Source organism: Lepidochelys kempii, chromosome 8 (genome assembly GCF_965140285.1).
Source record: "Lepidochelys kempii isolate rLepKem1 chromosome 8, rLepKem1.hap1, whole genome shotgun sequence".
In the NCBI taxonomy this organism is placed as follows: Eukaryota; Metazoa; Chordata; order Testudines; family Cheloniidae; genus Lepidochelys; species Lepidochelys kempii.
Window position 1 is genome coordinate 94,157,875 of NC_136387.1, and position 144,179 is coordinate 94,302,053.

Sequence of the window (144,179 nt, forward strand, 5' to 3'; positions counted from 1 at the left end):
TAAATATCAGAAACAAAAAAAAACTATAGTCATTACAACACTGTTTGTTTAGAGAAACATTATACAGTAATATAATCATCAGATCTCTGTACTTAACAGGATGTTACCACGGAACAGAGTGAACATCTGTACATATTCCACGGCATAGAAAATTCTACCCTTAATGTTCAAGGCTTTGCTTATCCACAAGTTTGCGGCAACTTAATTAGGCCTTGTCTATATGGTTCTGAAACAGATTTAATTAAATGGCTGCAATCCTGGCATAGACACTCATTTTGGCTTATTTGAGTTTAGTTTAAACTAATTCCTAATTGACTTAGGCTATGTCTACACTATAGATGCAGTGTATGCTGACAGAAAGAGTTCTGCCAGCATAGGAACACCCCACCCTACCCCACCGACCGACAGAAGCTGTGCTGACAGAAGCCGTTTTCTGTGGGCACAGTTGTATCTATTATGCTGAGGGTTTGGTTGGCATAGCTCTGTCTTTGGGGGGGGGGGGAATGAGGGGTTTCACACCTCTGACTGTCATAGCTATGCTGATATATGTTTAAAGTGCCAACCAGGCCTTAAACCAAAATAAATGTCCACACAACCTTTTGCACAAGTTCATCTAAATCTGTTTAACATCACACCTTAAATTAAACTGGTATAACTCTCTCAAGTAGACAGAGCTTAAAACTGATTTAGTTAAACCAAAAGAAGTCACTCTTAAACCAAAATCAGAATGCCTACACAGGGATTTGTACTGGTTATGCTAAAATGGTTTATCTTAAACCAGTTCCTAATCATCATCACCACCATCATTCTTCCCATGTCATCAGATGCATCAGGCAGAAGTCAAATGGTACCTATCAGCCCTCTCCTGGGCTTGTTGTTCCAAGTCCTTTATATTCAGATGTAATTACTCTGCTTCAGCCATTATTGTGCTTTGGTGTATGCACTAGTGTGCTAAGGAGGTTGGCCTCTCCAATATCTTGCCCTGGGGTCACTAAATAAATGCTTATTCAGGAAGCCTATTATTCTTAAAAGATGTCCCAGTTATGCCCCTCACTTCTTCTGTACTTCTTTGTAAATAGATGTACAGCCCTCTTCATTACTTATTTTAGCAGGCCATTTACCTGGAATATTCTACACAGACCCCTGCATTGACAGCTGTTCAATTTGTGGTGGATGGACATATTAATTTTCCAGGACTGTGCTCTACAGAGGAGGATGCTCAGGTTGTTGCTTCTAAAGATCTTAAGATCTTACTGGTTTTGCTTATCACATTGGACATCCATACTATATTGTTTTTAAAATACAGCACTTGCTTTACCTATGCTGGCCTTTACATCCAACAATGATGCTACCCAGAAAAGTAACTTATTAACAGTTTTCAAGGCTTCACTTTCCACGTAGATAAAATCATTGGTAGGTAAATTAATTTTCATAACTTTCTTCTTTGATTTATTGATAATAAGACCTATTTGCTTGCAGAATTTGTAAGATTATCTCTCTTTTGCTGCATATCTTCATAAAACTGATGTCATCTGCTAAATCATAGAATATCAGGGTTGGAAGGGACCTCAGGAGATCATCTAGTCCAACCCCCTGCTCAAAGCAGGGCCAATCCCCAATTTTTGCCCCAGATCCCTAAATGGCCCCCTCAAGGATTGAACTGACAACCCTGGGTTTAGCAGGCCAATGCTCAAACCACTGAGCTATCCCTCCCCCCTGTTTTCTCCAGGCTCACCTTTTTTCCCCTGCAAAGCCAGTTTCCAATCAACTCAAGATAAACTGTTATAAACCAGTTTTAAACTGATGTAAGAATGTCCACCCAGCCTCCTCCACCAGTTTAGGCTTGTCTGTCTCGGAAAATTTACCAGCAGAACTACACCAGTATAATTATACTGCTATAGCTATGCTGGTATAACTCACCATGTAGATGCTCCCTTAGGGGATTTTGAGTGCCTTTTTGGGGGGATTAGCTTAAACCACTTCCAAAGAGACATAAACGAAACCAAAAAAAAAGAAGGCATTCTAAATCCAGAAATGGAATATCAACATGAGGAGTTATATCAGCATAGTTATGGTGGTATAATTATACTGATATAGTTCTGTCAATAAATTTCCCCATGTAGACAAGCCCTTAGACTCCCTCTGCCCTTAGTGAGCCAAATTCAGAGGCGATAGTTATAGTCACATCTAATCACTAATGTGGAACTTACACCTCACCTAAGAATATGGGTGGCTAGGTCTGCACTACAAAGCTCGTCCGGGCCCCAGTATGGAAAAACCCCACATCTCTGACTGACACAGCTATGCGGGTTTCAGAGTAGCAGCCGTGCAAAAGCCCCTGTGTAGATCCAGCTTACATCAGCAAAAGGTTTCAGAGTAGCAGCCGTGTTAGTCTGTATTCACAAAAAGAAAAGGAGTACTCGTGGCACCTTAGTCTCTCAGGTGCCACGAGTACTCCTTTTCTTTCTATCAGCAAAAGGGTCTTTTTGCCAATTTGGGAAGGTGGTTTAACTTTACCGGCAACGGAACTCCTTTTGCCAGTAGAAGGTGCATCTCCACTAGCGGGCTAGATCGGTTCTGTTGTATTGGCAAAGCCTGTGTAATGTAGACTAGCCTGGGGCATCTGAGCTGCTGTTGCTCACACAAGGAGTCAGAAGAGGGGAATGCTGCAAGAAAAGCAATTAGCATGAAAATGTAAAGGAAGTGTCAGTTAAAGTAGCCCTCACCCTGTTCTAACTTACACATTCTTACACCTTGTTATGGCTCCTCAGTGTGCTGCAAAGGCAGGTCTATACTACAAAGCTTTGTTGGCACAGCTTTGTTGCTTAGGGGTGTGACAAAACCCACACATTCTGTGAACATCATTATGCTGGCAAAAACCCCAGTGTAGATGCAGCTAGGCTGACAGAAGATAAGGGCAGATAGACCTTTAGGGAGGAGGGGCTGTGGGACTGGGGTGAAAGAAGTAAACTTAGAAGGAGAGACAGACCCTCAGAAAGGAGGGGCTGGGCCCCATTGAAACAGGAATGAAGACTTTGTAGGTATGAGTTCTATCTGGAAAGTCTTTGTGCAGGACTTAATAAACTGGATCCCAGACGGGGAATGCTTTGAATATACGGACTGTGTGGACTTTTTAAGGGGAACTGATGCAGGCTTCAGCAGAGCTATGCTGGCTAGAAGGGGGTGCTACAGGACAGGTGCACCCTTTGACAACAAGACAGAAACAGGGTGGGGAAAGAGAGAGAGAGCACAGAAGTAGAGCGATGATTTGTCAGGAGGAGGTTAACTAGATGGAAAGATGGAAAGATAAATGAAGGCAGAGGGGCCAACCCGCCCACCTATCTATACAGGGAGAGGGGTGAGTAGCAGGAGTGCAAACCCACTTATCTTGGGGACCTGAATATAGGGCTGTGTTTGAGCACTGGGTTTAATTCCCCCATAAGTCCTTGTGCAGCCACACAGCCTGGGTAAAGAGCCGGCCATCAGTGAACCTTTCACTGGTCCTTCACTTTCTGCTTATCCTTACATCTGAAATGCAGTCTCTTTGATAGGCCCTTAACTAAATGTTTGTGTACACAAGCCTTTAGGTTCCTGCATGCCAACCTAACTTTCAAAAATAGGAATTAGGCTCCTAAATCAGTTAGGCACATGAGAAAAAAATATCCTCAATTAAGAGGACACTCTCTCTCCTATGTCCTTGTCCATCAGGGGAAAACATATGAGTGTTAGAAAAAAATAAAGCAACACAGGGAGAAAAGACTGACCCTGTTCATATTAGTTGCTATTGGATGGCTTCCTAGATATGTTTCCATTTCCACTAGTAATGCTGAGTGCTACTATATATCAACTTGCTGGCTTAATACTTTCTTTTTGAAGGTGTTGCCATTCTATTTAATTAGCTGTTCTTTCTTTATTTCCTGCCTTCCCTTGGTTGTTTTTATTTCTTTTCTGTATCTCAAATTGTTGTCTATTTTTCTTCCATTCTCTCCTCTCCTCTCTTACTCTGTGAGGAACAATCTCCCCACACAGACAATGGCAGCTAAGCCATTAACAATTGGCTTAAATTCACTCAGCACGCTGGCTGTCTTTTAGAAATTGTGTGAATTATATTGTGTTGGCTTCTGGCAAGCTATCTGAATGTTTGTGGAATTGATCTCAAAAGCCTGCTGGTTGCCTGTTTGTGTTATCCTTAATGTTGTAATTTAACAAACAAAGAGAAGAAATCAGAAGAAGCCCTATCTCCCAACACCAGATATGATTTCTGTCAAGGTCCTGAAAAAATTCAACAAGAAAGTCCTGTCAGACAAGGCAAACAAACTCACTGAAAAATCAATTGGTTCAGTGACACAGAAAGGAAATGGCAGCCTATGGCAAAATCAGTGAACAAGGAAGACAACAGCGTCTAACCCAGACAAGTGCTCAGACCATAAGAGTGTTTCAGAGGAGTAGCTAAAACTGGGGTATTTGCACAGGACTTCAGGCCTGAAAATACTGGTTAGTCTCTAAGGTGCCACAAGTACTTCTTTTCTTTGAGCTCCTACTGCCCCTCTAACTAACTAGCGAGCTGGCGCCTTATTTGCTATATTAGTTCATCTGTATTGATAGAGGTGGAGGTTGTCTGATAACCGAGGACAATCTCATGCACAGTGTAACTCCATTTAATGGAGTTGTCTCAAAGATGAATTTGGCTCTCTAGGTCTTGACAAGTCTGCATTTCACAGTGAATGAACACTAGATGGCGCATGTGCCAGAGAATTAGAATTCCTGAATTCTTCAATGCTATTCAAGCCTCAGCTTGGAAAGTGATCGTTACAGCCTTATGAAAAGAAAAAGGAGAAAAGTAAAGAAATGGTGATTTTGCCATTTGCTGTGTACATCCACTATCCATAATGCTCTCCCTATACTTTACTTCACTAAAAAAAAAAACCTCAGCTCTGTTTTACAGTCATTCACTGCCCCCCTCCTAGTAGAAACTAAGGTATGAAGTCAGAAATGTGACTGCATTTGACTGGAAAAGAGGCTGTTCTGTTTGAAAAACATCTCCTCGGGCAGACTCTCTCCCCAGACTTCCTTAAAACGTCTTAACTGTCACCCCACCCAGCTCTTATCCCAAATTACGCAAGTTGAAACCATGCTATCGATATACTCTGGAACAAAGCATAAACAATTACAGTTATGGGCAGCTTGAGGTGAGCTCATTTGCCCAGTGATTTTGTCTCCTGCTGTTATTTTTGCTACAATGGGAAAACAACTTAATAGATTTATCAGAGCTTCCCCCCTCCCCAACGCATAGAATAAACATTGTTCATCACAGACTACAGGGACTGACATGGGGGGGGGGGATAATTTGCAGTACCTGACTCCAAAAATAGATGCTTGCTGTGATGAATGAGCTACTTAAACTGGCCACTCTTGCACAGTTGAGTAATACCTTTGCTAATGAAGGCCCTGAATCAAGAAGACACTTAAGCACATGTGTGACTGTAAACACATGAGAGAGACAAGGTAGGGGGAAGTGATATCTTTTAGTGGACACTTTCAAGCTCCACAGAGCTGAACTCAAATGCAGTTTCTTGTGTCCTCAGGCACAACGCCCCTCTTCTGCTTCCGCCCATACCCAATCGTAAAAAATAGACTGAAATAGCAAAGGTGGGTCCAGAACCTTTATTCTACAACTCGCATGATCGCAATCGGGAACCTGATCACTGTCTCTCTTCCTCCTAGTCCGATCGAATTAAGGGCTTGTCTTCACATACAGCGCTACAGCCAGGGCCGGCTCCAGGCACCAGCTTTCCAAGCATTGAGGCGGCATTGAGAATGGGGCAGCAGTCCGTGTCCCGCGGCGGGAATTCGGCGGCCGCTCCGCTGCTCTTCCTGCGGCGGCGGCTTTTGGGTGGGAGCTCCGACGCTCTTCTGGGCTCGGCGGCAATTCGGGGGCGGCTGCTTGGGGTGGCACCGATGCAGCTGCACTGTTGTAGGGCTTTAGTGAAGATACTACTACACCAACGGGAGAAATTCTTCTGTCAGGTAGTTAATCCACACCCCCAAGGGGCGGCAGCTATGTAAACGGGAGAAACTCTCCCATCAACACCGCGCTGTCTGCACGGGGGCAGGGCGCACGCGGGGGTTAGGTCAGTATAACTATGTCTCTCAGAGGTGTGGATTTTTCGTAAGTATACCGATTATAGGTGTGTAGTGTAGACCTGGCCTCAATTGTAGCCCTGAGATCTGAATAACAGCCATGGAAGTATCTGCTTGGATTCCTTGCCTGTTTGTCTGCCTAAAGACATGTCACATGGGTGGTTAAGGTGTCTTGGTCTCCTGGAAATCATTTCCCATTTGAAACACCTTTGTGTTTAAATAACAGGCACTTTCAGCCACTCTGAATAAGGCTCTGTGCAAAGATTCAGGAGAATTATTCCAGGGTCCTTTGGATGCTAAAACACTTTTCTTTCATAACATACATGTGCCCATAAGAAATCTCTTCAACCCAAAGCACTGGGCAATACTTATTCACCACAGGCTACTATTTGTATACCCTTTTCTGTTCCTTTCAATTATGGGGAAATTGACATCTTGTAACCAGTGCAAATGTATGAATAGCGTTATTATTTATTATTAGTCCTAGAGGTGTGTTTTTCTACAGATCATATCTGCACAAATAGGAATAAAATAATCTTTTTGGCTGATCGTGAATTGGCTTGGTTTTATTACTGAAGACCCCTGGAACTTTTGAAGCAAGGTCCCTGTTTATTGCTTTTTTTTTTTTTTTAAATAAATGATATTAAAATGACCATCATGGTGGAAAAGCCCTCACTTTTTCCAGGCTGAGTTCCATAAGGGCAGACTGTCATTCTGTCATCCTTCTCCACCAGTGAAAGGCTGTCTCTTGTTACAGCTTGGTGCCAAGCTATTTTAAGAGTCCCCTTTTATAGAATTAATTTCTTCTCATCTGAATTTAACAAAGGGTATTGCATTTGTTGACATTTTATTTCACCGGTTTACTCTGTTCCACCAGAGCCATCTCAATCCCAACTAGCATGCATAATTTATGGAATAACAGTGTCTGATATTAAGACATTACAGTGACAGGCATGGTAGAAAACCCTAAAATAGCTAGATTAAGTGGATTAAGAGCAGACATGGAAAATATGCTGATTTCTCCACAAGAACTTTAAGTATGGACACATGCAATCTTTTCAGTGAAGTCCAGCGGCAATAGATAAAATCAGTGTTTGGGTTCATTAGTATTCATTGGTAACATACCAGCATTTCTCCAGGCTAATCATCAGACACAGAAAGCCATCCACAGGATCCACCTTGATAAAGGCTCTGGCAACCACTGAGGGGAAGGTGAAAACTAAAGTGAATGTAAAGAGATTCCATGAGTCAACCATGCCATGACTTGTAGTTTTGGCATCAGGCAAGCCACACTGCCAATGAGTTTCAGGATATTTGATGTTTGACTTAAAGCTCCAGCTCTTAGAGGCCGTTTCATTGGGGTGAGAATCCCAGCTTTCATTTTTAAAAAGAGGATGTTTCTTGCCCTCATGATTGTGCAGAAGCTTGAACATGTGACCCAGGTGCACTCTGAAGGCTCAAAGCCCAAAGGGCAAATAAAAACAACTCAACATGGATTATTTTTTTTAAAACTATGGTGATTTGGGGTGGGGGAGAAGGAAGATGAGGGACTGATTCATGATTTTTAACATTTGGAGTTGGCAATACTGGATAAGCCAGTCCAGAGAATGAGGGATGTGGTGTTATACAAGCAATTTGGGGACTGTTGTGCAGTGGCTGTTGATGAGTCTGTGCTTCCATATGTTTCAAATGTGTTTACTGGCATTGCCCTATCAGCTATTTCAATTGTTCCAGAGTCAGAGAGCATTCAAAGATTTAAGGCCAGAAGGGATCCTCTATTCTGACCCACAGGCGGTATAGAATTTCATCCAGATACCCCTGTATTGAGCCCAATAACATGTGTTTGGCTAAAACATATCTTCCTGCAAAGCATCTAGTCTGGATACAAAGACTTCAGGAGCTGGCGAATCAGTGCTTAATTTGTGCCAGGGTTTGCCAGGGCTGAGCCCCGTAGGGTGACCAGATGAAATGAAGAAAATATTGGGACACATGGGGGAAGCAAAAAAAAAAGAAAGAAAGAAAAGCGGCCAGAGTTGCTGAAGCAAATATAAAATTGGTTGGGACGTGGGACAAAGACCTAAAAATCGGGACAGTCCTGATTTTATCGGGATGTCTGGTCACCCTAGAGCCCCGGCACCTCTAAATTTGGCAGTTCATAGGCCTGACACCGCTGGGCTTGCCATATTACTTATGAAAGTAAAAAAATTGCTTGAGCCCCAGCACCTAGTTGCTCGAGCCCTGGCAGCTTTTTCATTACAAATTAAGCACTGTGGAGAATCTACCCCGTCCTCTGGTATTTTGTTGCAGTGGATAATCAGCTGTTAAAAATGTGTGCCTTATTTCTAATTGGAATTTGTCTGGCTTTTCCAACTACTAGAAGTTCGAGTATGAGAAGGCATACCTATTAAGATAAAGTATGCCTACGGCCCTTGTTGAAGTAGAAGATATCAAAAAGTTTTGATGATTTGCAGAGAAAGCAACATCAGGAGCATCCATCGAGTGGTTCTGTATTTCACACTAGTGGCAACATAAATTTTATCATGAAGTCAGCCCAGTTGTCTAAGGTCAATATGAGTTCTTTAGCATCATTTGTCTCAAAGGTTGTTTTCATGGCATTTCTGTAGCCTTTTAAAATTGGGTGTTCTCCTGTGATGTTGAATTGACTCTCGGAAACGCAGTTTAAAACAAGTTTTGGACACAGGCGCATGGAACAAAACCAGCATTGGTGGAGAATTCATTCTGGCTGCAAAAAGAAGATGGTGAGAGAAGTCTTCCTCATGAGGCATCATATGGAAGGAGGCTTGAACCAAAAAGCCAGGCCCGCACCCTTTTGGGGTATTTGAAATCCATACCCAGATCTGAATGTGAATTTTGTAAGTGTCTTCTAACTTTATAGTGGATTGAGCCAAAAACCTGGATCCAAATACTCCTAAATTTGGTGGCTTGGACTCATCTCTGACCATAGTTATCTAAATACCTTAGACGAAAGTATTCAAGTGGAGAATGAAAATCCTTTTCCCAGATTTACACCAAACCATCTTTTCCTTTTGTAGGAAGCTTGGCAGCTTTTGGTAAGGCCTTGAAAAAAGAATGTGTCAAGATCCCAAACAGGAATGAAACATTAATAACAGTAGGGGTGTTTTAAGTAAATCTGTACTTCAGTGAAGCACTTGATAAGTTAAATAAGAGCTGAAGAACAGGCTTTGAAGATTCTGGGTGAGATTCTGTGCTGAGCCTGTAAAAGACACAGCACAGAACTTATAGCCCAGAGGAATGGCAGCCCGGGGCGGGAAGGGCGGGGGGGCAGAGAGAGGGGGCAGGAGGGCTAAGGTGCCTTTAAGCCAGCTTTGTACTCTGCTGATCCTGGAGAGGCCCCTGGTATACTGCAGACAGCTGTTTAAGTTGTGGCAGCCTCCTTGGGCAGCCTTATCGGCTGCCGTGCTGCCCAGAATCTCTGCAGTGCTGTGGTCTTGTCCTTGATGAGCCCTTCCTTCATCCAGCCTGAGCTGCTTGACCCATCTGCCAGGGCTTGAGACTGTCTCAGAAGGCAGCCTTATTGCAGCTGTCATCCAGAGCAGGGTGCCTTCACCAAGCAGAAAGGGGGCTTTTATGGCCCTTTGACACCACTCTGGCTCTTCTGTGTGGCAAAAAGGGGCTGAAGCAGGCGGAGTGAGGTCAGGAGCTCACCCTATGTGCTTTGGCTAGTGTCAACCACAGACATTTTTTATCTTGGAACAAATATTTAAGTAGTAAGCACAGTCGGGAAAGTAACTGAAACACTTCCCTGATGGATTTTCTAACAGGTCAACCTATCCTAAATTCTCAATTACTAAGGGACAATCTTCACTCGTTGGTTTACAGAGAGTTGGTTGTGGAAAGCAAATATAACTTTTTATGAGTGATGTACCTGAATATTTGGATGCTAATATCTAAATTGTATCATTAAATTTATTAATCATATTTAGGTTATTGCTGATTGTGTACTATATGTATTGTATTACTTTTAAACCAGTGTTTGTACTTTTGGCTAATTTAAGCACCATACCCAGATGTACAGAGACTCTTTTCTTAACCTATGGATTATATAATTTTAAAATTAGCGTTAATAAATTGTTTAAATTCAGCTTTGTCTTGTCAAACGTGTTAGTGACCTGAAGATAACCCACAGTGAGTTAACTATGGTAAAAACTCTAGTGTAGACAAGCCCATGGCAAGAGCTGCATACACATCTATGACTCAGCTCTGCAGACATTTCATATGCAGACATCCCATTGGCATTGAAAGGACTGATCTTGAAGTCCTTTCATAGGCAAAGCTCCCATTAATTTCAGTCATCCCCAATAGGAAACACGTAGGTTGACTTCAAAATTGGACCAATACTGGAAACAGAGCAGACCTAGGGACTAGATGTGTTGTTTACCTTGTTCCTCCTTATCTCTTGATCAGTCTATCAACTATCCATACATATGCTTCTCTAAGATCCATTTTAAGAGTTTATGCTTGTTTTTCTAGTAATTCATCCAGCCCCCATCAGTGTCAACCTGCAAGAGGTTTTGTCTCCTGCTTAGAAGACGCAAGCCTACACACGCAATCTTCAAAACCCACTCTTCAGCTCTCATTTACCTTGTCAAGTGCTCCATTGAAGCTCAAATTTACAAAATACAGCTATATGAATCTTCTCATTCATTGTCATGAATGTGCCTATTCATCTTTTAAGGCTTTACCAAAAGCTATCTAGTGTCCTATAAAATGGGAAGATGGTTTGGTATAGATCTGAAAAAGTGATTTTTTTCATTTGCATGCTGACCTGTGTACATAATTAACAGATGCCACATTACTTGAATTTTTCAAACAAACTTCTGGAAGCCAGCCAGCAAAAAGCACAAACTCAGATTTTACCAGCCTTTACAAAGACTGTTAGATGATTTACCACTTCTTTCATTAACTATGGACTGTGAAAATACTTGTCCTGGATAAATTGCACATCAGTATACGTGGTGCAGGGTGCAGTATACGTACAACCCTTTAAGGTTTATCTAATAAATGCGTGAAAGTATTTGGGGAAAATATAGAAATATATAAACTGTTATACATAAACTCTTTTTTAAAAAAATCACTAAAGCAATAAAATGACTACGATTTTATGCTGGGATTTCTAACAATGTCCATGTTTCATAACTAAGAATCCAGCCTTTATTTTAAAGGCAAAAACTTATTCTAATTCCCCAGTAAATACTATATTTGACCAGAATAGCATTTTAGAAATCCAATGATGATAAGATCCTGGAAGCGTTTAATTATGACCCTTTGAAATCAGTTTCATTGAATTTTTATTATTTTATAAAATTATAAAAAAGGGCACTAGATGGTGCTATCATTCTCTTTTTGAGCAATCAGGCTGTTGCTCAAGCTTTAAATATACACAGACATGATTACTGCTGCAAGTACAGTATTGCTAGCCGCAAGTGATCAAAAATGTTAGCCCCCCTACAATCATGAGATTGCTTTAAAAATCATGAAGTTAGATTAAAAATAATGATTTTTAAAAAATCTAAAAAATGTGGCTTTTATTTTGTCCCCCACACCCCCCCCCCCCTTCTGGATTTTGAACCTTTAGGTTACACTCTTAGGTCACATTTTCCAGCTTTCCTCCATATCCAAGAAACTAGAAACCAACTGGCTTATTTCTTTAAATGAAAGCTGAGATTCCCATGTAATCAGCTCTTCCCTGGAGCAGAGGCTTTAAGACAAATATTAAATATCACAAAACTCACAATAAAAATCAGGAGTGCTGACAACACTGCAAATGTATGCTTCAAAATACACTTGACTTTACTAAAAAGTACAAAGCTGATTGTATGAGCAGGGTGTTAATCGGCTAAGTAGCCTTTTAAATGAGTCAGATATTTGTGGCCTGATTCTTCACTCAGGTACACCAGTTTTACCCTGCTGTCCTTATGGTGCAGCAGAGTGGAGAATTAACACCCCCTTCCAGTTTATGCATTTGTGCAAATGTATCTCTATAACAGAACTGATCTCGTGGCTAGGGACTCTTGGACTTTCCTCAGACCTGGCAAATAGTTCTTAGTAGGGTGCCAGGCTAATGGTAAGTGGCGGGTAGGTATCCGGAAAGGCAGATGATATCTAAAAGAGGGCATGGCCTGTCATGGACCATTCGGAGCCAAGTGACAGCAGTAATTAAACGCCATGCTAGCTCTGACGCAGAATAGGGTTAGTCCTTAGGAGTGCTCTCTTGGATGGTAACTTCTCAGATAGTATTCCCTCAGGATATGCAACAGCCTGTGGTGTGAGAAATGGACCCCAGCTGAAAAGTTTCAATCCGGATCGGAGCTTTCCACAACTGTGGTGCTGTTCTGGATTAGAGCTTTGATTCAGGCCTATTTGGTATGCACAGTATCTCCCAGCTCTGTTCCTCCATCTGAGTTTGAAACTTGTGTAGACAACAACCAATGAAACAAACCTTTCTTTCTCATTTTGGTTTTGTTATATTCTTGGTAGTTAGTGACTTAAAAATAAGACCCAGGGTCTGATTCTCTACTTCCTTGCATCTTATGTAGGGATTTGCACCCGCAGGAAGGATCTGAAAGCCCATGAAAACGTCAATGAGTCTTTCCACTGACTTCAATGGATCTTGTAGCTAGCAGGCCCAAAGTAAGAGTAACCTGGGTATAAAATACTAGCACTGGTTTGAGGAGAGAACTCTGATCTGGTAGTGTTTTACACAGGGGTAAATGAATATAAAAGGAGCATGCTTTAATAACAAAAAAGACAGGCAACAGAATTAATTTTTATGGTGTGGAGTGTTGGCAATAGAAAGATGAACCTCGTAGATGAACAAGAAAACTGACTGGAGAGGTCTAACTTGAATCATGGGGACCGATCAGTTCTGCATTGCCATTTAAAGCAGCTCTACTCTTCCATCCTGTCAGCCCCAAGAAGAAGGTGCTTTCAGGAAGGATGTTCTTCTGAGGAGTGTCTTCTCAGCCTTGCACCTGTTGCATCTCTAAGTAGAGCTAATTCTTCTCTCAGACTTGGGATGGTGGATATCATCTTCGATATTTGGCTCTGCTTACATGGGAGAAATTCCCAATAACATTAAAGATAGTCTAAGCAGACAGGAAAGTTAAAGTGGAGAGCCACTGTGCCCAATCTGAGAGCAGAAATTTAGCCTAACAGTGCACCATCTCAGATAAGGAGCAGTTCAGCTTGTTAAATGGAAGCATATTTAGAAGAGGCTGTTGCTGTGGAAAAGCCCACCTGCCATGGTAATAGTTATTTACAGAAAGTAGCTACCAGTAAAATAAAATAAATGATCCACCCATAGCACCGAAAGGAAGTTTGGGAATATAGGAATTGCCAGACTAAACCAAACCTGACATCAGTCTAGTCCAGTATCATGTCCCTGAAAGTAACCAAGACCAGATATTTCAGAGAATGGTGTAAGAACTCCGCAATAGGCAAATGTGGGATAATCAGACTCCCTCCCCCACTTTAGGTTTGGTTTAAGCCTTGAAGCATGAGGTTTAATATCCCTTCAAAAATTGTTATAATTAATTATGATAATTATGGATATTCTTCTTATCCATATAAATGTCCAATCCCTTTTTGAAACTTGCTAAATTCTTGTCCTGAGTGACTTGCAAGGGAAATGAGTTCCACAGGTCTGAGTCACCTTGATTTGCCTTTCTACTTTTCTCCATCTGAAACTTCAAACAATTTTTTAGAAATTGAGATTGGGAGATAAAGAGACACAAGGAGAAAGATGGGAGAAGTGAGATAGGAGAACGGAAGAGTAAAAGAAATGATAGATAGCTAATATCCTGCATTTATCTAGTGTCTTTCTTTCTGAAGGATCTCAACGGAATTTAGAAAGAAATTCATGTTAAAAAGTACAAATTGGAGTCAATTTGAGATTGAATGAAACCACCGGGCTGAAATGTAATGACTACTCATGCTTCTCTCAATTTTAAAGTGAATATAACTGAATGGGAAGTTTTTAGTGAGATTGCTTATTAAACTCAGTTATTCATTAAAATATCAAGATTAAATAAATGAAATGTAATTATCATTTTAATATATGTGTTTAAAATATTTCCATTAAACAATTAGATACAATTCTGATCAGTAACGACCTTTGCTATGAACATAGTTTATCATGATGAAGCCTGATCTGGCACTCCTTTTACACCCAGTGCCCAATCCTGCCTCTGCTGAAGCTGATGAGTTTTGTCATTGACTTCAGTGGGATTAGGACTAGGTCCCAAAACAGCCAGGGTCAAATTCTCTGCTGGTGTAAATCAAGTGACTTAGTGAAGTAAATCTGGCCCCCATTTGGAAAGTTGAGTATGGGAGAAATGAAAGATTGGGCCCTAAAATGATAGCTAATGCATAATTTATTAAATAATTGAATTTATGAATAAACAACATACCAAATTATTATGAATCTCTCTGGCATTTTATTAACTAAAGTCTTAAAGCTGCTTTTCAGTGCTAACAGTTTGATCAGCTCACGCTTTGCAATGGAGAATTGTAGTGTTCTTTTCCCTTAAGAAAAAAAATCCAAAATTTGGACTAAATTGTGTGCAATTGCATGAATCAATTAACAGTACAATCATTTTGTTATGAAAACGTAAACATTAATAGCCTGAAGGGTCTTGTAAATGGAAATGAAGAGCTTTAATTTAAACACCCCCTCACTTTCCCTTGAAGTACAAGAAAAGCCTCTTTTTTTTTCATTTGCCGTTACAATAACAGTTTTCCCCCCTCTCACTTTAAAAAGGTACTTGAATTTAATCTAGAGAATTCTACACTGGGATAATCTACAGTCAACATATTTTGAAACAACCTAATGCAGGCTGAAATGAAGCGTTCTTCAACGAATGAACTCATCTCATAGCCATGAGCTACCAAACAGAAAAGTCACATTTGACTACAGTCAGTAGTAGTCTCTTGCTGTTTCTTCTAAGCGTCTAACACTGATGCAAGAAACTCTCTGGATACTGTTGACTGTTATTGTGAACCAGTTGCAAATTTCTTAGGACTAGATGGGGCCTTTAAAAACAGCCCTGAGCAAGGAACCCTGAAGGAGCCCCTGAAGACACTGTACCCCACAATTTCCTTTTGCTCCAGAGCAACTAATTAGCTTGTGTTATAGGCCAGCAGCAAATTATGACCCCCCCCCCCCAACACACCAGCTCAGATGAGTGCATTGTAGGAGGCACAGTGGCAGAGACATGGCTTCTGCTCAAGTGGAGAATAAAGCGAAGACGCATGCAGATCTAAGGTCCATGTAAGCCAGTGGTTCTCAACAAGGGGTATGTGTACCCCTGAGGGTACACAGAGGTCTTCCAGGGGGTACGTCAACTCTAGATATTTGCCTAGTTTTACAACGGGCGACATAAAAAGCACTAGCGAAGTCAGTACAAACTGAAATTTCATACAGACAATGATTTGTTTATGCTGCTCTACTTACTATACATTGAAATGTAAGTATAATATTTATATTCCAATTGATTTATTTTATAATTCTATGGTAAAAATGAGAAAGTCAGCAGTTTTTCAGTAATAGTGTGCTGTGATACTTTTGTATTCTTATGTCTGATTTTGTAAACAAGTAGTTCTTAAGTGAGGTGAAACTTGGGGGTATGCAAGACAAATCAGACTCCTGAAAGGGGTACAGTCGTCTGGAGAGGTTGAGAGCCACTGAGGTAGGCTGTATTGGAGCATAAGAGGGGTTCCTGCCAAATCACAACTGATAATGAATTCATGTAAAAAATGAGAGTAAATTTAATACTCCTATCAGACACGAGAGAAAAAATCCTGTGAGAATGCATATGTGAGTAAGGCAAGTAGGATTTCGCTAGAGGTGTTTGGATGCAGGTTTACCATTATCTGCAATGCCACAGGAAATGGATACACGTGGAGTTTCAGGCTCATTTGGGCTTTGTCTAAACAGGTTCACAGGAAACTTTGGAGGTGCTATCCTGTAGTCGCTCACATACGATAATCCCCCTGACCTTCATGTGAGTGTTTCTTAGAATGTTACTGGAAATGCCACACTTGGATGCTTGACCTAGACATGTTTCCTCACTGGACACTTACTACCCTCCTACCCAGAATATACATAAGCTTGTTACTGTAGGGTTGCTCTTTTCAGAGTTGCTTCTTATTAACTAGAACAAGACCGGTCCCCCTCAGTGCACACTGGAAGCACTGTGATTGCACAGGCTGTCATTCAACACAGGGTTTGGTCCAGTGGGTGCTTTCCTTGGGCAATGACTGAAGGGACCACTCCAGGGTAAGGTGTAGGCAGGAGCAGGGGCGGGGAGTTATATCTCCACGTGGTGCCTTGGCACCAGCAATATTCAGAGCCCAGAGGCCCAGCTCCACTAATATTTGGGGCCGGGTGTACCCCCCCAGCCCCACTTGCTGCCCCGCACGCCTCCCCTGAGTCTGTCCCCGGGTGCCTCCCTGGGCCCTGGAGCAGAACGTCCCTGCCTCTTGTCTCTGCCATGCAGCTCCATGCTGCCTCCATGCAGCAACTGCTGCCGCAGGGTCCTAGTGCCCCACAGCTCCACTGCCAGGGCAGACTGACTGAGCCTGCCCTTCCACCTCAGACCCTTCCCTTTTCCAGAAGGACCCTCCACCAGCACAGGGGGCCCACCCTCCCGCAGTCACCGCTCCTGCCCCATGCTGGGCAAGGGGGCAGCCCCATCCCTCACCCCTAGTGAGGCTACAGTCAGGGGCAACAGCAGGGGAGGAGGTGCACGAAGCACCCCCGGCACCGACCACGGGGGAGGCGAGGGAGATTCCTGGACCCGAGAGGGGCCCTAGGAGCACATGCGGTGACAGTGGTGGGGGTGAGGGAAAGGGGGGCTCATCCCCCAGAGCTCGCTGCTACCAGCAGGGAAAGGGCTGTGGGGAGTCCTCCTCTCTGGCCCCTGTCCTGAAGCAGCCTGCCCGCACCCCAAACTCATCCCCAGCCCTGCCCCACCCCAGAGCCCATACCCCCAGCCAGAGCCCTCACCCTTCCTGCACCCCAACCCTCTACCCCAGCCCTGAGCCCCCTCCAACACCACGAACCCCTCATCTCCAGTCCCAGCCAGAGCTCTCATCCCCCCTCACCCTAACCCTCTGCCCAAGCCAGAGCACCTCCAACACCCCAAACCCTTCATCTCCAGCCCCAGACAGAGCCCTCACCCCTACACCCCTACTCTTGCCCTGAGCCCCTCCCATCCCCCAAACCCCTCATCTGCAGCCACACCCCACAGCCCTCACCCCTGCACCCCCTCCCATCCCCAAACTCCCTCCCAGAACCTGCACCCCCTCCCTCTGCACCCGCTCCCACCCCCAAACTCCCTCCCAGAGCCTGCACCCCAATCCCCTGCCCCAGCCTAGGGCCTGCACCCCAGACCTCCTCCCCCACCCAAACTCCCTCCCAGAGCCTTGGGCAGATGGGGGGCAGAGTTTGGGTGGGGGCAGGTTCTGGGCACCACCAAAATTTCTACAAACCCACCACCCCTGGGCAGGTGGCATCCTTAAGCATAAAAGCTCTGTGTAAGCTCAAAAGCTTGTGTCTCTCATCAACAGAAATTGGTCCAATCAAAGATATCACTTCACCCTTCTTGTCTCTCTAATATCCAGGGACTGACTGGCTACAACGACACTGCATACATGTCCTTAACAGTGTCCCTTTAATTCCATTTCCAGCATCTCCATACCTTGGTCTCCCTGCCTTCAACTCAGGGTTGTTAAAATTACAACCCCGCCAGTCAGGATTCCAAGGCAGAATTTCCATTACTTCCTAGGCAATTTTTAATCAGATCAAAGGGGAGATCAACAGAGGTAATAATCCTGGGTAAATAGTGTGTGTGCAGCCTTATAACTCTGGGACTGTTCAAGCCAAAAATCTAAATGCTTTAGTTATTCTAGCTTCATTAACACAACATTCCTTCTGCAGCCCGGCAAAGCAGCCAATTTTGTGGAGGGATTATGCCATTGGATTAAGCAGCCAGGAGGGATGTCTGTGGTCAACCTATTCCCTACATACTGTGCCCTGGTTGTGTCCAGGCCCCCAAGAGCAGCTGAGACCCAAACCTGCTTCTGTAGCCCTGTTTGTGGTCTGGCATAGTAGGGTGCTTGCAAAGAGGTTTCAAAATACTGGGTCACAAGGCACAACAGAGCGCAGCTGAGCTCCCTCCGAGGGGGTTGATCTCAGCACACCTCACCTGTCGAGCCGATCAGAAGAAAAACCCAGTGGAGAGATTTAAAGAGGCATTTGCCACCACGTCTCCCTCCCCCGAAATGTGGAAATCCTCTCCAGCCTGAAAACGTTTTCTTTTTTTTTTTTTTTCCTTTTTCTTTTTCCACTTGGATCGTGGACACTAGGGGCTCCCTTCTGCTTGGAGAGAAGCTTTTCCTGACTTCTTTTTTCGCTTTTCTTCCCTCTGCAAAAAAAATAAATAAATAAATAAAACAATGTGGAGTTAATTATCATATGTATGTGTCAGCTTCAGGAAGGGGGCTGTACTTGGATATCCCATCAGAGCCAGAGTGACTTCGGGTTTCTTTTCTGTGTGTGTGTTGTTAAAGGGGTGGAAAGGACCTTGTGCAATAAAAGTGCAGGCACCAGCCCCTGCCAGCGGCAGAAGCAGCAGTCCCCAAGCCGAACCAGAGCTTTGTGTTAAACCGCCTGGGGAAGTTGCTTTGCAAGATCCCAGCTTCCATTCATTGAGCCAGCCTCCAAAGGGGGCTGCGGTGCCGCTCCTACCATCCTCCCCGGACTTGGTGATTTCCAAACTTGGCAACCTTTTTCTCGATCGCATTTCCCCCCTTCCTCCCCCCCCCCCGCCGCCTTTATTTGTCTCTCCCCGCGAGGACACTGAACGATTTCGGACGAACACAAACGTCCTCTCGCCTCCCTCTGTCCCTCCCCTGCTTTCCCCCGCCGGGAAGAAGTTTACACTGCAGCCACACCAGCGCCTAAACAGAGTCTGTCCGCCCGCGGCCGCCTCCCGCGAGCCCAGCCCGGGCAGCGCGCCCCTGCCGCTCCAGCGCCTGGATCGCCGCTCGGGGACCGCGTCTGCCCCCCCCGCCCCGCCGCCGGCCGCCCCCCCCCAGATCATGCAGAACTATAAGTACGACAAAGCGATCGCCCCGGAGAGCAAGAACGGGGGCGGCCCTGCCCTGAACAACAACCCGGCCAAGAGCGGCGGCACGAAAGGGCTGCTCGTCTGCCTGGATCTCCTCTGCCTTCTCATGGGTGAGCGCCGCCGGCCCGCAACTTTCCTCTCTCTCTCTCTCTCCCCCCCCTGCGGTTCATGCACTTTCTTGGGCAGCCCCCGCGGCTCTTTCTCGGCTGTCCCCCCCCCGCCCCCCCTTGCCGCTCGCTCTCTGCTGAAACTGAAAAGGAAGAGCTTTGGGGTTGGTTTTTTTGCCTTTTGCCAATGCATCTGACTTGCTAACTTCTCCCCCCCCCCTTGCATTTTCCAGAGTTTTGCAGCTGCTGGCGGTCTCTTTTGCAAGAGGTCTTTTTGTCCCCCCCCCCCCACCTTCTCTCTTTTGCTCGCGTGCGGTCCAGCTGTATCGTCCCAGTCTGCTCGCCCTGTTTGAAAAATTATGCCCAAAAAAAAAAAAAAGCCCTGCAAAGATTTGCTAGAGTGGCAGTTTACACTGGCTGTGTGCAAACCAAAGCCCCATCCCGGGAAGTTTGTTACAGAAGTAGGGACAAAGTTGTGAAGAGGTGGCTAAAGGCCACTGGGGCAATGAACGCGGCGTGGTTTGGCTTTCGAAAGCCCCCTCCTTTCCCCCCTGTGAAAGCCACAGCGATGTATTGAAAACGCAAAGTAGTCCTGGTGTCAATCCAAATAAAATGGATGTCCCAGCAGCGAGCAGAGCTTCTGTCTGTCCTCAGTATGTAAACACAGCATCTCCCACCCTTGCTAGCTTTAGGAGCAGAGAGGGGAACAGGTATGGTTTTCATTTTGCTTGAGTCTAAACAATAGTTTGAAAGGTGCCATCGCAGATTTCGTCTGTTGGGAGCATGTAGTCTGTCCCTCTGCAAAATACAACAACTGCAGGGGGGAGGGGAGGCAGTGGTTACAGATTGGAGATAATGTGTGGTTTGTCCTACCAGGTTGTTGATGGCTTCAGGGTTTTAGTTTTTTTCAGACTACAGTGCAAGTATCTCTCTGCAACTAAGCAAAAAGAGGAGAAACATCTTGGTCTTATGGGTGGACTTGGTTCTACACAGGTCAGTGTAAGAGGTTGAAAAGAGTGAGAGACAGCAGTTGATATGCCACAGGGCTGACAACCACTCATCTCCCACAGTAGCGATGGACCTCATTAATCAAGAAACAGGCATGCTTCCAGTTCAGAAAACTCTCTGAAAGAGATCTGGCTAGGTCAGATTAAGTCAGGAGATTGATGAATTCACAGTTTTTACTTGTAATAAATTTAGCTACCAGGCCTTGTTTTGATATGATGATAGAGGTTTCATAGAGAGATTACAATGATAAAGAAGCCAGGCCCTGCTTCCTCTTGAATCAGGGGAAATCTTGTGCAATTAAAAGACCCCCAGGCTGGTGTAAACTGGCCCCATTCTACTGACTGCATTGGAGGTTCACCAGTTTACACCAGATGAGGATCTGACCATGTGCTGAGTAATCTGTGTTGATATTACCCAGTGCCATGACCTGCTGCATGTATATAACGTGTTAAAAGCACTCTCACAATCATAATACCTCCCCAGTGTAAATTAATGCAAGGACAAGACATAATAAGTCACGCTTGTGAAAACAAACTCGTCCCGTTCCCCTCAGGCACTGTATAGTTTGTAAATGCTGACTGAGATGCTGTGTCAAGCTGCTGGACTCGGAGACATTATTTCAGGAGGTGAAAGCCCTCTCTCATTACTCTATTATGTGTCATATGATGATTAACACTTAAACTCAGAGGATTCAGAACAATCCTCTTAATCTCAGAAAGACTTTGTCAAATGCTCATTTTCCCTTACGGACTGTGTGGACACAGATAAGAATGTGTTAACTATTTGCAGTAACCCATCCCTGACTCATAAGGCAAACTCAAGAAAAGCATGGCACGTGTGTTTCGGTGGCTGTGAGGGGCTGGCGAAGGTGGTTTTTTTTTCTTAACCAAATAGAGACCAGATCCTACAGTGCTCCCGGGGAGAGTTTTGCTTCAGTGGAGTAGGATCAGGCTCCCTGCTTGTCTGCATACTCTCTTAGACACAAGTTCGTAATGCTGGAAAGTAGCACCACTAACTTTTCTGACAGCTGTAATGGACAGGAAAAAGAACCAATGGGGTAGGCTTTTAGGCTGATTTTTGCAAGCAGCAATTCCCTTCTTCCCACATAGGGAAAAAATGTGCATAGAAATGTATAAAATCCATGTGCCAAACATAGCGTAGAGACTGGAGAAAGCACTTGGGGTTTATTGCAGCTTCCTCCCCCCCCCCCCCCCCCGCTGCCACCGCCCCTCAAAATGATGTATCACAACACACTGTGCTGGCAACAAAAGAAAAAGGATATGGCTCTAAACAGTGTCCAGGGGGCACTGCGGTCTAGTGTATCAACCATATGGCTAGAAATCCCAGACCTGGGTTCCAATCCTGTTTCCAGTGCAGACTTGCTGTGTATCCTTGGGGAATTCAACTTTCTGCGCTTCAGTTATGGCATCTGAATAACCATACTTACTCCCCTTTTGTAAGCTTCAAAGGCAGCTACAGATGGAGATGGCTGCTGTGTAACAAACAACTAAACACATAACAAATGACTAAGCACATTTCATGAAGTTTAGAAACAGCTGAGAAGGAAACGGTGGGCATTGTAGGTTACTTTTGGTTGTTGGGATACATCATTTGCTCTAGTCCAGCCTTCCCCTTCCCCCTCAAAGGTACAGACATCTCATTATATGTATTTACAGAATAAAAAATAACTATTTCCTTGAAGTATTGTGTGTGCACCAAAGAAAGTGATTTAAGACATCTTGTAGTAACATATCTAGAAATCTGTTGATTTGCTTTGCTAGAGAAACTCTGCTTTTGCATTTAAAGGAAAGTATAGTATTGTCAACAGTTTCTTTCCAAATACCTTGCATGCTGAAACATCTAGCATTTGAAAATAGTTATGTATAAGGTTGACTATCTAATTGACACATGCATGCAGGAAAAGTCGACTGGCTTCCAACAAATAAATTAATAACAGAAGCATGGGATTTTAATATTCTAGACACCACAGTCTTTAAAACAATTGTTTCTGCTTAGAGCACATTTTTCTGAAGACTGTCAGTTTGATTTAATTTTTGCGTAGTTTATTGATCATCTGGTCTCTATTACTAGGCACTAATATATTAAGAAGAGAGACATGGTTTTCTCTTTATATTCCCACAGGAATACAGACTAGTGCAGAAAGCTTAATCTTCTTGTATCTGGAAAAAATAAAACATTTGATTTGCTCTATATAAAACTGATAAAAGTAGAAACATATAAACTAGCTTGACTTACCTCATTCTTCTAAACAGAAGGTTAAATTCCTGGTGAAATGATTCCTACAGGTCAAATCCTCCAACCCTTTACTCACGTGAGTTCTGTTGACTCCTTGCATGAGCAAGTACTACTTGAATGAGTAAGGTTTTGCAGGCTGGATTCCTAAACCCTACAAGAATTATCTGACATATGTTACCAAAGCACCAATTTACAACTGATGTTAGAAATGGATAATGTATGCAGTGTAACTGCCCCTTTATGTTGTTTTATGCTGATTATTTCAGGTGAGAGCAGAAAGGGAATGGTGAATATTCTAGTATATCTGAGTAACATTTGAAAGTGAGAGCATAATTTGAACAGCTGAAGGAAGGAGTCTGAGTCTCGCTTAATCATGTGCAGATGCAGAGAGTTGGTAAAACATAGTAAGACAATTATATAACCTGTAACCATGATGCACTTGTGTGGAAGGTCTTTACAAATATACTCAAATTAATAATGATTTCAGGATTGTTGGGGGATTATTCTGTGACACAACTACCATGTGCAAATACAGTAACAAAGATCAGAAGTTATTAACTTCAAGGGAAGGAACTTTTCTGCTGACCAGCTGACAGAAGAAGAGTCATTACCATCTTAATATAATCTCATCTGTGGAAGAGAACCCAGTAAAATCTTGCAGTGTTCATGAGCTCTTGATTCCCATCTAATCTTCATTTATACCTTTGAGCTCTTTAGAAAAAGGCCTGGTTTAGTTCAGTTTGTCTCGTGTTCACTTGGTTTGTGATGCAAAGATGGTATTTCAGTGAAAGGAAATGTGATCTATTGGCAAAGATGGGAAAAATTTAAGAAGATGAGTGTTCACTTGTTTAGTAAAATGAAGAGTAGTGACTCCTGTTCAGAACTATAATGAAAAAAGTGATCTATTTTATGGTGGTGGGAGGCAGTAGTAAAGACACTGAGCCAGATTCTCAGCTGGTGCAAACTGTCAAAGGCCTGTTGAATTCAATGGACCTGTGCTGATTTATACCAGCTGAGAACCTGGCCCATAACATACAGAATGACAAGGAGACAAGTCCTTAGGCTCTTCTGATTTGGAGGTAATTCATAAAAATAGTAAAAGTTTCCTTTTCATTTGCACTGTTCTATGATGCCATATTTACTTCTACCAGGGATATGAATAAATATTGGGGGAGGAGGGAAATATAAAATATTCTTAAAAATTTCCATTAAAAACATGCTTTCTCCACTATTAACTTTCCAGGAGTTAGTTCTGTATAGGCTCCCTTCTGAGAGCATGAGAAGGAGATTACCTAGACTTTTTTTTCCCCCCTAGATGTGAAACATTTATTCTGAGACAGCCAGATAGAAATAAGTACAGTAGCCTGTCTCAGGTGCTTCCTTTAACTTTAATCTAAATGTGAATAGTTATGGGAACCTAGCCCACCTTTCCACTCATCACTAAGTAAAATGTTTATCTTGATGTGCGGAGAGTGGTAAACACTTAAAAGACTTAAAACACTTATACCTGCCTCTGAAAATTTCCACTATGTGCATCTGAAGAAGTGGGTATTCACCTGCGAAAGCTTATGCTCCAAGATGTCTGTTAGTCTATAAGGTGCCACAGGACTCTTTGCCACTTAAAAGAAGGAGTCACATCTTTATTACAGAGGGATCACTGGGAATAAACTAACTGAAAAGCTAGCAGGAAAGGGTTCATTTTACTGGCTGTCAATTAATTACAGGTTGAATGGATTAGACCTGGATGAAGATCTTTTGAAACAGACCAGGTCATGTGTCTTGCTTGTTTACACATTTACCTTTCGTTCCTTGTTATCAGAGTTCTAAAACTTTCTAAGCATGGGACTCTGAGTGAAATATATTTGAGTTGATTAAAGCTTATACAGACAACACCTCCATCAGTATTCAGTAACTCAGCCAGAGGTTAGGGGTCTATTACAGGACTGGGTGAGTGAGGTTCTGTGGCCGGCCATGTGCAGGAACCCAGACTAGCTGATCATGATGGTCCCTTCTGACCTTAAAGTCTATGAATCTATGAATAACATGGATGATTTTAACCTTTATTTTTGGCTTTGAGCAATGTCCACAGATTTTATGTCAGCTTGATTCATTAACAGAAATAAGCACCTTACTTAGCTGGACTTTAAACTAGGTCATCTGAAAAACAACAACAACAACCCCTCTCTGTCTCCTTCCTCATCACTCTGTTTAGAGAATAAGAGGATACTTCTTGAAATTGCTAGGACAGCAAGCAAGCCAGTTAAGAGTCCCTAGTCATGCATCCGCTTGGTTGTTTGTTGTGTTTCACCAGAAAATGATATACCCACAGGTCTGCCAGGAAGGAGTTAAATCTCTACAGTGCTCTAGCTACACAGTGAAATAGGAGCAAGCACTGCTTCACATTCAGAGTAAAGTGTAGGACAAGCATGCAGCTCTCTACCTCACTGTAGGAAAGATTTATAGCCAGGGAGGGAGAAGCCCCTGCTCTTGATGGGAGTGTCTAGCTCCACCTGCATATTAAGCTCTGCCCAACAATCATATATTCCTTTATCTTTGCTGACAGTCTTTGACACTTCTCCTCCATGCACAGAGCAGCATTTGGCAACAGTAATGCACGGCAAAAGGAAAGAGTGTCTGCTACCTGAAGCCCAGACACAGAAGCTAGCCAGAAATTCTGTGTAGGCAAACTGCCATTAGTTATGGCAGGAGGGATTACAGAATAACATAGTACCGTGGAGAGCTGAAGACTAGAGCATGTGCACTCAGGATAGGGTGAAAAAGCAACCAAGACGCACACAGCCGTCCCTGGAGAGCAAACACAGGATATTCTCCACCTCATGTTAATATGCACTGTGACTCTGAGGGCAAGTCTACACTACAAAATTAAGTCTACTGAAGTTACATTGACATACAGCCACCACAGTAATTAAATCAATTTTTCATGTCCACACTACCCTTCTTCTCTCAGAGGTGTGCATCCTCACCAGGAGTGCATCCACTGATTTAGCTGACCGCTCCGGGCTGACAGCACCCCACAATGCCCCACGCTGTCAGCTGCCATGGTCTGACAGCCAGAACAGTCAACACAGTGTCTGCACCGACACTGCTTTGACCTAACTGCATTGACCGAAGCACCATGCCTACCACAGTGGTGAAGTTATTACATTTGGCGGGAGCAACGTTGTAGTGTAGATGCTTTCGGAGTTACGTTGATGTAACTCTGTAGTGTAGACCAGGCCTCAGAGTGAAGGCCTCGCTGCAGCCGTGCCACTGACAGTAGCGTGACAGTACGACTGAGCAGCAGTGTTTTCCTGGAGAGTGGGACATATAGATCGAGGCAAGCTAGAGGAGGAGGATCCATGTCTGGCTATTATACAGACTGAACTGATCCTTCATGAGGGAATGTCCTTGGCCAGGCAAGCTTGTAGATAGCCTGTTTACTCCATCTACGGACTTGTGGACAAACTGGACCAGTTGCCTGGAGCATTGGTTGGGTGCAGGTGGTTGGGTAATGGGCCAGACAGATCTGCCTTCACACTTTGCCTCCTGCACAGCAAAGGCGCCTTCCCCTATATCCTATAGTTGGGCTGCATTGGAAGATGCCCAGACCATTGATGAATATAGGGTACTCTGCACAAAACAGCCTTTTTTGCTTGGCAGGGGACCTACGTAAGGAAAGCTCTAGCCAGCTGAACTTTGTCAGCCGGCACTCAGTCAAGCAGCATTTCTATGGAAGCAGGGAGGACTCTGCCAGCAAGGACGATAGGGCAGATTTGGATCTTCAGGAACTTTTCTATAGCTCACACAGGTGTAGTGACTTTCCAAAAGTCCTAATGGTGCCACATGACAGGCAGATTTCATTTTGCCTACGTGGTTGTTGGAATCCTGGAAGTCAAATGATAGACTCTCTTGAGTCTTGAGGCTTAGGTAGATTGTTTTTTACACTGGACAGCTGTAAGCTTTAGACTGTTTTCTCTTATACTCTCAACTCACTACACTTCTCATTCCTCTGTCTGAACATAGCTTTAATTTTCTCCTTTACTGTCATCAGTCCAGGGCAATCATTACAGCAGACAACCGCTGCAGCTGGGAAATCTGGAAGCAACTGAGAGGCAGCCCCACTGAGCATTTAAAAATCTCTTCACTTTTCTCAAAGGACTCCATGTCTCTCTTTTATATATACATATAGTTTTAGACCTGGTTTGATCCTAAATCTCACTTTAAAAAATAAACTTAAATATTGGCAAAAATTTCAAATGCATACATGAGCAAAGTATGTAATCTAGAAATTTGGGAACGAGTAATCTAGTAACTTTCTCTATGGGGAAAAATGTGTGTACAAAATTCTGTTGCCTTCCAGTAAAGCATCAAGATTAAACTGATTCATTTGGGACTTTTAAAATCTCGTTTTATCACACATGACTGTAGGCAATTCAGATTTGATTTGGGTTGCCTTGATGTATGCCATTGTCTTAGTGGATGCCAGCCTCACTATATCTGAGAAGCTGATCATTTCATTTGTTTGAATTGTTTATAATGAAAATGACCTAGGCATGTTTCAGTGTGAAGGTAGCTGAGAGGTATGGCAGAGGCTTGCTGTGAGGTTGTTGCAGTAAGATGTTATCCAAAACACTATGGGCATGCTGTTCATAACCTTGGTATTCCATTTAGTGTGTGCAAGATAGGTAGTTAGTTTAGACACCTACATGCCCCCATCTGTGCCTGAAATGAATTGTGGGTGATTATTTGTGGCTGCAAAAAGGAAAGTTGAGTTAAGGTTCCTTTAAAAAATTAGGGACTATGGTACTGCACTTGGCAAGCTCAATCCTCCATACTTCACTCACATGATACAGCTGTGGAGTCAAAAGCAACAGCCTTCCCACCCTTTGGGTAGACTATCTTTATGTAAGTACAGTATAATTCCAGTTACCTGAATTCCCTGTATCTGAAAATCCTACTTATCCAAATCCCCAGTGTGTCCCTCAGGTAGCCCTACATTAGTTAATAGCACTTCCGGTTATCTGAACGTCTGGTTATCTGAAAGTTTCGGATGTCCCCCAGGCATTTGGATAACGGGGAGTGTACTGTACATCCATAGCAGAGAACTGCAGACTGTTTTCAGTCTGACTGCAGCATGCTGTGCAACTACCATTAGGGTTAAGTAAATATTGTGTACATAAATACATAGCTGCATGGTCTAGTGATAAGAGAAAGGGGAAAGGCGGGGAACAGGGAATCTCCCATCCCCAAATAGAGCTTTCTGCCCACACGCAGAAGGATATTAGCGCAATGTTGCCAAATGTCATGATTTTATTTTGTGTCTGATGACTTTTCTTAAAGCTCCACTTCGCGCATTTATGTTACTGTGGGAGAATGTCGGCTTTTGTTTTCTAAAAAAAGTAGATTTCTAGCCCTTCTGATTGTGTGGTGAAGCTTGAAAACATGACGTGGGTGAAAGCTAAAGGCTCAGAAAATGGATGGTAAATTAAAAGAGTCCAACATCTACTAATGTATTATAAATCTCATGATTTCTAAGCCGATCTCATGATTTTTGGAGCCTGACTCATGAATTTTGAATGTGTGGGGTTGGCAAGACCATAATACCCAGAGTCAGTGTGGGGCTCATTGAGTCCTCTATGTCTCACCCATTTGGAGGCTGCAGTAAGCCACATCTTTCATCTCTTCCTTGTGTACCTGAAACCTGCCTGCTTGAAGATTTGGGGCCTGAACCTGTAAGTGCCCCAGGAATGGAATTGCCATTGAAGTCAGTGGGAATCCCATTTGTGGGACATCTTCACAGCTTGGACACAGGAAATACAAATAATAACAATAATAATGATAGCTTTTTCCTATAGGAGCTCTAACCTATCAGGAAACTCATGTCCATCACTTTTAAACATGCCTTATATTTCTTTAATTCCATTCTCTTTTTATCTCCTGTCTCTCCTGCACCTTCTAGCATGCTAGAGCACTTAAGTGTCATTTTCCACATTTCATTGTATGTGATGCCCTAATTACAGCTGTGTGGTTTAATCAATAGAAGGAGCTTCTGAACTCCTGTGAAACTTCCTTCATGCTGAATAGGTAGACAGCTGCTGAAAAGAAGAGTTGAAGCATCTTTAAATAGCTTTTGATGGAAGGATCAGACTTGCAATAAGAGTAAGAGTTCCCAAAAGAGTATATTTTAAAAGTATGGAAATTGCGTTCATCCCAAAGAAATTAGGTGTATCAGTGATTTCCACAAACTCCAACTCTGTCAAATTTTGTCCTTTATTTCACTGACAACGTCTTATTCTTTATTTTGTTGTGTATTTTGGATGTTAGTTCTAACCAGACTAGTGGGAGAGAGGGCAATTATTTGTCTCCCCAAATCAATATTAACTATTAAACAACACGGTTTTGGCACATTTAATGTATTGAACTCCAGGTCCTGTGATGAGTTTGGTTCTCAAGATGGTTATAATATTTATGCCTTTTGTATTTGTATCACTGTGTTAAAATTGATCTAAATAATGTGTGTGTGTGTGTGTGAGAAAGTGGTTAATAAACTAGGAAGGAAATATAGCTCAAATAACCGAGGATCCAATTTTGCAGGCCACACTCTGGCTAAGCTCTCATTGATTTCAGCCATGCAAAGTACATCTTGACTGCCGAGTAACGTGGGCTGTTACTCAGGTGTTGTCCCTAATCCCCCTCCTGCCCATGCACAAAACCCGCTCACCTGGGTTTAGTGGCGTGTTCAGCCTGAGATGGCCGGGCTGTCTGAGGCTGTCATAAAGCCCAAGTGAGGCTGTCAGGCAGGCTGTAACCCTAAACCACCCACTTTGCAGCAAAGATGCAGGCTAACTCCCTTGAGTGCTGATTGTCCTCTAATGCCATCCCACAATTCACTGGGAAAGAATCATACAGTGGCTCAGCTTACTGTAGCTCAGAGAACCATGGGATCTGTCCGAGGAAGCCCTAGCAACACACATGGAGGTGAGTGCATCCAGCCCTGAGGGCACAATAACGCGAGTTGGGCGTTGCACTGTGGCTATTCACACCAGTGCTGGGCTAACCTGAGTGCTGATCGTCCAAGTTCACTCTGCAGTGAAGCCTTGCCCTTACTGAGGCCATGATCTGGCAAACACTAATTAATGCTTATGGGTAAACATGAGTAGGTCCACTGAAATTTAATGGAACTGTGCTTAGGGTTAAATGCATATGTAAGTGTTTGCAGGGTCAGGGCAGTAAAGACTGCAGGATCAGGAGTCACTTTTGTTTCATCAGTAACACCAACCGAAAAGAAGGCCTGTTCTTCCTTTCCCTAGATCAAATGGGAAGGCAGAGATTCGCTGGTTAGCAGCCTTGGGCGTTCCTCTCTTTCATGCAGTAAATGACAGGTTTTCTGACAGCTTGCTCCTTCGAAGGGTGGTAGTTGTGGATGCTTGCCACCACAAAAAGGAAGTGACAAAATGGTATCACACCTATATGTAACTAACCACAAAATGGTTTTATTGTAAACCTGTCAAAGTTACAGCTGTTTTGGAAAGTTTTTACAGCATTGCCCTAGGGTCTGATCATACCTGTGCTGAAGCTGGGACCACAGAATGCATATGAATTCCATCATCCATTGCATGATACACTTATTCAGAGTTTAGACATAATTGCATGACTTGCAATGTATTTGCCCAAACATTTAATTATAAAGAGAAAAACCAAACAATGAATGTGATGGAAGCATTTTCTTCTTCTTCAGTCTTTCTGATATTTTCAAAGTAATTACAACTCGGCATTTTGGATGTTACGCCACTTTCCTTAAACCTTCTTGCTGAGGTCAGTTCATGCTGTACGGAACTCATACAGAAGACGGCTCCAGTTATCTTTCCCACTGATGTTTACAGGAAAGTTTTCACTATAGTCAGTGTACAAGTGCAGTGTCCATAGCAACTGTCCAAGAACCCCAAACACTTCTTAGCAGCAGCAATTTTTTAAAGCCCTAGCAAAAATATATTGCCCCACTCCTTGTTTTTAAACTGATATTTTCATAAGGGAAACCCTAGTTAAAATATTTTATTACGACATTGTCTTTACTGATCCCCTGTTGAGTTCCTTTTAGTGGATCTCCCTGTGCATTTGTTTTCTGCAGCTGGTCTAATAGTTTGGGGCAGATTCTCAGCTGCTGTAAATCAGTGTCACTCCGTGGAAGTCAATAGAAATAGGACAGTTGACACCAGCTGAGGGTCGTGCACTGTGTGTTAAACAACAAGTTGATCCTATGATTACTTAAACCGTCAGGGTTTTTTTTCTTCCTTGTGATGCATTATTTATTATTGTTTTTGGATCACAGAAGCACATAGAGTCTGCAATTGAAATCAGAGCCCCATTGTGCTAGGTGCTGTACAGAGGCATAATAAGAGACAGCCCCTGTCCCAAGGAGTTTACAGTTTAAATAGACAAGACAGACCAAGGATGGGGGGAAAAGGAAGGATTTTTATCCCCAGTTTTCAGGTGGGAAACTGAGGTACAGAGATTTTTTTTTAGGGAGGGTCACATTTTTAAAGGTATTTAGGTACCTAAAGATACAGAGAGGCACCTACTGGGATTTTCAAAAGTGTCTAGGCACCTAACTCACATGGGAACTAGGTGCCTAGGTGCTTTTGAAAATCCTACTGGGTCCCTAATACTTTGCCCAAAGTCACACAGGAAGTCTTGTGGCAGAAGACAGAATTAAACCCAGATCTCCCAAGTCCCAGTCCATTGCCTTAAACTTCGTCTCAAAGGAGGAATGCATATAACTCATGTTAATATTAATGGGAGTTCTGTGCATCTATCAGTAAGACACTAGACTGCTAGGACTTTGAAAATTAATGTTTGATTAACCTATTAAAGTTTAAGTGACCACAGTGTCATGTGTACTTCTCAAATAAGGGGAAATGAGTGTTGTGCCATTTGGCTACCTTTTGCATTTGGAACTGGCTCGTCCAAACCTGGAACAGAAGAGTTGTGGTGTCCCTTGATAAAAATATACATGAGACATCTGTTAAACAATGACACATAGTACAAATGGTTAATCCTAAAGTGAAATGATTTACCAAAGTGTTATCCTACTTGTAATTGTCAAACTAACAAAAATCTTCCCGATTTGACTAGCCACAAAAGGCTATGCTTTTATTTTAAGGCCTAATCCTTACTTATACGAGTGTTTGCAGGATCAGGCCCTATATTCCATTCAAATATGTTAAGTAGGATAATAAAGTGGGTTTTTCTTAGTCAAGAAATCTTTGTCGCTTTCATATGCCCACAGAAGGAGTGCAGCTTTAGCACACAGCTGTCATTCTGGTGCAGTTTCCACAAAGCAGTTAAAAACCAAGGTAACAGCAACATTTTGAGTGAAGGGGCATGAAATGTGGAATAGGTTCAGTGTATTTCTGTGCCATTGTTGGAGTCCTATTCACTCTGAAGCTGAATAGTAGAGTGATTAGCATATGGGCAAGTTTCTAAAGCGCTGGTCTGTACGTTTTTTCTTAAATGACAAGTTTTGTGGCATTTATTTTTCTGACTGAGTTGGCATGAATCTTTGACAAATACAAACCCATGAGAAAGTCAGATGGGGTTTTGGAGAAGGCCCATTTTGATAAAATCTGCACATTCAAGGTTACAAAGAAGCTTTCTAAAGACTGGGCTTTAAGGGCTGTTACAGAATGTATTCTGGGCACAAAGTTTTTTTTTAATTAGTAGATGGCTACAAATAGGATATGCTACTGTTGACCATAGGTCCCAGTGGAGTCCCCTGCATGGATATAATTATGCCTTTAGAGACCCTGATAATGCTTGCGTTGAAGTCACTTGCAAAACTGCTGATTCTCTATCATTGGCAGTACAAAAAATCTGAGAATCAAATGCCATTGAGAGCAAACTGTCTGCTGACAGAGAGGTTGATTAAAGTTGTAGGGCCTGAGTCTGATTTCAGACAGGCATAAGTTCTTTGGTTTATGCATCCGATGAAGTGAGCTGTAGCTCACGAAAGCTTATGCTCAAATAAATTTGTTACTCTCTAAGGTGCCACAAGTCCTCCTTTTCTTTTTGCGAATACAGACTAAAACGGCTGCTACTCTGAAATCTCTCATTTGACAGTTATGTGAAATCTTCAAATCAAGACAGGATGCCTTACTGGACCATATGCTTTAGTCAAATACAAGCTATCAGCTCAATATAGGGGTATCTGGATGAAATTCTGTGGCTTGTGTGTTATACGGGGGTCAGACTTGAGGATGTAAGTCTATGAATGAAATCAGAGTCAAACCACGCATATCAGTGGAGCTGTGCCAGTCCCCCATAAGGGCCAGTTCTCAGTCAAGTGGTTTGAAAGTGTTCCCATTATAGCCCATTGTTTTAAGGGAATTATAATATGCCTTTGAAACTCTGCTGGGCTGAAGGGTAGATGACATATAATCAGGGGCATTTTTCCCCTGCAGTGTATATTGTAAAATAGTCTAGTGGGTTGAATTTACAGTCGAGTACAATAAATGAAAAGTAAAAACCTGTTTTGAATATTTTTGAATATTGACTCTGTTACTGTCATTTAAAAGCATTTCCTACCCCATTATTCCGTACTATGACACTGTGGCCTTCTATTGCCATCAAAAGGTACGTTTAGACTAACCTATGATTTTTGATTAAGGGCATGAGCTAAATCCATAAAGGCCAGGGATATTCTAAGTAAGGGTTTGGAACCCAGTCCTGTTCCCATTGCAGTCAATGGCAAGAATCCCACTGACTTGGGTACTCTGGTTCTACTCTGCTTTTTAGAGTCATTTAATCTGTGCAACTGGGTGCAATCTGCCGGCAGACCAGAATGGTAACATTTCTGCCCTCATTCTGCTCAGAGATAAATGCTTTCACAAGGGCGAGGCAGGGGAAATCAGGCTTTCAGATCCTTATCTCACTTTGGTCTGCTCAGGTAAGGCTTTATCCAAAGCCTACTGAAGTCAAGAGAAAGAACCCTCCCGCATTGGCTTGAATGGGCTTTGGACCAGACCTGTATCAAGGGTCGGGGGGGGGGGGGGTCCTCGAACAACTGGCTGGGTTCTGTTGTAGGGGTGTTGTAAAATCTAGGCGCTATGTAGAGAGTCACAACCTTCATTCATGCTGCGATGTTCAGGTTAGACACTTAAAGGCATTTGTGTGATGTAACAGTAAGTGGGAGTCTAAACTGCATCACTGGTACTAGTAGAAAGAGGCTGGATTCAGAAGTCAGCACAGGACAGAAACCAAGATATATTGGGGTTGTTTTTTAGGTAGATCAGATTTAAACATTTGGGTCTGAAACATTGAGCTCAGCATCGTATTAACTCCAAGCCTCACAAGTACATTACGCTGCAGTGTTATTATTGATTTGTATTCTACTAGTGCGAGTACCCCTCGTGCGCCGTGCAATACAAACAGATAGCAAGAGACAGTCCCTGCCCCAAAGACACAAGTGAGAAAGGCAGGCTTGTTATCCTCATTTTTTCAGATGGGGCATAGAGGGTTTTAGTGATTTCCCTCAGGTGGTACAGGAAGTCTGTGGCAGGTCTGGGAATTGAATCTAAAACCTCCCTAGTCCCAGTCCCATAAGTCCATGCTTCCTCTCATGAAATGTGGAGCCTGTGATTGTGCTTTCAGATGAGGAAAATACACTTTTTTTTTCTTTTCCCTTTAAAATATCCAGGCTTTGGAGGACACATTGCATTTCAAGCTTTCTGGTGTGTCTTACCCTATATCATTTAATGTTGATTAAAGCTATCATTTAGACTGGGGGAGAGGTGAGGGAAGGAATTTAGCTCTTCTGGTAGCAATTAATGATTAAAGAGTTGTTGGAAGTAATTTTGTAATACTTTCTTTTTTCTCTCTTTTAACTTGAAACCAGTTCCTTAGCAATGTACGTGCCCCAGCAGTGAGGTTTTGAAAGCTATTACGGGACCACAAACCTGCTGGAGGCTCTTTCTGCTGCCAGGGCATCCGAGCATTAAAAAAAAGCATTGGGGGTTCAATCTGAGGATATGCTGATTTGGAAAGAGAATACAAACAAAGAGGCTGTTCAGTGGAGAGGCTGAGGGTTGGCTTCTAAATTAGAGCAGTTTAGGATTGGTGAAGCATCCGCAGGACTAGAAAGGTATGAGGTGGATGCAGGAAAGTATAAGACTTCCCAACACAGCATGGTTTTGTTTTCCAGGGGAGGGAATAAGCTGTAGGTGCTTGTCTCTTTTCCCTACCAGCGGGGGAATCGCCAAAGGGGTGTGAATATAGTTTTGCATTTTTGTAATGGAGCGGGGAAAGATTCCCTTCCCACAAAGATAGGTGGATTTCTCTCCCTAGCATTTCTGGCTCCAGGAGTTCTGCTTGTATCTCTGTCTGACTGCCCCTCAATGCCGCCACAATCCCAGCACTCCACAATGAGCTGGTCAGGAAGGGCTATTTACTTCTGAAATCACAATCCCGTCGCTGGTTGGCTAAGGAGACAGACACGGGGGAGAGCTGAGGAGGTAACTACCAGAGATATTGTGGTATAAGGCATGATATAAATCAGTAGCCAGATCAGATAAAGGAGCAGAGTGGTCGGAGAAAAAAAATAGAGATGGAAGAGAAAGCACTGTACTCTGCCTCCAGTAATGAACTCTTATTTGGGCTGCAGGAGAGAGTAAAGAGCGGAGGACGAGAGATGGAGGGGCAAGGGTCTGCGTCCACGTTTGTCCATGTTCATAGGGCAACAGCTGAAGGTGGAGAGTTGTGAGCTCTTTGGAGCAGGGACTGTCTTTTCATTGTATGTGTACTGCACCTTGTACAAAATAGCCCCAGCCCCCAACAGGAGCCTTTGAGTGCCACCACAATACAAACAAATAATACTCATATAAAAGGAGAGAGCTGCCTATAATGTCCCCGTCCAGCCAACTGGATATTTGGTTGTAATAGAGGAGAGCTGAAGGGTTTATGACCTTTCTCACATATTGTTTGTTGTTTTTGTATTTGTGGCCAGGATAAAACCATGCCCCATAACCTGCCAGTGAATAACAGAACTCACTATTTTGATGCGCTCTCTCTCTCTCTCTCTCCTATGATGGTATTAAGTTTTTCCCCAACTTGATTTTCCCATAAATTATCCAGGTACAGATAACTGGCATAAAGACGCAAAGCTTTAAAACAATCCCAGTTAAGCAGATTAGCATAAGTACAAATGAAGAAAACTTAAGTATCTACATGTCAAGCACAAGGAAGCAATAAAATGTCAGGTCCATATTTTCACTTCCTTAGTAGATCAAACTTTGGGTTGTAAAGTGATAACTGCATTTGGTTCGCAATATGAACATGCATGGTACAAAAAACACAATAGATATAAACCTGCATGTCCTAATAACAGCTATCTGGAACAAAAGGATTAAAAGGGACAGTGCCAACTATCCCATTTATGTCAGGTGGGTTTTTTCCCCCCTTACTATTTAGGTGTTACAAATAACACCTAAAATGAGTGCAACTGAAAAAGATTAGCGTAGAAAAATATTTTTCTTTTCTTCCCCACCCCCACCCTCCCAGTTTGTTTACACTGTGTATCCAACTGCACAGGGAGTCTTGTCACTGACTTCAGTGGATCCAGGATTTCTGCATGTAGTCAGTTTCACTATTTTCCCTGTGCAGTCCTGCGATCTTGCTTCATATGAGTAGACCCCCTGTGTGCCACTCCTGCAATGCATTACTGGATTGGGAGCATTAGTCAATTTCTCCTCTTGTTTATGAGACACTTTCACACTACAATAGGGAAGAAAAATATTTTTATTAACATAGAACAAAATGTGATTGTAAACCCACAAAAATTAGCAGGGGGTCTCAGTGGGAAACCTGAAATTACTTTTAAATCATTTCCCTGTATTGTTTTTGAAGTGAACTAGATTAAAGCTTCCCCTATCCCTTCAAAATCAAATGAATTGGAGCAGTGCAGCATGCCATTATATTACCTTCCTGCCGTAGTGCATTATTATGGAACGTTTGACAGACTATTTAACATGTATGTTTAATATTAGGCTTAATAGAATAACAAATGTACCTCTGCAGAGCTCTGATTGATCTGCTGAATGGCATCTGAAACATTAAGCTCACTGGGTGTCCGAAGGAATATCCATAGCAACACTAATCAGTTGTTAGATATGTGTTATCATTTTCCCATTCTTTTGTTTCCTATCTTCCAATGGATTCCCACTATAGGCTTCCAGTACAGGCTGCCTCTTAGCTATGAGATTGGAACCAAATCCAAGATAGGCGTGAAAGTCCTTATGCTTTTTCATGGCTTATGGTTCGCGCGGAACAGCCTGGAAGGATAATAATGGCACAATCTATCAGCACATTGTTCTCAGGACTAAGAGCTTGCAAACAAGATGAGTCATTAGTTTTATGGTGCCTGTGCAAGTTGTTGGCTAATGCAGGATGCAGATGGAGACTGGCTATCAGAAGAATGCATTCAATCAAGGGACTGGAGACAAATCGTTAGAGAGTGTCAAGTAGAATAATTTTTACCTGGCAAACCAATCATTGTGATAAATTGGGGTATTTGAAAATCTCTGTTATTATTTTTAGCCCGTTCCGATGACTGTGGGTTGAGAGAGTGAACAATCCTTAAATATAGCTTTTTTGCACAGAATTGCAGTTCTAAGTTTCCTAAAAAATGTATAATGTAGAGGAATTTTTATATTTATGCACGTCACTTCCCCCCCCCCCCCCAAATTGCCACTTAGCCTGTGAGTGAAGAATACCCTTTTAATAAGATCTCTTGAATCGCTGCACTTTTGCTCATTAATTTTTTCCGGGCTATGATTGGAAGGGTCAAATTCTGCATATATTCACATCATATACAATCACATGAAAGTCAAAGATGTCAGTGCAGCCCACTGTTGTATACACAGTCCTTTAGGCTTGATCCACAAATAATATTAATCTGTTATAGCTGCCAGCTGGAAGAATTAGTCTTTTATCTCTGGCTACAGAAGCTCATGCTTTAGTTGTGTAGGTCCTGGGTTCAACTGCCAGTGACATTCAAGATGATAGCCTTTACAAAAGCAAAAATGATGACCCATGGAGTATTGGTAACATGGGTTGTTACGTTACTAGTATCTTCTACTTGACTTCAGCAATCCATCCCTGTCTTGCAATGATGTTTCCTTTTGTGGATTGAACAAAGCTGAGAACCAAATGAGGGAGAACTGAAAATTAGTTTAGAATTCGATTAGATCTGAGTTTCAAAACTTGGAGTTTGGGGGGCTCAGAGCTCACCACAAAGGGAACAGCAGTGACACTAACCAACCAGCTTTGAAGGCTGTTAATGCTCAGGAAGAAGGAGGATCCTTTGGTTAAAGATTGTAGTGTTTATAAAATAGATTCACTCCCTGAACACTCTCAGTCATGACTCAGTTTGTATGCGCCTGTCTGGTGGTGTGGGGAAGCAAAGAGACAGCCTAGTGGGTGGATAATGAGCAGTTTAATTCCAATCATCAAGATTAAAGATTAATATTAATTTTGCTCAGTTAAATTGGATTGTAGCATTATGCCTTCCAGTGATGGAAACTCATAATTATTTCATAATCATTAATTAATTCTTACATAGTTGCGAAACAACTGCCTCCATGCATCATGCTTCACTGAATGTTAGGTGGAGAATGCTTCTTTGTTAGTAATAGGAGTAACGTGCATTCTTGGTAGGGGAGGTGGCACTTCAGCATTGGAAAGTGCAGGAAGAAAGCAATTTGGTGCATATGATTGCGGGGGGGAGGGGGAGATTTTTCCAAACTAGTGTGATAGTGAGTGAAAAATGACACCATTTCCCATAGTGTTGAGGGCAACTGGTTGATCCTGTGCTAGGATTTTAGGTTGCTTTTAGGAAGGTGTTGACAGGGGAAATAATAAGTCGGTTTGATATATACAGTAGCCTATTTGCCTCTGAAGATCTACACTGAAATTCTAATCAAGTCATAAAGGAAATGAGTTGCATTGTCACAACCTAGTTCCCAAGGGAGTGTTTGCCTACAGAAATTAAAACCTCTTCAAAGTATGGCACAACTGTGCTCATGAAAGAGAGCAATGAAAGCAATGAGAGTGAAATGACCTGGCTTGTATCAGATTTAGGGCCCTATCCTTCAGTTCTCATTCAGGCAAAACACCCAGCGACTGGGAAAAACATGAATTCCATGGGAGGCTTAGCCTGGGAAAAAATTGCGAGATCAGGCTTATTGGTTTGTGTCCTATTAGCAGAAAGCATGAGGAAGCTTGTTCAGTACTCTCCTACCATCTGTCATGGTAATAATATCTCCTTTCCCGAGCACCACGAAAGTTCACTACTTTAAAAAAAGTCAGCTAAAATCAGCATATGAAGTTTGGTGTGTGGGGTGCGTAAGTCTTGACACTAACTACCTGTGAATCATCCAGCAGCATGTTAATTGGTACCCCTTAATAGATTAAGATCTGGCATCAAGTCTGCATGTAATTACAAGCCACACACAGAAAAGACATAGGCAGCTAATGAACTCTTGCCAAACCCGAGCTCAGTTTGTGAAGCTTTTGAAGTTTGCTGGTCTTTCAGCAGTTTATATAGTAAGCATATTGAAAAGCGTCAAATCTTTCCTTTTGACAGGATTTAATAAAGGTTAGTTTGTTGAATAACTAAGACCCTCCAAGTCCCAGTCTGAGGACTAAAGCATCTATTTGCTTATTTTTAAATGCGGCAGTGATTGGAAATAGAAGGCATTCCTAAGAATTCTCAGAGATCCTGTCTCTTAACAGCAGCCAGAAATATTCCTTTTTAAGAAAATAAACTATTTTTATTAGAAATCATTAAATAGTTTTAATGGTGTGGAAAAAAATGCTTTCATGTAATTAGAATGCTTAAAATACTTGGCTGTGAAAAGATATTTAAAATGCATTCTCTGTATCTATACTAGGCTCAGTGTTATAAGGTAGGTGGTAAAGGAGTTTGAGAATGTTACCGTCTGGGAAGGGAGTATACATTTTAATGAACTCCGGGAGCCGTATTGTGCAGTGCTGAATTCAGATGTTATTTGTGCTTTTCTCGTAGTTGCTGTGGCATTTGCTCAGTGCTTTGTTCCTGTGATTAGATTTCAGCCTGAGCGCTTCTCCTCCTCTTTTCATGTCTAATTTTACAAAGGGAGTTGTTGTGGAGGAAAAACAATTTCCATGAAAACCTACGATTTTCAGGCAAACATACCAGGCTGATTTCATGGCAGTACCATGGTGAAGAGGAATAATGTTACTTGGCACTAAGCCCTTCAGAAAAAATGGAGAGAACAGTGAAGGCTTTGTCGAAATTTACCTCAATAAAGAAAAAGGGACTGCCATTCCCTTGGGCTTCTTTAACCTTTTTTCCCCAATTTATTCACACATTGCTTGACAGCAGGGCACTGCATTGTTACAAGAGATCTGAAAAGGGAAGTTGGGAATTATCCATTTTTGTGTTTAAAAGAACACTACACACATTGTGTCCCTGGAGTACAAGTGAATAGCAGGCTAGCTGCTGCCTGCACCATTAGAATTAGGAACAAACTTGGGCCTGATTTAAACTGTAATCGACGAAAACATGTGCATAAACCAGCACATTACCTGCCTGCTTGCAAAAAGCAACTGGGCAAAGTATCAGCCCTTCAAATGCATTGCTATTGCCATTACAGTGTTGACTTCAGCTGCATTATGGTAGGAGCTAATTTGATAATGGTGGGAAATTGTGCCAAAGTGTAAGCTAAGATGACATAGTAACGGTCTAATGCTGCTCCTTGCTTACATGGAAGACAGGGCCTGCATTTTTGAAAGTGGCTAGGATATTTTTAAGTGCCCAACTTGATACGCCTACTAGGGGCCTGATTTTCAGAATGTAGGTGCTCAGCAATTTCTAAAAAACCAAACCCATCTAAGGTCCCTGCAGTTTGGGCACCCAAAAATGGAAGCACTCAAAATCCCTGGTCGCTTTTGAAAATCTCAACCCAAAGAATGTTGGGAATATAAATAATGTGCCAGGCAAATTAGTTGCCTCAGAACCTTTCCACAGAGGGGGAGGAATGTCAGGGTGGCGATTCATCCTCCTCTGGTAATGGCTTTTGAGGGATTTTTCAACCCTGTAGACAGTAGCTTTCCCTTTCACTGTAGGTTTTCCAGCTACTTCACACCAGTGTAATTGAAACCATGAAAGGTCTATCAGTTCACTGTGCTGTGATTGTGTATGAACCTGTGTGCCACATGACAAATCCAGGAGACTTAGCACTTCTGTATTCCCAGTGAAACCAGGAGATTGAGGAGACCGAAACAGGATTTTCAAAGGTTTAAATTTCATTCCTAGTTAAAATGGCTCTAAGGGGACGTCTGATTTAGTTCTACTCTCCCTGTTATCCATTTCACAGTAGTCCATATCCTCAAGGCACTATGGTTGCTATGGGGATCTGGTTTACAGCATCCAGGCAAGATCCTCACCTGAAGGAGAACATGGGTTGGTATGAGAAGAGAATGGGCAAGGATTGGGGGTGGGGTATTCAGAACAGGGCCCATAATCTCTGTGGGCAACTTGATTCATCAGTCCTTACTCAGGAAAGCTCCCATGGACCTCAAAAAGGACTGAGTAAGGACCTCACTGCTGGCCTTTGGATAAGAAAGTGTTTATTTAGGCCTGGTCTACACACACAATAGCTATTTCAGTTACAGGTGTGATTTTTTTTAACTGATCAATGCGACCTCTAGTGTAGATACTGTTATTGTGGTATAAAGTTGTCTTATGACAATTTAGCTTATTCCCTTCCTGAATGGTAATAAGCTGTACTGATATAATCACCTTTATGCAAGTGTAAATGCATCCACACTGTGTGTGTTTGTGTGTACTGCTGTAACAGCAACGTTAAACTGGTACATCTTCAGTGCGTAGGGTCTGATCAAAAGTTCATTAAGGTCAAACTCCTGTTGATGTCAATGGGCTTTTGACTGGTCCCTTAAACACCTGCCCTTTTCTCTTTGTTGTGTGCTGCATATTGCTTCTTGGACAGGTCTGTGGAAAATGTACCAACCCTTGATTATCTGGGGGGGAAGAGCTTCACTTCCACTTAATCCTGGGAGTTGCATAATACTGTACTATTTATTCCTGGGGAACTTCCAAAAAAAAGTGTATTATTTATGCCAAATATAGCAAGAGGAAATAAATTATAAATAAAAAGTGATTAGCAAACTTTTAAATAGAAGGTCAAAAGGATTTTTTTGGACTACAAACTTTTTAAGCTTTCAGTACTTGTATTCAGTTACAGAGTTATATCCCTCCGTTATTTATGCAGGTGGCCGCTGCTTCAAATCTGAAGAAAGTTTCTGCCTTTACAATAGGGTACATTGACAGACCTGCATCAGAAAGCTCCTCGTTGCAATCTTCAGTGCTACAAGCATGGGGCTTGTCTTATCCTGAACAGGCTGGAAAGGGAAAGTTGCTCCAAAAACATGCTTAATTACAGCTGAAATGGTTGGAGAGGAATCTCAGGGGGGGAGCAAACAAAGCTTGGGAGTAAAACAGATGAAACTGAAAATTTAATTTTAAAATGGCCACATATGGACAAGGTGAACTGGCTTCACTTTCATTTAAAAAAACTTCTGCATTCATCCTTTCATTTTTTCCCCCCAATGTATATGAAGTTTTGTGAACGTCAAAATGTGGACCTATGAAATTGCAGGGATGTTATAATGAATGTTGTATGAAAAGTAGCCAGGGGTTATAGCTTATGCTGTTTGAGGACAGTGTGCTGAGAAATTGAGGCCACTGTGTGTTGTTTGCATATATATTAAGGGCAAGCTCCATCAGTCCCTATTCACAGGAACAATCCCATTAAATTTCAGCATATGTCACAACTGATGGAATAGAGCTAATCCTGCCCCCTCTCCTTGCACCCAACTCACATTGACCTCAATAGCAGGATCTGGTCCATAATTACAATAAAAAGTCTCTGAATACTTGGGTTTGTTCATGATTCCTATTTGTGTCAATGGGAGTAGTGTGTCTCAAGGAGAGAACGGATCCATTTACTCTTAAACCAGTTTAAAGAAGAGCTCCCAGGTTTCCTTGAAAGAATATAATTTGGGCTTTGTGGAATTCCTTCTTTCCCACCCTTACCGCCTTTGCCCCCCCCATTATGAACTTAATCATGGGATTCAAATCCAGAGGTCTTATGTGGTCTCAGACCCTTCCATTGGCATGACAAGTCATAGTAGAGCAATTTATACACAAACATGAAGTCATGATGAAGCAAAACTCATTCCAAAATTCCATTGACCAATATAGTAAGCTACATTCACTGCATTTATAACTGAAAACATAATCTCCTCAGTATATTTTTCACATGGTGTATTTGCCATGAGTATTGGAGACGTTGCAAACCCATTTTAAAACCATTTCCCATTCTAGCTGGGACATCCAAGGTCAGCTGTGTCATATCTGCCTATTTCTTCCAAATGTTCAGATTTATAGAGGCATCTTGTAAGATCTTGACACTTTGGATTTTTACTGCATATCACATTTTATTTCTTGCTTTAGACCATCTGAAATGATGTCTTTGTTCCCGTTCATGTTGGGCTGCAGCTGGCCCTGGTTTAGTATTTATAATAGCTTTTGTATTCACCCTGTCTGACACTGGCTGTCCTGCCAGTCTGGCCTTTGTTCTACCACATAAACACAGAATTTTATATACACCTGGGAAGTGTGTCTTGGACAAGGACTTTTAATTCTTATTAGTGCATTTTTAGCCATTTAAAAAAAAGTGCACTTTAATATAAGCCTTTTTAAATATATCACTGCAGGTAGAACTCCCAAGAGGAACACCTGAGTTTACTGCTTGATATTTTCTTCTTGTGTCATTTTCTTTCTTTCTTTGTATGTGTTGTTTACCTCAGTAAATAGGTAACAGACACTTTTAGAAGCCTAGTCTTGCTCCCACCAAAATCAAAGGAAAACTCCCATTCATGTAATTTGGAACCGGACCTGGCACCCTAAGATCCCAATAGTAGACTGCTTAGACTTTGAATCAGAAAGAGTTTGATGGTGATCTATCAAACCCTTCCGTGTGTGAGGATGATTTGCCATTTGTTTTAAATGTGTTTGCTGCCAAGATCTTTTCTATATAACCAGCCCGGAAAGCCCACACAGATAATCACTGTCAGGATCTGACCTTTTAGCAGCGTTATGCTTACAGATGTACCTCAAAATCCTGAAATTGTTCATTGCTGCTTTCCTGATAAATGCATTTGACCAGTAGGTGGAGACATAGTTTACCTTGGGCCAGCAGTTCCCAAATTATTGGTTCATGTGTCACCTTCTTAAAAAAAATTGTTGTGAAGTGAATGGATGGAACATCAAGCTCAAGCACCACTAGTAAATTCCTGCCTTAGGCCTCGGCATTCCAGTGGGATTCTCTACACCCGTGGTTTTCAACCTTTATTCATGTGTGGGCCCCTAAAATATTTCGAATGGAGGTGCAGATCCCTTTGGAAATCTTAGACCGCCAGGGGTCCGTGGTTCATAGGCTGAAAATCACTGCTCTACTCCAAATCAGTCTCATTCACTTCAGAAGGAATACACATGTGCAGAAGGGTCATTAGTAGCACATCTCAATGGGGCCATAAATATTACAGGGATGTACATGCAGGAATTAAATATTCTTTCCTTCCAGGTTATTTGAAGCACACTGCAAGTATAATGTGGGGAAACAGAGAGATTAACGTTGCTCAGAAACCATGAATAACGAGCTCGTCGCAAATCATTAGACAGCAAGATTCACATCTTGATCACAGTGTGCTCTGCTTTCTCATTGCCACACCTCCAGGCTCTGTAGCAGACGATGGACTTGGCAGTCTGTCCATGCTTAAGTTAAGTTATGTCTCTGCCTATTGGCTTAAATGCGATTAGTTATCGTAGAAAAAAAAGGTGAAATGAAATGCCACCCCTTTTGTAAGCAGGAGGGGCCCCAGACCAGACTAACACAGACAGAAACAAAGGTTAGTGAGTTCTGTAGCAAAACCTGTTGTGAGTAGAAAATAAACTAAAGCCTGTATATTTTGGTTAAAATCAACAAGCACATCACCGGCCACCGACAGTACCAGGAGGAGTGAGCCGGTACGACATTGTGCACACACTGTGGGAAAGAGACTGAGAGACCTTCCCCATCGGACCGTATGAACTGGAACCGTAAACCCACTGAACATTAAACCCCACCAAATGAGGGTAGACCCATCCCCACCCCCGTATTCACTCACTATACCCAGCATACTGAACATAGCCGTTGTGTGGATAACTTACCCCATATCTCGATGTCTGTACTCTGACCGGTTAAACTTTTCCCCCAGTCGGGGAGATTGCAGATTATTATGTGATCCTTGCAATCACATAATCAGATCAATTTCCATGTAGACAAGGACAGAGAGAGGTGTATGGGACTGCTGAAACCAAAGGAATAACAATTAAAAGAAGCAGTCCATTACAATAGGGAGCTAAAGTGATTTCATTTACTTTCAGTAAGACACAAATTTTAGTAATTTAGGCTGAGGTTTCCATAGGAGTCTAAAGGAGGTAGGCACTCAAATTCATTGGGCATTGGGCCTATAACTGCCTCAGACTGCTTCCAAAATCCCAGCCTTAGGGCCCAATCCAACACCCACTGAAGTCAACAGGATCCTTTCCATTGACTTCAGTAGGCATTGGCTCAGGCTCCCTCTTTTTTTTTTTTTTAACTGTTGATAAAAATCCCACTGGTTTCATTGCTGTTGAAGCCCCTTGGGAAGGCTGGCATGGTAGGGTTCCCTGTGCTTGACATGGGGGAGGCACCTCAAGTCTTCTTATAAATATTTGTTTTTTAAATGAGCCATACTCAGAATATTTCACATTAGCAGCAGCAGCCAGGGCTAGTGCTTTCCTTGTCTGAAATGGCAATTCTTCTTTAAGAGCTGGGGAAAGTCTCAATAGGGGCCCATCTTAGTCTAATCTGGATTTTATCCAGCCTTCAAAATCTGAAGAAAAATTGTAAACCAAATAAGTTTTATACATTCCCAAGCCCAGCCATTAATTACTCTAAAAGGAACCCCTGTCACTTACATGTAACCCAAATATTTATACTCTATGTCCTGAGTGAGGAATCAGATACACCACACAGCCCCACCGTATTATTCAAAGATCTTTTTCAACTATTAGGCTAGAACCCTAATGCAGTGAAACTTTAAAAACCTCCATGGGGTCTGAGCATCATAGACTCTAAAGCAAATACAGTGCAGAATACTTGTAGCAAAGGCTCAAGTAGCGATTCCTGACATTTAGCTGAGATGCCTATGATGGGAAATATAATTCTTGATGACCTGTGATGTCTAGGGAGAGCAAAGAGTAAAGATTCTTCCAAGGATTTAAAAAAAAAAAAAACCTTCAAAAAAGAGACTGTGTTTCATTTAGTGCAAAGGTGAAGCTTTGGCTGGGAAGATCAGAGCTTCATGGCTGGGTCACCCCAGTAACACCTCCCACATGAGTTTATCAATGGGTGGCCAATGAAAGCTTATCCTGTTTTTTTTTAAAAAAAATCTGCACAAGTGCTAGCTTTTCAAAGACTCCACGTTTCAAAGCATCTCAACACAGAATCCTTTCTTCAGCCTTTGATTTTATGCATGTTGGAAGCTGGTCAGTGAGCGCATGTTTTTTTTTTTTTTTTCTGTACGTTGTTAGCATTCCCAGGAGGTATTGAAAATGAATTGAGTGTTGGGGAAAGGCATTAATAAACAGGGGAAGAGATATCTCTCCTCGATACTAGATTTCAAAACCTGAGTGGCCTCCAGGATAATTTATTAAATATAAAGGCAAATACATTTAAATCCTTTACTGAAATATCTTAGTGTAGGACACCAGCCGCGAGGGGTTAGAAAGTCGCTTTGACTTCCTCCCAACAAAAGCAACATAATTTTTCACTGCACAGCACCACGGAGTCCTGCAGTGCCTAACTGAATTCATTAATATCCACACCTGCTTCACGCTGCATTTAGCAGAGGCTCGATCCAGCTTCAGATGAAGTCAACGGCTAAACTCCCATTGGTTTTAATGGTCCGGGATCAGACCTCAAGAGATTTCTATTATGTTCATGGTTTGGAGCAGAGCCCTGTTGGGGAGCAGAGCATATCTAGTTCAGGGTGTGCGGTTGGAATTTCATTGTTATGTTATTACACCAGAAACTCTTTATATGACCACAGGGTAGAAAGATCGTCCTGCAGTTAAGAGACTGGACTAGGAATCCAAAAAAAAAAAAAAAAGGGCATTTATTTCCCAGCTCTGCCAAAACTCCCTGTGTAACCTTGGGCAAATTCCTTAATTGCTCTATGCCTCTGTTTCCCTATAGGTAAAATGGGGATAATAGCACTTCCCTACCTCACAGGGGTCTGGTGAGGGTAAATCTGTATGTGAATGCCTCAGGGACGGTCTACCCTATAGTGCTACGTCTACACAGCGTCGCTGTAGCGCGTCTAGTGAAGATGCTCTATGCCGAGGGGAGGCTGCTCTCCCGTCGGTATAATTACTCCATCTCGGCGAGAAGCATAAGCTGTGTCAGCGGGAGAGACTCTCCTGCCGACATAGTGCCAGTGTGGACATTGCGAAACTTGCATCGCTGGGGGCGTGGTGGGTGGCTTTTTCATACCCTTGAGCGACATAAGTCAGATCGACTTAACCAGTAGTGTAGAACTGCCCTCAAGTAGTAGAGAAATGGTATGTTCTTGAAGCATTACAGTAAAGTCTGCCTGCCATTATCTAGGTGTCCAGAAGGGAACTGTCAGTACTAAAGAGGATGTGATCCCTTTGCGCTGTAGGGGTACTAGAGGACAGGTCTGTTCATGTCAACCTTTCCCATAGAATATCAGGGTTGGAAGGGACCCCAGAAGGTCATCTAGTCCAACCCCCTGCTCGAAGCAGGACCAATTCCCAGTTAAATCATCCCAACCAGGGCTTTGTCAAGCCTGACCTTAAAAACCTCTAAGGAAGGAGATTCTACCACCTCCCTAGGTAACGCATTCCAGTGTTTCACCACCCTCTTAGTGAAAAAGTTTTTCCTAATATCCAATCTAAACCTCCCCCACTGCAACTTGAGACCATTACTCCTCGTTCTGTCATCTGCTACCATTGAGAACAGTCTAGAGCCATCCTCTTTGGAACCCATCCCCTTTCAGGTAGTTGAAAGCAGCTATCAAATCCCCCCTCATTCTTCTGAAACTGAAAGCACAGGTCTCACCCCCTCCTTATTCCTCTCTGTCCCCCACCCTCATGGCCAGGGGTAAGGGGGCCGAGGCTGGGGCCGCAGCTCGGGGTGGGTCTGGGGCCAGGAGCAGTGCCGCAGCCAGCGGCCGAGGCTGGAGGTGGGGACAGGAGCTGGGCTGTGGTTGGGGCTGGCAGCCGGGCCAGTGGCCAGGTGCAGCTCCGCTCCCGGCTTTGCCCCCAGCCTTGGCCCTGGCCCGGGAACATACCGTGGCCAGCGTGAGAGGCTGGGGGCTGGTGTGGTGCCAGGAGCTGAGCTGAGCCATGCCAAAGCTGGGGCCAGGGCCAGGCGCAGGGCCAGGAGTCAGTTACTTGGCTGGGAGTGGGACTGGAGTGGAGAGGGGCTGGATGGCGTTCCCTCCCTGCCATTTTGGGGGCTGGCCTGGCCCTGCCATGCCCTGGCCATGCCATGCCCCCCCGTCTGTTCCTCCACACACCCCTGGGGTGAGGGGACGCCCCTCACTTTGGGGATCTCTGGCATAGATGAACATGAGCCATGGACAGAAGCACCAGGATAAATTGCTACCAGAGATCATTTTAGGATGGAGTGACCATTCCATTGGTACAATCTATTGCCTACTACATGGATCAACCGATCACCTTGGTATGGACTTACCACCTGTCCCTGCTTTCTAGGGGATGCCTCTTTGACTGCCATTACTTTTTAAACATTCTGAGGGCTCCTGCCATTGTTTTCTAGTGATGTTAAGGGATCATGGGGGATGGTAGCTTTTAAAAGTTGGGTGCCTTAAAATGTTGTCCAAATCTTGAATTTGGACACACAAATCAGTTCGTAAGGGCACAGTATGTACGTTTATGGGAAAGTGTCAATATGAGCATCCAAAAGGCAAAATGTCTTATTAAGATGCCACAGATGAAAATTGGACTTGCCCTTTTATTCTCCTTATGGCACTAGTACAGGAAAAGTGATGGGGCCAAACTTTTCTCTCCTGCTGTAACTTCATTGATTTAACTCCATTGTTTGTCACCGTCCATGACTCTTACCTTGTCTTTCTGATAGACAATTGCAGCCTCTCTAATCTGGAAGTCTTTAACTCTCTGGTGAATATTCCAGTGTAAATGAAAGCGGAATCAGGAACATCTCTGTAAGGAACCCTGAAGGGACCTTTCCTTTTGTTCCTTTACTGAGTTCTTTTTCATTCATAGCATCTTCTGCAAAATCCTTTCTCCAAATAGCTTCTGGTACTAGTACAGGCTTCCCCATGTTGCAGTCTCAGTGCTAATCATTGCCAGAAAGCGTGAGAGTGCCTGAAAGTGTGAGTGGTGACAGTCACTTAGACAATCTGTGCTCAGAGAGATAATCTTTTTAAAGAAGGGCCATCTTTAGCCGGGTATCTGGCAGCACATTCTTTATTACAAGAGTGATGCCTTCTGTCACTTGGATAATAACCTTTGAAAGAACAGCCTCTAGCCCACAGTCTAGGGTATATTATGTCTTCTAAGCAATATCCGTTCAGCTATTGAGGGTATGTTTATGCTTCTCTTGTAAAAAAAAGAGAAAAAAAAGAAAAAAGAAAAGAAGGGAATCTGAGGTTACTGTTTGCTGGAAAAATGTCAAGACTCTATTGGCAATATCCCACTAAACCACAAGTTTGTAGGAGAGAAAACAAAACCATTGGATTTTTCTAAACTATGTCTATGCGCATTTTAAGAAAATATACACAATGTATGCCACTTATGCTCTTATTATAGCTGTGGCAGTCAAACATATGATTGAACACACAGAAATACTACAACCTCATGCTGTTCAATGAATGAAGGGAAAACAAATCTTTATTATTCCTGGGTTCATATAGTACACAGAAACACTATTGTTCTTTCTTTCTTTCTTTCTTTCTTTCTTTCTTAGCTTTCAGATGTGTTTCATTGTCTGTGGGAACATGTGTTTTACAGACCTGTCATGTGAAAGCTATTAAAAAGAAGAACTGGAGAAATAACAATAAGCCATGTAACTGTGGTATGTCTACTCCCCAAGTTCAACTGTTATGCTGCTGTTTCAAGTGGTGGTGAAACTGGATCACACCAAACAGCGTTAGCTTTTTGGGTGCAGTTTTTCATCAGGATACTCTGGATCTTTAAAGAAGGTTATTAATATCATATTGCCGGCTTAAGAGATACCTTTCAGAGCCAAACTGGCTAGGTTTCAAAACTCTTGGAGAGTGGAATGAAGATGAGCTGGATCCACATGAGATGTCCAATTTTATTTGCAAAGCCTGAGATGAGTTGACAAGAGGAATAGTTCTGAGACATTTATTCACTATTTCATTAGTGTCTTCGAAAACAGACAGCCTAGTGCAGGCAGTCTGTGTGTTTAATATTACCAGCTCCTTATATTCTTATAGAAAATCACACACACAATAACCCAGAACATTGTGCCAAATTGTGGTCTCAGCTATATTTGAGAAACTGAGAACAGAATTCAGCTCTGTGTGTGTGTGTGTGTGTGTGTGTGTGTGTGTGTGTGTGTGTGTGTGTGAGAGAGAGATCTTTTTCAGAGTACAGTTATACATTTCACATTGTGAATCATTTATTTAAGGCAATCAGCAAAAAGTAATAATTTGTGGATTAGAAAAAGCTGTTAAAACAGAATGAAGGAACTCCAAAACGGATTACAAAAATGTAAGCAGCTTAACTTGTTTACACACAAATTGAAAACATTTTTAAAATGAGCCTTTGATTTTACCTTTCTGGACAAAATCCTTCACTAATTACAGGAGAGCTGTCTATGACAGCAGTAAAACTGCTCTAGGCAAATCATGTGAAAACCAAGAAGCAACATTTCTTAATTTAAGAGAAAAAATCTGATAATTTTAAAGTTGTAGGAGTGTAAATAAGAACTCAGACATTTAACCCAGTTAGCGGTCAATAAATATTCCATGACACTTTTTGCAACAGTAGGGCGCGCAGTCTTGGTGTTTTAGCCAAATGCCAACTTGGATAACTACATTACCTAAATGCTATCCTCCGTAGTTTCAGTCAAACATTGTTTTTTGTTGCTCTTTGCATCATGTCCCAAACTGTTGAGTAGTGTTGCTGCATTCTTAAATTGTTTTTTGCTTCACCTCAGTGGGGTATCATTTCAGAGACGGAAGAAGATTTTCCTATATGTGTAGTTGTAAATCACTTTGAAAGGGTTACAAAGAGCTTTTGGATCAAATGTACTGATCCTCCTGTTATTGAAGTCAACAGCAAAACACTTGGTGAAACCAAGGCACATAGACGACTTAAGTGGCCTGCCCATACTCATCCAGGATCAGCAACAGAACTGGGAAAGATTCCCAATCCTCTACTCTAACTTCTAGACAAAGCTACGTTCCTCTGAAATAGCATTATTATTGCTTATTATTGAATTATACTAGTGCAACAAATCTACGTTTTATTATCTTGTACCATAACCAGTTTATATTGGTCTGTGACCATATATTGTACATCTGGTTTGAAGTTCCAGCTACAGTGTGGAAATTAAGGTCTTTAAAACTGTTTCTAAAACGTATTTCTCATGGTCGCACCCAATAGGATCTGATGTGGTTTCACCAGCTATTGTGGATGGTTGGATAGATGCTGTGTTTGACCAGCATTCAAAAAGTGTTCAAAGAAAGGTTGCTCTCACGATGTTTATATCCTTTGTCCACATTGGTGAGGCAAACTGTGGTGGAACCCCTTTAAGACACAGAGGTATATTAACCATGGAAATGCAGTTTTGTTTTGTTTTTAAACACTGTATCGAAGCCTGTGTAGATGGGGCTTGGCCTGGTTCAATATGGCAGGAAAAGCATGACCTGATATTTGATAGTTTGCTGTTGGTTTATTCAGTAACTCCTCCTACAGTCCTGCTGAACTCAGCTTCCATCACGTCATTTCAGAGAGACATTTTGGTGCTCTGGTCACAGTACATAATAACATAAGAACGGCCATACTGGGTCAGACCAAAGGTCCATCAAGCCCGGTATCCTGTCCTCTGACAGTGGCCAATGGCAGGTGCCCCAAAGGGAATGAACAGACAGGTTATCATCAAGTGATCCATGCCCTGTCACCCAATCCCAGCTTCTGGCAAACAGAGGCTAGGGACACCATTCCTGCCCATCCTGCCTAATAGCCATTGATGGACCTATCTTCCATGAATCTATCTAGCTCCCTTTTGAACTCCGTTATAGTACTGGCCTTTACAACACCCTCTGGCAAGGAGTTCCAGGCACTCTGTGGGGAATACTGTCATATTTTTTTCCATGATTTCTTGCAGCGGGGATGCTGTTGGCATTCATTCCTGTAAGTTAATATTTGCAGTGTGCAAGGCTTCACTAGGAGCGTGCAGCATTTACATCTGATAACCACAGCAGAATAGGTACTTTCCCCCAGGAGAAACTTAATAAAACAGTTCCCAACACTGTGCACTTTGGAAACTTATTAGGAAAAAAAGAAAAGCCTCATCAAAGGGGTGGTGAATTGGGGAGGGCTCTTTGTTGCTTTTTGTTCGTATTTGTCCAAGTTACTGATGTTTTTCTTTTGTGTTGTTCTCTATTGTTTGTCTTTTCTCTCTCCCAGCCGGTCTGCCCTTTCTGATCATTGAAACTAGCACAATCCAGCCGTACCAAAGGGGTTTTTACTGCAACGACGAGAGTATCAAGTACCCTTTGAAAACGGGCGAGACGATTAACGACGCTGTGCTGTGTGCTGCAGGGATTCTCATTGCCATCCTTGCTGTAAGTAAAATCGGTCACGCTCTTCTGCCCCTCTCTGACAGGACTGTATGTTTGTGTTGTCCCCTAAGCAGGTAATGCTGACAGGGCCCTATTGACACTCCCAGACAGCGTGTCAATCAACGCAAAAAGACTATTAGAAAATCTCTGCTCAGCAATTAATTTATAGGGATTGGGAGTTAGGACTGTGCCTGGAACAAGTTAAAAAATCTACTGCAACAGCAACAAAGACAAGATGGTGTTGGTAATAGGATATGAAGCCTTTCACGTCTGGGGTCAGTTGTTCAAAATCAGTCCAGGTTAGTGACTGAAACTCATTACCATCCAAAGACAGTCTGGTGTCCGTGGTGAAATTAGCCAGTTAATAATTTGGTGGGTAGCTGGGGGTTGATTTGCTTAGTTTGTGGCAGAAGAGCTCCCCATTTCAAATACAGCTATAGTAATGAGCACAGACCTGTATGCAGACAGTTGAAGTAGATAAACGAAAAGGCCTATGGTCTGCTCCAGCACCTATTGAAACCAGGGAGCTTTTCTGTTGACTTTTAAACGGAAATGGATGGGGACTGATGAGACTGGCCTACTGTCCCAATGGAAGAAGCCCTTTCCACATCAGATTATCAGCATAGGGAAGCATCATCCTACTGGTGTGCCTTTACTGTGAATATGAGGCATAAATTTCAATCATCTTCCACAACACGCACAACAATCTGCAGCGATGTGCAAATGAAAATTTACAGCAGGAAGAGTAAGATTATTTCTGAAGCAAGTAAACAAGTCAAACTATTTGGGCACGTCCTGCAAACTTTGCAATATAAGATAGAGTTCACGTTTCAGGGAGCATGTTCCTTACAAGCTAAAGGATTTGGTGCCAATAAGGATTTGGCATGTTGTGTCCACATTTGAGTGATTGCTGTGGTATTTACATATTCCGCATTTCATGCAGTTTTTAAAAAGAGGTGGTGCCTTTTCAGCCAACTGCTGCATGGAAAAGTTTTGGAGGCAGTATTAGGCTTTAATAAATAATAAAGTAGACATATATTAAAGGGCAGCTGTGATCTTACTTGTGTCGCCTTTCTAATTACTTTTGATATTTTTTTTTCCTATCAAATTTCCCACTACTGTGTGGAGGGATTATGTTGTGTGTGAACATATTTGCTTTAAGTTTCAGCAAATCCAGCCCTGGAAGAGTCGGCTGAGTTGAGGTGCCTTACAGCAGTACATTTGTCAGCTATTTACTAAAAACACTTTGGGCTAACCATGTAACAGGAGGCCTCATTACACTCAAGTCCCAATGCTCTACTAAAAGTTGACAGGTATCTGTAGTGCCATCATGAAAAGCTGAAATGAAGTGCAGTTTGTTATTTAAAAACAAAATAACACCTTTGGAGGTGGCAGATCCTTGCCCCTGTTCCAGTCCCTTGGCTCCACTCCTGCGGTGCAAAAGAATATCTGGGGATTCCTTTGATGCGGGGGCATCCATTGGTGACACCCCCCCCGGCTCTGCACCACCTGCTCCACCCCATCCCAGCCTGATGGAGAGGGGCTTACGGCCCTGGGCTTCAGCCTCATGCGGTTGGGCTATGGCTTTCTATCCTGGGCCCCAGCAAGTCTAATGCCGGCCTGCTTGGCGGCCCCCCGAAACCTGCTTGCGGCCCCCCGAGGAGACCTCGGACCCCTGGTTGAGAACCATTGGGTTAAGGGACAGAAAGAAATGACTTTAAGCTCCTATTTCCCCCTAGCTTTCATTCTTTGTCCTACAAGCACTGTAATGCCCCATATCTTTAGCACATCTAAGCTTTATACTGTTCGTTCATACTTACACTGGTGGTTCAAATAGTAAATTGTGCACATGAGTTTTCCTTTCCTTTTACTTCATCAGAAGCTATAGCGGTAAATTAATCAGAATCGTGATATTGTCTGTTTAATTAGAAGGTTCATGCATTCTGGGTAGCATTCACTTCACATGAATAAAGCCAGAGGTGTTTGTTATTGCATGGATGAAGTGCACGTGGTGTGTGTAGGGGGCGTTGTTGGGGGCTGTGGGGAAGAATTGGCAGGGAGAGAGTTGTATATGTGAAATCCACTTCCCAATGGGAGCAGCATGAGGAACTGATGCGCAGGCTTTCTCAAGCAGGCTTATGCTCAAATAAATTGGTTAGTCTCTAAGGTGCCACTGGTTCTCCTTTTCTTTTTGCGAATACAGACTAACACGGCTGCTACTCTGAAAGGCTCTCTGTAGCTGCTATGCAAGCCTGTGGGATACAATAGCAGTCACAGCCTCTTTATACCACTTTCAGATGAATGTGGATCCCTCCCTCTGATTTGGCCCAATCACTGCCTTACCCCCACTAGTCTTTGCAGGGCCATAGGGAGAGAGCTTAGCTTGCACAGAGTACCAACTCAAGGCTTAAGCTGTACAGAGGGGTCCTGTGCAGAATCTGTGCACTGGGGTGAATTTCATCCTATAAATTTTTCCCTCGGGGAAATATTTCAAACGTATTTCAGTATTACTGTCTGATCCTTTCAGCAGTGATTAAAGCTACATTATAGTCAGTGCAAAGATAGGAAGCGATCCCCAATGGAACTCTCTCTCCTGTCAATGGGAGTCATGTATGTATAGGGTTGAGGATAGCATATGACTCATTGTGTTGTGTCTACCAAACAGATGGCTGATTTCTTTTCAAAGTCATCCTTTGGCTTGGGTTATTCCATTTTCAAGATAATTATCTGTTAGTTTCTCCTCTCCCCCAAGCAGAATTGAAATGAAGCCAGGTTTCAGGTTTCATTGATCGCAACATCGTTTGCCAGTCAGTTTATTCATAGAGCCATGGGCAAACAGTCCCAATAATTCTCTGTCTCTCATTCTAAAAGTGAAAGTGAAAAAAAAATCTATAAACAAGAAGAAATTTTTACCCTGCAGGTAAAATTCCATACCCCCAAGTATGGAAAAGCCATAAAATAAAATGAAAAAAACCTCATTTTCACATTACTGCCTGACATACCGTCATGTCGGCTCCATGCAGAATCTGCTTCTGATCAGTAGTGAGCCAGTGGCAAATGCAAGAGTTGGAACTGAAATTGGAAACATAATCAGCTGGCTATTTAATCCATCAATTTCCTAACATGAAATGGCAGGTCAATTAAAAAGAAAAAAAGTTTCCCTGAAAGAAATGGATGTTTTCTACATAGGTTTCACTTCACTCATGACAAAAGTAAATTGGTAAGGAAAATACAAAAGCTCAGTTATTTGTTGCTGAGTGATACAAATGGCTAACAAGTGATTTAAGAAACAGATTTCTTGCTATGGCAGAATATATGGAAAATTCAAGTCATGCTGACCTCTTTTTCAGATGTAACCCAGATACCAGAATTTTTGTAGTATAATATGAATTCCTTGCAAATCCACAAAGCACCAATATCTCTTCTTTCATTTGAAATGTTTGCTTTTCAAAGACATGACTGTAGATAAGAGCAATTTAGGACAATAAATAAAACAAAAAAATTTCATGTTCCCAACTCCCAGCTTTAAATACTGGCACCGGCAGAATCTTCAGGCCAGAGCAAAAGGTCCAGGTTGTGTTTTATGTGTCTTGAAGACTGCCAGAGTTCTTGCTAAGTAAACTTTAGAAGTGAAGACTTATGCTTCTGTCAGGACATAGGAGGATATGCATTTGTGTTCAGTGCCTACATATTTATGGATTTGGAGGCAAAGACTGCCTTTGGCGTTACACATGCATAAGACCCTTGAGATACTAATTGCCCCTAAGATTTTTGCTCTCAGACCTCTACTAAATGTTCATAGACTCACAGACTTCAAGATCAGAAGGGACCATCATGATCATTTAGTCCAGGGATTCTCAAACTGTGGGTCGCAACCCCATTTTAATGGGGTCGCCAAGGCTGGTATTGGCACAAGTCTGAAGCCCAAGCCCCACCACCCAGGGCTCAAGCCCAAGCCCCACCAACCAGGGCTAAGGTTACATGCCCCCACCCAGGCCAGAAACCCTTAGGCTTCAGCTTTGGCCCTCCCCTCCCCCGCCTGGGGCGATGGAGCTTGGGTGGGCTCGGTTTTCGGTTCCCCCCTCCTGGGGTCGTGTAGTAATTTTTTGTTGTCAGAAGGGGGTCACGGTGCAATGAAGTTTGAGAACCGCTGATCTAGTCTGACCTCCTGCACATTGCAGGCCACTGAACCTCATCCACCCACTCCTGTAATAGATCCCTAACCTCTGTGCTTTCACTTGTGGAAAATATTTGACCCTCATGGAGACTAAAGGCCTCTTTTTAGCCATGGACGAGGCTTTGCATAAGCTGTGATAATACAAGATTCTCCACACTGACCAGCCAGTAACCATTAAAAGCCAGTTGTGGAGGGATTCCCTGTATAAGGGAGAGAATGATCATGTCCATTTAGTTCTTGGTCTCTCTGTTCCGAATGCTAACAAGGGAGGGGCAATTGCTCACTAGGACTGAAATTCAACCTGTGCGGAGGACAGCACAAGGCTTATGCATCACTGATGTCCTCAAAGAGGGCCGTCTGTGGTGCACAAGCTTTGTGGTGGTTTTCTGCACAGGGATGAATTGCACCTGCTGATCTTGAGTGAGGCCACAAACCCATTTCACATAGGCCACTGAACAGGTGGTAACAACTGGCAATCACTTCCGGCTACGCTTGGATTTGAAGCCATACCCTGGAGGTAAAAGGTTCTTTACTCCATTTCCTGAGCCCCCTTATGGATAATACTGTTGTTCGTATCCAACTCCATGTACTGTCGGATCTTGAGAGCTTTCGAAAAAAACCAACAAGTTTTCTAGATCAGCTAATTTATAAGAATACAAATGTGGATAGTCAGATACTTTATATTTCAATGTTAAGTGCTCCCATTTGGCAAGACACAGAAAAACAATACATTGGAGACAAAACTGATTAGAAAGACCCTGAAAGTGTAATTACTGGGGCAACTGATAATTGATGATAATTGCATATAAAACTTACACTTGATCAGAAAGATTGTAGAAGAGACTAGAGAGAAAAATTTGATATTTGTTTCTTTGTAGTGACTATGTTAAATGTTTACAACATTTCACACTGGGAAATTCTCTATATACCACATGCAAATTATTTGCTGGAGACACAAGTCAGAAAAGGAGATTAGTACCTTTAAGAGTTGTTTGTTCAGGATGAAGTTTCAGTTTGTGCACATCTGTGCTGAATTAGTTTTCTAAGTCGCTCTTTATCAGGGAGAGCATTGCCAAAAAACAACTTTGCCCTATTTTAGCTTTTCATTAACGTTCAGCCATGATTTTAACTAAAGTGGGGAGGGGTCATGACTACCCAGCAGTGTGTTAGCGGGAGACTAAAGTCTCCAATTTACAGTCTGCTACATCTGTGCAATTACCAAGACCACCAGCAGTGAGAAAAAATATTAATCCCTAGACTTTGTTGGTCCCTGTTTAAAATGGGTCACATGTCTAAGCTTTAAGGAGATCCGTTTGTGAACTCTGAGAATAATGGTACATCCTGTGGTGTCAAATATCATCCTTAATTCAATTTATTTTCCCTCTGCAGTTCTAAGCCTTGTAAGATGCAGGCCCCTCTTCCCTGCATGACTAGATGCACCCAGCCATCAAAGAAAGTTGCAGTACGCAGTTGGGATGAGGTATCCTTCTGCGGTGCAGTTGCAGACTGGACGCCCTCACTTTGAGAGTGGCAAAATCCACAGGCCATTTCTTTGGGTATGTCGACACTATGAGTGGCACAGCTGCAGCTATGCCACTGTAGTGCCGTAATATCGACATTTCCTAAATTGACGGAAGAGGTTTTTCCGTCAGTGTAGGTAACCCAGCTCCTTAAGTGGCGGTAGCTACCCAGTGGTTAGGTTGGCTTAACTACAGCTAGGTCAATCTAAATTTGACGCGTAGACCAGGGCTTTGTGTGTAGTGGAAGTAGATTCCTGGGTGCCCACAAAACCCACAGGGGATTCCTAAACCACCCATTCGCAGATAAATGTGCAAACACCGAGAGAAATTGAAACGACAGTGGCAGGGAGAAGAGCTGCCTCCAAATGACAATTAGAAAGCATGAATGTCCTTTCCATGACACAAATGAACTGTGTTCTGCCACAGCAGAAATGTTCAGACATTCTTTTTTGGTCTTCATGCAAATATACTTCCTGGCTCGCAGCCTGCATTTGAAGATAGTCCAAAATCTAGATACACCATCATCTGCAGAGCACTTGGATTCTTAAGGGATTACAAATGACTCTGGAACAGGTCAGCTGCAAGACCCTAGACAACCTCAGTCAAGCCCATAGGGAGCTCGATACTAATAGTCTTTTGTAAAATGTGACTGTGGTTTGTAAACCCTTCGTGGCAGGTCAATGACCCCGATGTCTTTCTCCAAGAAGTATGGAAGTATAAGTGTCTGCTTGCAGCATTTAGGGTTTTTTTTTACTTCCCTTTGATAAAGCCTGCATAGCTATTATTTCAGTTACTTTAGGTCAACCTTTGTTTTTCAAGCCCTGGTACTCAGAGTTCAAACCATGATACAGTTTCATCTCCTCTTAGTCTAATTGCAATACTTTTCCAGTTTATTAGTTTCCAAATGTTGTGCCAAGTTTTTAAAAAGGTAGGTAGGGGAGAATTCTCTTCTGCATGGAGTTGGCAGGCTGCCATGCTGTGAAGAATATTGCTAGCTGTTTCAGAAAGGGATTAGCAAGAAGGCATTTTTCCTGACAGCTAAATTTACATATCACAATGCTGCTGACTGGAACAGAAAGGGGAGTGAAGGAGAAAAAAAAACCACCTCATTTTATTACTCAGGTATAAAAACATTGAAAGTAATGAATAAAATCCTAAAGCTATAAATCTGGAGCTCAAAAACTAGGGTGTAACGTGACAGAACAATTTAAGCCTTTGCCTCTTTTGGAGAGGTGAGACATTTGGACTTCATTTCATGGCCTGATTTTCATTAAATTGCCTTTTAAGAGTTAGGATTACAAGAAGCCAGGTACTCAGGTCCTCAGGTTCATAACTATGATTTATGACAACATTGTCAAATCCACAACACTCCCCCCCACGTGGCACAAGAAATACATAATTTGCTGCTTAATAACTACAAGGACCATTGGAATGCCCAGGAAAGTCCTGTGTTTATGGAAGTTTATATGATTTAAATTGGGTCTGGCCACTGCAAATTTTGGGCCAGATTCTAAATACTTTGAGTATCTCAGAATCTGATTCTTTGTGTTCATTTTTTTTTAAAGCTATGAAAAATAATTTTAAAAAACCCCCACCTCTGAAATGTTAAACTTTTTTTTTCTATATGGAATTTAATATAGTAACTTTGCACCTCAAAGAACCTTGATTCTTTTGTCTCTGTTATTAGGTTGTAATTGAATTCTGATCTCAGTTACACTGGTATAAATCTGGGGGAGCTGGAGCATTTGAAGTCAATGCAGTTATTGCGGCTTTACACCAATGTACCCGAGAGCAGAATTTGATCCAATAACTTTAGCTTGGCCTTAGAATTTTTCCTTACGTTTTTTAAAAAAAAAGTTGGTTTTGATTTCTGGAAAGTATAAATGGAAAATTTAGGATGTGTCGGAGAAGAGAATTCCAAATGGTGAGCTCCTGCAGGTGGCAGAATGCTCTCCCACTTGACATGGTGGAAGCCCCATTACTTGAGATATTCAGAACAAAGCAAACCATTGTAAATTATACAAAATATAATGAGGAAACAATTTGCACTAGCATGGGGAAGAACAGAACACCCTAGCAGGTGTTTTTTGTCTCTGATATCTATGATTCCATGAACATCATCCAGTTACAAAGGTTTCTCTGGAACTTAAGGGATCTCTGGTTTGATCAAGTTCAGCTTTATCCATGTGTGAAGAAAACAAAATGGCTGGAGATTTCTGAAATGGAGTGTACTGTACTGACATACTGGTCTGTTATTTACTTTCCTGTTGTGGATGGACTGCTTGCTTTATGCATCAAGAACATAGTGAAAGGAGTGGGGAATGTCTCTCTCACCCTTTCCCTGCCCCCCCGGGAAAAAAAAAGGTGAAAATGCACTGTGGTTTTGTTATAGTAAGAACCGTGGCATTCCTAGGGCTCTCTCTCTCTCTCTTGCTCAGGTGGCTGACTCAGGCCAAGTGAGCACTTCTTAGGAAGTATTCACCTTTTGGAATCATTTGCTGTTGATTTGGGCCACAACTGCACTGTGTATCTTGCTACGTCCATGAAGCAAGTGTCCAATCGCCAATATGACCTTTTTAGGTCTGACTGACGGCTTTTGTTGACACGGTAATATGGGATAGCTAGAATCTACAAACAAAAGAGGTGAAACCAGTTTCTTCATGTCTCTGGGCATGTCACTGTTACCTGCAGGCTGACAGAGGAGGGAAAGAGAGAGACTGGTAAGTGCCATTTTACAATGCTCCCGGCAATAAAGAAAAGCATTTTTTTTTAACCCCGTGTTGCATTCTGAGATATAATGGAATCTAATAGGTTTCAGATGGGCAAGTTGTTCTTGGAATTCCATCAATATTTATTTAACTTGAGTCTGCTTCTAAGACAGGATTTGCGGATAAATATGTATCGTTCAGAAACATGCTCGCCTTCTGTCTGAAACAAAAATTCTCTCACTAAGAAGTGTTAATATGCATCTGGCCTTAAGCCTACAGTAATTAATGGGATTCTGAAAGACTTGAATGCAGGACCCTGTAGTTTATTTCTTAACAAATGCTCTTTTATTCCGAGATCTTATTATCCTGTATGGTTGCACATTTACCTGATGTGACCTCTTAATGCAAAATGTGTTTTTTATTTATATATATTTTTTAAAATTCCTCCCTCAGATTATAACAGGGGAGTTCTACCGGATTCACTACTTAAAGGAGAAGTCTCGGTCCTTCATCCAGAACCCATATGTGGCGGCTCTCTACAAACAAGTGGGCTGTTTCGCCTTTGGCTGTGCCATCAGCCAGTCCTTCACAGACATTGCCAAAGTGTCTGTCGGACGCTTGCGACCTCATTTCCTGGAAGTTTGTAATCCAGACTTTTCAGTAATCGACTGCTCTAAAGGCTACATTCAAAACTACACCTGTAGGGGAAATGACAGCAGAGTCCAGGAAGCCAGGTGAGAGGCATTTCCTTGACAACATAGGGGGAAAAACGGTTGTTTCTGCCAAAATGGTGTCCCACAAAATACAACTCAGGTCCCTTCTGCCAGCAGTGGATCATTTGGAAACTTCCTTCTCTGGGAAGACTGCCACTGAGCTACCACTATTGACTGGCAATTTCCCTAAGGAGTTACTGAACTCTGCTGAATAATACTTCTCCTTCCTTCTATTAACTCCCACAACATTGTTTCATGAATGCTTACTCAATGTGGGAATTTACCATAAGAGCTGACATCACAGGTGAGTGGTTTGGATCTACACAGCAAAACAGCCCTTCCTTTATGTAAAGACAACAAACAGCGTCAGGAAGTCTTTTTCAAAGTCTTTATGTCGTGTTCATTGGATATTTAATTTTGATATTTTTTTGGGTGAACTTTACAAGTTATACTTAATGCCCCCTGATTGGTGTTTGCCTAAATTCCCAGATATCTTGGGCTGGTTTGTAAGTTACCAGTCTGCTGAGTATATAACAGTTCATAGCTGCCCCAAAAGCAGACGAGGAAGGGAACTGCAATCCCATGATTCTCCACCTCTTGGTCCGTAGAGGAAATAATTTGCTACTGGTCTACTTAATCATGTTGCCATGCTCAGCTGCATTGGCTGGAGTGTCAGGATGGGGGTGGAGCCAATGCTTGATACATACCCTCCTCATCCACTCACTCTCCACCATACTGGGTGTGGGGGGAGCAGCAGCCCCAGATAAGTTGCTTCCCCACACACAATGCCAGGTAGCCCATACTGAAAAAATAAGGGTGTACCTTACATCTCCTAATTCCCCTATTGTAAGAGGCAGGTCACAGTCTTGCCTCTTGATTATTCATAGGCAGGTTCAATCTAATATTACAATGGCTGGTTCATACGTGTTCTCTGTCTTACAGGAAATCCTTCTTCTCTGGTCACGCCTCCTTCTCGCTCTATACCATGCTTTATTTGGTGGTGAGTACCCTCCATTTTTTGAGAGTCAAACCTGTTTGCACACCTCAGCATCCCCACATGGGACGCTCACTCCCACTTGTAGCAATTTGGCAGCTGATTACGTTGCTCTGACTACGTCAGAAGACTGCAGGGACTGAATAAAAAACTGCCATTAAAAACTCAAAAATACTTGAACTTTTTAGCATTGTTTGGTCTTGTGACTCCTAAAATTTCTGTCCGGTTACACAGACCTTGGCTGCACCAAGACTGTTACCAAGTCCCCAGATCAGTCCTGCATTCCTTGCTCAAATTCCCACTGAAGTCAACAAGAGTTTGGGGTGAGCCAAACAAGGAAGCTGCATCTCCTAAGATCAATGCACAGGGGCTCTATTTACATTTATATTAGGCAGCTTGCTCTGGTCTCTGCACTTGATGAATATATAAGCCTAACCTGCTGCCCCTATAGGTTAAAGTCTGGTTTCCATGTTACATTTGCGGCCAAATCTGAAAGCAAAGCAGGTGAACTGGCCTCCCCACACAGTCTGATCTAACACTGTGGGCTGGTCTGTTTTTCTCTGTCAATGAAAAATGGTTCTGCCCTTCCTCTACTCTGCCCTTGAATAGAGCAGTGTGCCAAGGTGCTTCCTGCCTTTAGCTGCTGGAGGCATGCTTGATAGCACTCATGAAACAACCCAGCACAGGTCAATTATGGGTGGAACTATGGTAAACTTTTTGGGAAAGGAGATTTGGACAGTGATTTGTGTAAAAAGTAATTAGGAAAAAGGTTTTTGGATACTTTCAAAGATTTGCGGCCCCCATATCTCCTGTAACCTTAGATTGGAAACCAAAGAAACAGCCCTGTACTTATGAAAACATTAAACATGAACTTTTATTTATCCACGAGCTGCACTTCCCCACCCCTCCTTTACTTTGCCATCTGAAAACATAAATTACCATGGCTCTCTTCTGGTTTTTAATCATAGATTTTTTTTTTACCCCCCTCCCCCGGGCTGGAAGCAGTTTCTGTAATTTAATTACTGGGTTTTTTAGACAGTTCGGGGGGGTTCCATTAATTTATTTCCTCATTTTCTTTTTTCTTTCCTTGAAACATTTCAAATTTATTCTGTAAACATTCACGCCATTTCCTCTCAGCGACGTTAAAACAACGTTGTCAGTGAATGGCTGGGGAGATGTGATGTGAAAGGAATTGGACATTTCCCACCCCACCCCATCCGCAAACAAAATAGGGTTTAATGTTGTGTTTGTGTGTATAAGAGAAAGAGAGACCCAGGGTTGTGACAACAGTTCTGCACTGTTTCTGAATGACTGTTTTGTTTTACCCATCAACAAAAATCACTACTTCAGTTTTCCATGAAACAGTAACTCCCCCCGACCCCAGCACGCCATCACGAGTGATTTGTATTTATATACCCTAAAGTGCAGCGGTTTTAATTAAAGTTAACAGGTTAAAAGTTCCTTTGCCGTGTCAGGAGAGGAGGGGAATCATTCACAGTGCCAAAGACCACGCAGTGACGTTTCACAGAAATCTAAGCCCTTAATGGCTGATTTGCAAAACTTTCCAAACTGTGCTTGGAGCCATTGCTTGACATGAGTATTAAATAAGGTTCTGCAGGCAGTCAAGTAGGTCATCTCTAATAGGCTTCCAGGCTTGGCTTCAGGAAATTGAGGACTGGCAGCTTTAATTAAACAGGTGGCTGGTTCTGTCAGAACAATAAGCGAGACTGGTGCTGTCTTTCTGTGTTTGATCCTATTGTTTGCTAGATTCTGCCACTACCTTTTCAAGGCCTCTGCTGATCCTGATACCACAAAGGAGTAACTCACACTCTTAAACCATAAGGACTCTGTTCTGCTGCTTTCTTTATTAAAATACATGGGGACAAATCTTGAAGTGCTGACTCAGGCAAATCCCCCCTTTCCCAAGATGTGCCGGGTGTCTTCAACGACAACAAGAGATGCCGGTCAGCACCTCTCGGGATTTTTGCCCAACTGGCTTCAATGGAAGTTGACGAAAGACCTCCAAGTTTCTCTCTCCTATGTTAAAAGCACTGCACGGTTTGTTTTATTCTCACAAACTTTGCCAGGTTTTTGTCTGCGAGGCCAGCAGTTACACAGCAAGTTAAGAAACAAAAGGGAACACTGACCGTTCAGGTATGCAGGATGGGCCTGACCATATAAATGCTCCATGCACTGGGTTCCCTGCAGAGGCCAGAGCCAGGCCTGGAGATGGCATCTTGCAGGAGATGCTCCCACAGGACGTTAGGAACAATGCTTTTTTGGTCCTGCCATTTTTCACCACTTTGCCCCAGTGCCTGCCATATATTTTTCTCCGAGCTCCACAGAAGGCTTTTAATGACTGCCCTGTATTTGGGGGAGCGCACAACTGAATAGTCACAGCCCATGAGTCTTGTGCTAGACTCCTCCAGAAGGGCAGCATGCTCATCTGAATCTACTGGGAAGTACATTGTGGGACAGGGCCCCGGTTGCAGCTGCTAGCAGTGATATATCAGAGAGAGAATGAGATTGCGGCCATGGCACTCCAACAGTAATCAAGCTCTGATTTCTCGTCCCTGCCCTTGCCCTTCCCATCGTCCTCATATGGAAGTACTTCGGCTGTCAGCACTCTGCAGTGTCTGCCTCTCTCCTCCAACCCACTAGAGACTGAAAACAAAACAGTGTGGAAGCTGGCTTTTGACCAGTAGAGCCTATGTCCTCCAAGACTGCAGTCTGGAAGGCACCGACCTCTGCTCCTTGGCTGGGATATAACAATCTGACCTGTGACATTGGATTGGTTCCATTTATTCCTCTGGATAGAGGATTACTGGCCCAGAATTCCCAGAGGTTTTTAAGGCTTGAAATACTGAGCTAGGATTGGTAGCAGGCACTGTCAGGCTATCTGTTCAATTGTGCTCATAGAGCTGGGGCAAAAATTATGCTAATGGGTTTGATGGAAATTGAAGGGGGGGCGGGAAAAAGAAACAAACGGAGACATAGTTGTGTATAGTGAGTGTCTGATGTCAGGAAGCCAGTCCCTCTCCTTGTCCAGTAGTGGCTTTCTCTTTGTCATTCCACACCTTCCTGCCACTCCGTGCAAGAGTCTTCTCCTTTGTATTTTCTGCTACCAAAAGCATAATGAAAATATACCACCCCAGCACAAAATCCATTGTAGTGAAAAGCTGATAATGATAGAAAAACTAATGATATTGTATTAGTGGGTGTTAAAAAACCCTCTCTCCTTCCCAGTTGTTTGGGTGAGAGGAGCTTTGTAAGACTGGTTTGAAACACAGATAAATCACTTCCAAGCACTATTTCTGCATGCTTCTAATATGTCTTGGTGTCAGTAAGTTTGATGGACCCCATTATCTTGATGTAAACAAATCATTTGCTCTCCAATTCCTGAGAAGCTGCTTAGCAAAAGTTTGGCTGCTGCACTGCTGAGGGCTCATGTGATGGGGGGCTTGGCAGGGGCCTGTGGACCAGGGAACTGGCTGAATTTTTTCAGGCATCTCCTGCAGATTGGGGGTCATTAGTCACCAGGTCCTTTTTTTAAAGACATGCTTGGACAAATTAATGGGGGCTTAGTGAACAATGTAGAATCTCACCTTCAGCAAGTATCTCATTAAATGATCAGCCCCAGGAAACCATTGAGATGTTGTGTTTGTGAGTGTGTGGGTATCTAAAATAATTCACTGATGTGCAAAATCCTCAATAAAGATATATATTGTTCATGCAAACCTTTCTTTTCAACAGGTCTGTGCCATTCATTAGCCAGATCTCTGGCCATGAGAGCCTAGATGGAGAATTCAAACTCACTGGGAAATATGTACTTGTGTGGGGAAACACTACCAAAAACTGTCAGACACTTTTAGAAAATGTCCAGATTTTGTGGTGTCCAAATATGGGGTGGATTTAGCATTCCTGAAGGGTGCCTGACTGATAGCCCCAGCCTGTCATTTATCCACAGAAATGATCCAGAGTAGAAATAGTATTGCAAGATTCCCCCACAGTGCCCAACCCAAGTGCTCCAACTTTGACCTGGAGAGTGTAGCCCTGGGGATGAGAAGATGGGACAGTCCTTGGTTTCCCTGGTGATGCTGTCAACTAGTGTAAATTGTAGTGGCTCCCCACCCCCCAGTGAGAACATTTATCCACTAGGAACTGGACCGATAAAATATCCAAATGGTGCCAAGAGTTTTGTTACTATTTGCCCCCATTAGTGAAACAAGAATAAATACTAAATACCAGAGGGGATTCTATATTCCAAATCCTTATGGAAGTGACTCCAGGAAGACATTTAATACACACAGAAAGTGCTTGGGGCTCAATTTGAAACACAGATTCAGGGCTATATTTTGTATCATTTTCTGGTCCTCAGAAACATGCAATTAACGTCACCTGCTTTGTATAACAATTTACAAAGGGAAATGACTCTCTGGTAATCCTGTTTGTAGGATGTTGGGGGGGGGAGAGGATAGGATGTGTTCTTCATTCAAGGTAAAACCCTACTGAAGACAAGGAGGTTTGTAGTTTTCACAGGACTTAGCAGGTCAAGTTAAAGACTATAGGGAAACCTGGCGTTTATCTCAACCTGCTAATGTGAAAACTACAAACTGTCTGATCTGCAAACTGCCTGATCTGATTCCTGGTAGTTAACTTGAGTTAAGAACACACCTTTTTTTCTCCCCCGAGTGAAGACAAGGCGGAAGGTCAGATAAGGCCCATAAGGATGTTGAACTACGAGGATGCAGATGGCCTGTACAATAGGACTTTTCAGCCCACGTGGGTCATAGAGCTAAGCGCAGTGGGGAGGAAGGGGGAAGCTGGTGGATTCTAGGGCGATCATTAACGTGAAGTAACATCTTTGGACTAGCTATGTTGATGCCCTAATGCCCTGGCTCTGGGCTGAAGGAAGAATTCTATTCCTCAAGCCCTGCATAAAGCTTCAGCTTTGTGCTGGGAATCAAACTTTTACTCAGAGTTCTTTTCTCTGTTCTTTGAAAGCAAGAATAGCAGCGAATTTTTTCCCATCTGTCAATGAGCATAATTAAGGAGAAACATTAGTTATCAACTTGCAATTCAATGCCGCATGGTAACAGAATCTTCCTAATAACCTCACAACTATCAGAGTTATTTGTATTCCAGTGATCCTCATTCCCTCATGAGAACTGAGATGCCAGCGGTTATTACTTAGGTTTGCTGTTATCATGTCACCTTAGATTAACTGACTCATTGCAGTCCTTTAGCATTGTTCTTTGCTTGTGGCTTAGTGGGGAGAGCTGGGTCATGGAATACTGTCTCTGGTCCAAGAATGGTGTGAGTTTAGTGGCATGCAGATGCAAGCTCAAGGGGCGTTCTGGAGTCATTTAAGAAAAACAAGTGCTGGGTTCAAGTTCTACTTAGCTGATAATTTTGGGGTTTTGATGGGATCAGGGCCAAAATGTGACCCCTAGATAACGATCTGCAATTAAATTTCAGATTATACAGTCGACAAAAGGAAGAAAATGCAAACGTGCTTTTGCTCCTATGAGGTCTTTTGTGCTTCTAATCCTGCAGTTCACAATCAGTCAGCTAACTGCATCCTGTCAGTCTAGTGGACTTCGCCAGGGATGAATTTGGCTTAGAGAGTTTTGCCCAAATAAGCATTCCAGGATTTGTGCCCTCTTCAAAGGGCGGGGGGGGGGGAAGGCGGGGGGATGGAGAGAGGTTTACATGGAAGATAACTTCAGGTCAAGCGTAAAGAGTCCAGTCAGGGAAACATGATAAGGCCCTGCCAATGCTCAGAGCGAAATCTTAGGAAAGAAAATGACAAATTTCCTAGATCTGGCTGAATGCAGCCATGTGATATGGATGCAGTGAGATGGGAGTTCTGTTTGACAGCCAAGTTACTTACTCAGCACCTTCCTCAGTAAACGCCTCCAAAGCATAAAGATAAAGTGTATATATTCTTCTCTCCCTGCCTGCTCCTGACTTGTAATCCTACAGATGGACATAAACTGTTTGTTTGCTTAGGCTCACTTGCTGACCACACTCTGTTCTCCCTGACATCAGTGGAAGTTCCCTGGCAGGAGAAAAGCTATGTATTGCTCCTAAAGCCATCTTGGTTCTGTGGTAACTTCTCGGCTCTCTAAATAGCTACTACTACATATTATTGCAGGTCACTTCATCCTCCCTTCCCTCTTGCCTTTTGTTAGGCCTGCTCCTTTTAATCATTGTATGTTACTTTCTTTTAATGCTACACAGTGGGCTGCAGTGGGAGTAACATATTTTACATTATTATCTTACCCCCAGCTAGACTTCTCCTGCATGGCAGCATTTACACATTTAGCAGAAGCCACTTGCAAATAGCTTACAGTCTGCTCTGAAAAAGATTAGTAGAGAAGCTGCTGGGGGTTTCCTGCCTTTCATTATACCACTGATTTTTCTGTGCCAGGAGATTCTGATGCTTTCTGTTTTCCCTTTAGCTCTCTGATTTGCTTTTCTTTTCTTCCCATATGATATGTATTTCACACACACACCGAGGACTACAGTTTCAATATAGCCTCAGTCCAGCCTCCTAAATTCATGCCTGGAAATGTTATGTTTTAGGTACAGTTTTCTGTGTATTTATCCTCACAACCCCCTTTGAGGTAAGAAAGTGCAATTATCCCCATTTCACAGAGGTGGAACTGAGGCACAGAGAGGCTAAGTGACTTGCCCCTGGTCACACAGGATGTCTGTGGCAGAGCAAAGAATTGAATCGGGGTCCCCCAAGTCCCAGGCTAGTGCTCTGATTTTTGGACTGTCCTCCCTATTGTACTTGCATGTTTTTTGAATATCCAAAATCAGGTGTATGTGCATAAGAACATAAGACTGGCCATACTGGTCCAGTCTAGCCCAGTAGCCTGTCTTCTGACGGTGGCCAATGCCAGGTGCCTCACAGGGAATGAATAGAACAGGCAATCACCAAGTGATCCATCCCCTGTCATCCACTCCCAGTTTTTGGCAAACAGAGGCTAGGGACACTCAGAGCATGGGATTGCATCATTGATCATCCTGGCTAATAGCCATTGATGGACCTATCGTACATGAAGTTATCTAGTTCTTTTCTGAACCCTGTTTTATTTTTGGCCTTCACAACATCACCTAGCAAGGAGTTCCACAGTTTGACGGTGTGTTGAAGTGCATGCAACTTGGGCACCTAGAAGTCTTAATCACCTAATACAGGCATGCATTGCTCTTGTCCCATATTTACAGAAGGACATGTGCAAGTCTGAACTGTGTGCATGCAATACCTGATGTGTGGCATAATTAGGACATTTGTTTTTGGAAAGGTGGGCACACAAACAGTTGCACTTGTACATTTTGAAGCCATTTTTTCTTGTTTTACCCCTCTTGAGTTTGTCACTGTTGAGCTTATGTTCTATTTAAATCAATGCTCGTTTTTAATTGGTCATTTTAAAATTAAATTCTTGCTTTCTCTACTCTGAACTCTTTAGTCAAAGCCTTTGGGCTGCAATGAGGAGAGGACAGGGAAGTAATTCAAAACGGTATACAGAAGGGGATATATGCATTATTGTTGCATATCAAACATTTGAAACCTCTTTCTTAAGGAATTGGAATGAACACTGCATAAAGCTTTATGCATGAAATTAGCTCTTGAGTTCTTCTAGCAAAGCTGAGCAGCACTGTGTGTAAAGTGTAATGCTGTATACAGGGTCCATGCTTGTATCGGAATGAGGCAGAGGCTGCAATCTTGCATCTGAACATCAGTGGCAATGAAAATTTAGTTGACATCCCTCAGCTGCTTTAAAAACCACCACCCTTGATCCCAAAATATAGACTTTTAAAGGGACAACACTGTATAAAAACTTCAAGAAAGTGCATTTGAATGATAAAGGAGCAGATTGTGAGCCCCTTAAATCCTGTTCTACAGTATCTTATCTCTACAATTAGTTCTCATTGACTGATTTCTTAAGGAGTAAAGGACTACTCAGTATGACCAAGGGTATCAGAATTTGGCCCAGATTGAGCACATAGACATTTGAAAAACAGTCAGAAGCCAGTTCACTGTTAATGAAACACGTGGAAGGTACTGGTTCTGTGAATAAAGAAGTGCCCAGCGTTACATAGTTTTAAATTGCTATGTAGTGTTGCACTGTGCTATTAAACAGCTTAAGTCTTCCACTTCCGTGATGACTGCATTTTAGCAGTATCTGAAGTGCGTGTACTTTGAGCAGTGCTTTTAAATCCTTCTGGATGAGAGATGCAGTGTGTTTATAAAGCATTTTTATGATTAACTAATTCTTTCCGTAGCGTATAAATTATTATTAAAAACTGAAGTACAAATGTGTGGGAGTGAATTTACTAGCATATATGTTGCTGTATTCCATAGACTCTGTAATGTGCTTTGGCCAACACTGAGCTGCTTTGGTACTGCTCTGTTCAATCCTAATTGGCTATCAATTTGGATAATATGAAGCATCTGCTAGATTCATGCAAATGCTTCTTCAGATCATTTTAACGTTATTCTGCATACTTTTTCCAAATGGGGCAAATAAAAGGTTTGTGAAACAGACACAACGTATTAAACCATTTAGTACGGCTTTCCAGGTTTGCCTTTGCACAGTGTTGCGGTGTTTTTTGGGATGCTATGGAAATATCCATGGGCTTGATTCTCATTTACACAAAGGCCACTTTACACCATTCTGCCAGCAGAGCAGCTGACCTAAAAACCTTACTCAATCACCATTTTTTTTCCATGTGGCTACTGGCTATATTTTCTATTTCATTGGTAAGGAGTACAGAGCTGTGTAGGATGTTTAGCTGGGCTACAATTCTAGACATTAGGGGGGTTTTGTATTCTGTCTTGCAAGTGTTAATGAAGAAGCTGCTGCTCCTGTCCCCTCCCCAGGCACCCACATACCCCCGACAGTGCTATGACTTCCTGACCTACATCCTTCCCACATCTCCCCCATCCAGCCCTCCCCACCCCACCCCACCCGTCTCCACTTCCTCACTCATGCACAGGAAGGGAGCACTTTCTGGGAGGGCACTGCTCCTCTTGGCTCTGCCTTGTGGGGTGATCAGCCTCAGGCAACTTTGATTTGTAGACAGAAGGTTCCAGTTTTCCTGTCGTCTCTTCCCGTTTGGTTTCCCCAGTTCCCACAGGAACCTGGGAAGTAGGTTGTGCCCACCGTTTGCAACGGAAAAAAGCTCAAGATAACTGTAGGGGGGACAATACCCATTTGACGTCACTTCAACTTCTTCACTTCAGGTCAAGTCCTTTTGTTTCCCCTTGTAAGTAAAAGTAACATTGCCCCCCACCCCCCACTACACACACCCCTCTCTATATTTTGAGTGACACAAAGGCACTGTAGAATTCTGTATGTTGAAGGATCAGGGCTCAATCTGGCAAAGAGAGGGTCTTTCTTGATATGAATAGCCACAACATAAGGTCTGCTTGTGTGAGTAGTGAGTGCACCCCACTGTAACACGTCAGTTATTCTGGAGCAGGGCTGGCTCTTTGTTTGTCCATTAATAATTATCCTGTTTGCACAGATTGAAGGAGATGGATATGTGCATAGTTACCACCAGCTTTTTCTTGTGGAAGAGTTCCTGCATTTAGATAAACAGCTTGCCTCCCTCTCAGATTAGCTTTTTATTGGTAAATGTTGGTAAATGTCAAGTTCAGGGTTATTCACACAAACTGACAAAAAATATTTCCATTGATGATCATTGAAATTGACAGATAGGCAAAGAAAGAAAGTGAGAACTTACCAGCGTTTGACATAAGGATATTTGCTTTGTATATTTTAACACGTGCTGCTGGCACTTTATGTTTTAATGGCTGTAAAGCTTTAATTTTTTGAATCTCTACACTGCCATTAAATAATTATTGTCTGACACCTCCATGCCAAATTTCCCACAGTTGTGAAAATATAAATTGATCACAGAAAAAGATGCTTAAATCCCATAATTTTGCATAACTGAACATTTAAATAGATAAAATTGGAAAAAATGCTTAAAAATAAACATCAATATGATCTGCTGAAATTATAAAAATAAAATAAAAATTGAATTCTGCCAAGCCTAATTTTGGGTCTGGCTAAATAGAAGCAATAGTGTTAATGTGAACTCTCATTGCTCTGCTTGGCAAACGTTGGATAAAAACAACAATTCTCTGTTACCTTCAGCAGGCTTGTCAATGCACAATGAACTGGAATTGGAAACGCTCAGTGGTGTGGACCGCTTTCTCGGAGGGTCCGTCTACATCAGGGGTGGCCAACCTGTGGCTCCAGAGCCAGATGTGTCTCTTTGGAAGTTAATATGCGGCTCCTGGTATAGGCGCCAACTTTCCAAAGGGCCAGGGGGTGCTCACTGCTCAACCCCTGACTCTGCCACAGGCCCTGCCCCCACTCCATAGCTAGGTAGACATTGCAGCTTGGGCTGGAGCTCAGGCTCTGAAGCCTAGGGGTGGGGGTTGGCTCACAGTCCAAGCTCCAGCCTGAGCCCCCAGAAATCCAGCTCCCCTTGCCGCTCACCACTGGATTAGAATACCACCCGTTCTGCTGCCATGACGACTACCTCAGGCACCCCTCTCTGGGCAGCTTTTGTTATCTGAAGTAATTCATCTCCTTTAACATCCCCCCCCCCCGCCCCTTCCACCATAACACACTACGGACCAAGTTCTTCCCTTGGATACATGCATGAAATTCCTGCTGTATCCAGTGGCAGCCAGCTGCATGCATCCAAGGGCAGAATGACATTCCTCCGCTCCATTTCCACAGCTAGCTGGTGCATTTGTTCTACGTTGCTGCACACACTGTGACCGAGGTGTAAAATTAATGCTCCCCTTTGTTTTTCTTTTCAATCCTTAGTTATATCTGCAGGCCAGATTCACATGGAGAGGAGCCCGTCTGCTACGTCCCCTGCTGCAGTTTACCCTGATCATGATGGCATTTTACACAGGATTGTCCCGTGTATCTGACCACAAGCATCACCCTACAGATGTGCTGGCAGGATTTGCACAAGGAGCCCTGGTGGCTTACTGCATAGTGAGTGCCATCTCTTACTATTGCACTAATGACAGGGCAATCCTGGTAACTCTGGAGATGCTGGTGGGGCATAACCTGTGAGAGAGGCTATTGACCATGTTAGGGAATCCAGCCACTTTAGGGCAGCTGGGGCTGTTGAGAGTTAACATTTACATGGTGGATGGCTCTCTCAAGTGGGTTGCAGGGTAGAAGATGCAGCATAAACCAAATGACTCTCTAAAAATCTGTCTTTGTTGGGGGCATGGATGTTGCCCAGAGCAGGTAGGGAGTGCTGTGAGACGTGAGACAAAGAGGACTCAATCCTGCATCAGAGAACTGCTGCAATGCCACCTGGTTACTCCTGTGCAGCAGCTGCTCTGAGGCTTAAGAGCAGAGAGCGTCATTAGCAGGAGTATGGCTGTTAAGCTCCTGTGTCCTCAGCTGTGCACGTTCTCCACCCCCGAGCCCTTGCAAATAAGGGAGCAGGCATGCGGGCACTTGGCAATGCTTTGCAATGAGGACAGCTACACATAGTGCATCCCCCTACTTGGCACTACTGAGTAATGACACTGACAAATGCACCAGCCAAGGATTTGCAGGATCAAAGTCCATATGTAGAGAGTCTCATCTGTAAATGAGTCTCATATGTAAAACGTAAAGAATCTCATCTGAAACCCTAGTTATGTAAAACCCACACAGCATCTTAAGTGAAGCAGCTGAGTTCTGGTCTGCCCTGTCAGCATTAGGGTCAGTGTGTTCGCTGATTAGCAAGGATTCAATTATCAGTGGCCCTCTCCAATCCAAGCACATTATGAGTGCAGCTTAGGGAGGCTAATATGCAAACAGTGGTGGCAGTTTTTCCTTAAAGGTTAAACACTCCTTTGTTGATGCAAACTATGTTGCTTTTCAAACCTCTGCAGAGGATCTATACAGAATCAAAGATCCCAGAAGACTGTCTTGGAGGTGGGGAACATATATGTTCCCTTCAGAGTTAAACCAAAAAAATTCCCTGCCTGGGAATGTGGATCTTGGGTTTGTTCTTTTGATTGTAGTTGTTTTTTGTTTTGTTTTTTTATGTGGCAAAAAGGTTTGTGAGAAAATGGTTTACAAAAGCCATGATTGCTTGTCTGCCACTGCCTGGCTTGTTCTCATGCAATTTACTTTCCAAAGAGTGACCTGATTGCACAGTCCTTTAACTCAAAGTGACACATGTAAACGTTTAATGTAGGCAGAATGGGAGGCGCTGGCTCCGTGTAATGACGTGATTGTTTTCAGTGTAGTTATCTTGTTTAGAAACAAAGGGACTGGGGACTAAAGTAATTATGTGGCTTTAGAAACTCCTAAAACCAAGTTTTCAAAAGGTTACACACTTTTTATTTTGCTTGATCTGGAAGTAAAGTAAACCTTGAGGCAAGAAATAAAGTTCACTCGAGATTTTCAGGAGTGGAAAATAGGTTGCTTGTGCATTTTCCACTTAGTGATAAAATGCTAAACCTGAGCAAAAACCCAAACAAACGCTGTAATCTAATTGTTTAAAAAATGATTAACCCGTTTGGCTGTGGGAGTTGGGTTTTGCCATTGCCAAGTGCCAATGCACCATTATGGCTTAGTGTCAGCAAATCCTAAATGCCAGTGCCAAAGGGTTAACTGATGAAAGTCTTCCACATAGACCACTACTGTGTGTGACTTTCCTTCTTAAATTTGCCTCTTTTATGCATAGCAGGAGCAAAATCATTATGGTTCATATCTATCTTTTGTTCAAATCTCACGGTATTCCTCAAAGCCTTGGAAACCTTTTAATACCCTTAGCAGCCAATTAAAGAAACAACACCTCATTGTTGAAAGCTCTTGGAGCAAAAAGGTCTTGGGCAACCTTTGGAACAGTGAAGCAGGTTTTCTCAGTTCAGGTGCTTCATATGACATCATGTGGCTTAATGTCTAGATACTAACCATGTATGTAGTCAGACTGGTTTTTTATGTGTGCATTTCCTAAGCCACATATTCTTCTTCTTGACACTTTTTTAAAGCTTTGTCACAAGTAGAGGGGGAAAAGAATATGCACAACAACATGATAAAAGGATGAAACACGATATTGATCTAAGTAGTGGGTTCTGAAAGACAATAGAGGTCCAGATGCTAGGGACAGACATTCGTACATTTCCTGTCTAGTGACAAGTTGCAAATCTGGTGGTCTCCTCCCTGACCCTTTAACAGATGGCAAATTGTACTGGGCCAGGAGGAGGGTGAGAATGTTGCTCCCATAGGCTGATTTTCCTGTGACGAAGTAAATCAACATAGGAAGCAGCTGCCTCATTATTTCACAAACAGGCCTGGTCTTTCCCTTCGAGCTCAGGGCACACCCATTCTACTCACCGCTCTTTTGTATGCCTCCATTCCTTGCCCGGATGTGGAGGGGGCACTGATCATTCATTGCCCTGTTCCTACTGCCTGGAAACGATACAAGGGGTTTCCAATGGGATTCAAACCCAACCCCCTGTCACATGTTTGTCCAGGTGCAAATGACAGCTAAAATATTCTTGGAACCCTGAACTCACTTGTTTAAAAAATGAGGGCTAGGGTTAATATTTGCCCACTATGGGCCTACATTTCTTCCCTTCTTTTGGGGGAGATGGTTGGGGGCCCCCTTAGCCGTAAGAGCCAAGGGCCCTAACAAGCTGCTAGGCTGTTGCCACTGTGAAGTCACTCCAGGGCTCCCTGCAGCTGGAATCAGGGCAGTGGTGTAGGAATAAGCAACCTTCCCACCTCCTGCCAAATTAAAGTGTCAATGTCAGAGGAACGGCTCACATGAGTAAAGGACCCAGGATCAGGCTTTCTCTAAATCCTACCTTAGACCTTCTCTTGTAAGCAGTAGGCTTTTGTTTTCATAATAGAATTCACTAGCTTCCCGTTCCATCCTATGCCTAGCGTCAGACTCACCCCGAATTAATAGCCCTAGATCCTAGAAATTTGCTACCACATCTATTACGTCTACCACTATGTCCCAGAACAGCTCAGAGATCACAGGGTTGCATCTCTCCTACCACCCTGCAGCTTCAGGGTCAGCTCTCATTGGCTGGCTGCACAACTTCCCTGCACTCCCACGCCAAGCTCTCCACTTTCTCTTCCTCCCTCTCCTGCCCAGCTGCTAACTGCTTGTAGGCTAGCAGTCAGCCACTCTTCAAAGGTTGTCTCCCCACCCCTTACCACTATGGCCTTGTCTATACTAAGGTGGGACAAGAAAAGCTCCTGATCATTGCATCAAGTGTAGAATTTGTTGTTTGTTAGGTTCGCTCTCTGGGCTGGATGCTGTGCAGCAGCATCTTGCTATTAACAGCTCTGCTCCACAGAGTGGGGCGAGGAATAAGTACTCTGTCATAAGCCACAGCTGAAACCTTGAGGTCTCCACAGTCCTAATGCATCACATCCCCTCCTATGAAAGAGGACTTAGGCCTGGGAGCTCCCAACTCACTTCCTTATGCTCCCCGCCAGATCCGAGCCCCCCTCTCACTTCCACATCAACCTAATGACCCCTCCCGCCCCCAGGATTCTGCTATACCTTTGTAAAACAGATTTCAGGCCAGTTCTGAAAGCTGGAAACTCACTGGAACCAGTGAGGCAGGGGCAAGATTTGCCTTGAAATGAATTGCTAGTTAATATCAGCCATTACAAGTTACAGTTCTTTGTCTTGCCCTTTGTCTTGCCCTTATTGAGCTAATCAGCCCACAGAACAATAAACTCCTGCTTGTCATGGAACCCTTTTTGGAGATGCACACTGAGTCATTTCCCCTTCACTTGACTCGGGCTTTCTCTCTGTTACATTACATTACATTATCACTCCTTACTACACTACATTGTGTCAGAGAGGGGTGACTCAAAATCATTTCTTACGGCACTCAGCCTGAAGAACAGCCTTCCGCTGTGACTCAAGAACTGTGTCGCAGGCTGTTGATATTAAAAGGCCATTAAGTGCAGTAGTAATCATGCCGTACTTCTCCGTGGAAGCCAGTTGTGTGTTTCATCTCCAAGAGTTACCAAAGCTAAAAGTTGTAGCAGACACATTTGTCCTTCCTGGCCTGAAATAACAAACGCAAGACGTTCGTGTCAAGCACTTCCAGCTGGTGAAACATTTTTACTTGGTTCCAACGTGAGATATGATGAGAATTTCCGAAAATCAAAATAGCACTATAAGCAGATTAATACGTATCACATAGTTTACATGAGTGGAAACATTTAAACAGACAAGATACCTTTTGGTGTCAACTCATAAAAGTCATATTAGTTTGTTTACTATTGTGTATCAGAGTATGGATTTCTTTAATATGATGAAAAGAAATGGGATTATTAAGTGGAAATATAAGATACTGACTTAGTTTGTATAGTACAATCCCAGTTCTCTGCTGTCAATTTTTTTTTTTTTTTATGGGTGGAAAGCACCTTCTACAGGAAATGGAACAAATCCAAGTAAAAACTTTGCACATTTATTAGCCTTTTTTAGTGTTAAACAGTTCAAGCATTAGGAGGATTTAGCACACTGTTTTGACCCTAAAAGATCATGTTTCAGGATTCCTATAAGTGTGTAATAGCCTCAAGCCATGCTAGAGAGAAATACAGTTTAAAGGGGAATTAAAACTACTACCAAGTATTTGAATTAAACCCTCAAAAGCAACAAACTGCAGAGTAAAGGCTAAAAAACAACCAACCATAGGATAATACTCTATCCATAACTGACATTTATAAAATAAAGCCACATTCAATATAATCCCCATCTGCCTCTTGCATGCCACCTACCTCCTCCCACAAATTGATTTGTCATTAATTTCTTGATGTAGAAGTTGGACACTTTTCTGATTGAATCCAATGATAGGTGGCAGGCATGTGAAAGAAATGGCAACAAAATTACTCCAAAACAGCTGGTTTATTTTATTTTATTTTATTTTATTTTATTTTATTTTATTTTATTTTATTTTTTGAGTACTAACAACCAAAAAAAGAAAAATATTTTACAGCAATGCATTCTCTCGTCAGGATATTCTGAGCGTGGTTTTTGTTTGTTTTAGAAAGGACTCATCCAAATCTCTGTTTTTGTGGGTGCAATTTTACCCCCTCAGTTTACTGTAGCACAAATGCTAGCATTTATTTGTCTAATCGGCAGATATGTGGGCACAGATAGTTAGCTAGACATCTGAATGTCAGCATTTTCACTCAAGGAAAAAATACTTTTTTTAAATGTTGGGCCTCTTATGCTTTTCTGCTGAAGACAAATATTTATGGATAAGTCATAAAACTTGAAAAGTGAAGGATTCAGACCCCCAGATTCTCAGTTTTAGATGTAGCAATAAATTGTCATTTCAGATCAGGCCAGTTGTTCATATAACCTGGTTTCCTGTCTCCAATAGTAGCTTAGAAAAGAGGTGGAGGTGGAAAAGGAATATTCCTGCTGAATAGTGCATCTGGACAGCTGTATGATGGGGAAGGGAGTGAAAGGAAAATGCCTTCCTGTCTTCACCAATAAACCACCCTGAAACATGTGGCTCAATAACCCTTGTACGTGGACTAGCTAATATCATTGTGTAGTCTAGTCTTATTCAGTAAGCATTTTATCCCTTTTCCATTTGAGTGTGTTAAATCAAACACTGCAGTAGGAAGAGATACAAACACATTTATAATTTGAAGGCTGCCATCCTATCAGCTTGATTGGAATTTAGGAATGTAGGACTTGCTATACCAGATCAGTGCACTAGTCCATCCAATCCAGTATCCTGTCTGCACCAGATGCTTTAGAAACCCCATAATGGACCATTAAAAAAGGATAACCTTTCCTTAAGGGAAGCTTAACCCCACACAGCCAATGTTTGGTTTATGCTTGGAACTAATAAGCTTCTGTGGAAGCTTGTGGAATCCCCATCACTGGAGGTTTTTAAGAACAAGTTGAACAAACACCTCTCAGGGATGGTCTAGGCATACTTGGTTCTGCCTCAGCATAGGGGGCTGGACTTGATGACCTCTTGAGGTCCTTTCCAGCCCTGCATTGCTATGATTCTGCAAACATTAAAATACCAAGTATCATTCGCCCTATCACTTTGACTATAGTAAAATGCCATGCGTTATCTATGGACAGCTGTCAAATTTCAGTGTCAAAATAAGTTTCAGCTCAGCTGGTAAATTCTGACTCACAGACTTATCAAAAGTGGGGCAGTGAAGTAGCCTGGGTGCTTGTTGGCATGTGTGTTCACCAGTCACTGATGTTTGTTTTTGTTTTTTTGTTTTGTTATCAAACTTCTGGTGTAAATAACAAAGATGAGTCCTCTCTGTATTTTGCTGTTTACGGAGAGTTACACGGTCTGACTGTTTCCCCTTCTGGCTTCAGGTTTAAGTTTAGTAAGGGAGAAAGTGCAGCAGTCATGCTGGACTGATAAGGGTTAGGCCATGGCTGCCAAGGAGGAAATGAAGGTTTCCTCCCAGTACTTTGTTTCTTATTGTGTTTCTGCCTCCCTAAATTGTCAAACACTGGCCTTTTCACATCCGGCAGCGTGGTTACTTCATTGGGTATTCAGGAATATCTCCTCCTTCCGTTGGACTCTGACTGCTAGACAGTCATCCGGACTAAACGTTAATTTTGTAGCTCATGTGTCATGAGAAAAGGGGAAAGCAGAGAATATCAAGCAGCCCCGATTCATTACAGATAGTGTCATTTGTAGAGTAGTTTTAACTTTAGGGCTTTTAATTGCCCATCAGAGACCGTTTTAAGTCAGTGGGGCTATTTGTGTGAGTCAGGCAAGCAGGATTTAAACTTTGGGAGGGGGGGTTCTTTGAGTCTAGAATGTTGATCATTATTATTATTATTTATTTGTATTACTGTAGTGCCTAGGAGGCCTATGTCTGGACCAGGACCCTGTTGTGCTAGGTGCTGTACAAACACAGAACAAAAAGATGGTCCCTGCTCCAAGGAACTCTCTTTATTTCTGAGCTTTCAAGCCTAAGCTGTGGAGTTGTGTGTTTATCAATTTATTTATAGCATATAAATGCAATCATTTATTAATGCCCACAACAGTTCATATTGAGCCATTATCCGTTAACCTCCCAACACCCTATGTGGCTTGTAGTCAAGAATTGTACATGCCTATGCCACAGCTAGGAAAACAGCCCTACGTAGGCTAAGGGCCCAATCTTACAAAGTGCTAAGTACTCCTATTGCCCCAGTGGGAGCTGAGGATGCTCAGTACCTTCTGAGACCAGACCCTGCGTCTAAAGACACACGGTGAGGTGGTGTCAAAGCTGGGAATTCCTAGGTCCCAGTCCTGTGGTCAGTCATTTGCTAACACAAAGAATTTGATTGCAGTAAAATAGAACATGAATACTCTCTCACTGATAACCTATCAAATAGTGTGTGAGTAAATGTCGCGACATTGATTTCTAAATTATGTTTACAGGTGTTTTATGTGTCAGACCTCTTCAAACCCAAGATGAAGACCTCCCTGCCTCCTCCTCCAATCCGGAAAGATATCCTTTCACCTGTGGACATCATTGAACGGAATAATCACCACAATATGGTGTAGACCTTTGCAACCCTCCTCCCTCCACAATCCTTCCCCCTCCCCCCCCTTTTTTTTTTTTTTTTTTGCAAAAATGACTGCTGACAGCAACTACCTGCTGCTCTCAAATCTCATCAGACAGTAGAATGTAGGGAGAGACTTTCTTGCCCGACTAATAAGGTCTTACTCTCTGGCCTTTTCACTTGCAACATTTGCATGAAATGGGTGTTGTTCAACTAAGTCAAAAGCAACAATGAGAAAAACAAACAAACAGCGATGCCGGAATTCTGGATGTGCAATTGGTTGAGTGTTCATGTTGTAGTGAACCCAAATTGTTCATAGCATAATGAACACTAAATGATTATGTAAAGCCGGCCATCTTAGCTTTTACTATGAAGATTTCCAATGCCGGTAAGAAAAACTCAAAACTAAATTATATAGCACTGTATACAAGAAACAGCACTGATTCAAGATTTGGGACTGGTTTCTAAGTGTCACCGCTCTTTTCTCCTCCCCTCCTCTTTGTAATATTGCTTTGTTTCACTCCGTTCCATACTGTGATGTTGGTTCAGAAGAAGCTTGCCCAGTCAGAAATGTAAGAAGGGTGCCTGGTCATATTACACAAACTTAACCCTCCCCCCCCCCCCCCCCAACAATCTAAGGTGTTTCCACAACAAACTGAGCATGAGTGAATCTGTTATCCACTTAGAAGCCAAATCTTTTCATTTACACTACGTACCTGGTGACATTAGTACTGTACGAGGCATCAAGCCTACACAAAATTGACAAATGGCCTAATTTTTAAAAAGGCTCCCTTCACTACTTCTGGCCCTGATAAATTGCAGAAGGATTTTCTGTGTTAATGCTGCCACCTTTGGGAGTTCACGTCATGTCAGTTGTTAGTGGTTGATCTTGTTGAAGATATGTTAGCACTATGAATTTGGGATTGAGTCCCAGGGAACATTGATTCTGCAGTTTTAGGACGGGCTGCTGGGTGGAACGTCCTAGCCTGGATTTCAAACAGTTTTGAGCATTCCCTCATCTTCTCTGTTTAGGGTCTTGTTATAAGCCATTCAATAGACATTAGGCCAAATTCTGATCTCCGTTACATCGGTAGTGCATCAAGAGTGTGTAAAAGAGAGCAGAATCTTGCCTACTTCTCCTAGCTTTTTGGCTTTCTGTTGGAAGTTAAAGACAAATATTGAAGATCTATCTTAAAACTTTGAAAAAACGCTAAATGGAAAAGGGATCATGGAAACCACGTGGAATGGCCATTTGCACATCTATATTACACAATCCGTCCTATCATTTCAGCTATAGCAAGCTATGATTTTTTATATATAAATATTATATAAATAATGTATAAAACATTAAAAATTAACTATGTAAAATATTATTTCTGAAACAATTTTTTAGATATATCCACTATGATTATAAACTGTGTCTTGACCTGTGTTATTTACATTTTGCTGCTTAAAAAAGCATTGAATTAATTTTTTTTTGTAGTCGACTAAAATATTGTAGGTCTGTGGTAGTAATATTTTAATGAAAATAACTACAACTAGAGACAATTGTATAAAAAAATCATATTAAATTGTCTGTATTTTTGTAATGTTTCATTTTGTAAAGAGAAGAATATTCAAAGACTTTTGTAGAATACAAAATTGAAGTTTGTATCTGCGAAATTATTGCTGTATAAATGTGCTTTTTAAATAAAAGCTCATAACATAACTAAATATCCTATTTTAACCATGTTCTGCATTTGTGTTGTTCTTAGATTAATCTGAATAAAATGCACTGGGGTGGTATATGTGAGGCTTTACACTGCACTGGGTAAATGTTGCATATATCTGTTCCAGGCTCAAAAAAGCCCTGAACCTGATCCCATTTTAAATGAGAGCTCTGATGTGGGGGTCAACAAGGACATGCCCACACTGTGGGCATTACAGAAGCACCACTGCAAGGCCGTAGTGTAGATGCTTCCTACATCGACGGAAAGGTTTTTTTGGTCGATTTAGATAATCCATGTCTCCGAGTGGCAGTAGCTAGGGCGATGCAAGAATTCTTCTGTTGGCCTAGCTGCGTCTGCCCCAGGGTTTAGGTCAGTTTGACCGCGGCACTCAAGGCGTGAATTTTTCATACCCCTGAGCGATGCAGCTATGCCTGTCTAAATGTTAAGTGTAGACTAGGACTTTGGCTTATTTCTGTCACAAGGCAGAAGTAACTGAGATGGAAGCCCATAGCTAAACCCCTTATTTACATAGTAAGGATGAGCTCTCCCCTGGCCACACCTCTTTCTTACCCAGTGCTCTTGTGTATGAAGGAGTGGTGCTCAAGGAGCTTGAAATTTACTTCTACTTATTTATGTTAAGGTAGGCCCCTCTCTGCTGGGCGCGATGCAAATGGGAGACACAGTCCTTGCTCTGGAGGGCTTATAGTCTAAATAGAGAACACTGAACAGGGAAATAGAAGCCTAGAAGACAAGTGACTTGTCCACTGTCATGCAGAAGATCAGTGGCAGGGCGAGAACCAGCTTTCCAATCCTGCGCCCTATCTGCTAGACCACAGTGCTTCCAATTAACGTCAAGGACTGCCAGGCATTTAACCGTACATGTGTCCATGTGTTACGTCTGCGCACGTTTGCACTGGAGCACAACAGCCTCGCGCTGTCTGTTGTGTACAGGACAAAGACCCACAGTCTGCAGCCCTTCCACTTTCCACACTCCGCCTCTCTTTCAGCATTTTCAAAGAAATCTCTTTTGTCTCCGTTCTATTTATGCCACAGTTTTTTTCCCAAGACCAACAACTTTCCAATGTAATAGGAAACTTTCATCTGGATGGAGATGGAAGATCTTTTCTGAGTGCAAAAATAAATAAAATAAATAAATAAAAATGCCCACATCTATTGATGTCCACACACAGGTGACAGTTAAACGTCAAGGTAACTCTCTGACAGCTCACTCTGGAGTGAAGCACTGTAGCAGCAAAGATGCATGACAGTTTGTGATAGGATGTGAATTCCACATCAAAGTGAAACAGCAGGGGGGAAATTAAGCAGGCAGAACATGGTAGGAGTTATTATTACTCATACTGAAACTTTGTACAGCTGGGTAAATGCTCCTATTCTTAGTGCAAGGGGATTTTTTTATATTAACATCCATCAGCAGGACTTATCTGAAAGATGACATCTCTAGCTGCACTATGTCCGATAATATCTCCAGAGGGAAGAGTCGCCCCCTACTGAGTCACCTTCAGCAGCCTGAATTTTCCCTTGAGAGAAACCCTAACTGGGTTTAGCAACATGCAGCCCACAAACAGACTGTAGCTGAATGCAAAATTCTCTAAGTGCTCTGAAGGCAAACTTAAGGAAGTCTTCACTGTTGGACTAAATGAAGTGCTTGCTTGGATTTTAATGTCAGGTCTTAAACCACCCATGCAGGAGGGCAGGAATACAGATCTATGGGTGGAAGAGTAGGGATTGGAGGAGTGTCAAAGGAAATGGGAAGCAGAATAGGAGATATTAGGAGCAGTGGGAGGGATTGGGGTTTCTGACTGCTTCTGGGAAGTATTTATAAGCACAAAATGAGGAATGGCAGAAAGACTGGGTCAGTAAGGAGAGTGAAAGAAGAGGAATGAAGTGGAAGAACATAAGAACGGCTGTACTGGGTCAGCTCAATGGTGCATCTAGCCCTGTATCCTGTCTTCCAACAGTGGCCAGTGCCACATAACTTCAGAGGGAATTACCAGAACAGGGCAATGTTGAGTGATCCATCCCCTGTCATCCAGGCTCAGCTTTTGGCAGTCAGAAGTTTAAGGACAACCATGGGGTTGTGTCCCTCCCCATCTTGGCTAATAGTCATTGACAGACCTATCCTCCAGGAACGTTATTCAATACATGTTCTACTGGTTAGGGCATCAGACTGGGCCTCAGAAAACCTGGGTTCTATTTCTGGGGCTCTGCCACTGACCTGCTGTGTGATCTGAGATAAGCATGGCCCTTTCTGGGGTCTGTTTCTCCTCCTACCCTTTGTCTGTCTTGGCTATTTACATTGTAAGCTTTTCAGGGCAGGGGCTGTCTCTTACTTTGCGTATGTACAGTGCCTAATGCAATGGGACCCTGATATCAGCTCATGCATCTAGGCATTGTGGCAACACAAATAATGATAACTGAGTGGAGATGGGTCTAAGGGAATATGCAAGAGTAAGGTCGTTTTGGAGGAGTGCCTACAGGGAGGGAATATTAAGGAATGGGATGGTACAGTGGAGAGGTGCTTGGATGCCACAGACAGAAAACAATTTAATGAGGGTGACTAGATGTCCAGATTTTATAAGGACAGTCACGATATTTGGGGCTTTTTTTAATATGGGCTCCTATTACCCCCCAACCCCTGTCCCGATTTTTCACACTTGCTTTCTGGTCACCCTACCTTTAATAGAGGAAGATTTAGCAAATGGGGAGGAAAGATATAGATGGCTAGGATATGGGTAGGGTGCATTAGTGAAGAGCCTATTAAAGCTAGTAGAGAGTAGGTTTATGGAAGACAGGCATATAAGAGGAGAATAAATTGAAGAAAATTAACAAATCATGGAATTTAAAGTGTATTATGGAAAGGAGCCATGGAGGTTTGTGGCAGTTTCTGGCACCACTTGAGTAGTTTCCTGACTTTTACAGAGAAATGAGGTTGCAGAATGAAGAAGATCAGAGGTCTTCAGTATCCGCAGAGGTGTGTAATTTAGCTTGCAACCATTGTACCACTAGCAAGCATTAAAAAATTCTATTAAACATCATATATGTGTTGGTGATACAGCATAGCTGGATTAAAATAGTGGGGAAGAGATAATGAAAATTAAACAAAAGTTTTTAAAAAAACTAATCACACCAGAGAAGACAGACAAGAGACGCTGACAGGCAAGCCAAGGAAGTAACATTTGCTTGAGCAGAACAAAAACAAAACAGAGAACAGGATAGATGAAGAATGGAGTCAGAAAAGAGAACAGGAGAATCTCAGGGGATGCAAGCTAAAGACCAGATGGCAGGTTATAGGAACAGGGTTAACTGCAGAGGGCCTAGTAAAGGTCGGAGTTGATTGGGTCCAAAGTAGCAGCACCTGTCAGGTAGGAGAAAAAGAGGGAAGACTGAATAGTGTGAGTAGAGGTCAGCATGGTTCTAGAATACCTTGTTTGTGCAGGCAGTGAGTGGAGTAGGCTTAACTAAAAAGGTCTAGATTCCAGAAAGGGCAGCAGACACTGCAGACAATAAAAGATTCATCTGGAGAAAAACAGATAGGTCATGATCAATGTGTAGCTGGCAGGAGGAAAGTGAATGAGAAGCCAATGAAATGGAGAACCAGACAAGGAAACCAAGGCAGCAGACTGAAGTCCAGTGAGGTAAGTCAAGCCTTTTAGAAGTGGCCAATGGTTAGAATCTCTCTGCAGCAGATGGTCTTCAATTTACAGCTGTAAATTGGAGCTGTCTAAAGGACGGCCTAATGCAGCCTGCTTTCATCTGTAGAAGGTAGATCTTGTCCCCATGGCTACTTCCTTCACTAGGTGAAGTAGAGCAGATATGGAATTTTATTGTTGATGAACTCAATCAACCAGCAATTTCAGTTACACTGGGAAAGCTATGAGTCCCTGGATGGTTGGATTAAAAAATTAAGCACATCTCTCTGCAAATTAGGAACATTGCTCAATCCCCAGGTAAATTTCTGATATGGCCCTTAGTACTGCCAAAAATAAAAATTGGATGCCATTCTTGGCCAGCCCCTAGAGAGCATGAAAAATCGCTTTCAGCCATTGATCTTTTGATCTTTCTGTAAAAGTTTCAGAGCTGTGGGAGAATACCTACCAAAAACCTTATAGTTTTGCCTGCAAACATTTTTAACATATTTGTACCTGGGGCTGCATGCAAGCACCTGAAGTTCATGGAGTAGAGACTTTGGCTCCAAGGTAAGATTTGAAACTTTCTGTGACAGTAAATTGCCATCCCCAGGAAGAGGTCTAACCAATTTTCAAACAGTAAAGGTATTCTGGTACTGTTCAGTCATTTTGATGTGTGTAGTTTTCCATACTAGGAGGAAGGTTAGAGCATGTTCCACAAGCAGAGGCAATTTAATGCTAAAGATCTTTACTTTAGATTTTTAATATTCCAATGTTTGGGTATAGGGTTTTTCTTTGCTCTTTATAAAGATAAAACCAAGAACAAAATTTGGATCCAGATTCAATTAACAATCACTCCTAACATTGGGAGCTGGGGTTTTGGGCCAGACCCAACTCTAAGACTATATGTAACCTGGATCCAAGAAAAATTTGAGAACTTCCAAAGCCATTAGCTCCCGCCTCTGACTCCATGATCTCTCTCTCGCCACCGTACCTGTGACCACCTCTTCCCCTTGACACACTCTTCTCCTTATTCCCTATTCCCAATGAACTGATTGATCTTCCCCTTATCACCACCTTTTATAGACTTGTTTATACATCCTGCCAAATATCTCCAGTGTTTAATGGATACTTGTGAATGGAGGTTGACATCTCTATTGAATTAAGCAGAAATTAGGGAAAGTTTGGGGGTAACAGGTAGGATCAGCTAAACATCACCTTCTAAGACACACATCTCCCGAAAAGTCTTTCAGCAGTGATCTTTGCACTCTACCCCCCAAGCTCATATTGGTTCCAGATGCATTATGTGTGTCTGAACTGTGTTATGTCTAGATTGTAAATTCCTCAGGGCACAGACTGTCTCCTCATGTGTTGGTATAGTACTGATCAAACTGTCAGCAATGACTAATTGCCCAATCCCTTGTTTTCATCCTATCCATAGCTGATAAGGGAAATGATCCTGAATTTCTTGTTCACCCAACACTTGCAGGGAAGTCACAAGAGAGATCAATTCTCTTATCCACACATATCATTTGTTTTTCTTAGAAAAGTCTATGTCTACAAAGCTTATTCTCTACTTGTGGACTAAACAATAGAATACACATTGAGGTGTTATGGTAATACCACTACTACTAATGTCAGCAAGGCACTAAGTAGTTGTGTACCTTCCTTGTGATCACGGTATTGGAGCTGCCTCAAGTAATAATGTATCTTTTTATTTAATCTAGAAATAAACTTGATCTCTCTGTAACCAGATAACTTTCAATGTCATGTTTTGGGACACCTCACAATACAAGTCTGTTAGTGAACTCACTGGTAGTAACTAAAATATCAGCATATGCAACCTGTAATGGCCTGAAGTTTACAGTTTTTGATCTCACTTTATATTAAAAGTTCATAACCAGAGGGAACAACGAGCTGTTATTTTAAAAAACACCTTTTAGCGTTGCCACGTCAGCAGAAATGTTTAAATATATATATTCTTATCCCAACTCTGTCACTATGACCTCTTGTGCAGAAATGAATTCAGACCACTTCTGATGGGAAACATTGAAGTAATTCAAATTGGGCAAAAGTTCAAAATATTAAAGGTGTAATTTCTCTCTCTACCCCAAACTAACAAACATTCATTTCGTTTCTACAGGAACTGGTACAAATAGCTTGGCTTTTCCATCCAAGATTTTTATATATTTATTTGTGTGTGTGTGGTTTCAGTTCTGTAGTGTTGGGTGAGCTCATGCTGAGGTATAAATTAAACAAGATAGCACACACATTACACTATGCTAACTTTTTCCCAAAAGAGACACCAAAAGTAACTATGCTGTTTTAATTAAGGTCTCAGAAATAAAACTCTTCTCAAGATAAAGAGAGGGCCAGGTTAGCCCCATTGACTTTGGAAGGCTCTGGCTCCCTGTGGTAATGCAAACTAATGGATAAATATTGTGTTCTCATCAATTTATGCTGGAGAATGAACACTTCTTCTTTCAGGAAAATTTGAATACTGGTGGAAGGTACACAAATAACATTTCCAGAGTTTAAAGGGCTTGTGTATACAATAAAGTTGCACCAGTTTGACTTAAGATGTGAATTTAAACCAATTTAGTTAAGCCAATGCCAAAGACAGTGTGGATGCTTTTCTGTCATTTTTCACCAAACTTTTTGCTGTTTAGTTTAAGTTGTTTAGGAACAGGATTGAGTTAAACAGAAATAATACAGCTGAAAACAAAATAGGAACTGGTGGGAAGTTTTCCATTGAAACTGTTTAAAAAGAAATACAGGAAACTGGGTTTTAATTAAGTAACTTTTTCCCCCTCTGGAAAATTTCAGTTTTTGTTGAAAAAAAAAATGACATACCCAAAAACTGAAATATTTGAGCCAAACCCCAAAATATTGTGATTCAGATGTCCCATGTTTGTTCCTCCTGTGAGTTGTATTTTGGTTACCTCATGTCCCCATTCTCCTTTCTGGGCCAGGCTTCCCAACCTCACTACAGCTTCCACTCTGCACCATGGCCAGGGTCTCCCATGGTGCAACCACCTCCCCTCTCCATGAGAGGAGACCATGGTTCATCATGGGAGATGTAGTCCAATCTGTCTTTAAAAGAAAGCTGCAACTCCCACAAGACAGCATTTCCTAATCAAACTATTTTGGTTTTCAGCCAAAATATTTTGGTGTTTGATTTTTCACTGAAAAGTTGGATTTTCTGCTAAATAAATAAAGCTAATTTTCCAACTTGCTGTTATGAGCACACAGAGGTTTGCACTGGTTTAACTAAATAGATTTTAAATACTGATTTAAGTTAAACCTGTGCAACTTTCTTTTTGCGTACAAGGCCTAAGTCATCCTCCTTTCCACAGAACAGGTACAGCAGGGGCATTAGTAAGACCTGTAAGGCATTGCTAATCCATGTGGTTAACACAACAGCTCCCCACTCCTGAATGTCACCCCAAAACTGAATCAAGACCAACTAGAACCATATTTGAGATTCATGCAACAACTTTGTCCAAATTAGCCAAAGGGATCCATTATGATCATGTAGTCTGACCTCACGCATAACACAGGCTAGATTTCACCTACTGATTCTTCATCTAGCTTAATAAGTTGCTGCAGAGATAAAGCATATCTTTTAGAAAGGCATCTAATCTTGATTTAAAGATTCCAAGTGATGGAGAATTTATCACATCCCTTGGCAATCTGTTCCAATGATCAATGGCACTCACTGTTAAAAATGCACTGCTAATTCTTTCCTTATTTTTCATTTCCAGCTGTCTGTTTGCTTCTGTGCTACAAATAAAATTGGAAGTGGGAGTGTTGGGAAAATTTCAAAATTGTTTGCTCATATTAGATCTTTGCCCCAATTTTTTAGACCCAGCCTCTCAGATAAGCATCCATGCTGTGGTTGCTCATCACTAATTCTTCTAAAATTAAGATGGTTGTGTTCTACACTCAGTCTGTCTTTTGTCCTCTGTGACATGGTCACATCAGTGTTGTCGAATGTTTCGGTGGTGATAAGGCCACTTAGCACCACACTGTGACCATCAACTCATATCATATAAACCACCAAACAGCCACAAGACAAGAGTAACTTTTAGTCAGAAATCAGATTTCTCCGAGTGTCCCATTAAAAAAAAAAAGTCTTTGTGTTCCATTTTAAGGCCCTGAACCTTCCAGTCCCCTGGAGAATACAATTTTGTAACCTTTTCCCACTCTACTGGTGCTATATTTAACCCCACATCTCCATCTAATGGAGCCCAGAGTGCATATCAGAGGGGACAACAACTTTTCAAGTGGATGGTTGGTTGGTTCATCACTTTAGAACTGGCTTCCAACAGAGATTATACTCCACCAAGACTTGCCACTTCTGTGGCATGGTACAAGACCCATCTCTTCATGAAGACCTAATGGATGGTGTGACAGAGTGCTATCTCTAGCACCCTGGTCACTTAGGTAATTGCATAACCAAAAAGGTAACAGGCTTAATTGGAATCAATTAACCTATTAGGGTGGGGAATGTTGCCATTTGGGGACAATGGTTGTGCTAATGAGGTAATTAGCTCAGTACAGGGGATCTTGGCTGTGCTAGGGCAAAGGATCTGGATGCAGTGGATGGATGAGATGCTGTACTGGCTAATTGAACAACAAAAAGAGATGCAGAAGGACCCAGCAAGGAGAGAGACAAGCACTCCTGGGTTGGCAGATGAAACAGCAACAGGCCTTACAGGAGTTCATCAAGAAACAATACCAGGTATAGCAGCATCTCCTGCAGAGGCTGGTGAATGCCAATGCGGGAACAGGACATTGGACAGTAGGCCTGGGACTATGTAAGATGGCTTTGAAGGATGACCCTGATGCCTTTTTGATAATGTTTGAGCATTTGGCTATGAGTGCCAGATGGGACAAAGGGGCATGGGGCTACAGCTTGACCCTTAACTCATCGGTGCGGACGAGGTGGCTGAAATAGCGCTAACGGAGCATCAAGCCAAGGACTATGACACATTGAAGGCTGCTATTTTGGATAGGGTGGGCATGTCAGTGGAGAAATACCCCCCCAAAATTTAGGGCAGCAGGATGGAATGATGAGGTACATCCCCAGGCATTCATACAAAAGCTATTGGACAGGGCCAATTGGTGGCTGAGGCCAGAAAGACAGGACACAGGGGCCGTACTGGACTCAATTACCCTAGAACGGTTCACACAGAGCTTCCATGAGATTCTGAAAGGTTAGGTAGTGGGAGAAAAAGTTTGAGGAGCCGCTGTCACCAAAGCCTGGAAAGGGGATGATGTCAGAGGTGAAGAAAGGTGCTTCTAGTGCCCACCCAGTAGTGTGTTATCAGCGAGGGGGTCAAAGGACAGATAAAGAAAGACTGCCATGCGTAGACCATGGGATTCTGAGTTCTGCGGCGGGTGGAGGTAAAGGCCAGTCTGGGCATAAGGACAGTTCCAGTCAAAGTGAACTGGACAACCACAATTATGGATTCTGCAGCTGCATATTCCCTGGTGCGGAGTACCTTGGCCAGGCTGCAGTGGTGACAGAAAGGGGTGCTGATTACAACGAATTGTGCCCACAGGGAAAGGAACACTTAGCCAGTGGCTGTTTTTCCAATAGAAGTAGAAGGGAAGTTTCAGTGGCAGAGAGTGGGAGTTCTGAAGTCGTTGCCCTATGCAGGAATGATTGGAATGGACTGGTCTCCATTTCTGGTAGAAAAAAAAGCGGGAGGACGGAGGAGGCAACCTCTGTGGTGGGGGCTTGTGTAAAGAACTCTCTGTCATACACCCTCCAGGCAACCCTTCAGGACTAGTGTTAAATAATGCTAGACACAGGCCAACAAGCTCCGAGAGAATCCAAATGCTCGTGGACTTGAGGGGGGAGGGAGGGAGAGAAGTACTGGCAGGGGGCACTATATCTGGGAGTGATGGATCTAGTGGACAAGCAGGGCAGAGTCTCAGCCAGCTCCCAGGCGGAGCAAGTTATAGGCAAAGCCCGAGATGGAAAATATACTAATGAGGGAGAGAAGGTCCCTAATAATGAGGCTCTGGGGGGAGAAGAGGGGGATCTTAGGCAGATAGCCTGGGGCACGGCAAGTTGAGGGAAGAGAGAAATCTCTATATAGATACAACCCAGGGGCAAAGAAAGCTGGAGGAAACGTCAACAGGACACAAGTGGTGTGGTAACTGATAGGTCAAGGTGGAAATATGGAACAAACCTCTCGTCTCTGAGTTTACTTTCTGTGGGTAGGGGTTCCTTGTCTTCCACAGGTGCCCCATGGACAGCCAGTGTAAAAGGGCACATGATGATCTGGTAGAACCCCAGCCCTGCAGAGTGAGTAGGGTTCCAATGGGGAGGAAGAGCCCCCTCCCTTCCAGGAGGCAATAAAAGGTCTCAAATGACATAAGAAGGGGAAAGGTATGTGACAGAGTGCTATCTGTAGCACCCTGGTTACTTAGGTAATTGCATAACAGAGAAGATTACAGGCTTAATTGGAATCAATTAACCTGTTATGGTGGGAATTGTTGACACTTGGGGGCAATGGTTAGATTAATGAGGTAATTAGCTCAATAAGGGGAAGAGATATAATTGGCAGGAAAAGTAAGTAAAGGGAGAGCTCAGAGAGTGAGCAGGGTGTGTGGAGAAAGCTGGGTGGAAGACTCCTCCTGACACATGGCTGTGTTATGTTCTGCAGTGCTTGGTATCTAAAGATTAAAGGTACACGTGGGGAAAAGAAATAGGCTGTGTGTGTGTGCTGTGAATAAGAGACCACCCAAACGGGCTAGGCAGTGTGGCACACTGGGTAGCTGAGGGAGTGTCCTGTGGCAGATGGGCCGCATCCTCCAAACACTACCTCAGGTCTGATTATCCTCTAACTTACACTGGTATACATAAAGGGTGATTCCTATCAAGTCAATTGAGTGACCAAGGTGGAAAACCAGTACAACACTAGATTTAGGTCTTTGGAGCCTAATTCCTCTCAGGGGAAGTGAGGAGGTGAAGTTGGAGAGTTAAGCTCATTGGGAGCAGACTTTGTCCGCTGCTGATGAGCACCTTAAATATTCATGCAGTAGAAGTATTAACTGTGTGTAAAAATTTCAGCTTTCCAGGGCAATGCAGACACATTGTTACAAAGAAATGGTAGGAAATCCACACAAGTTCTTGAAATGCAACTGTTTGCCTGCAAAGACACAACAGGCAAATGTAGCCTTGGCCTTGATCCGAACAAACAATTGTACATTGCGTCAATAATGGATAACTGCATAGACGCTGGCTCATGGAAACTTAAAATAATTCATCAGGCTTTTCTCCCCCAGTGGCTGCTCCCTGACCTACTAATCTACAGGGAGCGAGTCAGTGGAAGGTTGCTTTTTCAGTTGTATTTGTTAAGGACAAGATATTAAAAGATCTTGAATGCCTTCTGCTCCCCTGAAAACAGCATTTGCAATAGGTATGTAATTGTATTTTCAGGCTCCTGCATTGGGATTTGGATATAGAAGGCAAAGTCACGCAGGGTGTTAATCCATGCATGCACTGTCATTCAATACATACAGTAGCTCCCAAAAGCAGGTGGCGAATGGGCCTGGCTATAAATTTAACATGCGGATTAACTCTTCCAAGGAAATGCTTGTGCAAAGCAGTATCCTGCAGAGCAGCTCCCCATACAAATAACGGTATTGTAAGGCACACATGTCTCTAGGGACAATAATTAGAAAAAGGAATACCCAGGGAGCAAATTGACCCATCAAAATATAGTCCTTTTCTGATTTATCAGGGAACAACTGTTTGTACGTATTGGTGTGACACTTGGACAATTTAGCCTCTCTAATCCGGCTGGAGGGTCAAACATGCATAAACTACAACAGTGACATATAATATATTGAGTATTGTGCATAACTAAGCTATCAGCATACCCTGTATACTTTATTAGAAGCAAAATATAAATATTTCCAGTGCAAGACACTTACTGTACTTTGAGTTTGCTTGCCCAGTAATACTTGGTTAAGAAACCATTTTTGGTTACCTGGTGGGAAAAACTGAATAGATTTCCCCAACCCACTTCCATCTTTTTCTCTGCCAGCCTCTACACTGTCCCTCTGCCCCCAGGCCTCCCCAGCACATAGGGATCAACACAGGATAAGGAAGAAACAGGCCCATGTTCATACATTGGCTGCCATGCTTGTGTGTGGGGGGTGGAATCAAGTTATACAGACAAGAGATTTAATAAACAGCATGAAGGGGAAGCAAATATGATTGGAAATGGGGCAAAGGCTCCACATGAAGGTTAGTATTACTACACTGCATTCTTTCCCCTTCCCAGCCAATGGAAAGCCATTCATACTTTGCTTTGGGGGCTATGCAAGAATTCAGGGCAGTTGTAAGTCGCCAGAAGAGAAGTGTCCTCAAGGGACTTCTATGCGGCACTTCCCTCAAGACAAGAGTAACTCGTAATGGAATTCAGTCTACTTTGAAGAGCCCAAGAGGTGTGCAGCAGCGCCTGGCTGGTAGGGGTGGAGACTAGCCAAAAGCAGCACAGCATGGTAGGACCGCCAAACTAGTGCTACAGGTGGACCTTTGATCTGCAGTGAGCCCAAGAACCACATATACTGACCCTGCTCCTGCAAATCTCAGCCTTATAAAAGGAAGACTGGCCTCAATCCTGGCCTGTCCGTCATTCTACTGAAGGTCCTTCTTCCAACAGGTGTTGTGGAGCACAGAAGCCATGTCTCTGTCCTTGTCTTCTGGAGCTTTATTATTTATGTTACAATAGCATTTAGAGGTCCCAACCGACATCAGGATCCCATTGTGTTAAGTGCTGTACAAACACATAGTAAGACATTCCTTTCTCTGAAGAGCTCATAATCTATTTATAGTCTGAAAAGGGGCTGGAAAAAGGAAGCATTATTATTAATTTACAATGGAAAACTGGGGTATAGACAGATACAGTGATTTCCCTAAGATCACACAAAGTCGGTGACAGTGCCAAGAGTTCAACCCAAACCAGGGTTACAGTCCAGTGCCTTCACCACAAGACCCTCCTTCTTCCTCTCCTGGGAAGTGGAGGAATCTTGTAAATGGATTCCTGGATACATTTCTCTTTTATAGGATGCTTTCACAAAATCTGCTTATTTTAAACTATATTACTATGTTATCTTTATGTATGATTTTTTGGTAATAAGGGGTAATGTTCAACGTTAAGAGTATTTAGCCATTTAGCAATTCACCAAGCGTTGTGGTGGATTCTCCATCACTGACCATTTTAAAATCAAGATTGGATGTTTTTTTCTAAAAGATCGGCTTTAGGAATTATTTTGGGGAAGTTCTGTGGCATGTTTTAGACAGGAGGCCAGACTAGATAATCACAATGGTCCCTTCTGGCATTGGAATCTATGAATTATGCAAAAACCTTGAATTGAGTCTCATAATGATGAATGAGAGAATAAGACATTCATTTATTTCCTTTAAGAATGAGTGACAATCTGATTCCAGATATCATTTTTGGTCAACCATAATACACTATAATTCCAAAGTAATTGTGTAGTCTTGTGTAATGTATTGGAGTTATTTGAAGGCAGCAGATATGCTAGATGTATGTATTTACTTAGGCCAAATATGTTTAGAGTTTCTCCTACACATTTCTGTAATTACTAGAGCTGGTCAAACATTGGAATTTCCAACCCATGAGAAATTCTGATATTTTGATGTTTGTTTTTTTTTTCATTCTGAATCAGGATAAAAAAATCAAAATACCAACATTTTTCATTGAATGGAAAGTTCTGAAAAATTTCCCTTTGGAAATATCAAAATGTTTTGTGTAGGTGTTTTTGATCAAAATGAAATGCTCTGACATTCCTGAATCAAAATGTGTTATTTGGAGTCAGTCTGACACTGAACTGCATCTATCTGAGTTGCTGCAGTGCCTTTGGGTGCCTCATGCCCCATTTTTTCCCCTATGGGCTGGGTGGCTGGGCCAGACTACCTCTCCCATGATGCACTTTGGCTATTAAACTCCCATGATGCAGCACACTGGTTCCACAGAAGAATCATACTTTCCCTGTGGGGGTGGAAGAGGGCAGGGAAAGATTTTGCAAAAAGGAATTTTCCATCAAAGAACCATTGACAGAAAATTCCTTACCAGCTCTCTGTGTTATTATTGGTATTGCAGCTGTGCCTCTGGACCCCAGTTATAGTTCAGAGCCCCTCAGTATTAGGCAGCATACACATAACAGAAAGGCTGTCCTTGCTCTGATAAATTTATCATCTGGTGGTTGTTTCTATTTGATGTTGTTTTATTTACTCTAGCAAGTACCTCAATACACTCCAAAACAATAGAAGGGATTTCTTAGCTATGCTAAGTGGCAAGACTCATCGATGGCCAAATCTTCAGCTGGTGTAAATGGACATTACTCCATGGAAGTCTATGGGTATATGTACACTGCAATCAACAGCTGCGGCTGATTGGGGCTTGTGGGATTTGGACTAAGGGGCTGTTTAACTGTGGTGTTGAAGTTCGGGCTTGGGCTGGAGCCCAGGCTCTGGGACTTTATGAGAGGGGAGTGGACCAGGCTCCAGTACGAGCCCAAACATCTATACCTCAGTTAAACAGCCCCCTAGCCCAAGCCTCATGAGCATGAGTCAGCTGACATGGGTTAGCTGTGGGTGTTTAATTGCAGTGTAGACTAAACCTATAGGGCTATGTACATTTTCATCAGCTGAGGAAGTGGTCCAATATATTTACTCAGAATGGGCGTTCAGAAATGGATGTTGACTGGAGTTTTGCTACTAACTTCAATAAGAACGGGTCCATATGCCATGCCTCTCAGGGTTCATTGTACATAGCGTTTACTTGGTTCTTTTCTTTCATTCCCACACGTCGTATAGCCATTCTTGGATAATCACCAATTGATTCTCAGTGTAAGTTAGCCTTGATACCTCCCTCATAAACTCAGAAACCTCCATAAAGGCGATATGCACATTTTCACATATTGCAACAACCCACTTACACGTTGTTCACAAGAGCGTAAGTCCTGGCAATAAATGGGGCCCACTGCACTCACACTGATATACTGTGCATGTCCTACACACCATAACACACAATACTTAGAGCTGCAAAAGCAAATCATAATTAGAGGGCAGGCAAATGAATCATCCTTTGTTGCATTATGTAAATAACTAAATCCAAGTCAAAATAATTGCCAGCAGACTGATTGGAAACCTCATTTAAGGACAAATACAGAAATGTTGCTTTCCTTACTGAAAATATCTGTTGTCTAGTGATGTTCAATGTTTGAACAAACCCTGTCTAAGTCAAAGTGAGAACTAACTGCCTGGGCCTGGTGACATATGTTTTATATTAAGAAACTGTTTGAGGGGCCTGTATGACTTAGTGGATAAATCATCAGGTCTGTCCCCTTGTAACTCAAGGCAAGAATAGCCTGTGGCCCTAAAGGAAAAGAAACTTGGTCTGAGCTTAGTTCTCACTGGAACAATAGTTTACATCATAGAACTTATGCTTCACCAAGAAAAGGTTGGTGCACCGGAAAAGGTTGTGGACTAAACTAATAGGAAACCTGAATCCTATATAAGTTACTTGTATCAGGCCTTGTAATCTGTATTTAAGAGCTGACTCTTCAAGACCTGCCATCATGGACCTGTTCTATGGGTTTCCTTTTTTTATCTGTAACCTTGAATGTGAACTTCTTGATTAAATACAGCCAAAGGAATGAAAAGGACGATAAGAAAGGCCAAGGATATGGAACACAAATAGCAAAGGAAATAAAGAGATATGCTAAGATGGTCTTTAAATATCTTAGGAGGAAACCAGCAAGGAGTCAGTAAGGCGACTAGGAGACATGGGCTGGAACTTAATGACAGATGATGCTGATATTACTAGGAAGATGAATGGATTATTTACTGCCACATTCACAAAAAAAGTTGAACATCACATCCTAGAGATTGGAGACGTTTTCCTGGGAGGGGAAGAAATGTTAAAAAGCTTTTAATAGCTTCTGTCCAAGCAAGATAGGTAACAAACATGAGTATTCAGAGGTTACAAGGAAACATGCTCCAATGAATTACATGCCAGAAATCTGAACAAAGTAAATGAGGGCAAGAAGCATGTCTATTCTGACAGTGTGTTAAGTGCAGAGGAAATGTCAGGCATAAGAGGATGGTTATGCATAGTGGCTCCCAGTCCTGTATTTAAGACCTGATAAAGGTAAGGTAGGAAATTATGGGCATCTACAAATAAGTATAGATCTTTGATCTCAGATGTGGGAAGCTGCTGAGAACACTGATAATAGATGAAATTGCTCACCAGTAGGAAATAAGACCATACTAAGGCTAAGTCTACACTACTGCGGTAAGTCAACCTACGCTACGCAACTCCAGCTACGTGAATAACATAGCTGGAGTCGACATACCTTAGGTTGACTTACTGTGGGGGGTCGATGGGAGAAAATCTCCCATTGACTTATCTTACTCTTCTTGTCGGGGTAGAGAAAAGGGGTCGACTGGAGAGCGATCTGCAGTTGATTTGGCAAGCCTTTACTAGACCTGCTAAATCGACCACTGGTGGATTGATCTCAGAGCATTGATCCCCACTGTAATGTAGACCTGCCCTAACTCCCATACTCGATCAGACCAGTGGGTCCATCTAATCCAGTAGCCTGTCTCTGACAGGGGTCAGTATTATATGCTTCAGGGAAAGGTGCAAGGAGCCCTGAAGTGGTCAGTTATGGAATGTCTCCCCTATGGGCAAGTTATCTTCCCTATTGGTTGGGGTTTGGTTTCTGCTCTGAAGCATGAGGCTTTATAGCCCTTCTAATGTTTTTATTTTTAAAACAGATAAATTTAATAAATAAAATCCTTCAAATTCATGAAAAGTAAAGCATGACTCCCTCTGGGTCCAGGCACAATTATGCCTAGACACCACAATAATTGGAGGCCTATAGATATTGTAGATTCATGTCCCAGGATTCTGCAAGGAAACAATGTGCTGACAGATGTGATGTAAGACTGAACATCTAACCATCTGTGCCACACTATGAGACTGATGGTATTTTTGGGTTAAGAAGAGGTATTAATTAGTCCCATTGCTCAAACTGGAATTTAACTACAACAAGTTTGCTCTGCCTCCCAAATCAAACCATCAGCAGGATGTCAAAATACTGGAGTTCAAAATAGTATCAAAGAGTAAAATGTTGTAGTGTGCTGAAACATGGATTAACAACAGTTAGAAAGTTTAATGTCCCCCAGTACTGGATTGTTTAAGAATTTATTTGAATGTTTAAATGCTACTTCATCTCCATTTAGATCTAAAACAATCAGAAATCCAAAGACTAACTTCTGAGGTCACCAGACTCTTTGTTTTGTATTAGATAATAATTGTAATTATACTTGACTTTTCATCCCTAGATTGAAGAACACTTCACACAAGTGGGTAAGTATCATTATTTCCATTTCACAGCTGGGGAAAATAAGGATCAGGGAAGTTAAATTACTTGAGTGCAGGGTTACTCAATGTCTGGGTTTTCCCGGACAAAGCCTCTTTTTTGAGTGTCCTTTTTCTGTCCGGGGAGGATTTTAAAAGTAATAGGCAATGGCCCTGGTTTTTGTAGCGCAGAAAAGCTGCAGGTCAGAAAGAGCCCCAATTAAGTGCCCCAAAGAGCCCCAGAAAGAGCCTCAAACTGCTTCTTGATTGGTCCCTCCCCTGCATCTGCAGCTGATTGGTTCGTTCCCCTGAAAGCACAGCTGCTGGATCCCACTCACGCAAGCCCCAGCTCTCCGCTCTGGGAGGCAGCGGTGGATTAGGGGTCTGTGGGGCCCTGGGCCAGAGCAAGTTCTGCTTGCAGTTCCATCCCCCATCCCCCCGGCTGGGTCGGGGCATGAGGGCTTGCCACGCTTTGCCCACCTGATGCTTCTGCTGGGGGCAGGAGTGCTGGATGGGCAGGTCAGGGCATGGGGGTGCCCATTTTTCCCGGGGCCCCCCAATTGGCCAGGGCCCCTGGGCATGGTCCCCATTGGCCCAGTGGCTAATCTGCCACTGCTGGGAGGGAGTCCCACAGAAAGGCGCTGACTGTTGGCTGTTGCTGCGTCCTGGACGTGCACCAGCTGCCCTGCCGCTGTAACAGGGAGTGACATTGCCCCCCCCCCCCGTCCAGTGAGTACCCCCGCTGCAGGTACCTCTTCCAGCACCCCCAACTAAACCCCCCAGCCTCCCAATCCTCCAGCCCCCTCCAGTGCCCCAGCAATGTTCTCTTTTTGGGAACCTGAAATATGGTAACCCAACTTGTGTGTCTAAGGTCACGCAGCAGGGCTGGGAAGCAAACCTAGTTTTCCTGATTTCAAGTCCTGTGCCACATCAACTGGACCACACTGCTGCTTCTAAATAGATCGCATAGAGCAGTAGTTCTCAAACTTCTGTACTGGTGATCCCTTTCACACAGCAAGCCTCTGAGTGCAACCCCCCCTTATACATTAAAAACACTTTTTTATATATTTAACCCCATTATAAATGCTGGATGCAAAGCGGGGTTTGGGGTGGAGGCTGACAGCTCGCAACCCCAGCCCCATGAAATAACCTCGCTACCCCCTGTTTGAGAACCCCTGGCATAGGGTTAGCCACACTCTCACCTGGGAGTTTTTCTGCCCACAATTTAACTCTCTCCAGGTCCCTTTCTAGTATTTCTCATTTCTAATAAAAAGAAAAGGACAAATATAGGTAAGGAAAAGTTGATTTTCAGCTGCTAAATGCGGGTTACAAACAAAAGAGTAAAAAAAAGCTCTCTCTCACACACACACACACACACACATACATATATATATATTGGCTGTGTCCTCTTAAGAAAGAAGTAAATATTACATTATCCTGCTAAAGACCTTCATTTCAAACTGCTTCATAATTAATCAGAGTTCAACTCCATTCCAAGAGTCAGCTCCAGGAAAAAAATCAACTAGTTTTTTGACAAGAAACACTGCATCTTGAGGGGGAATAACAACCCTTAGTGCAGTTAAAAGAAAACAAATTTTTGAACGGTTCTCCTAATATTTGAGCAGGGATGGTTTATAATGTGTGAAGTCATTTGTACTTTGGGTTTTGCAATGTGTTGGGTTCTTGCCTGTGACTGGATAATCTTTTGTGCAGAAACAAACCAACTTGCAAGGGTCACTTGGGTTTTGTGATTCACATTTTGGTGCCAGAGGGTATTTGATATCGAAAAGATGGAAAAAGTCATGTCCCACAATTTTGGCAGTCTGCATATGCTTTATTAATTATATAAATCAACTACAGGAACTTTTACGTAGATATTATCTAGACCTTTTGTCCCCACCCCCCCCACATGTACACAGGTGGAACAGGTCCATTTCCTACAAATAAATAGCTTGAGGATTAAGAGCAAGTATAATATATTTGCATTCTAAAGTCCTCAGGAGTAGGACAGCGTAAATTTTGCCAGTTTTTGTTCAAACCATCTGTTAACTCAGTTTCAGACAATTCAGTTTTACTCCTCCGGGATTGTTTCAGGTTTCTTTGATCCCAGCATAGTGAAGGGAGAATTACTAGTGAGTTTCATTAAGCTCTGTGCTTAACAAGGTTTTATAAGAATTCAGGAAAAAATGGTTTTTTCAACACAGAAGACTTAGGCCATGTCTGCACGAGCGAGCACACAGCTGTACTGATGCAGCTGTGCTCCTGTAAGATTGCTCTTTTAGCCACTCTGTGCCAACAGGAGAGAGCTCTCCTGTGCACATAATCAAACCACCCACAATGAGCAGCGGTAGCTGTGTCGGCAGGAATGTGTCTCCCACCAACACAGCGCTGTCCACACTGGCGTTTCTGTTGGTGTAACTTATGTTGCTCAAAGGGGTTTTTTTTTTATACCCTTGAGTGACATAAATTATACCGCCAAAAAATTATACCCACAAAAGTGCTAGTGTAGACATAGCCTTACTGTGTGACAAACAGTTGGCAGTAGTGTCACAAAATCAAAACGAAACCAGGAAACTCAGTGTCAAAACCCCTTTTTTACTTTTGGGGCAAAAATAAGTCCTGATATTACTCTTTACACCAGCAACTAGTTGAATTTGACCTACCTTTCAATGAAAGGTTTATGTGTTCAACTAAAGTTTGCATGAAACTCACAGGGTTTCACTGCTCATTTTGAACCTGAAATCTACAAAGTTTTGTGTGGCCTCCTGCTTTACACAGATCACATGGACTAAAAGGAAACTGAATCAGACATCAGGTGATACCCATTGCCCTGAATGCACAGATCAGGTATTTAGGTGCTAACGGTCATGATAAATGGATCAGTGATGGGAGAATGGTAAGTGTCACTTTTCTGATTATGCAATAGGTTTAAGAGGGTGTAACTGTCAACATTTCACCACAGCAAATGTTTGAGCTATAGTAAAGCTGGCAGAGAAGACAGTTCTCAAGTTAATTTTGGAAATTAAGTTAACCTCCTGAATAATCAATTGAGGGGGAAGACTCAGACTGGGATATTCAAAGTTGCATAAGGGAGTTTCATCGGGAACTGAGCACCTAATTCCCTCCCAGCTCCAGTGCAAGGAATGTGTAGGACCAAGTTGTGGACATCAAATAAGATTAGCAGATACTTTAGAGTTTCACATAGAGATATAAAATGGAAAAGGAATGAGATTCCTAAAGGCTTGTGAGAGATAAAGTAAAAGCAGCTTAGCTAACACCCTTCTAGAATACTGGTAGAATGTCAGGTCCATACAAAAACAAGCAACATTCCAAGCTAGGGAAAAGGTTATTATCAACAGCCTGAGCTGCATTGAAAAGGTGAGTGACTCAAGACTTAGCTGATAACATCCACAGATACAGTCCTGTCAGTCGAGTGGCACCATAAACACTCCTCAAATTCCAAGGAGATAAAGCAGCTCTGAAAACCTTATCCATTTTAAGACTTTCTAGATATAAAATTGCATCTAATGAGTAAACATGTTTTATTACTCTTGAATAATCTACCCATTTGCCTCGAGGGTTAAATTATCAAAATTCCCTCTGCCTGGCCACAAAATTTGAGCCTGTGAATGTTTTTTAATGTTAATATTTTCGGTTAAACCCTTCAGAGGCTAACTGGTGACTGGTTTCAGAGGGGTAGCCGTGTTAGTCTGTATCAGTAAAAACAACGAGGAGTCCTTGTGGCACTTTAGAGACTAACGCATTTATTTGGGCATAAGCTTTCATGGGATATAAGTGTCTAAGGTGCCAAAGGTGCCACAAGGACTCCTCGTTGTTTTTATCTGGTGACTGAAGACACTTGATGAAGCTTTTACAAAATGGTCTGGGCAAACCCAGTCAGCTTAGTCTGGCATTTAACCGCTGCTCATAGAATTTAATGGCTGAATCCATGTTCTTCCCATATAGTAAATACTCACTATAACTCTCTGTGACTGTAATGGAATATCTGATAAACATGCCATTCATATGGGAGCTTATTCAAATAAAAACTAGTAAGATGAGGTTATGAATAACCTGGACAGCATTAGGACATTTTAGATTGCTCTACCATCAAAAGTACAAATATGTTTAGCAGCGGTACAGCTTGGCCATGAGAGTTATACTTATATTTATATTGTTTTGATCATTGCGTATAATAAGCAAGCACAAAATTGCACACAGAAACAGCAGAGCAGGGAAAAGCCACGTAGTAGGCTGGTTTGGTTTTACAGTGAAAAACAAATGGGATTACAACACGAGGCTGGAAGTAAGGGAAAACTTCCAAGTGTAGTGAGGGAATAGCCTGTCAGAGTGAGAGAGCGGCACTGAAAAGAATTCTTCAGTTAAGTGAGGTAATGTAAACAAGACCTTTCCTTGGAGCAACCTAGAATGATATAACATGGATCAGAATAAATACTGTGGACATTACGTCCCTAAGCCTGTCCTGGTTGGGGAAACTTTCTCGTTTTTGTTTTTGTTTTTGTTTTTGTTTTTGTTTTTTTTGGCCACTAGCACAAAGGTTGGAAGCTAGTTTCAAGCGTGTTTTAAAGCTCTCACTTTTCTATCAATTTCCCTCTTTCTCCACTTATTAGGGGCCAATTCTAAAAAGGATGCAATCTTTTGTGAGTCTTCACCTTTGAGGATGGAGACCCCCTAGGTTGGCCTCTTTCTATAAGACACTGTTTTGTAAAATGTACTGTCAATGGTGTTCTGCAAAGAATTTTGCATGTAATGTGAAACGTGTCACTTATTTGCTTGGAATCTTCTAAGAGCTGGAGAACTCAGTCAGCACTGAACTGGGACCCCCTTCTCCACGGAAAGTACCGATAGAGGGGACTTGGAAAGTTACACGAGAGATGACAACTTGGGTGTTTTTGTGTGTTTCAAAAGTGAAGGATCTTGCATATAAAGGTTATGAGAAAATCCTTTTTTCTTTTTGGAAGGGCGCAGGTGGATGGTAACATTTGGCCATAATGACAATAAAGGAAGGAAGGGGGAAAAAGGAGTGAGAGAAACTGTAGATTAGAAGATGACAAAAGCAGAATAATGGGGACATGACCTTCAGCAACCAGATTCCCAACACACTTCCAGGAAAGAGATAAAGGCAGAGGTGGAGACGGCAGAAGATACAGAAATTTCAGGAAGATGGTCATTTTCTTTTAATTGGTGATTTATCATCCAGAGGAAAAAAAATCAGGACAGAGATAACTATTCTAAGTTGTTTGTATTCCTGGATTTAGCTATTTGAAACTGTGGGCTGTATACCAAGGAGACGCTATATGGCAGTTCACAACACAGTGGTTACTGCACCCAATTCTCAGTTTTGCTCCAGCAGTACAAAGCAGCTGTATCCATCTTAACAGGCTCCTGATGGATTTTCTTTCAGGGAGGGAATCCCAGGGGATGTAGAGCCAATGTAGTTGCTCTATGCCACCCTTCCTCCTAGCCTCTGGGAATTTCCCAGGAGAAAGAGAATGGCCAGGGAATCCCTATGACTCAATGACCTTCAAATGCCTGAACACACTTCTTGGGAGAATGGATATGTAATTAAGAGCAGCCCTAAGGCTGCTCTAACTTATACCAGGGCCTAGCCAACCACAGGATTTGGAGGAGGGGGTGGAACAAAAGGTGTCATAAAGTGTCCCCTTCCACTCAGCACAGTTGTGGTAATATATCTCAGCCACTGTTAGGGTTCTAGCTTACTAAGTCTCAATACAAAAAGGAAATGTGAGAAATAATAAAGACAATAGCAGAAAGAAGTAGAGGGGTGAGTATGTGGACAGATGTGAGAGAGAAGGAGAAAGGGATGTTAGCTCTATACCCCAGGTTTAGACAGAACTTTACAATACAGGGTAGAATAATTAGAAATGAGGGGCATGGATCCCATTATCCTAAGTAAAACCTGAGTGTGTTTGGCGTGAGTCAGGCTTGGTCTCTAAATGAGCAAACCAAGCAGGATCCTGCACTATCTAATAGAGATGCTTTCTGAGCTTCTGGGAAGCACCCATTTTTATACAGCCAAGACAATATAAGAAAGAACCTAGCTGCATGACTGAGCACGTTATTTCCTGACCAGTTCCCTTGGGAAGGTCACTGGTCCCTATATCACCCTCTTTGCCCGACTCTCTTATTGTAGCAAACATTGTTTTAGTTAGTCAAGCAGACGACCTCAACACCACATTTGTCTGGTTACCAGCAGCAGTGTAGTTTTTCCCCATCAGATCATAAACCCTGACAGGAACGTATGTACTGTATGTAGGGTTGCCACCTTTGGGTGCAAAAAAACCAGGAGACCTGGGATGATGCTGAGCCCATAAAACTGGACAGCTGGCAGTGTGTTCGGAACACCCTTACTGATTTCCCAGGACATCTACCTCCAAAAGGGATTATCCGAGGAAAACTTGGATAGGGACAACTCTAGCAATAGGGCTTGCAGTGATATTTCTTGCATGTAAGGATATCTTTCAATGTTACAGCTAACAGTCATGTTCTCACTAATGCTATACACAGTGGTAATAAGCCCACTCTACTTTCACTCTAAATGTAGGCCTTTGTCTTTGTTTTGTTTTGCTATGCTATTATGTTGCTGTAATAAATATCCAGAGGAATTCTGGGCATCTGTTGTATCCTTTGTTTGACGTTCACCACCGCATCTTCCCAGTAGTATAGTAGCATATGATTACATACATGCCATATAAATAATTCTCGATGTCAGTGTTACTTTTCTACTGGAGGTCTTCCTTCAGATCCTCTCTTTTGCATTTCCCATCCACATTCACATGCTTGCATTACTTGTCTAGCCTATATTTTACTCTCTTGGTTCTAGCTTGAGTTTCTTTTAGTAAGGGAAGTCTTGATTATATGTTACAGCCTATAGACTTAAATCACAGAAAAATGAACACAGAGAAGCATTCCGTTGAGGTCAAAATGTAGTCAGCACTCTCTGATCAGGAGTCAGACTGTTTCCAAGAGAGCTGGCAGGCACAGTGCTGAGGTGCACCTTCTCTTTGCTCCAAGTGACCCTAACCGTGAACATAAGGATTAATGCAGCCACACCACTTCCTTAAGGGAAATTGTAAACATTCCAAGTCAGTCCAAGGTAAACTGGGTGTAGGTCAATTTTTTAAAAAGGGCTGCAATATTCATGTCTGGGAAGAATCCTATATGATTCCAACACTGGGAAAATGTACAAGTGAGGAAGTAATATTTATATAAGTCAAGGAAAACACTGTTTCCTTCTTCAGCAGGAAACAGCAGCTATTCTCAGAGCTTCAGCGATAGGAGGAGAAATTAAATAAAGCATTGGCAGCCTACACTTGTTTTATTTCTGTGGTTTTACAGTCTGAGTCAAAATAAACACGTTTTTTAATCTCAAGAGAATTATTAGGGTAATAATTGAGAAATAATGTTATTTACAAGTTTCAGTGGAACAATTCAGTAAATCGCTTAAGCTGAAACAAAAGTTTCAATGCAAAAAAAAATCTGAGTTCATGCAATCATCTAATTTAGTTTTAAAAGCCTTAGGGCTGTGATCTCGCAATCTCTGCACAGACAAACCCCCAATTGATATCAATGAGTGTTTTGTCTGAGTAAGGACTGCAAAAATCAATGCTATTGGGGCCTGAGTGTGGTCTCATTTAAGCCAGTTTACCGCAGTGTAATTCCATTTATTTTAGTGGATTTTTGCCCCTTGTTTATAATGATCCAGCCCCATAGTTACCAAAACAACAAGCTTCTATGTCCAGGGATTGACTGAGTCATTGTTTACGGTGTTAGTTTATTTTGCTTTAGGATGTACAATGAGGCAGATTTAATGGGAATGATAACTTTACAATTCCATACTCTTATGTGTTTAAAAGCTCAATCTTTACAATAAGTTCATGAATAACAGATTTTTGCATGTAATCTCTTTAGGATGAGGAGGAAGATTTTCTTTAAATGAAACTGAAAACAATAGAAAAGTTGGATCACACCTTCAGGTGAATGCATGAGTTGCATCTATTTCCATAATTACACAGTCCCAGGTTCTGTAACTACACTACACATGGACCCCAAAGTCTCTGTGAAACCAGTGGAAATTTGGGTGGGCATGGACTGCAGGACTGAGACTCTCCGAGTGTTTGTTTGAAAGGTCTCACATCCTCCATGGCATATTTAGAGTTTCTGCCCCAAACAATTTTTTCATTGTCTTGTTTACTGAATCAGCTCCAGGACTGAAATTCATCTTCTGTGATTATGCAGAAAAACAAAACTTTGCATGAACATCTGTACAGAACCCCGTGTGAATAAGAAGGGGTGCAAATGGAACTGAAGCAAGATTTTCTTTAGAAATTGCTGAAATGGTCACAGACCACTTTTCTTACTATTTGCCTAGCTGGAACCAGTCTGCCCATGGGACTGCCCAGCAGTCCGTAGTAAAACAAGAAGACAAACCAAGATATGAAGCAGAAACTTCCATGGGTCTGATCCCATGGTCGTCCTCCACATAGAACTCCCACTGACTTTGATGGGTGCTCTGTATGGTTAAGGCCAGCAGAACCAGGCAAAGCACTTACATTGATGAACTCCCAAGTGTTTCCTAGACTGATTATTCCTGGCATGAAATTGGCAATAGCACTTGCAGCTAGAATTTAGGAAAACCAGAGCTTTTTAAATCCTTCATTAGATATTTTAAATACCTTTTGTTGATGTCTCCAACCATTTACATGTCTTCACTTTTCTGTCATCTGATGTTGTGTATGATCACTAAGCTGATAAAGTGCAATTTGCACTTACAGCCTAAGATTAGAGCTTCCAGTCCCTGCTTGCTCACCTGAGACAGGCTTACTCTGAGTCACAGGGCTACTTTAAAATTCAGAACTCCATAGAGCGTTAAATACAACTGTTTCAAAATGGAATTCCTCTGCGTTCCTTTTTATTTATAAAACTCCAAATCCTGGTCCAATGTAAATCAATGGTCATTTTGTCATTCACTGTATTATTACAAAAAGAAAAGGAATACTTGTGGCACCTTAGAGACTAACCAATTTATTTGAGCATAAGCTTTCGTGAGCTACAGCTCACTTCATCGGATGCATTCAGTGGAAAGTGAAGTGGAAGTGAGCTGTAGCTCATGAAAGCTTATGCTCAAATAAATTGGTTAGTCTCTAAGGCGCCACAAGTACTCCTTTTCTTTTTGCGAATACAGACTAACACAGCTGCTACTCTGAAACCTGTATTATTACAGTAAGACCCAGAGGCCTCAGGTAGGGCTAGCGCTCCATCTTGTTAAGCATTGTACAAACATATACAGTAGTGAGAAACAGTCCGTGACTTGAAGATTCTGTGATTATGCAGAAAAACAAAACTTTGCATGAACATCTGTACAGAACCCCGTGTGAATAAGAAGGGGTGCAAATGGAACTGAAGCAAGATTTTCTTTAGAAATTGCTGAAATGGTCACAGACCACTTTTCTTACTATTTGCCCAGCTGGAACCAGTCCATGAGCTCAGTCTAGTAAAGGAGTAACACAAAGGAGTAACTTTACTCACACGAACGGTCCCCTTTATTTCAATGAGAGCATTCCTGTAAGTAAAGCTGCTTCTGTGTTTATTTTCAGGGTCATAAAGACAGGACACAATGTGATAGCTGCCATTTTAACCAACTTCAGAGATTGAACTACAGCTCTCTGCGGCTCAGAGCATGAGCCTTCACAGCTTGAGCTGAAAAGCCAGCCTGTTTAGCTGAGAGCTGTACTGGACTCACATCCTATGTGGACTGTGCTCAGAAGGGGACATGTAACATACACTGACCAGTGGGTTACAACAAAAAGAGGTTAAAACAAACAATTAGATGGTCTCCACTAATTAAACATTTGTTTGTTTTACATTATAAGAAATATTCAAGGAAAATGAAATACAGTAGATGTCACTATCTCTACCTGTTTAGCTATTAGATGGTCATTTATCATAGGTTCCATGTTAGTCTTGGGGAGTGACTAGAAAGAGGACTGGTAGGGGCTTTATGGACTAGCTCAGTGAGGGAATTTTACACTGAAGGGGTTGTATGGAAGAAAGCACACAGGTGTTTGTAGAAGAAATGGTCAAATGGATAATGCAGATTGGCCTCAGTGATGGAGTAGAGGGGACTAGAGGCTGCAATAAGCTACAAAAGCAGATAAATATGAAGAAACAAAACTCATAAACGTGAGGTAAAGAACATGTCATTGTATATGGTAGGGAAAGAGGAGACTGTGGATGGACCCAAAACGTGTGGGGTGGAGTCTGTGTGTGAAACCGTCAGAACAACAGGCCCAAAAGATTATCATAACAACATTGTTTTCAATGGACACGTGAGGACAAAGGTGGGTGTCAGGAAGGGTAGGGAAGAGTAGATTTTGAGTGGTATACTACCTACGGATCCATACTGGATCACAAGAACATCTTGTCCATTCAAAACTATTCTCTGACTTAAGACACTGTTTAAAGGCTAGAGGTTAAATACCCAAGAAAGGGTGTAATTTTCATAAATAGGGTTCATATTTCCCATCTGGAAATATATATGGAAAATCATGTACAGACGATGTCTAAGAAATGCACAAGAAGAAGTACATCTAAGCCTAATTATCTTTGCTTTTGTTCTACTTTCCTGATACTTTTTAAATACTCTTACCGGTATTGACCTGGGCTTTACTGCTTTTTCCACTATAAACTTTTTACAAGGTTGAAGATTCTTTGTTCTCTCTTCCCCGTCTCCCCCATCCCTTTGAACTATTTGTTGTGCTGTTCCTTGCGTGTGCTTTTTCTCTTCCAGGGAGCCATTGGTGAGGCGGAAGAGGCAGAGGATGTGAACTCCCATATACAGTACAAATATAGAGGATGACCCATTAAACGTTATGTTGAAATGCTTCCCAGACAAACGGAGAGCTCTCCAAGATTCTAAACAAAGTACACTGATAATAATGGGGATGGGAGATGTAACACTGATGACTGTAATGGCACTAGGAACTCTTGTTACCAAATGGTTAAACCCCTCAATGCTAAAATGCCAACATTTGCAGCACTGTGCTCTAGCTATGATTACCTGTTTTCTGAGTTGTATCATTTGCCTAATATCTGTGATGGAGCCATTTATGTTATTTCCAGGTATGAAATGCATTGGATCCCAGGGCTCTTGCTGCATATATAATGGTTAAAAGATTAAATACGTATTAGCATTGCTGGCATATTTGGAAAGGGCCTTTAATGATAATTCAAGGGTGGAATACAATAGTTTTGTAGATAAGTAATTGATCTAGTAGTTAAAGCAAGAGGCAGGGAGCCAGGACTCCTGCGTTCTATTCCGTCTTCCCAATGATTTACCATAAGATCTTGTTCAGGGCACTTAACCTCAACAATCCTCAGTTTTACAATAGGTGTAACAAAGCATAAGTACTGTGAAGCTTACATAGTTAGGACTGAGTTGTGGCTAACTCCAGTTCACACCTGCAGGAGGCAACCAGAAAGCTGAGTGCATTGTGTGGTGGGGGCTGACCAGACTTGCATAGCCATCAGTGTGTTCTAGTTCAAAGAGGGCATGAAGGTTGTTGCATGGATCCAACATGAAGTACACAAGTACACAGAATATAGCGGTGGTGGGAGTGATATGAAATCCTAGCGAGGGTGAAGGTCATGGGCCTTGTACAAATGCCAGCAATGGGCAAAGTGGGCAACATATATTTTTAAAGATATAGTAATTCCCACTTCTGAGTGTTGCTCATGAGAATCTTCAGCTACCCTTGATTAACTACAGACCCACTCACGAGTAAGCCTCTGGCTGCTGAAGTCATAAGAACGTAAGAATGGCCAAACACCAGACATGATTTTATACATTTCTATCGTGATTTTATACGTGTATACATTAGTTGTCTCTTTTCCAAGCTGAAAAGTCGCCGTCTTATTACTCTCTCCTCATATGGAAGCTGCTCAATGCCCCTAATAATTTTATTGACCTTTTCTGTACCTTTTTCCATTTCCAATATATCTTTTTTGAGATGGGGTAACGACATCTGCATGCAGATTCAAGGTGTGGGCATACCATGGGTTTATATAGAGGCAATATGATATTTTCTGTCCTATTATCTATCCCTTTCTTAATGATTTCCAACATTCTGTTCGCTTTTTTGACTGCCGCTGGACATTTTCAGAGAACTATCCACAATGACTCCAAGATCTCTTTCTTGAGTGGTGACAGCTAATTTGATCCCATCATTTTATATGTATAGTTGGGATTATGTTTTCCAATGTGCATCACTTGGCATTTATCAACATTGAATTTCATCTGCCATTTTGTTGCCCAGTCACCCAGTTTTGTGCGATCCCTTTGTAACTCTTCGCAGTCAGCTTTGGACTTAACTATCTTGAGTAGTTTTGTGTCTGCAAATTTTGCCACCTCACTGGTTACCCCCTTTTCCAGATCATTTATGAATATGTTGAACAGTACTAGTTCCAAGACAGACCAGTAGCATAGCCGGGGAGGAGCGGCCGCTCCTGCTCTGAGCACAAGTGGTGCCTTTTTAATTTATAGGCGCCTTTTAAAATTTTTACTCATCCGGCAGCACTCCGGGTCTTCGGCGGCACAGGCCTTCTCTCGCGCCGGGTCGTCGGCGACATTTCAGCATTTCTGACAGACCCCTGGGGGACACCACTATTTACCTCTCTCTCTTTTGAAAACTGACCTTTTATTCCTCCCCTTTGTTTCAGAATTAAGCCCATAATGCTTTGGGTTTCCAGGTGAAAGTGGCTGTGTAAGTACACATAATGATAATGATCTAAAAATGTATTTTGCCTCCATTATCCTGGAGCAACCACCCTGTAGAATTTGTCCAACTGGATTTAAGATTGGAAGCTCTTTGGGACAAGGACCATCTGTGTGTACAGAGCCAAGAACACTGGTGGTCTGGGCCAGCATCTTAGGTGTTTCCACACCACAAATACAGTAGTGATAATAATTAAATTTCAATTGTATTTTGGGTGAAACCTGGTGATCATGTGACCACATAAAACCAAATGTAACTTTTCAATCAAAAATAAAGAGGGTGCAATATCTTCAACTCAGCACCAGCTGTTGCAAATACCTTCAGGAGTTAAGCATTCCGTTGACAAAGCTAATGTTTTTTACAGCACACAGACATGTAACATACAATACAGTACTATATGTTCTGTTGGTGTCTTTAAAAAAAAAGCTTAATGGAGAAACAGGCTGTTAGAATACAGGACACTTTATAGGTTAGCTCTTCTCTATCCTTCATCACCAGATATTTGGCCAGTTTGCGTTCATCAGATTTGACAGTGTACAAATACTTGGATACAAGCTCATCAAGTCAGCTACAGGTTTCTTTAGAGCAGTTTGCCCACTAAAACACTTACATGAAAGCTGTAGCTATTAATGAAACTTATTCTTGTCACACTGCTTTGTCTACAAAATCGTCACAAATCCTGCATTTCATTTTTCAAATCAAGTGAAAACAAAACCACCTTTATTTTGTTCAACAATTGTTCATATACTTTCTGAAGAATGTAGAATGCACTAAAAATGGAAAGCGGCTGGGTTTTCTTCACATAAAGTAGCTTCTTCTGCTTTTGAACATAAGCAACATCCTTATTTTCCAACAAACAAACAAACAAATAAATAACCAGCACACTGATCCAAAATGAAAGCCTGAAAGTCAGAACTCCCTTGGGGATTTCATTTGCACTCTGGTCACTCGTACAGTTGATTACTGTGTTTCTTACAGGATTCAATAGATGACTTCATTCCTAATACGCCACAGCAAGTTTGGTATCCCACAACATAAGGGCATTTTTTTTTAATCTGGGGGGATTTAACTGTGGACATTTGTGTGTTCTTTTGTTGCTGCTGTTGGCTTGTGATAGTACCATAGGAGAGAAAAAAACTGCCTTGGGAGGAGGTGTGTGCATGTGTGTGTACAGGGTGAGGTGGGGGAAAGGGGTTGAGTTGGTAGTGGAAGAAAGACTTTCTAAAATGACACCAACAAGTAATGGAAGGGAACAGCCCTGTGTGATCTCTCACTGCTGCAGGGCTACGAATCTGAAATTCCTTGTGGTCTTCTGAAGTTTTACTCTGATATTTTCATGCTTACATTGTGACTTTGTTGTATTACCTCACAGTCTCTGTCTGTGGCAGTCTAGCAAACAAAAAGTCCTTCCTAGACAGTTAGGGCACATGGTATTAGCACATTAGATCTGGGCCCGCTGCACACTAAGAAGATGACTTCAGATGTTGGTTCTAAAGGTTTGCCTACACTTAGGTCTGCGGTGGCCACAGCTACATGAGTGCAGCTACCTACGCTGGTGGGAGAGTTTCTCCCATCGGTGTTGTGCTCTACCTCCCCAAGAGGCACTAGCTATGTTGACAGGAGAAACCTTCCCATCAACATAGCACTGTCTACACGGAGGCGTTAGGTTGGTTTAAGTCTGGATTTCCCACACCAATGAATGACATAGTTATACCAACAGAAGTTGGTACTGTAGATCAAGTCTCTGTAATGCAAACAAAAAGGACTACTGTAACGGTAACAGTTTTCAGAAGAAATGCCACCATTAAGAATGGAAATGCTTAAGGCCATTGGAAGTCCAAAGAAATGGCACTAGAGAGAATTTATAAAGGTGGTGTCAAACCAAAATTTCACAATCTGAATGACCCCCAGACTTTAGGGGAGTTTGAAGCAAAGTCCAGAAGAACCAAACTTGGTGGCTTGGACCCACTCACAAAAATAATGTAGAATGGGCTAATATTTTTGATGTTCAAAATTGGTTCGGGATTTGTTCATGATGATTCACATTTTTGGACAAAAGGTTGAAAGAGGCTTTTATTGTACCTGAACTGCATTGTCGAGCTCTAATAAGCAGCCTTTCTTGGTGAATATCTCCCACTCATTGCTCAACAGCCAGGATAGCAGCAGTTACAAATCGACAAAGATTTGTGAAGTTCTTACGGAACATGTGCTGTGGTTAATTATTCTGCTGGCTGCTGGAGGAGTAAAAGCAGATGGTGCCATTTTGTTTTTTTCCTGCCTCTACCTTTTATTAGTCATGCCTTGTAATTGAATTTTTGTTTCTTAAACTAAAACATCTGCCACAGCTATGGCTTTAAGGTGGTTAAGAATTTTGTAGCACAACACTGAAAGCGGGCAGCAAACAGTACAGATGAGAGAATGAGCCTTGCAGCAGTTTTAATTCACTAGTTCAAGCAATCAGTTGGCAGAGTACACAAGCAATGCCTAGGAGGTGGTTGGTAATGACTCCCCAAACTAAAAATCTGGCTAGATTGTAACATTATCAGAACGAGAAAGCTCTGGCAGAGATGGACTTCGATTTGGCCGCTGACTCATTGTGGCTATAAAATTCTCAGCTGGCGACCAGTCATTGCATCACTGTTTTCTGATTAAATCCTTATTAAGTGCAGAAATGGCAAAATGTCCTGTGAGTGGAATGAGAAATGTTGGAAGGAAAGATCTTCACGGGGGGTTGGGAGAGTTATGAATGGGTAGCCATCACTAAACCAGCAAATGGGGGAAATGGCTTTAAGAAAGCCAAATCTCTGCTTTTGCGTGCTATGGTTTAATGTAGCAATAGGAGCCCAAAGACAAGATTCACATTTCAGCCAAGGCCCTTTGTGGCAAGGAAAAAGGCTGTAAAGGGGAAATTAACTCCTCTAAGTGAGAATAAAGCCCCAGATCCTATGGCAGTGTGTCTCTCACAAGGGATGGAGTGAGCTCAACATGCTTCTTATTTGTGTCTGATTTTTGTTCCACCGTTTTGATTCCAACTATCTGACCCTTTTCCCATTGTCCTTCTCTTTCCACACTGTCTGACAGTCAGGCAAACAAGGCTTGCCAGCAGACAGAAGGACCCAGAGAATACTTCTGCATCACACAGTCCAACCGAACATGAAGACAGACCAGTTAGAGATTGGTCCATGGAACTAAGTTTGGATCCAGAATGCCCAAAGTCCAGGGATGTGTGGATTCAGAGTTCTTGTTTGGGCTCATTTGTAGCACCAAGAATGATCAGCACTCTGCACCAGCATGACTGGGAGCATTTAAGCAGTAAGTTTTTATTCCAGGTTAGCCTATCATCTCTCTTCATCTTATAAGTGTTGAGGGCTTGATTGTAATCTTTCACCATCTGCTCCAAGTAGGGGTAGCATGTAGCTATGCAGTGTAGATCATCTCTACCTTCCCTTTCACAGAGTTGCCACCTGATCCCTGAATCCTCCTTCCTTCATGGTGAAAGAAAGCTGCACCAGCATGTTTCCTGGCACAGCTCACTTTGCTTCCACATTGGCTCAGCTCTGCTGACTGGAGCATCGGGGAGATGGAGCTAAAGCTCACGTCCCTTCCCATTCCTGCCTGCCCACCTGCTTGGGAAGGGCAGTGGCCTGGAAACATCTGCTCTTTCCACACACCACTAGCCTCAGTACAGGTAGGAAATTCAGGGAAATAGGGGGGCTCTTTACCTGCATTGGCACAAAGCAAGGACCAGGATCTGGTCCACAGTAATGCAAAAGACGAGGAGAGGTAGATTTCTCAAATGATTTGTACGAGCAAAATAGAACAAATAGCATTGCTTCATACCAACCTGCCATCTTATTAATTAGTATCAAATGTCAATAACCTGGCATTTTATCAATTGCTTTTATATATTACTGATCAATCGTCTGTGAAATGTCCCCACCTTTGACATTACTACCTGGTTAGCTGTTGTGCAGCGCATTACTCTTCTACTGGAAATGTCACAACTCTAATAGGAAGCTGATGAGCTGCCCTGTTGCTAGTGTTGTCAGATCAGTAACAAGATGCAACGTTAGTAACAAAAACATGAGGCTATATGTTACTTGGTATTCTGATCCCAACAGCTACCAGAAGGAGAGTGCATAAACAGATAATGTAGTCGTCTGCAGTTTAGCATATTTCTGCTTTCATTTATAGCTGTTCAGCAAATCTGTAAACCCTATTTAAAAATCGGACAAGGGAATGGGTTTTCAACATTTGCATTGCAACATTGCGCTTTTTCAAGGAGATCTTACTGATTTCATATTGTTCCAAAACACATACAAACTGATTTCAGGCTGTGAGGATTGAGTAGAGAGACACAATATTTAGTTCAATGTAAACTCCAGTTGGATTGGATCAGCACTATCAGTGTGAGTAAACCACAACTTAATTGTCTGCCATTTTCTAAGATAGTCATCTTCTTCCTTGTGTTAAGACCATCAAATAGGGTCTGGTCTGTAAGTCCTCTCCCTCCAAAGTGCTCCGTTCAGTGCCATATCCTCGATCATACCACATGTGAACAGATCATTCCTTATGACATCCCACTACTTCTTCTTGGGTCAGCCTCTCTGTCTTTTTACTTCAGTCTTGATCTGTTCGACATGCCCACATAGTGCTTTATATGACCAAACCATCTGAGCCTACACTCCAAAATAAAGTATTTTTCTAAAATAGTCCAGCATATTAATTTTAAATCATGAAATATTGAGACTAAAGACTTAATTAAGAACCTGAGGATTTAGTCCAAAGAAAGGAATCCAGCATTCTAGATTCTTCTCCTTCTTGTGGCTTCTTATATGGGTTAGTTTTTCATCCATAAAATGTCTCCATATTTGGTTAAAAGACTCAATCCCATTTGAGGAGTCAGGCTTCTGCAAATGTTATTTAATTTATTTATTTATTTCACTGTTACACTGTATATTGTTATATTTGATTGTCTTCTAGCATTTTTATTGATGAAAATCCAGAGGCCCCAACAGGAGATCAGAATCACATTGTCCGAGGTACACATCTGGTGTCTGGCTTCTGACGGCTCAAACAATGAATTAAATGTTGGGTAAGTGATGGAGCCATGGTATCATGGCAGCATCATGGGGGATTCAGGAGCCTTCAGACCGCCATCCTCCATTAACCCTCCAGGATGGCGGGGAACCAATCCTGACCACTTGGCCATTTGCACTCTAACAATCTTACAGCTGAATACAGAGGGGATCTCTGCCCCTAAGTGTCATGTTTTTCAGCAGCTAGCTGCTAATATGATCCTAGATGCAGACCACACATAATAAAAAGACAAACCCTTTCCTAAAGAGCCTTGATGCAGCAGCCGGAAAATGATATTTGTTTTTACGGCACACTTCCTCCCTCTTCATGCCTAGCAATGAAACCGAGTCCCAAAGTCACTGGGCACTTATTAAGGATAACGGGATAAAAGAAATTCCTGGGAAACTCAACCTGAAATGCAGAAAGGATCTGATAGCACCACAATTTCCGCAACACCCTGGTATGGGGGTTGTGCTATAAATCCTTTGGTAGTCTAGCTGGATGTAAATGACAGTGACTGAGTATTTTAGTAATGGTCTTCCTGTATTAATCTACAAATGGAGAAAGTGGCCACCCTCTGCTCATTTTGCTTGTTTTCCCACTTCTCTCCAAGCCTACATTATATATTTTTCTTTATTACAATCATCTTCATTGCCCTGTTTACCCATGAATAGTGAAACATACGTCTGATCTTAGAGCCCACTAGTCACCCCAATCTGTAAAAAAAAAAAAAAAAAAAAAAAAAAGGAATAATGAACTACAATTCAAACATGGAATTTAAAAGAGGGAACATTAGGAAATAATTAATGTTTGACACTATGGCTATGTGGAAAAATTCTGACTTGGGTTTTGTGTATCCCAAGCTATAATTTGGCCCTAACGTTTATAGGGCATTCTTTTTTTTTCTTTTTTTTTGTGGTGTCATCAATAATAGAAAGCTTATTTTGTGTATTGTGATGAACTAGCTAGTATATGTATCTATGCTGTTGAGTGAAATAAGAACTGCACAACCACGTCACAGACCCTCTACCACTAACACTTAAAGGAGGGTCACATTTAGCTCAAGTGGTAGGGGTTAATGCTTTTGTAGGAGGACCAGAGTTAATTCAGCTGCGGTTTTGCCTAGCCTTGGTGTGTAGCATAGTGACTGCTCTGAAGTCCTACCTGGGTGTGTGTTATACCAATAAAATAAAAACCAGCAGGATCTTATTAAAGGGAAAAAAGCAAAATACCACATTTATTGTGAATGTAGAAAGAATCATAGTAAGCATTTAGTTATAGCTATAACATTCCATTCAATTTCATATTTATTCACACATTCATTCATACACACTCACAGATTCTGCAAGGTTGTTATCATAGTTACCAGCCTTAGAGTTGCTCATGCCAAGCCACTGGCCAGGACATGAGGAGGAAGCAGGGACTTATCAGATGCTCATCTGATGCTCCTAGAAGTTGGTTTGCAGAATCAGATCCCAGAGTTCTCACTTTCTAGAGTCCATTTTTATAGCAATTTCTTCCTATGCCAGTCTATGGGAATTGCTTCATGATGCTGTTGCTGAATCACTCAGCAGATGGCACATTCCTGACGGCTCCGTGCTGCCAGTTGTTATCTTGTTCTTTGATTCTTCCATTCTTCAGGCTGTTGGGTGGATTCCAGTCTGCCCTCCGGGGGGCGGGGGGTCCTCTGGTTATTTCCACTTGACGCCTTCTTCAGCCGATGGACACTGGATTCTTAGGCTGGCACCTCCCTGATCATTCAATTATTATCCACACCAAGCATCCATCCATATACATCCTCTATCTCTATTTTAATCACAATTGTTAACAAAGCGAGATGAATACAACAAAAGGGTGGGGAGTCTCTGGGTGCTGTTTCTGTTGTTACAGAGTATTGCTTTGAGTCTCTCTCTGTGTGAATTCCTTTGAGAACAGAGTCTGTCTTAGAATGTACTAACGCAATTAGCAGCTTGCAAGTTTCACACATAGAGGGAGAGAAACAGTACCAAAAACCAAGAGACCTCTTAATTAGTAATACCCTGGAATTTAAACTATGGGGAATCAAACTCATTTGTGATTTTAATACAGAACTTCTTTAATATGATCCAACATGTGGAATATTTTTCCTTTTTTTAAAAACAGTGTATTAAAGTCAATCAATAGTCGTCACCAGCCTTTTCTGTTACGTGTTCTAATCCTATGTCTGGAGGCAGGAAGGGCTGCAGGAGTCAACGTGTGATATAAATGCCGGGTAGATGGGTTTTGACTTTTTTAAGGACTAGCACCTTTCATACAACAGTGAGGCAAGACCAGCTGATGTTTGTAAGGGTTCATTCAGAGTTCTATAGTGCTTGTCTAAACAATGTTAGAAAATGCTTGTCTGCACTTTGTCTTACCCATGCTGGGGGCTACTCTCCTCCTTCTGATGTGCCTGCCTAACTCCTGCGAAGAGTGTGCACTGAATAGAGAACAAACCCCTTTCTTTGTGGAGCTGCATCAAATGGTCAGAGTTGAGAGCTCTGGTGATCAAGCCCCTTAAAGCTTATGAGCTGTCTGTCTCCCACCCAATAAGCTGTCTGTGAATGCACCCTATAGACTCAAAGAGCAGGCCTGAAAAAAAGAAAAAAAGGGAAAAAAACCCAAAAAACCACAAGTTAGTTAACTGAGCTTGTGGGAGATTCAAACTGTGCCAAGCATGGGAGCCAATGGATGGGAATGTTTAGAGCAGGATCCTGGCATCGTGACTTTCGTCTTGAATGTTTATTTCCGACATGTTTCAGAGTGGTAGCCATGTTAGTCTGTATCAGCAACACCAACAAGGAGTCCTTGTGGCACCTTTCACTATTTCTGACATGTCTTTCTGGCAGCCTGTGCGGCTTGTGCCTCTGGCTCTTGGACTGCTGAGTCTCAGTGAGTGAGGCGACAAGAGGGGAGCGGGTGTAAGAGCACAGCTTACGTGTTTGTAAAAGAACGACGTACACAACATAAATACTAGGACCTCGGGCACAGTCCTCTGCTGTGATGAGGTCATGCATGGTGCAGCCGAAGGGAGGAACCAAAGGTAGCTCTAAGTCATCTTTATTCCAATCTGATTTTGGGCCAGCTGGGGCCAAACCAGCCTCCAGGGTAAATTACAGCAGTGGAGGGCTAGGACAATGTTCTAGGGATTGTTCCACCATTCAACAATCAGAGAAATGAAACACACTTTGGGCCCTTCTCCTCCTACGCCCGGAATGCCTCTTCCCATGCCCAGCCAGCCCTGCCTTGTCTCCCAGTACAACTCCAGCTCCTTAGCAGGACCAAGGATCTGACCAATCAGCTTTCAGTTTATTCACTGTTTGGCCTTTGACATTTTTTGCCCTTTATTGAGTCAGATCTGATGTAAGCAGCTGATTGGATACAACAGAGTTGCACCTGCTTACAACAGCTCTGAATTTGGCCCACTGACTCTTCGCTAGAGCTGGAATATTTCTAAAAAAATGTATGCAGATGATTCCACTTCCCTCACCCACTCCATCCACCCTCAGTTCCCCGGTTCTGTTGTCTGAACAGCGGTCACTCTATGTGAAGAGCAGTCTCTGAGCTTTGTAAGTATTGATCCCTTCACATTTCTAAACACGGCCCAAATCCAGTGCCTGTTGTTCCAGTGATCTTATGGCCCATATTCTTTTTTTTTTTTTTTTTACTCTTCCCTTCCTTGGATCAAATTCTCACTGCCACCTGAAACGACTGAGTAAGGGACTCAGGATTCGGTCCATTAGATTTTGCCACTTACTTGTCTAAATAAGACAATACATGCTCCTGCATTTCAGCTCGAGCTCTCTAAAATAAGTGTAGAACGGGAGAAGTGAAAATGGAAGTCTTGGTGGCTTGAGGTGTTGTTTTTCTAAACATTCCCCATTAGTAAGCAAGCAGTCTCTTAATGCTGCATGGTCCCATAGAGATCTTTAAATAGCATTGCTAGGATTTCGGTAAAACAGGGGCCCCGAGCTTTTAAACACAAAGAAACTAGGGAATGGTTTCCTTTTTCACGAGATCTGAGCAGATCACTGTTTTCTTGGCCTCTCCTCTTTTTTTTATTGGACATCTGCTGGGATCTGTATTTTTTTTGATGGGGCGGGAGTAAAGGGGGTTGGGGTGGGGGTAATCACAACATATTCTGGAAAAAATCCCGGATGCTATAAATGGAAGCCCCCAACAGTTCAGATCATCTGAAGCAAGATGAAAATATCCAAGAAACATATGTGCACATGGCTTAGAGCCCAATCTCCTAGCTAGGGCTCTGCATTAAATAAAATGCAGCAGGTCATGTTGCTACAGCTATAACAGATTACTAGGTGCAGTGTCCACCCCTCTATGAAACTGCAGGTTTTTAAACAACTGGAAATATAGATCCTGTTTATGGATAATGCAAATGGCTTCAGTCAGGCACAGCTGCATTTTAGGAGGTGAGGTTATGAGGCTTTTTTGAAGATTTTGGTACTTTGCAACAGAATCCTTCAGAAACAGATCTGTGCCAAAGCTAAACTGGAGACCAGTGTCTAAGAGGACTATTGACTATGACCTACATTTTTAAAGGATGATATGAATCAATCCAGATCTTTGGCAAGAGTTCGCAGCTGGGGGGTTGCGTTTTAAGCCAATGTCAATTATGTCATTACTGAGCCTGCAGAAGCTATTACTAATGTTACTTTTACAGTTCACTGCCGACCAGAGAAAAGAGTTTTTCACACTGTTGTCGTTTTGTTGGAGCAAGACTATACGAATCGCAGATGGCTTCCTTGCCAGATGTAGCCTCGTGGGACTGCAGTTTTGAGTTTACAAGAGGTTTAATGAAAACTTGGCACTTTCCCAACTTTTGGCGTATACTCTTGGGCTGTCAACTCACGCAAACAAGTCAAGATCCCTAAAACTTCCAACTACTTCTCCCTGAACAGGGAAGTGGAAAAAGTTTTACCTGAGAAGCAAAACCCAAACAAACAAACAAACCAACACCCCACCACTGTCAGCCTGAGTCAGTATGCATTGAAATCAATGGGAAGGCTCTCACAGACTTTTGTGGACGTTTGATTAGTTCCCAAGTCTTTGTTGTTGTGGATGACAGCAACAGCATATTTCAGAAGATGAGGTGCATTGAATAGGAGGGGGAAGCTCTAATGTTCAGACATGTCATAGTCCTTGCTTTTGATGTCTGCTGTTCTTTTTAAGTTGTGCCTTTTTTCAGCTCCTTCTCGAATTAAAAGTTCATTTGGTAGACTTTGTGTTTGCTTTACTTTTCTCAGTGGTACAAGGAGTTCAATGGGATTGGGTTAAAAGGAATTGTCAAGAATATGCCACAAGAATGACGACTTCTCTTTCTCGCAACCCAGGCCTTGGCTGCGGGGTGGGGGTGGGGAATTGAGCTAACTGATTTCACCAACACCACACCATCACATCTTTTCCACATTATTTTAATTTTAAAGTATATAATTCCCCTCTTCTTCTCCTCCCCCCAGTCCCCATATTTATAACTAACATAGCTGATCAATGGCTTGACATTCTCAAACAGCATCTCACAATAGCTGTGTGATATTCACTTGAAGTGAAACACCGGGATGGCTTTAACTACAATAGGAACAGGTGGTAAATCTACCTACATTATCACAACAAACCCCACCTTTAGAGCTTCTTTGGACTAGAGAGCGCTACCACCAGCTGGTAAGCATGATTCAGCTGCACCTATCTACTGCTGGCCTCAAAATATGATCTCAGCTGTGGGATGGGGGCCTGCTGCTATTCATAATGGGTAGAAAGGTAAAGCTCCCATCTGATTTGTGGGCCTTTAACAACCCTGTCCACCCACCCTTGCATTAGCTAGAAAGTGTTTGCACATATTTAAATCTCTCTGGCTTGACACTAATACATTTTGGTATCATTCCCCACCTTAAGTTCTTATGACAGAGGGTTTGATTCTCCATGGCCTGGCACACAATAGTCCCATTTGCATCTGACTAAAGTGGGAGTAGCAGAGCAGCACAATAGTGTCTTAAACCCACTTGGCAAAGGTGCAAATGCCTGTGCCATAAGATGAAAGTCATGGGGAGTTCATCTTGTTTCCACAGATCTAGGGTCAGATCCCCAGCTACTGTAAATCAGCATTGACTTCAAGGGAGCTATGTTGATTTACATGGTCCGAGGATCTGGCCCTTCATTCTTAAGCACTGTTATTCTATTGCCTTTCACAAGAACTAAAATCACTGTACAAAACCAAAACCAGCTGGAGTAATTTTCACTAGATTCAAAGCACATTGAAGTCAATGGAGATTTTTCATATGACTAGAGTGGGAGTTGGATCAGGCTGTAGACCACCACAATGGCACATCTCTTGTCATCTGAAACATAAGCCCTCCACCGCAAAGTGATGGACTTCACCAAATGCAATATTCATTAGCCTTAACTTCTGCAGCAATGAATATTAGAAACCACACTAAAAGAAATCACTGGTGATATGATGATTTGACTTTACAATCTTTGTCTCTTGCACATTTTACTTATGCCCAGGTCTCTTTAGGCTGTCCTGCCTACCTCTAACGAAGCACCTTAGATACCTTCACAGCTGCATTTTCTTCCTTGTTTTACACAGCAGGGAGCATATTGTTCGTACTCAAAATATAACACCAGTAACAACAACGTGAAGCTTCTGTTAGCAAGGACCATGGTGCTTGTGAAATAATTTTCAGCTTGCAACTGGTCTAAGTCTTTTAGGGAGCCATTTCTACTTTGGTGATGCATCGGAAGCCTTTATACTAGTGATATATAATACCTACACCCCCAACCCGCAAAGATTTCTGTGTGGGTGGAGCCCCGGCCTTGAGTGGAGTCTTATTGACTGTTGGAGTTCTGCATGGAGCTTTTTGTAGGATTGGGGCCCTAGACTGTTATCACTTTGTAGCAGAGGAAGGACAATTCCATGGTTAGGGAGCTAGGGGACTCGGGAGATTGGGGTTCAGTTCTTCGCTCTGCTACAGACTTTCTTGGTGATCTCAGGCAAGACACTGAAGGTCTGTCGACGCTCATGGTGGCATGTAGAGTGCAGACATAGTATGTCCAGCTGACCTGGGTATACACAGCAGTGAAGATGGTGGGGGATGGCTTAGGTGAATCTCCAGGGCTCATGCCTGAACCTCCAGGGTATATATATCCTACCCAGGCTCCCTACATGCCCAAGCAGTGCCTCCTGTGTTTACAATGCTGTTTTTAGCAGTGTAATGTCCTGCTGCCTCCCCCTGCCAGAGCCTTTCCTTGCCCTGCAGCAGTGACAAGTGTGGCCAGAGCCTGCCTTTCATAGTGGTGTGTAGTGCCTGTATTCTACCCGCTGCCATAAGTGTGGACATAGTTTTAGTCTCTCGCTGGGCCTCAGTTCCCTCATCTGTGAAATGGGTATGAGCTCTTCTCTCACTCATAGGAGTGTTATCAGGTCAACTAGCGTTGTCAGAGTATGAGGTGAAGAGTATGAGGTGCCACAGTAATGGTGCCCATATAAATTCCTAGAGATGGATGGTGCGCCTGGCTGATAATGCACAACATTACCCAAGTTAAAAAAAATCATAGCATTGTGCACTTAACTCCTTTGGCTTTTACACCTGGTAAACGCAAGACATGAAATCTGGCTCCATGATCCATCGTGTCAGGCTCTGAAAAGGAGCCAGCTTGGGTGAAATTTGAGTCAGCCATTAAAAATGCATTGCAGGTTAAAGCAACATGAACATTTTAGTCAGCTGTGATGTCATCTCTAATACTTTTAAATGGTGGGGGGGGGGGGAGACTGTTTACCAGAGGTGTAGAAGAAAAGAGGAGAAAAAACCCACACATACATTTAAATATTCAAAGCTGCTACAAGACATTACTTCAATATTGAGGTAATTTCCTAGATGGGTTTAAAATTTGATTCAATTATGAATCAAAAGGAAAAAATGAAAAAGGATGTGAAATGTCGGCTTAATAATTGCTTAATTATTTGAATGGGAACTTGAGCTATGATATATGGCAATGACTAGGGAACCGGCTAAGACAGCATATGAATAGTTACTACTAGGTGCAGTGCAATGTGAATGGGAAGAGATTACTGTGTGAAATGAATGGAGACTGGGTACAGTATTGTACATGAGAAATGGAAGCAGACCAGAACTTGAAATAATATGAATGAGCACTTCTAAGATGCACTTTAGATCTATTTCTGGCTGGCAGTGAACTTTGAGGTGGCAAAATTAAAGAGAGAAAGATCTGATAGATGTAGAATATAGCAGGACATCTAATCAGATAGCTTGAGCAGTATCTGATATGCTCCCTGATTTGTTTCATTACCTGATAAAGTAACACATTTTCAGAATTAGTAAATAGCATCATGCTCACTTATGTGTAAATATGCAAATAGCATCATCCACAATCATGATGACCATAATTCCGAACAACTAATTGTCTTCTAAGTACCAGGGTAGGAAATATTTTGTCTCAAGTTGAAGCTAGTGTTGTGTGGCAAACTAGAATGGAGGTCCTAGAGAATGGGTTCAATAACTGGGAGCTAGCTAAATAATACAATATGTAATCTGGCAGCAGATTATTCCCTTAGGTGTGTGGAGGGCATTCCTCCACCTGTCATTTGCCCCTGACTGCCTGTTTGGGGGTAGGGAAGTGTTGTCTCCACAGATCCATCCTCCACTGTTCCCTGACCCAGTGAAGAGCCTGTCATGGATCCATATGTGGGAAGAGAGACAAGAGGGCAGGCTAGGTGGGGGGAGGCAGGTGCACTATTCACATCTCTCTCTCTTGCTCTCCTCGCCCTAGACACCAGTAGATACTCTGCGGTAAAGCCTGAGTTCTTCCATTCTGTAGAATGCCCATTTGGGCTCTGCCAAAGCCAGAAGAACCAAATGGATTACATGATAGTCATATTGCTTAAGGCTTTTCTGGAAGGGGCTTAGGTGAAGAGGGCCATATAAGGAATAGAATAGAATGCTGGGAGTAGAGAGGGGAGAGCAGAAGCAAAGAGTCTGCTTACAGATAGGTCTTGCCTCCTGCATATTCACCATGATCCTTCTCGATCTCTTTGGATCTATGGGTATGGGTGCCAAACCCAGCACCCATTATGTGGGTCAGGCCCCTGTTCCCTGCAAGAATATTCTCAGGTGAAAATTTCGTAAAGAGGACCACATAGGGGAGCAATCTGAAATAAATGGCACCATGCTTGACAAACAGGTATGGAGTAGGCACCTGAATACCCGTGTGAAGAGTTGGTGCAGAGAGCTGAATCTTGTATTTAAGAGCTACACCGAGAAAGAAGGGGTGCCTGTGTAGTAGCTGAGATGGCAGACATAGCTGTTGGGGAATTTTCAGCTGGCGGATGAGCAAAAAAGGACAGGTAGTTCTCTGGGGTATGTCTATAGCTAAGCTAGCACAGAAGGAGAAAATGCATCTAAAATAGGCAGAGGAGTACAGAGGGAAGAAAGAGCTATCTCCTTCACTGTTGTGTACTAAGACTAGAGAAGACAAATATATAGAATGTTGTGAATGAACATTCAGGAATAGCAGAAAACAATAAACCTGTCAAATGTGTCTATGCTGAAAGCCATCTACGTGCTTGAGTTGGCATACATCAGATAGCCAATACAGCGTTGCCAATTTACACCAACCAAGGATCTGGCCCTCGGTACTTAGTCCAGATCTATAGACAAATGTTAAGAGTGTGACAAATGAAATAAAGAAACGAGAATAAAGCTACATACACAATAGTGGTTTTGCCATTTTGATGTACTTGTATGCTAATCTGAATCATGCTAGTAAAGAAAAATGGAACTGAGGTTATTTTCTGACAAAGAGAAGCCTTTCAGAGGGAACTGGAGAAAGCAGAACTGGTTAAGATTATAGGTCACATAGAAGACAAAAGGACTACTGATATGAATAAAGCCAGAAAAGTTGGCCTTGTATAGAAAGATGAAAGTGAAATTAACTGACAACAACCACTGGAATAGCATCATTGAAGTTCAAAACAAATCAGCAGTCAGCAATTATTATTTCATAGAATCATAGAAGATTAGGGTTGGAAGAGACCTCAGGAGGTCATCTAGTCCAACCCCCTGCTCAAAGCAGGACCAACCCCAACTAAATCATCCCAATCAGGGCTTTGTCAAGCTGGGCCTTAAAAAACCTCTAAGGATGGAGATTCCACCACATCCCTAGGTAACCCATTCCAGTACTTCACCACCCTCCTAGTGAAATAATTGTTCCTAATATCCAACCCAGACCTCCCGCACTGCAATATGAGACCATTGCTCCTTGTTCTGTCATCTGCCACCATTGAAAACAGCCAAGCTCCATTCTCTTTGGAACCCCCCTTCAGGTGATTGAAGGCTGCTATCAAATCCTCCCTCACTCTTCTTTTCTGCAGACTAAATAAGCCCAGTTCCCTCAGCCTCTCCTCATAAGTCATGTGTTCCAGTCCCCTAATCATTTTCATTGCGCTATGCTGGACTCTCTCCAATTTGTTCGCATCCTTTCTGTAGTGGGGGGCCCAAACTGGATGCCATACTCCAGATTTGGCCTGACCAGTGCCGAATAGAGGGGAATAATCACTTCCCTCAATCTGCTGGCAATGCTCCTACTAATGAAGCCCATTATGCCGTTAGCCTTGGCAACAAGGGCACACTGTTGACTCATATCCAGCTTCTCATCCACTGTAATCTCCAGGTCCTTTTCTGCCGAACTACTGCTTAGCCAGTCAGTCCCCAGCCTATATCAGTGCATGGGATTCTTCCATCCTAAGTGCAGGACTCTACCCTTGTCCTTGCTGAACCTCATCAGATTTCTTTTAGTCCGATCCTCCAATTTGTCTAGGTCACTCTGGACCATATCTATACCCTCCAGTGTATCTACCTCTCCCCCCAGCTTAGTGTCAACCACGAATGTGCTGAGGATGCAATCCATCCCAACATCCAGTTCATTAATGAAGATGTGGAAGAAAACCAGCCCCAGGACCGACCCCTGGGCACTCCACTTGATATCAGCTGCCAACTAGACATTGGGCTGTTGAGCCTGACGATCTAGCCAGCTTTCTATCCACCTTATAGTCCATTCATCCAATCCATACTTCTTTAACTTGCTGGCAAGAATACTGTGGGAGACTGTATCAAAAGCTTTGCTAAAATCAAGGTATATCACATGCACCCTTTCCCCATACCCACAGAGCCAATTATCTCATCATAGAAGGCAATCAGGTTAGTCAGGCATGACTTGCCCTTGGTGAATCCATGTTGACTGTTCCTGATCACCTTCCTCTCCTCCAAGTGCTTCAGAATTGATTCCTTGAGCTCCTGCTCTATGATTTTTCCAGGGACTGAGGTGAGGCTGACCGGTCTGTAGTTCCCTGGATTCTCCTTCTGTCCTTTTTAAAAGATGGGCACTATATTTGCCTTTTTCCAATCGTCTGGCAATTGTATTGCTCGTGCCTAGGAGCCCCAGTCGTAGATCAGGACCACATTATGCTAGGCACTTACAAACGGAATGGAATAAAATTGTCCCTATACCAAAGTACTTACAATCTGCATTTCTAATGGTACTGAAGTTTTCCACTTTCCAGGGGATTTTTTGCAACCTGAAGGAAGAGATGGTAGTCTGAAATGATTGGCTTTTCCGGTTAATGGCACATGGTTCGTAGATAGATTTTTTTTAACTCTAAACATTCCTTTTGAAGAAAAATGGCTTTTGGGGGGGCAATACATTTTTTAAGTTTTTCATTAACACGCCTCCATTTTTGTCAGCAAAGAAAAACATCCCAAAATTCAGATTTTTAAAATTAAAAAAAACACAGTTTTTAGAAAATCAGGTTTTGGCAATTGAAAACTTAAAGATATATATATAGAGAGAGAGAGAGAGAGAGAGAGAGAGAGAGAGAGAGAGAGAAAGGCTCACCATTTTTTTGGTTTCCAGGAATCAAAAACCAAATATTTTTTTAAAAAAATCAATTTTGGGGCACCAAAACCTGAAACATTTCAGCTGGTGGGCAAAAACCTTTCAGTAAGATTAGAGACAGGCCATTTTTTTTTTTTTTGGCCAAAAACTGGAAAAAATGTTTTCGAATGAAAACCTCAAAACATCTGTAGAAAAACTGACAAAAACAAAAAACTGGTGGGAAAATATATATTTGTCAAACAGCTTTAGTAACCAGGCACTTTGACATAGTTTCTCTTTTAACAAGATATTTGTATTTCCAAGTTTCTTAGATACCAAGGCCAGAACTTAAAGCTAAAGCTGTCAGGAGAATGGAGGCTGCCTTTCTCCTAATTTTGATAACACCTCTGCAGCCCTTACACTCCAGAGTGGCTTCTTGGTAACCCCTTCCCCACCATTCTAGTGGTCCCCGTGGCAGTAGTGTACAAATCCCTTTTCAACACATTCGTGGTCCACATCTGCAGCGAGGTCCAACTGGTTGTTTGGAGCTCTGTGACTCAGAACCTAACATCCTTTGCTGCCCTACATTGAGGTTTGCTGGGATCAAAACACAATGATTCAGAGCTCAAGAAAACATTGCCAACTCAAGCCGTTGGAGTTGGAGATTTTTCCCCACCTAGTAAATTTTACTTGAGCTGCATAAGTCTTGTAAAACATTGGACTATCTAATAAGAGCTACCATTATTCCATTTGCCTGTAAAAATGACTTTTTGCCTATGTCCCAAATCAGAGATGGGCTTTTGTTTTGTTTGTAAAAACTAGTTTTTGAGGAATCTGTCCTTTGTACCAAGGAGCCTTGAATTCAACAGCAGCACTTATTACTTGAGTCAAAGCAGCATTGTTAGTGGAAGTTGCAAGGAGTAGCAAATATTCTTTCCCAGTCTTTTGCTACTGCAGAGCCCATCAAATGTTGCTGCTTAGTATATGGCTGAGTCAATACAGTGGCATTTCAATTCACTGGAAGTCTGAGAGGTCCCTTGTCAGCAAGACTTTGATTTGAGTAAATCACGGCTGCCCGGGCTCCTGTCTAGTGATACAGCCCTTTAGTCGCTCTTTGTCAGCCTAATCATACTCTATACACAGCCTGCAATCCCATGGAAGTGCTAGGGCTGCTTCTGCACCCCTTGCACAGCACAAATGAGACACCCCATTGTTAAAATACAAAGGAGTCTGTTTGCAGCTCTTTAGCAGCCCCTTTACACCATGGGACTACAGAACAGCCAAAGTCTCTTTTGGATGGGAGTAAATTGATAGGGATTGTCTGTTGATCTTCTGATCAGAATGTGGTACAGCTACAGGATGAAGAGATAGCAGACTGTTTTCAAAAGACGTTAGCGGATGTGATGAGAGATTTCTGTTGTAACTCATACCCATGGAAGTAGGGGCCGAAGTGTTATTCTTTCTTGCAACTGAACAATTCTCTCCTGGTTCTCTCTTACTCCCCACCTTGCCATGCTCAGCATCGCTGGGGCTATGCACAGGCGCACCAAGGCTGAAGTGTCAATAAGCCTGTCTTGTTTAAAACTTTAGGGAGAGCAAGGAAGGGAATTCTGAATCTTAACGTTCACTTTCTGTTGTGACTATACCTACAATGAAACCTCTGTGTGTTTTATCTGCAGCAGTTAAAGGAGCAATGTGGCTATTCTCTAGAGGGGAAGTAAAATACTATGTAGCAGCTGAAAAGTGCTAAGAGATGTTAGGGTGAAGGACATGTAGCACATCTTCCTGCCTAGAAAAGGAAGTTAGATCTGAATTCTGTACAGCATCAGGATAGGGTTGCCAGTTTTGGTTGGACGTATTCCTGGAGGTTTCATCACATGACATAATCTTTAAGTAAAGCTTAATATTTAATTCCTGGAGACTCCAAGACAATCCTGGAGGGTTGGCAACCCTATATCATGAGAATGTTTTCCCTCCAAACCACCATTGTGAACAGTAGTTCCATTACAGGGGGATTATTCTTGAGTTTCTGCTAGTAGCACAGTTGGAGAAATCACTGGTGGATAAGCTGCATAAGCACGTTGGGGAGGTGGGGGGAAAGAAGACCATGAATAGGACAGGTTTCAGAGAGGTAGCCATGTTAGTCTGTATCAGCAAAAACAACAAGGAGTCCTTGTGGTACCTTAGAGAAGGACGAAATATGTGTCAATAGGACAAACAGGACAAAAATATAAGGCATGCAGAGGATAGGATGTGCAGCTGCTGTTGTGGGCTAGAGGACTCCCCTCTCCATGCCCACAGAACACTTGACCATGATAAGGAGGAGAAAAAAGAGGACATGGGAGGATATGATCAGTGAGATCCTGCAAGCCAGTGCTGCATTGAACCGTGAACAGAGGGCCTGGGTGAATATTTCAGACAGTATGGAGAAGGAAAGAGCAGACAGGAGAAAGGCCCAGAAGTCCCAGCAGGAAAAGGAGGAGGAGAGGGAGAGGGAGATACACCAGGACATAATAGGGCTTCTCTAGCAGCAAACAGATGCTGTAGACTCTTGTTGACCTACAGGTTCAACAAGCACAAGGCTTGCCTTGCTGTGCACTCAATGGAGAACTCCATTTCAGCATCTCCATACACCCCCACCCCACTTTCCACATGGCATCAGGACCCACATCCCACCCCTACCACTCCATGCCGGGAACAGTGAGAAAAACCACAGCTTCACATACATACATCAATAGCTCTCACAGGTCAGTGTGCAGCCCAAATGAACTTAGATGGACTTAGATGTTTCCCCCTTCTTAAGTCCTGTTCTGTTAATTTATTTCAGAAGTTTTTTATTGTATCTGTTTCTTACTTGCACAGGGTGAGCAGACGTCCCATTTTTAAAGGGACAGTCCCATATTTAAGCCCTTCTGCAGATGTCCTGACTTTTTCTTAAAAACAGGCAAATTGTCCCATATTTCTGTCTCCCCCGCGTCAGTACTGGCAGGTCCTGCTGCTGGCCAGATCTCTGCTCATCAGCCACCTGCCCACCAGTGGTGAGTGGGGGGCCCAGTTCCTGACAATGGGGGTGGGTATGCAAGGCTGGTGGTGGGGCAAAGATGCAGCGCACGGGGCTGGCCACCTCCCCTGCTTGTCCGTCAGCATAGCCTGTGCTGGGTCTTGGCAAGCAGGGCCCTGCTACCTGCCCTGTTTCCAGCCAGCACTGGCTACGTGCTGCACTGGTTGGTGAGTGTGGGCAGGCGCCAGGCAGTGGCAGGTTATGTGTCACCTCTCCTGTCCATCCATCAGCCCCTTATGTGCTCCCCCTCTCGCTGTCCTCTCCCTGTTTTGCCCCTTCATAGAATCATAGAATATCAGGGTTGGAAGGGACCTCAGGAGGTCATCTAGTCCAACCCCCTGCTCAAAGCAGGACAGATCCCCAATTAAATCATCCCAGCCAGGGCTTTGTCAAGCCTGACCGTAAAAACCTCAAAGGAAGGAAATTCCACCATCTCCCTAGGTAACCCATTCCAGTGCTTCACCACCCTCCTAGTGAAAAAGTTTTTCCTAATATCCAACCTAAACCTCCCCCACTGCAACTTGAGACCATTACTCCTTGTTCTGTCATCTACTACCACTGAGAACAGTCTAGATCCATCCTCTTTGGAGCCCCCATTCAGGTAGTTGAAAGCAGTTACCAAATCCCCCCTCATTCTTCTCTTCTGCAGACTAAACAATTCCAGTTCCCTCAGCCTCTCCTCATAAATCATGTGTTCCAGTCCCCTAATAATTTTTGTTGCCCTCCACTGGATGCTTTCCAATTTTTCCACATCCTTCTTGTAGTGTGGGGCCAAAACTGGACACAGTACTCCAGATGGGGCCTCACCAATGTCAAATAGAGGGGAAAGATCACGTCCCTCGATCTGCTGGCAATGCCCCTACATATACATCTCAAAATGCCGTTAGCCTTCTTGGCAACAAGGGCACACTCTTGACTCATATCCAGCTTCTCATCCACTGTAACCCCTAGGTCCTCTTCTGCAGAACTGCTGTCTAGCTGCTCGGTCCCTAGTCTGTAGCGGTGCATTGGATTCTTCCGTCCTAAGTGCAGGACTCTGCACTTGTCCTTGTTGAACCTCATCAGATTTCTTTTGGCCCAGTCCTCCAATTTGTCTAGGTCACTCTGTATCCTATCCTACCCTCCAGCATATCTACCACTCCTCCCAGTTTAGTGTTATCTGCAAACTTGCTGAGGCTGCAGTCCACGCCATCCTCCAGATCATTAATGAAGATATTGAACAAAACCGGCCCTAGGACCGACAGTTGGGGCACTCCACTTGATACTGGCTGCCAACTAGACATGGTACCATTGACCACTACCTGTTGAGCCCAATGATCTAGCCAGCTTTCTATCCACCTTATAGTCCATTCATCCAGCCCATACTTCTTTAACTTGCTGGCAAGAATACTGTGGGAGACCATATCAAAAGCTTTGCTAAAGTCAAGGAATAACACGTCCACTGCTTTCCCCTCATCCACAGAGCCAGTTATCTCATCATAGAAGGCAATTAGATTAGTCAGGCATGACTTACCCTTGGTGAATCCATTCTGACTGTTCCTGATCACCTTCCTCTCCTCTAAGTGCTTCAGAACTGATTCCTTGAGGACCTGTTCCATGATTTTTCCAGGGACTGAGATGAAGCTGACTGGCCTGTAGTTCCCCGGATCCTCCTTCTTCCCTTTTTTAAAGATGGGCACTACATTAGCCTTTTTCCAGTCGTCCAGGACCTCCCCCGATTGCCATGAGTTTTCAAAGGTAATGGCCAATGGCTCTGCAATCACATCCGCCAACTCCTTTAGCACTCTCGGATGCAGCGCATCCAGCCCCAGGGACTTGTGCTCCTCCAGCTTTTCTAAATAGTCCCGAACCACTTCTTTCTCCACAGAGGGCTGGTCACCTCCTCCCCTTCGCTCTAACAATTCTCTATAACACAAACTAAAAAAGGTGGTTCATAGATTCATGGATTTTAAGACCAGGAGGGACCACCATGGTCATGGGATATGAAGCGCTATGATCATAGCTACTAGCTACTCTCTTGACACAGATCATAGAACTTCACCCAGTAATTCTGGCATTAAACCCATAACTTCTGTTTGAGCAGTAGACTAATTTTCATCAAAAAGTTTGACCTCTTTCACATTTACATTACAATACACAAGATTTCAGTCATTTTTAGAAGTAAACATAATAAAATGGTACAAGGTAGACTTCAGAACTAATCACAGACACAGTCATTGCTGCCGGAAGTCACTATGAAGCTTTTGCCAGGATGTTAGAGTTAAAAGCTAAAAATTGCCAGGGAAATCCATTCCCCACCCCCTTGGAATAAAAGCACTGACTAGAGCCAGGCTATTTTCATTCCAATTAAATTTTCATTAAAATTAACAAGGCTCATCCAGTCATTTAAAAGAGAAAAGGGAAAATAGGGGAATTATCTGCAAGTGTCATCACTAGTCCAAACAACCAAAACCTGCTGTACTATCTATCACTGATCTAAGTTGAATGGGGACTTTGTTAGTCAGTCGGGATGGGGCCATAAAGTAGACGTGTCACTACAGACCCGTAGATGCTTGTATGATATTTTCTCCTTTATGCTATGCTTTACCATGTGTCAAGACACCTCTAGAAGCGATGTTATAGTTTTCTGAAACATGGTTTTCTGTTAAGTGCACAATAAATAAAAGCACTCTGCATGTAACACACTACAGGAAATATCTGCTTCACATCCCATGATTTGTCTACACGCAAAGCCAAAGAAAATTCACAAAGCGGGCATAGTTCTGAACTGGATTGGCTCAGGGACCAGAGACCACTAGGCCTTGTCACCCAGGACAAAGACAATGTTTTGTCACATTAACATTTTGAGCTGTGTAAAGCATGAGAGGAAAGGTGCACTTTGAAGATTGTAAGTGCTACGCACTAGGTTGCCATTAAGAAACCTACACCGCTCCCACCGACTTCCATGGAAGCAGGAATAGGCCCTTATCGTGGACATCCAAATGTTATCAATATTTTTTCTTACCTGGATTCCTACTTCTCCCTACAAAACTGAGACAGCTTGCATTGGCCATCCATGTTCTTTTATCCATAGCAAGTGACTTTCATAATAAAATGTCATCTTCAAAGGCATCTGTGATGACTAGATTTGTCACAGTCCATGAGAAACAATTTTAGCAGTCATCTTGACGTAAGACTTGATTTAAATGCAAAGTCATGCACATTGGAAAACATAATCCCAACTATACATACAAAATGATGAAATCTAAATTTAGCTGTTACCACTCAAGAAATATCTTGGCGTCACTGTGGATAGTTCTCTGATACATCTACTCAATGTGCAGTGGCAGTCAATAAAAAAAAAACAACCCTAACAGAATGTTAGGAACCATTAGGAAAGAGACAGGTAATAAGACAGTAAATATCATTATGCCACTATATAAATCCAAGATATGTGCACACCTTGAATACAGCTTGCATTTCTGGTTGTCCCATCTCAAAACAGCTATTAGAAATGGAGAAGGTACAGTGAAAGGCAACAAAAATAATTTAGGGTCTGGAACAGCTTCCATTTGAGGAGGGATTAAAAAGACTGGGACTGTTCATCTTTGACAAGAGATGATATCGGGGAGGGGGGTGGTGGTATGACAGAGGTCTATAAAGTCATGACTGGTGTGGAGAAAGTGAATAATGTAGTGTTATTTACCCCTTCACATAATACAAGAACTGGGGGGGGGGTCACCGGATGAAATTAATGGCAGCAAATTTAAAGCAAACGAAAGGAAGTACTTCTTCACACAATAAACCGTCAACCTGTGGAACTCATTGCCAGGGGATGTGAAGGCCAAAAGTCTAACTGGGTTTAAAAAAGAACTGGATAAGTTCATGGAAGATAGGTCCATCAATGGCTAATAGCCAAGATGGTCAGGGATGCAACCCTATGCTCTGGGTGTCCCTATATCTGACTGCTAAATGCTTGGGCTGGATGACAGGGGATGAATCATTTGATAATTGCCCTGTTCTGTTTATTCCCTTTGAAGCAGCTGGCTTTGGCCAGTGTCAGAAGACAGGATACTGGGCTAGATGGGTCACTGGTCTGACCCAGTATGGCTGTTCTGATGTTCTTAAGACAGATGGACACGGAAAGGAAGGCAATGGTTTACATGATTAGCTGGAGCTACAGAGCCCACAGACAGGAAATTTCAGGACGGTCAAGTAAGGCCAAAGGGCCAGAGTGAAATGACCTAGATTTCACATACACCTTCTCTCTACTTGTATCATTTTCTTGTTCCTTCCCAAAGATGCCCCATGTATCGCACTCTGATGCTATTTAGGGTATGTCTACACTACAGCTGGGAGCAAGCCTCCCAGCCCTGTTAGACAGACTTCTGCTATCAGGTCTCCAGCTACAGTGCTAAAAATAGCAGAGTGGATGTATCAGTCAGGTGGCAGCTCAGGGGCTCAAGCCCACCTGACTCCTGGGTCTGAGCATGGGGGCCAGCCCAAGTCTCTGTCACAGCCACAATGTCCACACAGCTATTTTTGGCTTGAGCCCTGCTAGCATGAGTCTGTCAGGCCTGGGAGGCACATTTCCAGCTGCAGTGTAGACATACCCTTAGAGGTTTGCTTACTTAGATCTCAGCAGAGATTTGCCAGATGAACTATTCTAGCAATGTAACCATTTGTTGTTTCAAAGACCTGAACGCGAGCCCTTTATAACTCTGGATTTTCACTCTCCATTTTCCCCTGTCACGGTGACAGATGAATTAATTAATTCACCTTTCCTAAACCAGCCAATAGCCCATCCACAGCAACTGACATCAGCACTATCTTCTGTGCATACTTCACTGATCACCCGTATCAAAGGCACTGACCTCAGCCGACAAGCCGGACCAGGTTTATTCTCTATCAGCTGGATCCTCAACCCTGACAATATTCCAGTGTAAATGAGAACTCCCCAACTAGTATGACTCATGCCCTTATTTGACATTTCTGTCATTAACCTTGTCAAGTTACTTGCGGGATTTATCAGAATGAAGAGGTTTCCTCTGTACACCCTTTTTTTAATACCCCAAAGCCTGGCTGAGGACATCTGCTTGGAAGTATGCTGATTCGTCTGTCTGACAAAATATACACTTCCCAAAACCAGCACAATGTGGGCTGGAATAAGATAGTCCTTTAATGATATTATAGGCAGCCGTTTAGTAGGGCCAGAGTAAAACAGATGTCAAGAGTAAATTTAAACAGTAAAAACACTGTGTATCAGATATGAACAAGACCTTGCTACGATACTGTACAATGTTATTCAGAGCTGGGTATGATTATATCTGTGGCACTGTGGTCTTCTGCAGTTTGTCTGGAAGGAAAGTCACATAATTCTTTCACTGCTGTAGGTAGGCCCACGGATCTGAGTCCCTGCCACCCAGAGAAGAGACGCTAAAGAACATCTAACGATACTATAGAAACACAATGACCAAACACGACACTTCCCAGTTAATACAATTTCAGAAATGACATTTTTGCATTTTTGAAGGCTGAAGGCAGCAGCCTAAATTTCAACCAACTTCTCCAAGTGATTTCAACTGTCTCCTCCGTTCGTTTAGCTATAGTAAATCCTGAGTGTTTTCTAAATATTGAAGGAGTATGAATGATAAGTTGTATGCAAAATGGAGATGATCCAGACATAGATTTGTGAAGGGATGATTGTTCCAATATATTAAAAACTAGATTTCCCCCCCATTTTATTGCATAATGGGCACATTTTATTGACCAAAATAACAAACAAACAAAAAATAGAAAAGAAAAGAATAAAAACAAGACTGTTTTGGCTCAACATCTTATAAGCCCAGTTGGTTACGTTCAGAGTGGCCATAGGTTTTACATAGGACAGCAGGCACCCACTCTCTACTGGCTTTGTACCACTCAGTCAGCTCAAGGGGAACAGAGACTGTCTACAATTCCCTTGCCAGGGCTTTCCCTGGCAGGGGGGGAATGCCCTCAGTGGGCACGCAGCCAGCAGAGCAGTCTCTTGAGCTTCCCCCATCCACATCCCACAAGCCCTGGAGCAGGGAACGTGACAGGGATGGGGAAGAGGAGTGGCTTTGATGAACTCCAGCAATCCCGAACTGGTGGATAGTCCCTTGGGAACCATAGCCAGCTGTTGTAAATTACAGCAGCTCCCAGGCTGTTCTAATGTGTGTCCAGGCAGTGAATCTGGAAACTCCAACCAGGCCCTTGTGCCTTGCAGTGCCCAATGGTAACTGGCTGCAGCCAAGAGCCTAGCCCCTAGAATCTAACACAAGATCTGTTTGGTGATCAGTGTCAGACTGTCAGGTGTATGAGCCTAACAAGCACTTTCCTAAAGGCAATACCTACATTTTATAAAGCACAAACAATACATTTCTCATCATATTGCTCCTTCTCCTCTCCTATCCCCAGAGAGCACAGTACAACACACACATTTTGCATACGCTGAAAACTATAAATAAACCTATATTTTGCTGGTTCAGCCTTCTGCTGGCAACCTTTATGTATTTTGTCACTGAAGCCCAGAGTGCCTCTCAAAGTGACCATTTTGTCCTGGCAGGACTCGCTCACTCTGTAGCTCTGCTAGAAAACCTGACTTGGTGCCAAACAAACAAATAAAAGAAGCACCACTCCTTACTTGCTTTTGGCTCTGCAAAGGACTGCTGACCTGCAGGGATGCTCCATGCCAGAGGAAAGGAAAAATAAAATATTGCTTGGCAGGGTAAATGAAAAGAGAAGAGGAATTTTGTGGAAGTGGATGTTTCTACTCTCAGGCATTAGTTACCAAGAACTAAATAGTCCCTTGGTCTTAATGAATAAAGGCGTTTGATTGAAAGGAGAATAGCTCCTCATACCATGTCCCGGAAAAGCACCAGGCCTGAGTTTGCACCCCAGGGATGAAAAGGAACTTCCACCTCCTTTTCACTAAGGAGGTTACTTTCAGATACATAACAAGTTCCCCCTGCCCAACTTTTCTTATTGTGGATCGGCGCCTCCCTTGCTACAAGCAGGAACACTGCACTAGGAAAAACAGAGGTACAAATGGAAAAGAAAGAGACAAGAGTCTGCAGCCCTGCTTCCAAACACACACACACACACACCCTGTCCAGGTGACTTCACACCCTCAGCGGGAGGTGTTGGTGTACACCCTAAATGTGTCCTAAAGAGTTGCAATGGGTGCTCAGCATCTCTGAAAAGCAGGCCCTCAACATATTTGAAAATAAAAGGCTACGATTTTGAAAAATGACTAGTGATTTTGAGGCCCCGATTTTTGAGTGGCCAATTCTGAAGGAGTCTGATTTTCAGAGGGCAGATCCTCAGCACTTTCTGAAACTCAGGCCCCTTTCAAGGGGGACATCTAATTTTGAGGCACCCAAAATTATAGCCACATTTCAAAATCTTGACCAAAACATTTAAGTTGTGTAAACAAGATGTGACATTGTTTAGTAAGGATTTTTTTTTCTTCAACCATGTGGAGCCCTGTATTTCATTACCCTTCTTTACAAAATATCTGGACCTAAAAGTTCATTTCCCTCTTATAAGCAAACAGAAGAATGCAGCTGCCACCCAATATTCTTTAAATAGAACCACATGTAAGCCACTTAGTCTCCAAATATGAAAGCAAAACATAATGCTGTCATCACTGCACAGCACCGTCAATCAGAGCCACTCTGCAGCACATCTTATACCATGTTTAGTATATGGCTATGTAAAATAATGAAACTGTGTGACAGGTTCTAGGAATCACAGAGAAATGGATGAGGGGTCGATGAAACTGAAGACGTTTAGATCTGGATTCTTTTACTGAGCATGAAATTTGGTGAACTCAGACTCATCTGTTACTTGCTCTTGTGGGGGACGGGTGTTTCCCACAGCATATACTTCTTGAGCTTGGACTCTGCCTGGGTTATCTTAATATCTGATCAAGAGGAACTTCTGCACCTATTTTAGTTGTACCGTCTGCCATTTCTGCTGAAATGTTTTGCATGGCAGTTCAGTAAACCGAGTCCTTCTAGCAGTAATTAGCACATCATACTGCACTTTCCATTTTCAAAGCATTTTGGAAACAGGCTCATCCTCACAAATGTCACCACTGATTGCATGCAGGCAGTTGGAGAACACACACTAGACAGTAAGGTTTTGCCTGGGAAAAGTCATGCAGTGAGACTGAGGAAAATGAGAAGGCTGTTACTACACGTACTCAGCCAGGCCTCCGCTGCCGCAGTCTCTGCTAACACAGCTACACAGCTATTTATATTCACACTAGCTTGAGTATGTGCACACGAGCAGAGGACTCACACCCCTAGCTCATAGTGCACGGGGGGGAAGAGGGTGCAAGGAACCATTTCCACAGCAGCAGGGAGGGACAAGAACCTAAATCTCCCATGAATGCTGTGGAAGGGGAATGGGTACTGTGCTGGCCAGGATGTCATGGTCTTCTGGCCATGATCTACTGAGGAGGGGATCTGGCCAAGCTCCTAGCGAGTTACTGCTTATGTTATCTGCAGCACACAGATCTGGTGGTGCACACTTATCCCTTTGAATGGAGAAGGAAGCGTACCCCAACATGCACCCTCCCTTGACATGGCTTCATGGACTTCAGCCATCCTGCCAGCCACAGGCAGAACAGCTCGCATGGATGCCGTTTTGCTACTCCCTGTTCCAAGCATGGCTCCTGCTTGGAAACACAGGGTAGTGCTGTCAACATGTAGTTGCTAGGAAGGTATGAAGTTTTTCTGGTGCCTGGCCCCTACAATCACAGGAAACTGATCACATGGAATATGGCCATCTGATTTTGATGCACAATTCTAGCTCAGTGCTCCAGAAGACGGCAAAGCACTCCCACGGTCCCCGCCAATATGCTTTTGAGGAAAATTCTTTCAACACCAAAACTAGTGACCACTTAAACCAATGAAAGAACCAGCAGGGTAAAATATTATGGGCCAAGCTCTCAACTCCAAAAAAAATTGGTGTAACTCCCTTGAAGGCAATGGAGCTGTGCTGAGTTACCTGAGAGGTGAACACGTTGAGGGCAAATCCTCATGTGTTGTAAATCATAAGAACACAAGAATGGCCATACTGGGTGAGACAAATGATCCATCTAGCCCTGTTTCTGGTCTTCTGACAGTGGCCAGTACCAGCTGCTTCAGGGGGCATGAACAGAGCAGGGCAATTATTGAATGATCCATCCCCTGTCATCCAGGCCAGCTTCTGCATAGCTCCATTAATACCAGCTGATGATCTGGCCCTTGAAATCCAAGTATTTCTCTATTTTTAATGAAAATGTAGAGTTTGGTACAGGTCTATGGGTAGGCAGAGAACCTCATGTTCAGAATAAATTCCAGGGAAGGTTTGTAGCTAGTGATCTACAGCACTTATGTGCTCCCCATCCCTGTAGTATCTGAGCGCATCTCAATCTTTAACGTATGTCTCCCCACAAAAATATGGTGCATGGGGAAATACTATTACCCCTATTTTACAGATAGTTTCTCTGTGCCTCAGTTCCCTAAAGACAGGTTTCAGAGTAACAGCCGTGTTAGTCTGTATTCGCAAAAAGAAAAGGAGTACTTGTGGCACCTTAGAGACTAACCAATTTATTTGAGCATAAGCTTTCATGAGCTACAGCTCACTTCATTGGATGCATACTGTGGAAAGTACAAAAGATCTTTTTATACACACAAACCATGAAAAAATGGGTGTTTACCACTACAAAAGGTTTTCTCTCCCCCCACCCCACTCTCCTGCTGGTAATAGCTTATCTAAAGTGATCACTCTCCTTACAATGTGTATGATAATCAAGGTGGGCCATTTCCAGCACAAATCCAGGGTTTAACAAGAACGTCGGGGGGGGGGAGGGGTAAGGAAAAAACAAGGGGAAACAGGTTACCTTGCATAATGACTTAGCCACTCCCAGTCTCTATTCAAGCCTAAGTTAATTGTATCCAATTTGCAAACGAATTCCCTAAAGGCTTGTCTACAGTTGGTGCGGCAATGCACACCAAAGGGATGTGATCCGTAGAGCATTCTATGGTGCTGTGCTCAAAGTGGGCCATGTAGACCCTGCTGGTGCACTCTACAAGGTATCTCGTGCAGGTTGATGTAGTCCTGTTTGAAACAAGACTGCGTTAATCCTCCCTAGAAATCTTTTACAGCATGTCAGCAGGGTCTACATGGGGCAACTAGAGTGCAACACTTTCAAGCACATTTGCACCCTTCTAGTGCACAATACCACACTGTGTAGACAAGCCCTAAGTGACTTGCCCATGGTCACATAGGAAGTCTGTGGTGGGGCAGAACACTGAACCCAGGTCTTCTGAGCCCTAGGCCACTAATACCAGAAAGGCAAAGATGAATGTATTATGTCAGACTGAAATAGAACCTTGCATTTCTTTCACTGCACTTGAGACCTTGACTCCTTCTCCTACTGAGAACTGAGGCAGATGTAGAAGAGAAGAAAGGGCCACCAACTGTGTACAAAATATTCAAATAATGTATAGAATTATAAGAAGAGATTGTGATAAATAACAGTGACCTGATGGTAGCTCCACCATTCATGTTGCTTATAAAAGCTCCAAAAGTTGCAGGGAGTAATTTAATGTGTATAATGTACGCCATTATTAACAACCCAGATATGAAAAGGAATTGCTTTAGCTCGTTTGGTATTACACTTTTGCGAGGGTATAATCCTAAATGCAGCAGCAAAGACAAAGCTAACTGAAAAATTAGAGGTGAGGTTAGAGTGTACACCATGAGAATGAATGGTCAGGGAGAGGAGCCCCTGATGGACTCCAAGAGTGAGCAGAAGAGGGGAAGGAGATGAGTTACCAAGGGATCAGTTGGTGAGGCAGGAGGAATTAAGGAGCACAGTCCATGAAGTCCAGAGTGGACTTCCATAGCATTTGGGAGCAAGGTGTGTTAAATGCAGCAGAAGGAACCAGAGCGACGAAGACAGAAGAGGATAAACATTTCAGGGGATTGTTTGTATTAAAATACATCTAACTGCATTGTCGTTTCAAAAAAAGGAAACCACGAAAATATTTCTCTTCATTGTTTGTTTGGCTGAGCCCAACCGTGTTGACAGGGTCTTTTTAACAAAAGAAAAGGGAAATATAAGAAATAAATAAATAGCACTGGAG

General features: G+C 42.6%; 1 protein-coding gene across 2 annotated transcripts; it reads left to right on the forward strand.

Annotated features, from left to right (window-relative positions):
• The first annotated feature begins 18,728 nt into the window (after positions 1-18,728).
• On the forward strand, positions 18,729-83,028 carry PLPP3 (phospholipid phosphatase 3). Of its 2 annotated transcripts, XM_073357588.2 has the most exons (6): positions 18,731-19,423; positions 52,551-52,708; positions 61,564-61,844; positions 62,766-62,823; positions 73,677-73,853; positions 81,263-83,027. In XM_073357588.2, the coding sequence occupies exons 1-6, from the start codon at positions 19,285-19,287 to the stop codon at positions 81,386-81,388; spliced, it is 939 nt and encodes a 312-aa protein (XP_073213689.1). In that variant the 5' UTR covers positions 18,731-19,284; the 3' UTR covers positions 81,389-83,027. The 2 variants fall into 2 exon arrangements, with proteins under 2 accessions (XP_073213690.1, XP_073213689.1); XM_073357589.2 differs by lacking the exon at positions 73,677-73,853 and having other exon boundaries at positions 18,729-19,423; positions 81,263-83,028.
• Positions 83,029-144,179: the final 61,151 nt, after the last annotated feature.

Bases quoted from the DNA above. Each gene is read 5' to 3' on its own strand.
- PLPP3 (XM_073357588.2), top strand. From the start codon at position 19,285: ATGCAGAACTATAAGTACGACAAAGCGATCGCCCCGGAGAGCAAGAAC. The intron at 19,424-52,550 runs GTGAGCGCCGCC...TCTCTCTCCCAG, and splicing joins TCTCCTCTGCCTTCTCATGG to CCGGTCTGCCCTTTCTGATC. The intron at 52,709-61,563 runs GTAAGTAAAATC...TTCCTCCCTCAG, and splicing joins TTCTCATTGCCATCCTTGCT to ATTATAACAGGGGAGTTCTA.